Source organism: Phoca vitulina, unplaced genomic scaffold, assembly GCF_004348235.1.
Source record: "Phoca vitulina isolate PV1807 unplaced genomic scaffold, GSC_HSeal_1.0 scaffold28, whole genome shotgun sequence".
NCBI lineage: Eukaryota > Metazoa > Chordata > Mammalia > Carnivora > Phocidae > Phoca > Phoca vitulina.
Window position 1 is genome coordinate 24,817,171 of NW_022589731.1, and position 111,047 is coordinate 24,928,217.

The 111,047-nt window shown below is 46.8% G+C and overlaps 3 protein-coding genes across 3 annotated transcripts; 1 reads left to right on the forward strand and 2 right to left on the reverse strand.

Moving 5' to 3' along the window:
* Positions 1–1,540: 1,540 nt before the first annotated feature.
* On the reverse strand, positions 1,541–37,991 carry CUNH10orf143 (chromosome unknown C10orf143 homolog). The gene is made up of 4 exons (XM_032423368.1): positions 36,689–37,991; positions 15,788–15,895; positions 15,618–15,680; positions 1,541–2,098 (listed from the first exon to the last, which is right to left on the reverse strand). The coding sequence occupies exons 1-4, from the start codon at positions 36,788–36,790 to the stop codon at positions 2,069–2,071; spliced, it is 303 nt and encodes a 100-aa protein (XP_032279259.1). The 5' UTR covers positions 36,791–37,991; the 3' UTR covers positions 1,541–2,068.
* Positions 37,992–52,146: 14,155 nt separating this feature from the next.
* On the forward strand, positions 52,147–83,762 carry GLRX3 (glutaredoxin 3). The gene is made up of 11 exons (XM_032423307.1): positions 52,147–52,276; positions 57,882–57,990; positions 67,004–67,078; positions 67,813–68,014; positions 73,121–73,293; positions 73,523–73,584; positions 75,862–75,919; positions 77,578–77,630; positions 80,218–80,257; positions 80,351–80,443; positions 83,520–83,762. Exons 1-11 carry the CDS (start codon positions 52,188–52,190, stop codon positions 83,568–83,570), a joined length of 1,005 nt encoding a protein of 334 aa, XP_032279198.1. The 5' UTR covers positions 52,147–52,187; the 3' UTR covers positions 83,571–83,762.
* An 11,235-nt stretch (positions 83,763–94,997) lies between these two features.
* On the reverse strand, positions 94,998–95,770 carry LOC116644086 (actin-related protein 2/3 complex subunit 3-like). Its single transcript, XM_032423365.1, has one exon. It carries the CDS (start codon positions 95,685–95,687, stop codon positions 95,151–95,153), a length of 537 nt encoding a protein of 178 aa, XP_032279256.1. The 5' UTR covers positions 95,688–95,770; the 3' UTR covers positions 94,998–95,150.
* Positions 95,771–111,047: the final 15,277 nt, after the last annotated feature.

A 111,047-nucleotide genomic window follows, 5' to 3' on the forward strand; every position in this document is an offset into this window, starting at 1 on the left:
CCCACGGCCGCCCTCCGCGCCGCCCACGGCCCCCCTCCGCGCGCGCCCCACGGCCCCCCTCCGCGCCGCCCACGGCCCCCCTCCGCGCCGCCCACGGCCGCCCTCCGCGCCGGCCCGCGGCGTCTGCGCCCGCCGCTCCGCCTCCCGCGCTCCTCCGCAGCGAACAAGCAGCGCGCGGGCACCCGGAGCCCGCCACTGCCTCGGCCTCACGTCGACTTCCCTCCCAGCTCCGAGCGCAGGCCCGAGGCGGGCGGGGGTGGAGCCGAGGGCGCGGGCGGCGGCCGGGCAGGGGCTGCGGGCTGGGAGGGGCTCCGGTCGGGCCCGGCGGTCTGCGGCGACCCGGCCTGAGCGGACCACACGTGGTGAGGCAACACGGAGGCCACATGTCGCAAGCGCCCGGCCGACACGCTCCTGCGCGGTGAGCGTTCCCTCCGCATCTGGGAGCCCGAGGAATTCATGCTCACGCTGCCGGCTCCAGCGTCAGCCCCACCTCTGTCCTTGTCACTGCGGCCCTAACCTGCCGAGTCCTTTGGCTTTCCGGAGGAGGGCCTGCTTTGGGGCCTGGGGGCTGCACAACGGGCCAGGGGCGGCCCCCGAGCGTCACCAAGGCCGTGCGTGCGTGTCTCCTGCCCCCCGCAAGCCCCGTGGGCCGTCACCCCCGGTCACAGCCGGGACGAGGCTCCAAGACGCCGGGGACGGGCCGACGCGGCGAGGCGCTGGGGGACGCAGCCCCGCACCCCGTGTGCCGGCTCCACTCGGCGTGCTTCCCCGCGGGCAGGGAGACGCGTGGGGCCTCGTCTCTGCAGAACACGCTTTCCATTCACTAAGCGGCCGGGCGACGTGTGCGCTACTTCCCTCACCACAGGCCCCGAGTCCGTGTGTGGCCACCTCCTGTCCCCACGGCCCTGGGGCAAGGGTGGAGCTCACACACACAGAGATGTTGTGAACCTAAGACCTCCCCAGTTCCCGGTCTCCCGGAGAGTGAAGATGTGTCTCCTCTTGAAGAGAGGAGCCCACGAAAGCTCTCGAACAGCACACTGAAGGCCACGGATCTCAGCCTCGCTGCCCTGGGCCTTGGCCGCCTCGTCTCAGGCGGTCGGCGACCTGACCCGGGGCGAACGCCTGGTGACCTCCCAAGATGCCGGGGGCAGAAGTCTCATCTCGCTCGTGCAACACACCAGCGTGCCCTGCGATTCCGGATAAGCCACATCCCCGCTAGGATGGTGCGGCTTCCGCCCTTCCGTGCCGCATGAAATCCCTCCACGACCACATGCCGTGGCCATGGGTGGACTGGCTCTTCAGACCGTCGGTGCTGAGGGGCGGCCACCGGCAGAGAACAGGGCCCTGGGGATGACACGAGAACAACACGGGGAGTGCGGGGTCTCTGTCCCCCTCTGGCTTTGGAAGGGTAAAGAACCTGGGCGCGGCCCTATAACCCAGCGGTTTGGGGGACCTTGTCTGTTAAGTGCTAGGACATCTCAGGAAACCTTCAGACCAGGGAAAAGGACGCCATCAGACGATGCACGGAAAACCCAAGAGAAATGAGAAATGTCCATTTTAATATAAAAGAGGCCCTGTGCCTGATAACTTCATTTGGGGAATTACACAGAACAGATTGGATACCAGCATTTAGTGAAATTCAGTGTAAGATTATAGAGCATTTTAAATATAAAAATAAGTCTTTTAATTAAAAAAGAACACATAAGCAGCCCTGAATCCATCCACAAAACAACTGGAAAGTGTGAAAACAGGGCTACATCTGGATACGTGGTTCCAGAAGCCACACGGTTCTCAAACCTCACAGGAAATGTGATACTGACATTTTTTTTTTAACTTTTAAATGACACAAACGATTTCCTTGTCAAGAAAGATACATCTGAAAGGTGTAGCGGGGGACAACGGTTTGAGGGCTCCTCTGAGGTGACGGGGTCCTCCTGGCTCTCGCACAGCAGGCGGTGGGATCTCCTGGACAGGGGACACGGGCTGTGATTTGAACAGGTGGGCACCCAGGTCCATCATGAGGGCGGCCCTCGTTGGCACATGGACGGAACCTTCCAACTTGCACCTTCTATTGGCTCTCGGTGTGGTTGAGATGTCCCTACAATGACACAAAAACACATCACGGGAATGGATTTACCGAGGCTGTCTGTTCACCCACACGCAGCACTGCATTTAAAATGACAGGGCCACCACTTGTAAAGAATGTTTTATTTCTGAGGTAAATACACATTTACAGACTATATATAACATATAATAAAAAAGATATTTAAAGCACTTCCTACAGTGCCTGTTACATAGAATGTTCTCAATAAACATTATTTTTCTTCTCCCCTACAGTGCTATGAGGGGAAGAAAGAGTGAAAATATAATTTATATATTCATAAAACAGAATTTTTTAAAATGATGTCTAAATATTGAGTAGGGATCCAACACAAAGGCGCTGTAGCGGCCGCTCTCAGGCGGACCAGGCTTTGGAAGTGACCCAGGTTTGTAACAGTCCTCATGCCTCCTCACCTTTACCCACAGAAGGAACTGGGAGGACCAGATGGCTAGGGGCAGACAGGTGGCCAGACACTGAGCCACTGTGAAATGAGAGGTGATGTCCAGCATCTAGAAACCTTTATCCCACTTGGCCATGATCCGGGCAGAGAGCAGTGGATCTGTGGCCCAACGGCAGGAGCCAGCAGGGGAGCCCTGCTCTCCAAGACCACATCATGATGCCAGTGGGCTCCCTAGGCTGGTGGAGGCCAGGAAGGCTGGGTTGGGCCAGGCAGTGGTCTGGTCCATGATGGTGTCCATTTCCTAGAAGGCGGTGCTGTCCTGAGCCATGGGGACCCAGCCTGAGAGACCTGGGACTGGCAAAGAGTCAGGGAGGTGGCACCCAGGCTTGTGAGCACATGTGTCACAAAGATGAATCATTCAGGTGGACCAGAACGGGATGCTCTGGAGACTGCTGATTCTACCTAAGGAGGGGTCTGGAAGGCTTCACGTAGGAGAGGTATCTTGAGTGGACCAAGAAGACAGAATAGAATCTTACAAGGTGGGAGAGAGCCTCCCAGGCAATGAGAACAGCAGGTGAGAATGTTCCAGAACCAGAGAAACCATCTGGGATGACAGAAGGCAGGGTTCACGGCACACACAGGCAGGGACAGAGGATCTATTTGGATAGTCAGGCTGCGCCCAGATTGTGAATACAGGTGCTGAATTTATTCATCGGGCCTGTGTTTCCCAAAACAGTCTCAGAAATGCATGTGTAACAAGCATCCCTTCATAAAAGGGACGTTTTCCAAACACTGGATTGAATAAAATTAAACAAGTGTCTTTACTGTGATTCTTGGGTTCTTTAATCACCTACTATGCATCAAATCTCCAAAAGGTGGGGAAAGGATTTAGCACTTCCCAAATGTTTTTGGCCAGGAAGCTCCTGTCGTGAGAGCCTCGGCAGCAGGAGCCTGGGTGAGGGAGCACTGCTCCAGACACGGGAAGCTGCAGTGATGAGGTCAGACAGAGCTTGGGAAGCTCCCTCTCAGGGGCTGTGGGAGAAGGAATGCAGTGGACAGGCTCAGGAGGCCAGACTCCAGAGAGGATGGGGCCTCTCTCAGGGGAGGGACAGTGAGACTGGCTGGTGGGGAGGGGATTGGACAATGCTCTTTAATTAACTTCATCATCATCATCGTCGTCGTCATCACTGTTGCCAATAGCACCACCAGTATGTGGCTCAAAAACCAAATTTTCCTTTTAAGAAGGTCTTCACTGAGAGGTCTCCATCTAGCCCCCGTCCCCACCCTCCCCATGCAATGGGGTTATCTGAAGATGTGTTGGAGCCAGAATGACCAGACTCTTAACAATTACATAGACAGAGCCATGTCACTATGAAAACTGAGATCCAGGATCTCAAGCACAAAAGGACCTGCAGAAACTGCTCCTTAAAGCCTGCCTCCCAGTGCCCTGTCAGGTTCCCACACTGTCCTATTCACTCCTCTCGACACCTTTCAGTTTGTCAACGTCGCTCTCGCAGCGCTGAGCCACAGTGACACCCGAAGAGGAGCCTGTCTATCCCTGACCGAGAGGTCGGGAGTGCAGTCCCCGGACCCTGCAGCGTCCTGTGGCGCACGCCAGCCCCCAGAGGCCCGTGTGACAGCGGGGTCTGGGCACTGACCGTGTCTCCGACTCGACGGGAGTGAAGAGGTTAGTTGTGCCCATAGGCTCGTGCTCACTGACGATGCCCTGTTGCCTGATCAGGCTTGAAAAGTCATCTCGTAAGATACAGTAGGAACACATCACTTTGATAAAATACACTTCCATCAGTTTTCCACCAAAGAAAGATGTGTTTTGAACACAGCTTTTATTCATTTCTAATATCAGGATCAAAGAGGCCTCAGGCCCAAAGGTGTCCACGTTTGGACACAGCAGAGTAGTGTCAAAGCTCAGACCCTCTTGGAGGCAGAGGGAGAGAAGCGTTGTGTCCCATACAAGGGATCTTCCGGAAGATTAACAGCTGACTTCCCATCAGAAACACAGAATTCAGGAGGCAGTGAAAGGACGTATGCAAAGTGCTGAATGATGGTCCATCGAGAGTTCTAGATCCAGTCAAACTAGCCCCCAGAAACGAAGGCGCCCCTGAGCCAGCCCCAGGTGCACAGAGACAAGCTGTGGCTAGCAGACCTAGCCTGCGACAAATGCTGAAGGGAATCCTGCAGGCCCAACTGAAAGGATACTGGTCAGGAACTCAAAGCCAGACCTTCATATTTTTCTGAAAGTGCTAACTTGCCTTTTAACGCAGTTCACCCTCTCCTCGGGGTGGAACAGATTTTACTCTTTGAGAAGCTTTTGTTCTGTTCTTCTAGTCATCTGAAGATTCACTGCTCCTCACATCAGGAAGAAATATCATGAATGCGACTTGTTTCCTAATTATTACCACTGAGTAGAGTTCATCTATCTCTCCCTCCATCCGAGCTACACTTCCAGTGCACCCACAGCCTTGGGCCTCATGCTGCAGAGGGCCCCCCTCTGGCCCATTTCGGCTGTACCTCTCCATGGGGTAAAGAATCCACAGGGCCAATAGGATGTCCCCACCCAAAGCCCCTGTTCCTCTTCCAGAGCCTACTTCTTGGGGCCAGCCTTTTCTCCAGGTATGTTCTCCTGAGGGCAGACCACCCCACTACTGCCCTACTCCTGGCCTTCCTTCAAGGCTTAATTGTCAGCATGTGTCTGAAGTAGTTGAGGCGAGCAGGGCCCACATCAAGGCAAAGGACACTTGATTCTTGAGATGACCTTTTTTTTTGCCTCCGTTCCAGATTTTCCCATAGCTCAAAGGCCCTGGAACTTGCCCTAGCCTCATCCATGTAGGACCCTTCTAGGGGGTGGGAGTGGACAATAGGAACAAAGCTCAGTACTTGGCAGTACTCAGTAACAGCGTCAAGCAAGCCACTTAGAACAACAGTGAGCAAACTTTATAACCTGTTTCCCACTGATTATCTTCGAAGGGACCAAGTTGGAGAAACACTCCACTTAGAGCAGGGGGAAGGGTAAGTGGGTAGGACTGAAGTCAGGGGAGGTGGAGTCGGCCAGGTGGCAGCCCATAACCTTGCTCACGCTTCTGAGGTTGAGTCAGGTGCTCGCGCTGGGGAAGAAGATCTAGGGCTGAATCCAGGCTGAGGCTCGAGCTGGACACAGCTCCACCTGCCCGAGCGGGGCGACTTACAACACTCACATCCCAGATGTGCGAGGATCGGGAGTATCACAGAGGAATACTTTGAGCTGGACACAAACAGGTCATTTTAAAAACAGGGTATGTGGAGGAATGTGCATTCTAGGAAAAGCCTGGAGTTTAAAACTAAAAAACAAATTGCACGGACAGCTTTCATGGACTTTGGAAGCAGGCACTAAGGCCAGACTCTCCAAAATCCAGTTATCAGGCTGTTCTTTTACATAAAATCGTTTTAGCTCGAACTCGTGGATCCGGGCTCTAGTGGAGGGGCATCTGGCGCTCGGAGGGGATGCTGATGTCACAAGCTGGCTCCCCCATGAGGAGCCTGAGGACTTTAAAAGAACCCACTTACCGGGGCTGCTGTCTTTTTAAATTTTTGTTTTAATTTTCATTTTACACCATTTGACCCCTTTCACCCATTTCTCCAATGCCCTATCCCCTACCTTTGGCATCCACCCACCTGCTCTCTGTATCTACGAGCCACTTTTTCTTTTTCTAAATAAAAGATTCCACACATAAGTGGGGTCATACAGTACGAGTCTTCTTCTGACTTATCTCACTCGGTATAATGCCCTCGGGGTTCATCCGTATTGTTGCAAATGGCAGGATTTCATTCTTTTTTTATGGCTGAATAACATTCCACTGTGTATATATACAGTTTCTCTATTCACTCATCCATCCTATGTTTGAATGTTCATCTTATATCCAACAAGGATGATGAATATTCGTCCTAGCACTTTATCTGTAGCTTTTCTTGGATTTTCTGTGTAGATAATTCTATCATCTGGAAATAACAGTTTATGTTTTTCCTTTCCAATTCTCACACCATTGCTTCTTTTTTCTTGTCTTAACGCGCCAAAGGTCAAAGCATCATCCCTCCCTGGACAGTCAGGCAGCCCGGCACACGAGCACACTCAGTGCACTAGACAGAAGTGGAGACAGCAAGCGAACCCGTGCTTCCCTCTTCGTCAACGGAAATGCTTCCATGAAGTAGGACAAACCCCAAACCTCCCCAGGATAAACACTTCTATTTCTGGTTTGCTGAGTTTTTATCATGGGTGGGATTTGGAGTAACTGGATGCTGTTTCTGCATCAATTTAGATGATCATTTGGGTTTTTTTTCCTCCTTTGATCAATGTAGTAGTTTTTCTAATGTTAACTCACCCATGTGTTACTTCACACAGGATTTTTTTTAACCTATAAAGCCATCTGTGGTGGTAGCTTTTGGATCACTTTCCCAGCTCATCTCACTCATCACTATTACTGGTCCGTTTATATTCTCTTCTGGAGTCCATTTTGGTGGCCGCACTTCCTGTATGTGGGGGGCAGGGGGGCCCCCACCGGCGCTGGTCGTCCTGGCCCTGGGGTTCGTACAGCTGGCCCACACGGGCACACAGGCACTGTCCCCTGAGCACACCAAAGATGTCATGCCAAGGGCTTCTGGGGCCTGTGGTCAAAGCATCATCCCACCCTGGATAATCCGTCATGTCTCCCCAGCAGCTCCACAGAATTTCCTCTTTACTGTCCTTCCCCTTCACCATGATGGATTTGCAGAGACATCACGCCCACGTCCCACCCGCCATGATTTCAGGAGAACAAAAAAGCTATGGACAAAAATATAACACACCGCACAGCTTGGGAGAGAGCACATTTGAGATACGAATGAAACACCCTGCATATCCTGAGCCCTCACGCCCTAAGGAGAAATAAGCTCATAGTCCTAAACTTGAGGTCTCTCGTTCTCAGAACCATCTTTTACTCTTTTAGTTAATATCAATGTTTTACATGTTTAAAATTGTATCTAAATGGCATCATTCTATACACGGTCTTCTGCCATTTCCTTAATTCATCCATTTTTACTGTGTATATTTCACCGAATTGATATACCCAAACTGACTTACCCATTGTCCTATTGGACAGGTGGGTTGTTTCTGGCTTTTTGCTAAGCAAACAATGTCACTGTAATTATTTTGTACATGTTTCTTTGGGCATCTGTTAGGGTGCCTTCTCAGGAAGGAATCTCCTGGGTCACAGGGAACACCTACCACCACCCTTAGTAGGTATTTGCTCTGTAAGTCACAAAGCCAAGGTGCACGGCCTCCAACGAGGTGGAGATCCTTTCACTCCACATTCTTGCCCGCACTTCCATCATCAGCTTCTAACGAGCGACTCAGCACACTGTTCATACTCAGTCTCCTACAGATCATCTTTAAAGGGCTCAGGTTTGGCAAACAATTCCTTTTAGATCAGGGGAAGGGATAAGTGGGTAGGACTGAAGTGGGGGGAGGTGGACTAGGGCCAGAGGATAGAGGATGTCCCATATCCTTCTCCACACTTTGGAGCTTTGTTACTATTTTTTTTTTTCCTGCTAATTTGATGCTTTGAGTTGATACCCTTGATTACTAGCAAGGCTTAACGTCCGTTTACGTTTACTGGCTAGTTTGGTTTCCTCTTCTCTGAATTGCCAATTCATAGACTTTATCCACGTATCTGCTACACTCCATTTGGTATGTCACAAATGTCTTCCCTGCTTTATGGAAGGATCTTCTTAGTGATGAGGAATTTTGGTATGCAATGTGTCTTATGTACATAGTCAAATATATCAATCTTTTCCCTGTGGCTTTATTAGATTTTGTACTTTGCACATTTAGGGTCTTTAACCTTCCCCCCACCTCCCAGGATTGATTTGTGTGAGGTAGAGATCTAATCTTATTTTCCCTCATATAGATGGCCACACATCTTAGCACAGTTAGAGGACCCTGTCCTTCTCAAATGACTTGCTATACCATCTCTGCAATGCACTGAGCTGCCATATACCCAAGTTTAAAGCCCTCAAATTTATTGCATTGGTCTATTTCCCTATCCCTGGGCCAACAGCACATTGTTGGAATTCTCACAACTTTGTAATGTATCTTGACATCTGACAGGTAATCTCTGTCACCTTGTTCTTCTGCTTCAAAATTGTCTGGCTACACATGTCTTTCTTCAATTCTGGGAAATTCTCAGCCACTATCTTTTCAAAAGCCATAAGTCTTCTCAAGTCAGGTCTTTTCATTATCCTTTCCTCTCCTGTTCTGTAAATTCGTTCCTTCTGGATTTCCTGACAGACCTTCCATTCTTTCCTCTGACTCCCAATCACAGTTTCATACTTTCCGTATCTTTCCATCTCATGCTGTTTTGGATGACTTCCTCAGATAAATCTAGCTCACTAATTCTGTCTTTAACTATGTCTCACTTCAATGATTGTATCATTCACTTTTAAAAGGATTTTTGGGTTTTTTTTTGACCTTCCAATTCTTTTTTCACACTGTCCTCTCCTTTCATTATGGCTCTATTTCTTCTATCTTAAATCTTATTATTTTTATTTTGAGAGAGAGAGTCCATGAGCAGGGGGAAGGGCAGAGGGAGAGGGAGAGAGAAATTATCTCAAGCAGGCTCCTCGTTGAGCACAGAGCCCAACATGGGGCTCGATCTCATGACCCTGAGATCATGACCTGAGCCGAAACTGAGAGTCAGTCACTTAACCCACTGTGCCACCCAGATGCCCCTGGCTCTACTTCTTCTTAATCATTTGTTTTTGCAATTTAAAATAATTAACTTTATAGTGAACTTCATATAGTGAAGTTCTTTGATAATACATTTCAGAATCTTGGAGGTTTGTTCTCCTGTTTGTTATAATTCCTGATGTGCCCCCCCCCCCCGCCCGCAGTGGTAGATGTTATGTTATTTATATTGTTCTGATGTGACATTCTCTGCGCAGACGGTCTCAGCTCTGAATCCCGTGTGCCTTGGACGGTGGAGATGTGCCCACAAGATGATTCTGCATTTGCCACTGTCCAAGGCCTTAAAGGACTTCAAGAGTCTGTATCTATTTTTATGTTCATGCTTTCCTTTCGGTTCTCGTACCACTGGGAGAGAATAAGCTTGGAGCCCACACCCGTGTATGGCCTGGTATTTTAATTTCTAATGTCCTTAAGGTACAGGCAGATCTCCCAGACTCAGAACTTTCTGCAAGGGTCCAGATTCTGGCTCCCACACCTCCACCCGTCAGTCACATCTGCCTCTGGGCATTAGAATTCCAACCCCTAGCCCCCAGCCCCCCTGCCCGGCCCATTCCAGGACCAAACCCAACAAAGGAGGACCTCGCCATGGCCACCAGGGATGTGTCTGGACGCACTGCCCTGTGTTCTGCCTGCACTCCCGACAGACTGACCGTGTACCTGACACCATGGTCCACCCGCAGCAGAAGGCGGTGAGCGTCCATCCGCACAGCTGAGCGGGCTCCCAGCGAGTCTACATGACGTTTTCCTTAAAGTGCTTTTAATCCACAGCACCATCTCCTCATAGTTTCACTCACTTTATTTATAGAGAACGAAGCATTCGTTTTGTTTTTCTAGTCATCTGAAGGCTCTGTGTTCCTTCAGAGCCTGGAAATGATCTCAATAACATAGTTTTAAAAAAAAGAACAAACAAAACTATTTTCCTGGTTCCCATACTCTAGAGAAAACATTTACCGTCAGAAGCTAAATCTGAAGATTTTGTAAGCAAGTCTACTCAAACGCCTCTATTTTGGGATTCACACTTGGTTGTACCAACACAGCCGGGCTCTTCCCTCGGCCAGCGTGCTCTTCCGTCTGAGTAATCCAGCGCTGTGCCTTCGCCAGGGAGCTCTCCCTGCGTCCGGGTGTGATGCCGCGAAGACCCACACCCTGGCTGCAGCACCTCACAGCGGCCGCTCGGTGCGCCCAGCGCGGGGCAGGGAGGCTGGCAGTCTGGCCACAAGCACGCGGACCAGCCAAGAGGAGCAGAGCGGGCCGGGAACCTGCCCATCAACCACGGCGGACCTGACTCTCCTTATCTGTAAATGGACGGGGTTCAATGAACTCTAGGATCCTTGACAAACCTGGGGAAAACGGACAAGTACAATTTGATTCTCACAGAAGAATCAATGAAATTTCCCTTGATCCCACCTGATTGTGTTTTCTCCTCTCAGGACGTAAGAATAAAGGACTGACAAGGACTAGCTCTTGCTGAAACAGGACACAAAGAGCAAACCACTGCACATCGATCTTCCCTAATCTGTGTCAGAACATTACGTTTTCATCTCCGCCTCGTCGGCGGCTTGACACCTGGGCCACTGAGCTTGACCACAACACCCATCCCCCTGCTGTGACGCAGGCCCGGGGAAAGGCAAACTCGTGCACACCAGCTTCTGGGCGGTTCCTGCTCCAGAGCTTTGTTTATAGATGCTACAGATGCAGGAAGCAATTACCAGTAAGTCAGATAGGTAAATAAAATAAAACAAATACTTTAAAGGTCGCCCATTTGGAGATAAAAAGTGCAAAGAAAACAAGTGTATCCCTTTAGAATCAGAATAATCACACGTGGGCTGCCCCTGCTGTCCCTGCGGGGCCACCAGCCAGCAGGCATGGACCAAACCCTGGATGCCCTGCCCTCGACTTCTGCTCCCGCCCCTCCTCACCGCGGTCAGGCAGTGCGTTTCAATGTCAAAAAGTGAGTAGCATGGGGCGCCTGGGTGGCTCAGTTGGTTGGGCGACTGCCTTCGGCTCAGGTCATGATCCTGGAGTCCCAGGATCGAGTCCCACATCGGGCTCCCTGCTCCACGGGGAGTCTGCTTCTCCCTCTGACCCTCCCCCCTCTCATGCTCTCTCTGTCTCTCTCATTCTCTCTCTCAAGTAAATAAATAAAATCTAAAAAAAAAAAAGTGAGTAGGATAGAGGCTTATTGAGACTTCTCCCTTAGTATTTGCCCTCAACGCTAATGAACGGGCTGCTATCCAAAATTAACTTGTTGGTGTGTGTATGTGGGGGAGGGGGGTCCATAAAACCAAAACATCATGATTTGCACATTGGCCTTTATATGGCAATTCACTACCAGTCTGGGTAATAAAACCCAGTTAACCCCAGATAACAGAACACACAAGTGAGCAATATGAAAGGGCCTGACTCTTTTTCAATCTAACACCCAGGCTCGCCACACCGCCCAGGTGACTCCGAGCTGGGGCAGGTTCTGCCCACACTCCTGAACCCCGAGCTTGCTGGACTCCACCCAGAGACCTGAGGGTGAGCAACAAAGATCCAGAGGCCCAGGTTTTAAAGAGCAATCTCTTTCTTTTTTTTCCCAGGAGGACTCGTCCACTCATTAGGTAATTAAGGCCAAAAGGGTCTAGTCAGAGAGGAATCTAGGTACCTCACATGGAATTTAATGTGGCCTCCAGCACACTAACAATGGAAGAGCAGAAAAGCCACATGGGGGAGGGCAAGGCAACCAGATACTGCCCCCCCCCCAGACAGCCGCAGTCTCCCCTGGTGGGGAGGACCAAGGGAGGCAGCAGCATGACCCAGAGCCCGGGAGCCCGTGCCACCCGCAGGAGCTGGGACCACGGGGGACAACTCTGTAGAAGCTGGCACCTTGGAGGGAGGGGGCAGAGGGAGAGATGCTCTGGCTCCCAGCCCACCCCCCGCCCACTCCAGCGTCCACGGTCAGAAACCAGAAGCCAAGGAGTCTCCACAAGACAGAGCAGAGCAACAGTGGGGAACAGAGCTGAGAAAGAACAGGCAGCCGACCATCATGCTGACCCAATAAAATCTGAGGGCGGCGCTGCTCCTGAAGGGCTCCTGCACTGGGCAGCTTTGGTGTCAGAGACCGGACACCACTCGGAAAACATGGTGGCGGGAACCCAGCATCTCTGCCTCTGCAAACGAGGGCAATCTGTCCTTCCTAGAGTTTTCTGCCTTATACTGCAACCCCCCCCACCACCACGGAGCTTCATTCAGTTGCTTAGAGAGCTTGTGAAGCCCTGTCAGGTTTCATTTAGTGGGTCAGAATCTGCAAAGGACGGCGCGGTCTCCACCCTCCCTGCGGCCGCGGCGGACCCTATGCCAGGGACCCTATGTGAGGGAAAGGGGGCCCGCGGACGGCGGCCATCGGCCATCAGCACTGCTTCTGGGCTCGCAGCCCCGAACGGGGCAGCAGAGAGGGGCAGCGCGGACACCCCGGAGGACGGAGCACCACGTCCCACCACAAGGATGGGGACCGTCTCCCTGCAGTTGTCAGTAACCTGAGCAGGATGAGGCAGGGCTAAGAGGAGGCGCCTCTACGGAGCCGCGCACGCCCCGGCAGGAACCTCGCGGCGGGTCGGAGCCGTGGTCACTGCAAAGGCAGCCAGCACAGACCACACGGCGAGGGGGCCACGTGCCAACCTGGAAAACGAGGCGGGGAGGTCAACTAAAAACGTCCCCGCATACTTGAGAAGCCATGACCCTGCATGCATGAGAAACGATCCATGTTAAAAATGAGGAAAAGCTCAGGAGAGACAGCAGGTGCTCAGGCACTGAGCTGACAGCTGTGTGAGGATTCAGAGGAGGACCTGCCGGATCAGAAGCACACCAGAAAACTAGGTGCAAGGGAGGTGATGGGGGGAGCACCAAGGGAGGCGATGGGGGGAGCACCAAGGGAGGCGATGGGGGAGCACCAAGGGAGGCGATGGGGGGTAGCACCAAGGGAGGCGATGGGAGGGAGCACCAAGGGAGGCGATGGGGGGAGCACCAAGGGAGGCGATGGGGGAGCACCAAGGGAGGCGATGGGGGAGCACCAAGGGAGGCGATGGGGGGTAGCACCAAGGGAGGCGATGGGAGGGAGCACCAAGGGAGGCGATGGGGGGAGCACCAAGGGAGGCGATGGGGGGAGCACCAAAGGAGGTGCTAGGGGAGCACCAAGGGAGGTTATGGTGAGCGAAGCACCAAAGCAGCTGAGACTCATAGGCAAGTCTCCTGTTAGGGCTCCACAGACCCCTCAATGCAACCTTTGCTTCTCTTTGAGCCCAGGTCACCACCCTGGGTCCGCTCTAGGAACAATGGTACAGGACGGGGCACACTAATGCACACAGGTGCACATTTGTGAATGGAGCTGTGTGTCTAATAAAGTCTTCTGAAATTTGGAATTGCTGCCCATCGGTGATTTACTGTTAAGCACTTCTCCCTGGGATCTCGCATTTCTAAAAATACTATTTGCTTTTTATTTAGCACTGAACCTTCTGATGCTCCAGAATATAAAAATAGTGTCTTATTATTTTAAAAGCTTAGGAGAGAAACTAGCCATATTATTAGAAAAAGAAGATATATGCACCTATAGTCTGTTCAAATATCAAGAGGTGTGACTTTTCAAATTCACATTTCAATCTTTATTTACATAAGACTTTTGTAACAGTGGGTGTAAATATTAAATCACCCAAGCCTGGGTGAAATTTTATTGAGAATAACTACAGATAAAGGGAAACTGATTTTTTAAAGTCGGTTTCTGAAATTTAGATGAAAAGAATATCGAGCACTAAGGAAAAAATGATATATTTACATATCAATATAGGTTCTCTGCTCACAGATTCATTTCCTATGAAACAGAACAGAGGCAAGCTTGGGGAGTTACAAAGGAAGGAAAAATCCTAATCAAATAGAAACTGTTGTTCAAACAGAATATTAGCTAAAATGATCCAATCAGTTGCTTGAGCCAAATTTTCTTCTTTAAGCCATTCATGACAGAACACAACGTCTCAGAGCATTAAGAATCCATATTACGTTCCAAGTGTTTGCCCAACAGATGGGGGGATTTGAAAGATACAGTCCATGGAAATGGGATGAGAACAAGGAAGGTTACCAGTTAGTCACCACACTAACACACTTTAGTCATAATGAGGCCACATTTCTCAAGGTAAACATTATGTATTTGTATTCTAGGGCATATGTGGCTCTTACAGGAATCAACCTAAAATACAGTAAGTTCCAACTGCTAGATCTTTGACTTCACCATTGTTCAGGATTACACCATGGAATGCAGCGTAACATGCAGACATTCTCCTGAAGAGGATGAAAAGCACACCTTCGTGGAATGAGTCGGACACTAAGCTTTGTTTTTGTATTTCTCCAATGACTTCAGAGAATCAGGTTCACGTGGGCAATAACTGACACAGCATTAGGTCTTCATTTAAAACAAAATCATTGCCTCTCATTGTAAAACACAGTAGCCGGCGATATGCCTATTCAAAACCTTAGGATGGATCAACTCAATCTTTTGCTGATCAAAAGCAGAGCAATACGTTTCTCTAACCTCTTTAGAGGGCAACCTAAGAAATACTCACATATACAGAGATACACACACACACCTGGTTTCTAAACACACACACACACACACACACACACACTCTCTCCTGGTTTCTATGTGGCAATTAAGCGTAATTCTATTTTACTACAATATTAAGATTCTAAATTTAAAATAAAAAAACAAGAATTACAGAGGTTATCAAAGACATTAACTTGTTCTTAGAGTAAGTGCAAAATTAATAACAAAGGTATTATTATGCCAGTGTATTCTTTACGATATTCTGCCCAATATTCTCAGGAAACTGAGAATCTGACTCTGGTCATCTTAGACCTCCTTTACTTTGAATTAATGTTGTGAACACTGCATTTCTCCTTCTGAAATCTGTGGTTTCTGTGAAGTTTATGGGAACACCAAAGAAAGCTTAACCAGGGAAAGGAGAAAACAACGTCCATTCCTATTCGGATAATTAACTGAGGTCAGGGCTTCTTTTCAAGATGTCCTCACATGATCTCTATTAACTGTATCCAGTGGCCTGTTCCCTCCCCTGAACCCTGTGTTAAGAAAAAATTTTAAGTGTATTTTCATTTCTATTTCCAATCTGAACCTGGAAACAAATCAGTTTGCACCCCAGCACAAGGCCAAGAAAAGCTTAACTCAATCTGCATCTTTTTATTTACATCCCTCATTCCTTAGAAATGTAATTGCCGTTTTTATTAACTTTGTTTTATGGATCTAATATTTAAGAGCAAGTCTGTCTTTTATGTCACAGCAAGAAGGTGAATGCACTTACAGACTCCCCCGCAATACATCTCGGGCAAGGCTGGGCTGAGCTCCTTCCACCGTTCTGAGGAATCTATTTAACAAATCACAGCCGCAGATGCATCAGGACAGTCATTATTTACACTTTTTATTAAAATATTTAAATGGGTCACAGCTGGTTTGGTGGGAACGGGAACCTACCCCCACACGTGGCAGCCCCCCGCCACTCCAGGACACCAGGGCGCTGAGCTTCGCGGGGCCGCAGCCCCATTCCGGCCCGGCCGCTTCTACTCTCTTGCATGCCCGTTTCTGAAAGACACGAAACTTCACTGCGGATGGCTCCGGGAGCACAGGACACTAATTGGATTTGCTTTCTGCAAACTTAAGCTGCAAACACAGACCCCTGTAGAGCTGAGTGAGTTTATAGGACATCTGAGGGGTGACTTTAAACATCATCTTTCAGGAACACGTTCCATCAATTACATTTAACCTCATTATTTCTAGCACTGTTTGGGGTTTACTTGGCTTTATGGATTTAAAATAGACATTTGAAACAATTTTGGTCAAAACTCTTATAATAAACTTTTGTGACTGGTTTACTGATATTGAAAATATACAAAATCTATCAATTTTGTTCAGGAAACTAGTTACATGCTTCAACACATTTTGCCTAGTTTCGAGTTCCATACTTTCTTAATAAAATGTAAATAATTCACATGTGAATAATTCTTTGTCTTACTGACACTGAAGAGCACATTAATTTCACTTATTTTCAGGTTGCACATATACTCCATAACTGATAACCTCTGGGAAAGTTAGCATTTGCTTTTTACTTTCCCATGAACTAAAAAAGATAAATTACAAAAGCAATCCTCTAACGCTAAAGGAAAAAAAAAAATTATTCACTCTCAAAATCCCAAGACTTTGTGCATTTTGAAGGGTAACAATGTTTTCAGTGACACAAAGTTGAGAAGCCGGAAGACCTTTGCAAAGGGTCGTGAAGTCCATCCCTTGCTCCCTGGGCCAGCCTGTGGGCCCTGCTGCTGGACAGCTCCCGCCAGGTCAGTAAACATGGCCCTTACACACTGCAGCTCCCTCCACCTCTCTGGTTTCTTGCAAACCATCGACATGGTTTCTACCAAATTTGTTTCTTATCCGTACTATTATTTATTTGTATTTTCTAAATTGACTTTTTTTTCTTAATGGATTTATTCAATATAGAAGCCTTATATCATGGGTTTAGAGTGCTAGTTTTACTGTTCTCTAATATGCCTTAAAGATTACATGGAAATTTTAGGATTAAACTGGAAAATGCTGACCTCCGAGCCCCTCAGCCCACTGAGAAGAATTTCTTGGGTGAGTGCTTGACCTCTGGATGGCTGAAGACAAGGCTGGCTATGCAGTCACTGACTTCCTTATGGTTCCCCAAATGAAACTACAAATTCTCCAACAAACCACACCCCGGGCATAACATGAAGCCAGATAATGTGAAATACGAAGAAAAGGGTAAGAGAAAAGACACCAGGTCCTGGTGTAGGCCCCTTGTGCCCCCAGCTCACACCGGCCGTCACGAGCTCCGGTGAGCCAGGGCAGAAGGAAAGACCACAAGACAGAGAGGAGCACAGCAGAAGGGTGAGAAAGTCCATACGAACATGAAGAAGCTATGACATGCCTGAGTGCCTGTGTCAGGGAAGGGACTTCAAGGCCCAGACATGCAGCATCAGGGGACAGACACCATTTACAGAGGCATTCCGGGGAAGAAAACAGACAAAAGAGGAAGGGAGAAGCACCCTTCGGCAACTGAGTGGTAAAGCTAAAAGAGAAAGAGGAAAAGTGTAGGGTCCTAGGAGTAAAGAGGAATATCATTAGATTCACCCTGGCCTGTCCTCACCAAAGCTGAGCAGCCAGCCAACAGCTGCCACGGCGGCCCCTGCACTTGGCCAAACCAACCGAAGAGGCTGCCGCTAGACTCGCAATCTTTTAAACACTCAATACCATAAAAATGTCCTCCTGAAAACTACCACGAGTCAAAAGAAAATTGGAATTTACACTCCCCAAAACATAATTAAATATACCACCCTGAATTAGAAATGTAGAAGAATTAAAAACAGAAAAGGACAAAAACAGAGAAAGCAGGGGAGAGGTGAGCAGACTCAGGGAAGTTATGGAAGGAAAACAAAATTACCTCAGAAATGAGGAATCAATTACAGAGCACCCAAGGAGAATCAATTCAAATGAAAACTAACAAAGGGCACTGAGGACAGACAGGACCACAACCAAGAGGAGGACAGCGACACTGAGAAAGACGGGAAAGGGGAGGAAAGCAAGTGGCGGGGAGAGAAGACAAAGGAGTGATGTCCATAAATCAGACTTCCTAAAAGAGGAAAACAAAACAGTATAGCAAAGCTAACATTTAACTCTTCAAGAAAATTTCCAGAATAGAGAAAGGCCCAAATCTTCAAAGGAAAGGACTCACTGGGTACCCAGGAAAAATAACCCAGAAGGATCAACTCTGAGATGCAGCCTAATGAAACTATGGGATTTCAAAGGTAAGTACAAAGTCCTCAAGGCCCGTGACACCAATCAATGAATACGCAAAGGAAGTAGACTAACTGCAGACTTTCAAAACCAACACACAAGCAAGGCAACAATGGAGCAACATTATAAATTCAATGCAAGTATGAACCAAGAATTTTAAATCCAGCAAGCCATCCTTCAATTACCAAGACTACAGAAAAGCAGTTTTTAACATCCATGAATTTGGAGAATACTACACTCAGTCGGCCCTTCTTGAGGATTCTATGTGAGGGTAAACTTTATCTGCCTAGTGATGAGTGGGAGAATTTCAGCAAAAGGATTTATGAGACACATTTAAAAATATTTAGATGTACATATTAGACCAAAATAAAGGTGCAATTAAGCTGGAAGACTGATGTGCAAATATTACATACAGTGACAAAACAGAAATTATTCAACTAAATGTGAGATGAAGGAAGAGGTAAAGAGCAAAAACTCTGATTAATGTATAGGTCATTACTGTGTAAGCAACAGGTGTGCATTAAAGAATACGAGGGAAAAAAACAAATCAGACAATAAAGAGTTTAACAAAACGGGTTACTAAGGACATAAAAATAGGTTTAAATACATAGGTAATGACTAGAAAATACAAATCTATCTAAATCCGAAATCAAAAATATAAAAGCAAAGAATACAGATCTCCTAAAGGAATGGCAAATACAACAAAATATGCATATTATAAAATATTATGATAGTTACAAGCAAATAAATCAGTCATGTCAATAAATATTAATGGACTTAATTTACCTATTTAGAGAAAAAGGTTTTTAATTGAGTTCACAGCACAAGACCTAACTGTATTCTGTACACAAGAGACGTACCTAAAATAAAGTCAGTCAGAAAGGCCAGAAAGCAAATGGCTGGACCAAGGTAAATGAAACAAAGAGAGAGAAGGAGACCAAGTAGAACTCACGTCACAAAGGGTTAAACACAAGGGGATATATTTAATGTTAAAAGCCACAGTCTGCAACGAAGACATAATGCTCATGAACATCTACACACCAAGTAATACAACCACCACCTTGGGGCACCTGGGGGGCTCAGTCAGTTAAGCATCTGCCTTCGGCTCAGGTCATGATCCCAGGGTCCTGGGATCAAGCCCCGTGTCGGGCTCCCTGCTCAGCGGGAAACCTGCTTCTCCCTCTGCCTCTGCCCCTCCCCCAGCTCCTTCTCTCTCTCTTGCCTTGCTTTCAAATAAATAAAATCTTTAAAAAAAAAAAAAACTATCGCACATTCCCTACAAATGGTCATATATTAGGTCACAAAGAAAACATCAACCATTTCCATAATGTAGAAATACTGCAAACAATACTTTCTGATCACAATGCAATAAAAGTATACATTATTAACAACAACAACAACAAAAACAAAGTCATCTCCACTTGGATATTTAAAAAACCTATTATTGACTTTTAGTGAAAGAGTAAATACAAACTAAAAGTATAGAATTTTAAAAAAATAATTACACAGAAAACACTATGAATCAGAATCCATGGAATTCATTTAAAGCGGTAATCAGAGAAAAATTCATTATGCTAATATTTTTACCAATAAAAATGAAAAAATAAAATCAATCAATCAGTAAGTCTTAGCTTATTAGTAACCCAAAAGAAAATGCAAGGAAGAAACAATGGAGGGAAACGCTGACTCATGAGGGGAGGTTTTCCATTAAAAACATCAGAGCTAACCCATAATTCTAAGTCTTATAGTTTTTTGCAGGGGTGGGGGTAGAAATTAACAAAGTAGACAATCTACCAGCTACTTGATCAAGAAAAAAGGGGAGAAAGCACAGATACAGAAAATAAGAGATGACACAGGGGAAGTGACCAGTGAAACAAGAAATTTTAAAAATCCTAAGAGACTCTTTTATAGACCTCATGCAAACAGACTTGAACATGTCGCTGGCATGGACAACTCCCCGAGGAGCTCAGATGGCCACGACCAAGACTGACTCTACTGCAGTTAGAGCCGAACCAGACGAAAGTCAGAGAAGACAAAGGTTCCTAAGCGGCACCTCCCCAAGGAGCACCAGGGCAGACACCTTCACAGGGGGTTCTACCAAATGCTCAAGACCAGAGAGTTCCAATGCTCTACATAAACTACTAAACAGCACTGACGATGATGGAAAAGTCCCCAAGTCCTTTTATGAAGAAGTGTAATACTGATACACCAGATAAAGAAGAACAAAGAAAGAAAACCACGGACCAGTATCCCTCACGAGTATCAATGCACAAATATTAAATAAAACATTAACAAGCAGAATCTAACACCACAGGAAGAAGCCACACACCATGACCAAGTAGGATTTTTTCCAGAAATGAAAGTTGGGTTCAATATTAGGAAATCTAGTATCATTCTTCATATTAATAAACCAAAGGAAAAGACATATGATCATCTACCCAGATACTGAAAAACCCTTTGACAAAATTTAAAACCCATTTATAAAAATTACAGAAAACAGAAATTGAGAGATATATTCTTAACATGATAAAATATACATACTTTATTCCTAATGCAAGTATCTTATTTAATGGGAAAAGACTAGTGGCATTTCCACTAAAATCAAGGCAAGGATGCCCAGTCTCCATTTCTGCTTACCACTGCCCTACCCTAGACGTATTACATTACCCTATATAATTACAAAAGATAAATCAAGCAGAGGCATAAGAATGGGTAAGGAAGTAAAACCATCACTATTTGCAGATATCATAATATATATCTGGAAACCCCCAGAGAATCAATGATAAAACTAACCCAAACAATGAAAGAATCAATTGAATAGTAGGACACAAAGTTAACATACAAAAATTGCCTTGAAATATAAAATAATAAGGTGTTAGAGAAAACCCCATTTTAGATCATTGCAACAAAGAAGAGTAAATGTTTAGGAATAAGTTTAATAGTAATTGCACTCAACCTATATATACAAGGATAATGTAAAACATTCTTGCAAGACAACGAAAGCAGAAATGAACAAATGAAAAAGCATCTATTATTGGTTAGGATGACTTAACATTAGAAAGATGACAGTTGCCCCTAAGTTAATTTATAAAGCCAATGTAATGCCAGTAAAAATACCAATAGACTACGGTGTAGACTTGCACAAGTTGATACTAAAGGTCACGTGGAAAAACAAACATGCAAGAATAGCCAAGAAAACCCGGGGGGGGGGGGGGGAATCAGCATCTACGGGATGCCTTTAAAGCAGTAATCAGAGAAAAATTCATTAGACTAATATTTTTATCAATAAAAATGAAAAAACAAAATTAAAACTACTGGACATAAAACCATACTATAAAGACTCTATATGTAAAAAGGGTGGTGCTGTTGACAGACAAATAGACAAATGGGACTGTATAAAAAGTCCAGAAATAAGCCTGAATATATATGGAAATTTGCCATCACAAGTCACTGGGATAAAGATGGACCTTTTAATACATGGTGCTGGGACAACTGGGTAGCCATTTGGAAAAAGATGAAATCAGATGTGTCTTTTGTATCATATATAAGAATAAACCTCAAATGGATTAAGGATCTAAAAATGTAAGAAAATTAAACTATAGAATTCCTAGAAGAAAACATGGGTGAGCCGTTAGTATAGGGAGACTTTCTCACTATGACTCCACACCCAGAAGCAATGAAACAAAAATTGATGAATCTGACTACATAAAAATAAAAATGTCTGCAGGGCAAAATGAAACAAAACAAAACGGAGCCCTAGACAAAACAGAAGATAACTGACAAACTGGAGGAAAATATTTGCAGCACATACCACAGGAAAAGGGCCACTCCCCTTAATATATGAAACTCTCCTAGAAAATAAGGGACAAAGGACCAAACACACAAAAGAAAAATGGGAAAAAGCCATGAACAGACAATTAACAAAAAAGTTTCCAAGTCCAAGCTCACTCACACTTAGAGAAGAGCAAACGAGAAGACCCCACCGGGCACTTGTCATCTGTCAGACCGGCAAAACGCTGAGGCGTGGTGCGGACTCTGCTGGCGAGGCTGTAGGGAAACAGGTGTCTCCCGGGCTGCAAATCCTGCAGGAAAGTTGGTGATACCTAACAAAAGCTACAGAGACTTTTTAACCCAGAAATTATGCCTGCAGGAACCTGTCGGGTAGGCATACCTACAACGACATGGGAACAAAGAATGCACGAGGTTACTCCCTGTAGCACTGGTTAAGCTGGAAGATATTGGAAACCACCTAAACAGGCACAGGCTGGAGAGCAGCTGGAGAAGAGCGGCCCATCTCAGCAACGCGGCTCCAGGCAGCTGTAAAAAATAGGGGAAGACCTCCGTGCATGGGCTCGCAGAGATTCCCAGGATGTACGGTGACAAAGTGCAAAAGAAGATGTGCAATGCAAGAAGGGGGATGAGAACACCTGCACCCATCTGCTCATCTGTACAAAGGAAATACAGGGAGGAGGTGCCAGGAACTAAAGACACTGGTTTCCATGGAGAGTGGGTGGGAAAAGGTACGACAGAAGGGGGATGACAGGTATAAAGTGGGGGCAGACACTTGATGCAAATTCTACAGCTCTAGTCTTAGAACCGTAGTGACACTTCACATACCTGAAAATAAGTACCAAATTTAAATCAACCAGGACATCAGACCCAAATGGAACACAAATGGTAACAAATGAAACTATTTTACAGACAAATAACAGAGCCACACTGAAATACAGAACGATCCTCAGTAATTCTGGAAAATACTATTTTCACTAGAAACTCTTAAGTCTAAGGACAAAAAAGAGCTGTATACAAATACTGACTCTAGTTAGCTAATCTGTTTCTCACAGATTAGCAATTTCGAAACTATTTTATTGGTATACTGGGATTGAATAAATAAGTAAACATATTGTAAATAAGGAGAGCCAGGTTTCTCTCTGTTGAAGAGATAAGTCACAAATAAGGGAAGGGAGAAGGCTATTAAAGAACCTAGTGGTGGGGCGCCTGGTGGCTCAGTCGGCTGAGCAGCTGACTGCTGATTTTGGCTCAGGTAGTGATCTCAGGGTCGTGAGATCAAGCCCCACATCGGACTCCATGCTGAGTGTGGAGTCTGCTTGAGATTCTCTCTCTCCCTCTCCTCCTTCCCACCTCAAATAAATAAATCCTTAAAAAAAAAAAAAAAAGAACCCAGGGGTGCTGGATCAGGACTGAAGTATTAGCATGAATGCAGTTTTCAATAGGTATCCAGACAGCGGCAGAGAAAACATACGGCTGTGTGGATTTGCACATGATATGAAGCATAAATATGAATACTTACACACTAGGACGTATGCATACACCCATACATACATTTTCTAGCTATGTCTGCTGTCATGGTGGCATCCTCGTGGTAGCAAGACTATACCTAGCACGTAGATACTGCTTTCTAAATACCATTCTCCCGCTGAAGGAATCTAGGCTTCATGGAGAGGCGTTGGTTCAGGCATGGAACAGGGAAAGCATAAGATGAGCCTGAGACATTTTGTGTCACCCAAAATAAGTTTCTTTAAAAAGGATGAGGACACGTCAAAAAGACAAAGGCACGCCATCCTGAAGGAGTTCCCAATGGCCAAAGCCAAAGCCGAACAACTTGGGCAATAAAATAAGTAACAACAGCACTGGATTGTAATCCAGAGAATAAAGTAAATACCTGGGAGTCTAACCATGACATCAACAAATGAATACATCATTGGGGGAGAAGAGTTAGTGTTCTCCTTTTCAGTCAAATTCTAATTAACAAGCATAAAGGAATGAGGAAAATACAAAACCACCATTAAGTAAATGCCACAGTGAAAGTTATTTCAAACAAGATTTACCAGTAGATGCTAAAATCACTGGGCAAAAGTTTAAGGAGAAACAGGATATTGGCACAGCCTCAAAGCATTTCCTCCAAGGTTTTTACTAATTACAAAGAGAAAGATAGTGGCTTTAGAGTGGATGAAATGACCTTCATGGAGGGACAAGGTCAACACCAGCAGTAATGACTGGCACCGCGCAGCCCTGATCTGATGCACTGAGAAGGCGTAACGTCACCTCTGTGGTCTTCATGCCAAACGCGTGGCCTTCATCTCATCACAGAAAACGTCAGACAACCCAGACTGACTGACACTCTACAGAGTAACTGACTACCATTCACTCAAAGTGTCAAGGTCATGAGCACTGGTTAGCGTCACACGCAGACTGGAAGAGACCGAGAAGCACAAGAACTACGTGCAGTGTGGGCCCTGGATCCCGTCTGGGTCAGAGAAGGGCTGTTAGTGGGAAAACAGGTGAGACAGGAGAAGGTCTAGCAGAGTTAGCAGCGCTTCACCAGGGCTAATTTCACAGTGCGCTCGCTCACTGTACTATCATCACGTAAGCTGTTTAGCTGATGGCACACCTGAATTCTCTATATTATTTTGGGGGGGAACCTTTCTGTAAATCTATAACTACTTTGAAATAAAGATTTTTAAAGATGAAGAAAAAACAATCTCTCATACCCCTGGTGGTGCGTATACCATACTTCTAGAAATACTGATCTAAGCCAAATTGCTTTCCCATAATCTCAACCCACTAATTCTAATTTTCCCCTCTTGAGCAACATAAAATAAATAGTCCCTCAAGCAGGAGATAAACATCCTTCCAGATGTTTGTAGATCACACTCAGGTACTTGTGAGCTTTCCTCTCTCCAACCAACCATTCCTACTGCCTCTCACTATCCCACACCTGAGATGTTTTCCAGACTCTTCCTATCCTTAGACACCCTGCTCCAGAGTTTCTAAACTGTCAATATCCCTCTTAAAATAAACCATAAAAAATACTTGCAAAGCCAAGTGGCCCCCACCGTGGAGAGAAGAATGACTGCCTTCTGTGGCTCAGCCAGTGTGTCTGCACAGAAGAAACCCACCCTAGTGGGACAGGCGCAGTGGCCACATGGCGTGGCAGGTCCAAGAGAGGCGGGCATCCCACACTGCCCCCGAGTCTTCTCCGTGTGAAGCAGCTGCCCCAGCCCTGGTGCTTTCTGAGTGTTCTTCTCTGCATGGAAGGGCTCTCCTCGGCGCCCTCGTTCACCTTAATTTGGCACCCGTGTGGTTTTCCGGTCTATCGGAGTACATCCAATCCTTCTTCTCCCGGATACCACAGTAATCCTACTAATCATCTTCAAGACGTTTGCAAAGAATGCAGCCTCTGTGCCTTTGCCCAAGTCCGAGAAAACACCCAGGAAGACCGAGGACCTAGATCTCCGGTTACTCAGGATGTACTCAATCTTTACACTGTCAACACAAGCTCGATGTGTAAAACTGGCTTACTGCCAACTTCCCACAATCTGGGCTGAAGGGAAAAAGTGGCAATATTAAATACGCCCCACGTCATTCTACACACAGGCTTCGAGCTTCCCCCAACAGTTACACACAGCGGGCTGCCAGCGATATTATTTCCCTGCTTGTTTCTGAACAACATCAGACTTGCCGGAAAGGAGAGCAAAAGGGCACGGACACGTGACTCTGAGCTAGAACCCATGCTTTCTGGATGAAACCTAAAACACCGGAAGTGCATTCTAAACCATTTCTGTGTGGGGTCAAATGACATTTGTCACACTCAGGTCAGCAGACTTGTGATCATCCGTGGCGACAAGCTGACATTCTTTAAGTGGCTCAGGCGGTTGGGGAATTGGGTCCCCACCCCCGGTGGCAGGCGAGAGGGGGAGTCATGCTGGTACCTAGGTGGTCGGTAAGAGCCGGGCTCCTCCAGGGGACGTGGGGGTTACCTGCTTGGGGGCTCCCGACCAGCTGGGGGATTATTTCCTGCTACTTACGGCGGATTCCTGAGAGCGGCTGCTATGCCATCCCCCGTACACTTACGTGGCACACTGTCCAGTTACTGGGGACTGGCTTGCACCAATCGCCCTGTACACTTACGTGGCACACTGTCCAGTTACTGGGGACTGGCTTGCACCAAAGGAAAGCGAAGGCTGCAGACACATTTCACTCTAGGATTCTGCTCCATGGCTCACTTTTACTCCCTCCTGGAGAGGATACGTCAGCCTTCATAAAGGCAGGTGAAGATTCACCACCCAACTAAGAAGACACCTGCACTGAATAAACACAACTAAAATCCCAAGTACACACAAAGACCCCCTTACTTAACAATAACTGAGTACCACCCGAAGAGCAGCCTCACTAGAGAACAGCTGGAACAGAAACACAGGTGGCTAAGAAAAGACACTTGATGAGACGCACAAATTAAAGTATAAAATATGTATTGTGTTGCCTCAATGACAGAACAAAACCCCTGGCAGGTCTCCGCAAAGACGAGGCGCCCTCCACTGAGGAGGCGTGAGCCCACCTTTGTTGCCGTGGACTTTCTCCGATACTAGAAGCGATGGGGGCCCAGCTGGGTAAGTGGGGGGAGGGAGGAGTGTGACAGGCTTCCCGATTTGGCAGAATTGTGGAAACCAGACTGGGGATGTGTTCATGACGCACCTGGGACACACTGGTGAGCCAGCGGAGGGGGCACAAGCCCACAGAGCACAGGCCTGGGCCACCTCTGGAAACCTGTTCCTCCACTCTATGCCCCAGAGGAGTGTGGAGAAGAAAAAAGATGCCAACTTCCTGAACACTTCAACAGAGAAACACCCTGTATTCTCTCTAATCTGCACAAGAAAATGGCTTAATTCTTAAAAAATTAAACACCTTGAATTAAGCATCTTTTTTTTTTTTAAAGATTTTATTTATTTATTTGAGAGAGAGAGCACATGAGAGGGGGGAGGGTCAGAGGGAGAAGCAGACTCCCTGCCGAGCAGGGAGCCTGATGCGGGACTCAATCCCGGGACTCCAGGATCATGACCTGAGCTGAAGGCAGTCGCTTAACCAACTGAGCCACCCAGGCGCCCTGAATTAAGCATCTTTAATGCATACACTAGTACACGAGTTACGCATACATACTCCAGCCAGAATACCGATGTAAATCACTGGAACTCAGAATGCAGTTAATGGTGAGTCTCTCTCTACACACACACACACACATCTAATCTTTCATTCTGAAGGTATTATGGGGATTTTTATTGACTAATGGCCTTTTTTTCTAAAGATCATTTGTATTAGCAATGTGTAATGCTGGTTAATTGAGTCCCAGTTACCAGAAACAGTTTGCTGAGTGAGACTGGATAGTTCAGCAAAGACAGTTTACTTTCGTGGGAGGAGCATGTCCACCAGCCCCGAATACAGAACCATTAATGCTGGAACAGCAAGATTAATAAGGCCCTACAGACTGTCATTTAGAGAGAAAACACAGTTTCCATCAAGCACAGAGTCTTCTTCAATAACACTGTCATCTGGAAAACAATCTTGCCCTCTTGGGAGGGTCGCTTTCTTGGGAGTTGAGGACACTGAAACCTGACACAGTGTCCACTACGGAGACCTGAAGTTAGGATTCCTCCTCTCCGCTCCATGCCCTCAGGGCATACTAAAACTTTAACCACATGGATCTTACATCTTGATGCTGTGCTTCACTCAGCTGTGACCACTTTTTGGAAGATGTGTCATCCTACCGTACATGAGCTCCCCAGCCCACACCCCCCACCCCGTCTGGCTGGGACACAGGGAGGTTTAGGGAAGAGGAGCAGTCTAAGACCATAGTCAAAAGCAAGAGGGACAACTTAATTCCTGGCGGGCTAGCGACCTAGAGGAAGACAACAGAGAAAAAAAAAAAAAAAGCCACACTCATACTTCCAATTAAAGTAAAAAACATGAATGAACTTACTAGACTTACTGAGGATCAAGCACAGGCTTGCGAGACTTACGAAGTCCACTATAAACCGAAGTTACACTCTGATTAAAGTGAAGGATCTTAGGAAAGCAGGTATACAAATTTACTCACCACAGGTGGGGCTAATAAAGGTCACTCACAATGATAAAAACTACAGTTTAGGAGCGTTTCCACACTTGTTACTTCATTTGATCCTTTTAACAACCTCATGACATAGGAAGGGGTAAGAAATTTTATTTCTATTTTGTAGATGAGAAAAATGAAATCCAAAAACCTGAACTAACTTGTGTGGAGGCTGGTGATCTGAAATGACAGAGCTGGGTCTTCAGTGGGCTTTCAGTCTAACTGGGGAGACAAGACTGAAAAATACAACCAAAGAAGCACTAAAAACCAAACAATGTATGAAAAAGAATTCGAGGGGCACCTGAGTAGCTCAGTGGGTTAAGCGTCTGCCTTCAGCTTGGGTCATGATCTCAGGGTCCTGGGATCGAGCCCCACATCGGGCTCCCTGCTCTGTGGAGAGCCTGCTTCTCCCTCTGCCTCTGCCTCTCTCTCCCTGTCTCTCATGAATAAATAAATAAAATCTTAAAAAAAAAAAAAAGAAAAAGATTTCAAAATTTACAGTAAACTTAAAAAAATCTACAATAATCAAGACGGTGTGGTATTGGCATAGGATAAACATACAGATCAATGCAACAGCACTAAGAGTCCAGAAACAAACCCGTACACTTATGGTGAACTGACTTTTGACAAAGGTGCCAAGACAACTCAATGGAGAAAACAGTCTTCATTAAAAATGGTCTGGGCACGATTCAAGGTCCACACGCAATAGGAGAGACTTAGGGCCCTACCTACACACCATACACAAACATTAACACAAAAGGGATCAGAGAGCTAATAAGTGCTAAAAGCATAACATCTTTAGAGGGGAACATAGGACAAGATCTCTGTGATCTTAGGCAAAGAATTCTAAGATATGACACCAAAAGCATGATCTATAAAGAAACAAATTGATAAACTGGACTTCATCAAAATCCAAAACTTTGGAGCTTCAAAAGGCACCATTAAGAAAGTAAAAAGACAAGCCACATTCTTGGAGAAAATGTTTACACATCATCTATATGTTAAAAGACATGTATCCAGATTATATAAAAAAGTCTTTCAATTCAACAAGACAACATAATTTTTTTTAAGTGGGCAAAGGATTTTAATAGTGATTTCCCCAACAAAGATATACAAAAAGCCAGTAAGTACATGAAAAGACATTTAACATCATTTGTCATTAGAAAAATGCAAATAAAAAACACATTGGGATAGCAGTTCCCAATCACTAGAATGGCTATAATCAAAAAGAGACAGTAACAAGTGTTGGCAAGGCTGTGGAGAAATTAGAACCCTCATTCCATGTTGGTGGGAATGTAAATGGCACAGCTGCTTTGGAAAACAGTTTGGCCATTCCTCAAAATGTTAAGCATCTGGTTACCATATGACCCAGCAATTCCACAACTAAATAACTACCCAAGAGAAATGAAAACATATGCCCATGCAAACACCTGTATGTGAATGTTCACAGCAGCATTACTTATAAAATCTCAGAAGTACAAACAATCCAAATGTCTATCAACTGAATAAAAGATAAACAAAATGTGGTATAGCCATATCATGTCATATTATTTACTAACAGGAAGGAATAAGATACTGATATATGTTTCAATAGGGGTGAACCTCAAAAACATTATTAGGCCAACTGAAAGAAACCAGTCACAAAATACCAAATATTGTGATTCCGTGTATATGAATTGTCTAGAATAGACAAACTGATAGAGATAGAAGGTCAATAGGTAGTTGCTAAGGGCTAGGGGAGGGTGAAAGAGAGTGACTGCCCACGGGAACCAAGTTTCTTTTTGGTCATGAAAATGTTCTTTATTTAGATTATGGAGATATTTACTCAGCTCTGTAAATATATTAAAGCCACTGACCTGTGTACTTTAAAAGAGTGAACTTTATGGTATGTAAATTATAAACAAAGCTGTTTTTAAATATGAGCAAAAGTTTTGAATAATTCACCAAAAAAGTTATGAGTGATAAAAAAGCACATGAAAAGATGTTCAACAGCAAGTCACTAGGCAAATGCAGATTAGAATCCCAGTGAGACCCCCAACTGCATACCTACTAGGATCAGACAACAGAGGACAACAGAGAATGCGGACTCACTGGAGCCCTCTATGGGCTGCCAATGGGGATGCAGAATGTGCCACTATGGAAAACGGCATCCAGCTCCCCTGGCAACACGCGCTGGCACTCAGTCCTCGGTGTCTAAGAGAAAGGGAACCAACATCTGCATGTGACTTTTCCGAATTTTCAGCATTATTCATAACAGCCAAAAAGGATAAACAACACAATGTCTATCAAATGAAAAATGGATAAACAAAATGTGGTATATTTGTACAATGGGGTATTATTTAGCAATAAAAAGGAACAAGCTACAGATACATGTTCTACCATGGAGGAACCTGAAAAACACCACACTAAGTGAAAGAAGCCAGCTGCAAGAAAAAGCACATGTGATTCTGTTTATATGAAAAGTCCAGAAAAGGCAAATCTAGAAAAATAAAAAGATTAGCAGTTGCCTGGAGCTGGAGCGGGGCGAGGGGGGGGGGGATGGAGTTACTGCAAAATGGGCACAAATGAAGCAATGGAAGGGCTCTAAAACTGGGGGTTATGGTTGCACAATTGCAAGTTTACCAAAAAATCACTTCTTTGTACACTTGAAAGAAAAAAAGCAGCTAAGCAACATTGTTTTGATAATAAACACGAGACAAATTGAAAAGACATGAGCTGCAGTCATGACCGTGAGGGTGATGATGGGGCACACTGCTGGGGCTTTGCCAGCTGAGTTATAGTTTTCCCTAAGTAAATGATACTTTGAAAGCACCAAGGATTTTATGCATTAGTGTAATCCTCCCTTTGTTTCTTTTCAGTTGGACACACACACACCCTCAACATGTTAACCAGTCAGAAAGTATTTGCCGAACACCTACTACATGCCTTGCTCAACTCTGGGCATCTGATAATTGAAGAAGCAGAAGCCACATCATGGTCCTCCAGCCATGACTGCGGAGCCCAACAGATACCTAAAAGAGCCCCCCAAGCATGGTCAAGTACCCCCACCAACTGACCATTACCTCATTTTGACTTTTCTGTGTTGTATGTAAGGAAATCTGCCAAAAACTAGAAATGATCGAGGCTATATGCAGGTGGCAATGTGAACATGTGTATTAGAGATATAACCAAAGGTGAATTATTGGTAAGCTCCCTTCATCTAGATAGGAAGATGGCTGAATACAATTAAACTGAGTAGAACAGACAGTAAAAGTAGCTCAACAGATGAACCTTAAAACTACAAATGAGTGAGAGAATTAAATAACTTGTTTCTTGAGGCATGGGTTGCAATTATCTTGAATGGAAAGAGTGACCACAGAAAGGCAGAGTGAAGGGTTTTGCTGAGGTCAGCACCACCGCCAATACCCCTTAGGTTCTCACAGTTGGGATCTTGCTTAGCAGATGAGCTATAAAATCTACATCCTACAAGGTGAAACAAGCAAATTTAACTCTGGACTTTCTCTCTTTACAAGTTAGACCCCATAGGGTTACTTGAATGGACTTAAAGCCATCAACATGTCTAAGTGGTTTTGCTGACAAGGACTACTAGCTAAATTTACTGGATAATTTTTCAAGTATTAGCAAAGGCAGGTCTAAAAGTTATAAAACAGAGCAGAGTGGATATAAGATATCCTCAGCCCTTGATTTTAGAGGCAACTATTCATAATACCAAAAATTGGTGAAAATGGTAGATTGGAACTTCATAATTTACTCACATCTAAATTTCCACAGTTGCATCAAAAACATTCAGTAAAGTCTCAGGATACAAAATTAATATACAGAAATCTGTTGCACTTCTATACACTAATAATGAAGTAGCAGAAAGAGAAATTAAGAAAACAATCCCATTTATAATTGCACCAAAAATAATAAAATACCTAGGAATAAACTGAACCAAAGAGGTCAAAGACCTGTACCCTGAAAACTATAAAACTGATGAAAGAAATTAACGACACAAACAAATGGAAAGATATTCCATGCTCATGAATTGGAAGAACCAATATTGTTAACAATGTCCATACTACCCCAAAGCAATCTATAAATTTAATGCAATCCTTACCAAAATACTAAGAACATTTTTTACAGAACTAAAACAGATAATATTAAAATTTGTAAGAAACCAAAAAAGACCCCGAATAGCCAAAACAATCTTGAGAAAGAAGAACAAAGCTGGAGCAATCACAACCCCAGATTTCAAGATATTCTACAAAGCTCTAGTAATCAAAACAGCATGGTACTGGCACAAAAACAGACACAGAAATCAATGGAACAGACTAGAGAACCCAAAAATAAAACCACAGTTATATGGTCAATTAATCTATGACAAAGGAGGCAAGAATATGCAATGGGGAAAAGACAGCCTCTTCAACAAATGGTGTTGGGAAAACTGGACAGCTACATGCAAAACAATGAAACTAGACCACTTCCTGGCATCATACACAAAAATAAATTCAAAATGGATTAAAGATCTAAATGTGAGACCTGAAACCATAAAAATCCTAGAAGCAAACACAGGCAGCAACCTTTTTGACATTGGCTGTAGCAACTTCTTACTAGATATGTCTCCGGAGGCAAGGGTCACAAAAGCAAAAATAACCTATTGAGTCTACATCAAAATAAAAAGCTCTTGTACAGCAAAGGAAACCACCAATAAAACAAAAAGGCAACCTACTGAATGGGAGAAGATATCTGCAAATGATATATACAATAAAGGGTTAATATCCAAACTATACAAAGAACTCATACAACTCAACAACAAAAAACCCAAATAATTCAATTAAATGGGCAGGACATGAATAGACATTTTTCCAAAGAAGACATACAAATGGCCAACAGACACATGAAAAGATGCTCAACATCATTAATCACCACAGAAATGCAAATCAAAACTACAACTTGTCAGAATGGTTAAAATAAAAAATACAAGAAATAACAAGTGTTAGTGGGGATATGGAGAAAAAGGAACCCTTGTGCACCACTGGTGGGAATGCAAACTGGTGCAGCCACTGTAGAAAACAGGATGGGGGTTCCTCAAAAAATTAAAAATAGAATTAGTATATGATCCAGTAATTCCATGACTGGGTATTTACCCAAAGAAATAAAAAACACTAATGCAAAAAGATACATGCACCCCTATGTTTGCAGTAGCATCATCTACAAAAGCCAAGATATGAAAGCAGCCCAAGTGTCCATCCACATATGAATGGATAAAGAAGATGTAGTATATATACACAATGGAATATTACTTAGCCACAAAAAAAGAATGAGGTCTTGCCATTTGCAACACGGATTGACCTAGAGGATATAATGCTAAGTGAAATAAGTCAGAAGAAGACAAATACCATATGCTTTTGCATATGTGGAATTCAAGAAACAGAACAAAGAAACAAACAAAAGGAGACCAAAAAAACCCTCTTAAATAAAGAGAACAAACTGGTGGTTGCCACAGGGGAGGTGGGTGGGAGGAAAGGTGAAATAAAGGGGATTAAGAGTACACTTACTGTGATGAGCACTGAGTAATACACAGAATTGTTGAATAATTATACTGTATATCTGAAACTAATGTAACACTGTATGTACATTATACTTCATTAACTAAAAAAAGTACATATCAAAAAGGAAATACTAAGGTGAAAATGTTTTTAAAAAGAAAAAACAAGTGATAAGCAAAAAAGCCTGTCAACAGCCAATTCATTAATGCATCCTGATATGTTATTTCTACAGGATATTGACAAAGATTCAAAGGAAATTACAATAGAGGAAATGGCCACTTATCCCTAGAAATCAAAAGCTGGAAAATGGGATCTTGGATCAACCCAGAGGAAACCGGAAAAGATACCAATTCGACTGTGAGCCCAGACATTGTGGTGTTGCTCTCCCAGAGAACTTGATTTTTACAGAGGTCGTCTGGAAAGAGCGTCTTCACGGCTGGTACAGGCGGCGTATGCATGACTCTAGGTGTCCCGGGCACGCGCTTTCCTTCTGGAACATGTACTGTGGTGACTGTGCCGTGGGCAGGGGGCCTGGAAGAGCCAAGCGCTGGATGCCCCCAGGTCTCAGGGTCAATCTAACCAAGGATCTCACTCTTCTTTCTGCAGAGCCTAGAACACTGCTTGCTACACAACAGGTGCTCAGAACTTGTCTACCTACCAACACTTCCACACGTCACTACATAAGGTGCCCTTCCCACAGTCGGGACCCTTGGGGGTTACAGGAGGTAACCCCTGGCTCTGCCTGGGAACCACTTGTGAAGCTATTACAGAGATGGGTCCTGGCAGCTGCAGTTTCTAAAACTCCACCGGCGGTTCTCATGCACAGGGTGTAGAGTCACTAATCTGTAGGTAGGAAATGGGTTGCACTTTCCATATACCAAATTCTGGAAGGGGGCGTGTGTGCGTGCGTGTGTGTGTGTGTGTGTGTGTGTGTGTATGTGTGTGAGAGAGAGAGAGAGAGAGAGAGAACAGAAAACTCGGGACAAGGACTTGGATAATTTATTGAACTCAATCTAGATTATTAGATCAAAGACCAAGGCAGAACACAATATAAACAAGGACTTTATCAGATTAAGAGGCCATACACACCTTGGCAATTAGACACTGAACTCACTACTCCTGGGTAACAGCAGGGAAGTACTGCAGCCTCAAGCTGGGCACTTAGTTTCAGCACTGCAATCTGAAAGATCATTCAAGGTTTCTCTTCTAAGCCTTTCTTCCTCTCCGATCAATAATGACCTCTGGTGCCTGGTCCCTGACAGCCTGTGGCATCACACTTTTCATCATTTTATGGCCAATTTAGGACTTTGTTGCGAAACCCCACGTGGGAGGCTACAGAGCCCCATAGCTAAGAGGACAGGCTCTGGACGCAGACGGTGGGGTCTAAGCCCCATTTCCCTCCTAGCTATGTATCCTCAAGCCAGCTGATTAACCTCTCTGTGCCTCAGCTTCCTCACTTGTCATCTGGCAACAGTAACAGGTTATTGTGAAATGCAGATAACCCACCTGGTAACCACTCAATGCCTAGCAGTGTCTGTAACCTCTGTGAACCGTCCCAAAGACGGAAAATGCACGTGTCCCAAGCAGAGCTCCTCTTCTCCTGCAGTTCCACACCAATTTTCTCTCAGTAACAGCACCATGCCCACCCAGCTGCTCCAGTCCCAGCCCTGGGAGCCAGCGCAGACTCCTCCCCTTCCAGGACCCTCCACATCCACTCCATCAGCAAGACCTGTGCATTGTTCCCGCAACATACAGAGCCTTCTGTTGACATTCACTGTCTCACTGTCCTCTCTGTCCAAGCCTGCCACCTCTCATAATCCAGACACTCCTTGCCTCCCTGCCTTCACTCTGACCACCATACCCTTCATTCTCCCCAGAGTTCCCAGAATAAGCTCTTAAAATGTCAGTATGATCATGTCACTTTACTATTTACTTCCCAGCGTATGGAATGTGAGCAATGTAATGATGACCTAGCGCTGACCTCGCATAAGAGGACAACACTGGGGACTACAGGAGCCAGGAGACTGGAGGAATCTGGGTCCCTGGATGTCTCTGATCTGGTAGCACCAGCCCCACACCTGTATTTAGGGTCCCCATTCCACTGCTCTGGACTGCCCACCTTCACACGTTATGAGCAGCAGAACCAAGCTTCCAGCTTGTTGGACCAATGTGATCTGAAGCCTCCGTTACCGAAGCTTAACCTGTGCCCTGGTAACATGGACCCTGGAAGTGGGGTGCTTCTGTGACAGGGCGTTAAGTGACAGTGGCTTCGTGGTCAGGCAGTGGGGGGTGAGGAAGCTCATGCAGGGAAGGAGACTAGCCACTTTTGTCATGCTGTGCAAAACATCTGAGAAAACAGTGCCTGCATTAACTCAGGGGGCAGATTCCGGGCTCATCAAGACTGTAGGTGCAGAAGAAACAGAAGAACTCAGATGCTGGGTATGTTGGCGGCTCCTTGGTGCTCTTAGCAAGGAACCGAGAAATAAAGGTGGGGTGAGAACCAGCCAATTCGCAAGCAATGGTGGAAGTCACAGAGCGCTGCTCCACCCCGACGGGACTTCCTCCAGCTCCCTAAAAGGCTAAGCAATTCCCTGTCTCCCATCCTTCTTCCCTTCCAGTCTTACGCAGGCCCGATCACGCAGGTCCAGCTCCCGCCGGACCTTGATCGGGGGCCCCCACCACCAGTCACCTCGCCTCACCCAGTTCTCTCCGCTCAAAGCACTCCACCCAGGCGTGTCCGCTCACCCCGCAGCCCCACCCCGCCCAGTCCGGCGCCTGCACGTGGGGGCGTGACTCGGGAGCAGCAGCGCGCACACCCCGAGCCCGCGCTAGGGTCAGGGACACTGCGAACGACACTGGGTCCGCTCCTTCGGACAGTGGGGAACAAGAGCTCCAACTCCCGCATCTCCGCGCAGGCGCGGACGGAAGGGGGCGGAGGGGGGCAGCGCCGCGGCCGCGCCCCTGACCCCGCCCCCTGGCCCTGGCCTCACCCACCCCGCCAGGAGGGCGCGGGCGCGACCCCGGCCGGGCCTCCTCCCGGGAAGGGCCCCGGGGAGACGCGAGGCCCAATGGGGCATGCCCAGGGACTCCGCCATCCCGTTCCTCACGCCCAGGCCCCGGGGGGCTCACCGCGTCCCCCGGAACCTGAAACTCCTCCGCCCTCCGCCGTCGCCACCGAGCCGGCACCAGGGCGTCCATGCGGCCCCAAGCCCGGGTCCGCGGGCCTCTCATCCCCACCGAACGCCGGACGCCGGTCCCAGCCACTATGTCCACGCCTCCTTCCCCACGTGTCCCGGGGGAGCCAATGAAAGACGGGGGCGGGGAGAAGCCCGACTGGGCGTGGCCCCGCGGGGGCTGCAGGCCCGCGCAGTGAAGATCAGAGTCTTCTGGGCCAGAGGGGGCTTCTGTCCCAGGTCATCATTTCGCGGAGGGCCAGGCTGTCACCTCTCCGACCACTCCGAAGAACCTACTCCTTTAGCGTCTGGCCACGCCTCGTCTACAGGCGGTGGATCGGCTGGGAGAAGCTCCCGCCTCCTCGCTCTCGTCATTGGTCGTTGAGCGCCGTCAGCAGCGTCTTCCTAGGGCTGGTGGCTGATGGATGGCGCAGCGAGCCAGTCCGCGTGGGCTGTTGGGGCGCGGGTCTCTGGGAGCTGTAGTCCCGGGGAGGGGGCCTCACTTCCGGGCGGCCGCGGCCGTGGGGCGGCTCCGGGTCTCTGGCCGGGTGTTGCCCTGGGCGGGGGGCTTTCTCGGCAGGCTGCAGGGCTTTGCAGAGGGGAAGTGGAGGCCTCGCCGCCCGTGGCTCCGCTGCGCTCGCGTCCTCAGGGAGCCGGGCCCGGAGCAGGCATCTCTGCCCAGACCGGGCCGTACGACACTCCTATTAATAAACACCTGTCTGAGCCGAGACTTTGGCAGTGGCTGGCCAGCGGCGGCAGGTCACCGAGCTGTGGGCAGCGGGGAGTAAAGCTGGTCTGCGGAGGGCAGGGCGCCGGGACACAGTGGTGGACAGAGACAGGGTGCGTGGGCGCTGCGTCCTCTCCTGCCCAAGCGTCAGCTTCCCGGGGCTGCTGCAGCCTTCCTGCCCCCATGAGGACGGCTGGCGGGAAACTTGCTGGAAAGGAGGAAAGCCCCGAGGCCCGAACACTTTGAGCTTCTGAACCAACCCACACCTAAGTGCCTACCAGGCTCCAGACTTCTGGCTGTGTTTCCGTTATTTGAGTCACCGAGTGTCCTGCTGCAAGTGAAGACGTCCTTGGTTGCTCTGCCCGATTCTGAACCATTCTGGTGAAACGAGTGAGACCCCCTCCCTTGGACTACTTGCCGCATGATCTTTGGCGAGTTAGGTAGCTCAGCTACCTCAGTTTGCTAAGAGAGTCGATTTTGAAAGTTCTCAGCATAAAAAAAAAATTAACTGTATGAGGTAACAGATGTGTTAACTGACCCTATTATGGTAATCATTTTGCAATATAAATATATATCAAATATAATAAATAAATGTATATCAAATCATTACAGTTCTACAATGTTCTATGCCAGTTATATCTCAATAAACTGGGGGGGGGGGGCCTTGGGGCCAGATGTGTTTTTGGAATTAAGAATCCCTAGGATTTTTTTTTTTTTTTTTGAAGGGCAGTGTCTATATCGTGTGAAACACCTTCAGCGGGGCCTGGGATAACATCCTATAATCAAACACAATATTTCTGTGGCAAAATGTGTGAATGTTCACAGATATTCACCCTAAGTGGGATACACAGCGGCTTTAACTAGTCTCATATTTATGTGAGTTTGCACAAAACTTAGGAAGAACGAATTTTTAGAACTGTTTGCATTTCAGAATTGAAAATAAGGTGCTATCATGAGCCTGTATGACTACCTCTACCTTAAAAACCTTTTTTTCGGACTTGCAGTTTAGATTAAAAGATGTGCCGTGTCGTCTGATTTCAGTACCACTGGTCTTTGTACTTGGCGCTGCTCTTTCAGATGCTGAGTCCACCGTTGGGTCATGAGGGAAAGCTTAGCCTACAATCTAGTGACAGATACTCTCCTTGACCAAACTGCGCTTAGGCTCCCCTGAACTCTCTTCTCAACTAGTCCCTGACTTTTGGGCTACATGTTAGTCTCTGCATTGTCCAATTTAAGCAAGAATCCTGCTAAGTCAGTTTGCCAGAATCCCCTATCCTTGATACGAGATCAGCCTCAATATCTGATGGGGCTCCTCATTCCCCACATTCCCCCAGGTGATGTCTGATCACCCGGCCTGCCTTCAGCAAGAATCCCGTTAGGCTGATTTAGAAAGAATTGTCCCTCACCCCAGATGCTTCCTCCTAGTAATTTTTCACCCACCGACCTTCCCCTGCCCGTATCACACTCCTTGGCTATAAATTCCCAGTCTGCTTTGTATTGGGAATTGATCCTATTCTTCCTCCCCTACTGCAAAACTCCAATATAGTAGTTCCTATAACTGTCACAATACATTAACTATTAGAAAAAAGACTGTCACAGTGGTCCCCCTGAATAAAGTCTGCCTTACCTTCATGTCAAGTGTCATGAATAATTTTTTCTTTAACACTGTGTACAGAAATAGATATATCTAATAGACTGCAATTTAGTGTAATACACTATTTACCAAACACCAAGCATTTGGGTACCAATTACAAGATGTATACAAAACTCTGCTATTACTTAACTTGGTATATTTGTTTAATGTCGTAAATTTTTTAAACTAAAAATAATATAAAACATCTGTTAAATGATGTTTATAGTGCTCATTTTAATATACTAAAGCAAATACATTAACTTTTAGAAAAAAAACTGGAAAATCCTCATGACATCAGATTCTTGCATACATATGACTCCAAAAGCAGAGTCAACAACAACAAAAATAATTTGGACTATATCAAAATTAAACACTTCTGTGCATCAAAGGACACTATAAACACAGTGATAAGGCAACCCACAAAATGGATTAAATATTTGCAAATCATGTCTCTGATAAGGAGTTAATACATAAAGAACACCTAGACTACATAAAGAACACCTACAACTGGACCCCAGAGAAACAAACAACCTGATTAAAGGTAGACAAAGGACTTACATGGACATCTCTCCAAAAATGATATACAATGGCCAATAACCACTTGAAGAGATGTACAACATCAACTAATCATCAGGGAAATGCAAATCAAAACCACAGTGAGATACCACCTCACACCCATTAGGAGGCCTATCATAAAAACACAAGTGTTGGCTAGAATGTGGAGAAATTATAAGCCTGAGCACTGCTGGTGAGAATGTAAAATGGTGCAGCACTATTAAAAACAGTCTGGCAGGGCACCTGGGTGGCTCAGTCGTTAAGTGTCTGCCTTCGGCTCAGGTCATGATCCCAGGGTCCTGGGATCGAGTCCCATATCGGGCTCCCTGCTCGGCAGGAAGCCTGCTTCTCCCTCTCCCAACTCCCCCTGCTTGTGTTCCTGCTCTCACTATCTCTCTCTGTGTCAAATAAATAAATAAAATCTTTAAAAAAAATAAAAAAATAAAAACAGTCTGGCAAAGTCAGTCAGTCAGAGAAAGGCAAATACCATGTGATTTCACTGATATATGGAATTTGAGAAACAAAAGAGATGAACACAGGGGAAGGCGGAAAGAAAAAAAAACCAGAGAGGAAAACAAGCTATAAGAGACTCTTAGCGCTAAAGAACATACTGAGGGTTGATGGAGGGAGGTGAGTGGGGGATGGGCTAGAAGGGGGATGGCCATTAAGGAGGGCACTTGTTATGATGAGCACTGAGGGTTGTATGTAAGTGATGAATCACTAAATTCTACTCCTGAAACCAATATTGCACTGTATGTTAACTAACTAGAGTTTAAATAAAAACTTAAAAACATACAAAAAACTATATGGCATTTCCTCAAAAACTTAAGAATAAAATTATGATCCTGCAACTCCACCTCTGGGTACATAACACAAAATAACTGAAAGCTCGGGCTCGAACACCCATGTTCATTGCAGCACTAGACACAGTAGCCAAAAGGTGGAAAGAACCCAAGTGTCCATAGACAGATGAATGGATAAATAAAATGTGGTCCGTCCATACAATGGAATATTATTTAGCCTTAAGGAAGGACATTCTGACACCTGCTACAACATGGAATCCTGAAGGCATTATGCTCAATGAAGTGAGCCAGTCACAAAAGACAAAGTATAATCCTACTTATATGAAGTACTGGAATAATCAAACTCGCCAAGACAGACAGATGGTGGCTTCCAGGGGTTGGGGGAGGGGACTGGGGAGTCAGTGGCTCATGGGTGGAGACCTTCAGTTTAGAAAGACGTGGAGAGTTCCAGACGTGGATGGTGGTGATGGTCGCTTGATGTCACTGAACTGTACACTTAAAAATGTTTAAAATGGTGAGTTTTATGTTATGTATATTTTACCACAATAAAAAAGTAAATATATTAAATAGTAAAAGTAAAGTGTTTTTCGGTGCACCACTTACCATCACTTGCACACCGCCTTCCAGGGAAATGGCTCTCAGGAGGAAGGTGACCTGAGTTCCAGTTCCACCCTGCTCATCTCCAGCTCCCAGGCAGGCTGCTTTAACTTCTCATTCCCCGTCCCTCTCAGTGTATAAAGGTGGAATGCTAAGAGAGGTGCCTACCTCAATGGGGTGCTGTGAGTTTTCGGTGAGATACTGTCTGTAGAGTGGCGGGCATGACGCAGGATGCCCAGTACGCGGTCAGCTCGCTGCAGCGGCCTGACCACCTCTGGTCTGTCCCCATCTGAGCGCTGGACGTTTCTGGAGCTTTGGTTTGCTTACGGCTGCAGAACCTAACTAGTGATGTACACTGGGGCAACTGTTCATTTCTGAGCCTCAGTTTCCCCATCTGTACCGTAGGAATAAAATAGCTTGCTCCTGTCCCCTGCCTTCCAGGAAAGAGAGAGCTTCAAGGAGTGGCTGCAGATTGTTTGAAAAACATGCTCAGGGGGGGCCTGGGTGGTTCAGTCGGTTAGGTGTCCAACCCTGGATTTCAGCTCAGGTCATAATCTCAGGGTCATGAGATCGAGCCCCGCATCGGGCTCTGCGCTGGACATGGAGCCTGCTTAGGATTCTCTCTCTCTCCCTCTCCCTCTGTCCTCCCCACTCATGCACTCTCTCTCTAAAAGTAAATAAATAGAATATATATTTAAAAAAAGAAAAGAAAAACATGCTCAGCTTAGCCTGGCCAAGGGAGACGTGTGTGTGTGTGTGTGTGTGGTGTTGTAGGGAGGGGGTTGAGTAACAGTTTTGTTGCAAAGCTATGCCTGTTTTTCCATTGACTTAAATATCCCCCCTTTCAAGGTCCCTCCAATGACCTCTTTTAAAAATTACTACCTCTGCTTATCTTGCTGGGATGTAAAGAGGCAAAACATATTAAGCCTCTAGCACAGAGCCTGGCACATAGTAGGTGTTTAATAAATGTCCCTTCTTTTCCTTCTTGCCTGCTTATTAAAAGAAATTCCTGACACTTCCTTGGGCACTAGTATAGGGTTATGTTTTTTCTTTGAAATCTGCAGTTTTTAGATATTATTATAACAATAATGGTCATCATCTTTGCCTGGAAACACTTCCCCCTAATCTGCAATGGCTTGTTTCTTGTTGTTCAGATGTCGACTGAACTGTCTCAGAGGGGCCGCAAGGGGTTAGTTTTCTTTTTTACGACTGGGGTTCTGTACCCCCCCCCCCCCCCGCAGAGTGCTTGTTCTCCACTGGCCAGGGACAGGCCTGCAGCGGGACACAGGCCCTGGAGCCTAGAGCAGTCCGTTTGGCATCCCTGACGTCAGCGAATCCCCACAGCAACACTGCTGGGCCATCTTCGTGTTCAGATAAAGAACCAGGCTCAGACACGTTGCCCGCGGTGCCCAGGGCTGCAGAAGGCCCGGGTGGCAGCCCTGAATTCTGACACAGCTCCATCTGGATGGCCTACCCTTTTGCTGCCCTGTAGCCTTTCCTTCCTGTGGAAAGCCTCCTTATTAAGCTGCACGTCTTCCCGAAAACCAGGCGAGTTGGATCAAACAAGTAAGAAACCCCCCCGCCAAGGGCTCCAGTCTGCTATTCACCCCAAGGGCCTTGGTTTCACAGCTCAGTTTCCAGGCCCCCTGCTGTAAAGTGCAGGCCCCCAGAGGTGGCCTTTGCAAGGTGCAGCTCTGTTGTACATCTTTACTCTGCATTCCCACCCGTGTGCCAGAAGTGGCTCGTGCATGGGAGTGTGTGGTCAGGGGCTTTCTCCTCCCTGAGAACCTGGCAGGTCTCTGCCTCCCTGTGTCCCTCCTGCCCTAGCAGCCTGGGTCCGCCTGGTCCCTTCACTGACCAGGGGCCCTGTGCATGTCTGGCCTCTCTCTCCCCGCCTTTCTCTTTCTCCTCATTGTTCGAGATACAGCTGCTGTCCATCTCTCCCATGGGACCTCCCCTCCACCTGTGGGGACTGGCCTGGTCCTTCACAGAAGCCACCTTCTTTCTGTCATGCTGTCCCTATCTTCCCATCTGCATCCATCTGGACTTGGATGTTTTCTACATAGAGCTGGCATATGACAAATGTTCATCTTGGTGAATTAACATGGAATATGTGCTTCATATGGAAGCCTTGATGATGCTTTCCTCTCCGTCCATGAAAGAAGCCATCTTACAAGTGAGACCATTTTCGGGCACATCACAAAGTCAGAACTAGAAGGGCAAAGGTTCAGTACTGATGGGCGACTGAGGCTCACTTGCTTGTGCACCTGTTCGCCCATTCAGAAACATTCCATTGTCTACAAAGTGGAAGGTTCTCTGAGTAAATGTAGATCTGTCATCCGTGAACTCAGTGGCTGTCCCTCCGTTCTCTGGAAGCTCTAGGAGTGTGTTTATCTCTATGTCCCCACCACCCAGCACAGGCAGGACCCAGGGTGGGATTCAGAACAAAGCCAATGAATGAGTGAATGTGTTATTTGCTCCAGCCGTGGCCAGGAGGCCTTCAAGAGAGGTGCCATGGCTTCTTGCCTTTTCAGGGCTGCTATCAGCTGACGACATTTATTGTTGCTGGGATAAGTGGAATGACAAACTTTCCTATCTCTTGGCCCTTGTTGTCAGCCTTGGTCTTCAACTCTACAGTGAACAGGCAACTTGTAAGGGTCTCTCACTGTGGACAGGCTGTTTTATTCCTAGAGGATTCAAATCTAAGAGATGCACCTCTCTCCAGAAGATCAGCGCATGTTTGTTTTCCTGCGGGTCATGGTTTCGCTCCAGTGCCCTTTTAGCTCAGGCTCTATTTTCTTTTATGGCAACACTTGGTGTAAGATTTCTCTAAACGCAGTCTTTATAATGATCCAGGAATACTTCATTGAGGCAAAAAAAAAAAAAAATAACCCACCATATTTCAACTTTCAAAATAATATCTCTACGTGGAGAATTTTGTGATCCAAGCCAGTTCCCTAAATTATTTCCTGGCATTGTAAATGTGCTCTTCAGGGGTGACCAACAATAGATAATTATTTAATACTGCAAGACTTTATGACCAGTGCAAATTAGAGGTGCATGTGATGCTATATAATGTTTGTGCCCCAATCCATCCCATAACGTAAGTGTAAACACTTGCTACGTACAGAAGGCAAGCTTTTCATGGTCTGTCGTTTTGCATTTCCTTCACAGGTGCTGTAAAAAAATAAAAATATTAAAAACCCACAACTGTGCCTTATAAAGTCAATAATAGCTTTCTGTTTGAATGGAAGTATTAATTGTATCTCATCTTAACTTATCTCTGCTCCTAATCACTTGGCAATGTTTGCCAAGCGCCAGACACCAGCATACTCTCTGTGCTACGCTATGTCTCAACACTAGATTGAATTTTTAGCATGATGTTTTCTATTTCATCCTAAATTTCTTTTATTTGCGAGTGTACGAAGTCACACTGGTTACGTTTGATAATCCATTTTTGGCATGTATTTTCATATAAATTATAGGGTGTTTTGGCCTCTCGGCTCTCACGACCTAGCGAGGAGAACCCCCTGCATGTGGAAATATGACTGTGTGTGGGTTGGAAGTAATAAGGGTTATAAATGACTCACTAGGTATAGAAAATAAAGGAAAAGACTTATTGAGGAGAAGTAAAGAAGCTTGCTCTCTTTATGCACCATGAAAGAAGGCACTATGAGAGATATATTACTGCCCTTTCTTGTTATTTCTAAGGGGGTTTTTATTAACCCCTTTTTATCAATCAAAATAAATTGATTGCCCATGAATGCAATATTTCCTGACTATATACAATTTGAAATTACAAAACAAAAGCAAAACCATGGAAGCTCATATACTACATCTTCCGGTAAATAAGAGACAGACCCTCTCCGAAGAGATTGCTAAATAGTGTTAAAGGTTTGTACCATCCCTTAGAACATTCTCTTTAAGGACATGGTTAGGCCTTGGGATTCTTTTGGAATTCGGCTTCATCCTGCCGTGTTAGTGACCAGGTATGCTAGAACACTGTCATTTCATATTTATGTCCCATCATAAAAGGACATATTTCTGTAAGGTAAATACGGTTATGGCCAATAATAACTCAGTCCTGTGGAGGAATGATGATTCAAGGGGAGAGAAAACTGGGTGCCCAGAAACCAACTGTGCATCCTGAAGAGGGGTCCAGTCACTGCTCCTTGTGATTCAAGGACAAAAAAATGCATGGAAAACTAGAAAACTGGGCTTTCATCCAAATAGCGGAAAGCATCCCTCCTGGTCTGCCCCAGGCCTGAGAGAAAGCCCGAGAGTCGGGGACAATAGGAATAAAGCACAGCAGAATAGAAGGTGGGGCTGACAGGGCTACCCCCATGGAGGGGCCAAGGATGCCAGATAGCTCTGTCCTCTTCCATCTCAGCCCCTAGGGCGGCTGCGGCCGGACCTGTGCCAGGCTCGGTACCTGGCAGAGCTGTCCTTAGGGTCTGCAGAACCGGCCAGATGCGGCTTAGCGGTGCCGTCTCCCTCAGACATGGGGCATCAAGGGCTACTCTTTCCGGGCTCCCATACCTCTTCGTCTTATCCTAGGAAGGAGACTTTCACCTCTATCTCCTGTTATTCATTCTGTAGTTCAACACAATCGAACTGAGAAAAGGATGTATGTCTTGGTCGGAAAGTCTAAAGGGGGTGTTGGCATTGGAATTTTTAAGTGAGATATTCTGATTAAATAATAAATTAAATAGTAAATAAGTAATAAATAAACAATAAATTAAATAAGTATTAAAGAAATAATGAAGTGTACTTCATATGAATGAGTAGTAGATACTGACTTAATGTAGGCTGCTGATGGAGTTAACCCCAAGGTTTGCTTTCCCCTGATGGAAGGACACATCCATGGAGGTGTCAACTTAGCTACTTCGTCATGAGAACATGGAATACTGACTCATTTATGTTATATACATACTACAGGGCAGCAGGGCCCATGCAGCGTGTAAATATCAGTGGTGTGCTTTTTTTTCCCTTTCTTTTTTTGCTTGTTTGGTTCTGGAGGAAGGAATTTAAAGTCAGTAGTGATTTCACAAGAAAACCGTCCCAGCCATTGAAAGCCGACAGGGGCAAGCCAGTTTGGAGACCACCGAACAGGGAATCCCTTCTGGATTTGAAGCAAACCCAGATTTGGTCCCCGCACCCAGAGTTATGTCATTCTTTTGCCACCCCCCCCTCCCGAAACTGCCCCCGGACTTCCTGGAGAGCAGCTGCCGTAGGCAGTTGCGGAGGCTTCCGAGTCGGCTGAGTACAGGTGCCTTGAGCATCATACATTTCTGCCCTGACCAGCCCACCAGATCTAGCGGGAGGCCATTGTGCTGGGCCAACATTCACACAGCAACTCTGGAAAAGGTCCAAATACACATTTCAGATGACAAAAGAGAATCCTGGTGTCCCTTTGTCCTGCACCTGGGGGAAAATGTCATTGTTCTGTTTCACAGAATAGAAAGTGCAGGAGAGACTATGGACTCTGAGAAACAAACTGAGGGTTCTAGAGGGAAGGGGGGTGGGGGGATGGGTTAGCCCGGTGATGGGTATTAAAGAGGGCACGTTCTGCATGGAGCACTGGGTGTTATACGCAAACAATGAATCATGGAACACTACATCAAAAACTAATGATGTAATGTATGGTGATTAACATAACATAATAAAAAAAAAGTGCAGGAAGCGTTCAGGCCGACTTTTGAGGAATTTAGGCAAGGGTAAGATTGTGGTCATTGATTTAACTAAAGCCAAACGGATCAGCTTTCCAGGTTGGGATGGCATCTGCCGTGTGTTGAGAACCAGTGACTATGAGTTGTGCGTCATGGAGCTGTGTGTTTAAGGAACATGTGTGTGTGTTCCCAGTGTTTCCCAGACCTCTGTACCCTGAATTTCTTCCATGGGCAGGAAGGGCCAGCTCCACTCACAGTGCCCATTGGACGCTCCAGACAGCCGTGACATCTCCATGCCAGGGCAGACCGTGAGAGAATGCCAAGGTTGGCGGGACAGAGGCCCATGCGTTCAAATGAGACCACACGGGTGGGGAGCCAGTGTCTGGAAGGGTGCTTGCTGAGATGTCAGCTGTGGGAGCCACACAGCCCGAGGAGCTCGCCTGGTTAAAACTTCTTAGCTCTCTTAAGAATTACTTTTTTTTTTTTTTTTAAGATTATTTATTTGACAGAGAGAGAGACACAGCGAGAGAAGGAACACAAGCAGGGGGAGTGGGAGAGGGAGAAGCAGGTTCCCCGTGGAGCAGGGAGCCCGATGTGGGGCTCGATCCCAGGACCCCGGGATCATGACCTGAGCCGAAGGCAGACGCTTAACGACTGAGCCACCCAGGCGCCCCTTAAGAATTACTTCTGATTGAGAAGTGATCTTGTTTGCGACACCAGATCAAGTTCATCTGTGTCCTTAGTTTCTCAAAACTGAAGCAAGAATTATAAATAGGAGCAGAGAATTAACACCAAATGGACTTAGAGAATACATACACAGACACACATGGGCGCACACACAATACTGTAATGTAGAAGGTTGACCCAGGACAATAGGCAGCTGCGTATAGACATACACAGTGATTATGAACACTCATCATCATCAACAGGGTGTCCTGGACTCTGCACCTGCCGTGATCACACCTGCAAACAAACACGCGTGTGAGCGTGCAAGTGACAACGGCGTCCTCCTCTCCCCGAGCCCTGCCCTGGCATGCCTTCCCTGTAAAGCACAGACCTAGTAACTGTTACAGAATGTCAGCTGAGAAGCTGGGGGGGGAAGGTGCTCAAAGTTGGCAGGTCAGGGAAAAGCACCTGTTTGGTGGATCAGCAGAGTGTTTACAGATATGAAACCAGTTTGTGTAAATTCTGAATTGTGGCCTCGCTAGGTTGCATAAAGGAGCCACCAACAAAGGATGCTCCTTGCCCAGCCTGAGGAGGCAGCTGATGCCACCTACAGCCTGCAGACTGGCTCTGCATCCGATCCGGCCACGCTGTCTGGCCCTCCGTGGAAGACAAGAGATTAGATTGATGCTGGGGAGGGAAATGGGCAGTCAATGCTCAGGATGAATTTTTTTCCTGGTAAATTATAAATAATTAAACATGAGTTTAAAAATTATCTGACTAAAGTGTTTTTGGAGATCGCAGTAATTGGATTAAGATTTGTGAATACATTTCTTATAAATATATTTCTTCTAGAGAGCACCTTATGAGATATGCCCATGTCTCTGTGTGTGTGTGTGTGTGTGTGTGTGTGTGTGTGTGTGTAGCAAGCCCAAAACATTCAACCCAATTCTAGATTAGGTTAGTGGGTACATGCTTATCCATGTAGTCGTATCTTAGGAGAAACCAGACTGCTGCGGAACCATCAGATAACGCACACTTCTGAAAAGAAATGGAATGTATTTTTATTGGCACAGCCAAGATGAAGTACGTCTTGAAATCTGTTTTACAAATAAACTTGCACATAAATTGTCCATTCACTGCTTCGAAATCTTTTTTTCACCTTTGAGGAGCTGTCAGGGGTCCCTAATAAACATGAGTCTTATTTAGTTTACTGGATATGTAATTCTCCTTTTCTTTGAAAATAATTATTTTTCAAACAAGTGCAGCAAAAATACAACCAATAAAAATCTAGCTATGACAGCATAAACAACCTTTACAGCCAGCATATACATAGAGTTCTTCCAATAAAAGCAGTTTCTGGTAAGGAAAGGAACACAAAATTGGTCGACTGGTGCCGAGATCCAAGGCTGGGGTTCCTAAGGGTTGACAGACAGACCCTCACAGCCTATTCCCATTTCCCCATTGGGATAGCCCCTGACTGTTGGGGACAGTTGGAGCATCCCACCTGCCGGCATATTTCAACATGGTTTGTGAGACACCCTCCCCAAGGCCCATTCTTGAAGGGGCCACCAAAGCTGATGGACAGTGGGGTGAGAAGTTCCTTGGAGGGCTCTGCAGGGCAGGACACAGACCCTCTGCCTTTTGGTTCTCCCTATCCTGCATCCAGCGCTGTGGTCTCTCGAGAGGGTGGTACCAGGGCAATGGCAGGGCGGGGGCACAGGGATTAGGGTGGATTTCGTAGAATCTGGCCCAGGGATTCTGCTCTGGATTTTGGTCACCTCTAGTCCACCTGTCGGGGCTCTCTGGAAGTGCCTTATTTGGGTCCTTCCCAGCCCTGCACCCAGTGGTGGTCACTGTGCCCCTTCTTAGGAGCCCTGGCCACCAGTGCGTGTGGAGAGAGCATGAGCCCGTGGGGGGAGGGGGGGAGGAATGGGCTCCTGGGCATCCCCAGCCAGGTACAGACTCCTCCTGGGGAGCTCCATGTTCGCGGGATCTCAGCAGACGTGCGGGTGTTCATTTATGCTTTTTATAGTAGCTGGAGAAGATGTTATCCCAGCTTGAGAACAGAAATTAAAATATGTATCCTTCAGGTGCAAACTACTGTACTTAGAGTTTTACTGTTTCTCTGCAGGGGGGCTCCATTAATCTTGTAACAGGGAAATTCCTAAGGAGATTAATTCCCTCCAGTTGGGGTTATTCTCAACTGGTCTTCAGGGGCGGAGTAATTGGAATTTAAGAGTCTCTCTTAAAAGAAAGGAAACATTGGCCATTTCACTTGAATAACAACACTTTTTAATGCCATGCTTTGCCCATTAAAAACGCTGGCTCCTTCTCTCCCTCTCAGTACTCCTGTGTCTCTGGGCTCCTTGAGGTGAGGTTTACAAACCCCTGCCAGGCGGGGGTTTTGTTCCCTGCCCTCCACAGTCCTCCTCTACAGTGACCGGGTATTCCTCTCCACTGTGGCTCGTTGGCGTCTGCCCAGCACTCGGCCCTGTGCCCTGCCAGGGAGTGACACTTGGCCCCGGGAAGGAAGGATGTGTCATTAAAAATGCACAGCTAAAATACTTCCTTGCCTATTTAGGAGCAGTAAATGTTAGCTGTCATTACCTGGAAAAATAATTACACCTCCATCTCTCTCTCACACACTCCCTCCTTTAAAATGGGGTCAACTTACCAACATCAAGTGGGTGGAGCTGCTTTGCTGCCAGGAAGGCCCCCTGCAGCTCTGTCTGGAACTTTGGCTCTCCCAGACCAGGATTTCAGTCTTCACAGCCCAGAACCCAAGCATGGGTCCCCATGTTCCAGGTCCCTGAGCTGCCACACAGCACCCTTGGGGAAACCTAACGTCCTTTTCAGGGCTGTGCTGGGAGAGCTGTTCCTGGTTCCTGAATGAGCAGGGTCTGGAAGCCTAGGAGAGGCTCCTACCCAGGGGACACTTCAGGTAAAATGTCACTGGGTTCCCAAAGGGGATGCCCTGAGGGAATAGGACATGGCTACGTGATGCTTACATATGAGGTCAGCAGAAGTTCGGTGCCTGGGATGAACACACATTGGGGACATTGGCCAAAATCAGCCCCAATATCTTGCTTTCCTGTGTCTTTGAGCTTTTGAGCACCAACAGGGGCCTTTGGGAGAGCCAAGTCCAGAGTACTCTGCAATAGGCTACACCAGTTTGATACGATAATGAGTTTTTCCCTTTGGGTGCAACATGCTTAGAGAGAGGACAGGGTATTAACAGCACCTGGGTGGGATGGGGTGCCGTGGTGGGGCACCAGATGGGCGTGAGGTGGTAACAGAAAGCCTAGGGCGAGTCTCGATGCTGCCCCTTCCTTGCTGTGGGTCTGGTTGTTGCCTTAGCTACAAGGTGTAGGTAGGCAGTGATGTTTTTACATAAATACAGACACATGTTGAAGGCTTTGGCAGGCTGAAAATCACCACGGGCATGTATATATGGTACAGACCTGTCGCTCAGACACAACAGCCAAATACTGCTTGGGCTCAGGGCCCAGTGGAGTGGTATTTGTGGCCAAAGTCAGAGCATTTTAAAGCTCAGAGGTCAGCTTCTAACCGTTAGGCCTGTTGATGTCAATAGTGAGAGCTGCAGAGAGCAGGAGGCAGAAGTGGAAATGTAATCTGGGAGTTTCCCTAACATTCTTCTTTGAAAGTAGATAGGTGCTCTGTAGCTGGTGTGTGCTGCTCTCAGCAAATTCCATTTGAAGGGAAAGTCAGAATTTTTAAAACAGCCACATTAGAGGGAGTGAATACTGCTGCTTTTTGAAAAAGAATCACTATAGCACATTTCCCTAGTGCATTACAATTTCATTATTTTTTAAATTACAAAGCCAGCCCATGTTCTTTGAAAAAATGCAAATGATACTAAGAAGTACATGATGTAAAAAGGGAAGATCCTCCCTTTGACTCCCCACCTTTCTGGGAGCGAGCTCTCCTAACACTTTGGGGCATATCCTTCTGAAGACCTTTTTTTCTATGCTACGTTCATCTATATATAGCTATGCTATTTTATTTACCTATAATTCTGTTTAAAATGGCCATCGGAGTATATACATCCTGTTTTGCAAGGTGCTCTTCCCCCCACCTTCTACTGCATTTTTATATAGTAATCTCTAGATTTTATTTATTGAAAAAAAAACTTTTTTTACATTTTAAAATAATTTCGTGTCACGCGCGGTTGTAAGGAATAATACAGAGAGATCCTGTGTACATTCTCCCCCAAAGATGACATCTCGCAAAGCCATAGAACAAAACCACAACCGGGATGTCGACATTCACGCCATCCGCCCCTCTTCTTCGGATTCCGCAGTGTTACTGGAATTCATTTGCGTGTGTATGTGTTTTGTCCCATGGATTTTGTGTTTAGGTTTGCATATGTACCACCACAGCTGGGATACAAAACAGTTCCTCGTGGCTCTTACTGCATGTGATCTCCCATTTTCAGTAACATCCCGCCTTTTACTTAATTTCATTTTAGGTTAAAATGTCATCTTGTTGAGCGGCCAGACCTCGTGACTTCACCTGCACTCCGCACACGCGCGCACCCCTTCTCCCAGGGGCTGTAGTCGCCGCCGACGCGCTGTGGAGCCCCGGGTAGGTGCGCAGTCCCGGGGAGCCGGGAGCACGCGGGCCCGGCGCGCGGGCACTCCCCCGGAAGCCCCGCCCCGCTTCCGCGCTCGCGGCTGGCGCAGGCCCGGGGCGGGGCCGGAGGGCGGGGCTTCCGCGCGCAACTGCCCGAGGCCCCGCCCCCGCCGGCCGCCCACGCTCGATTGCTCCTGTCTGGCGGCGGCAGCATGGCGGCGGGGGCGGCTGAGGCGGCGGCGGCTGTGGTGGAGGTCGGCTCAGCCCAGCAGTTTGAGGAGCTGCTGCGCCTCAGAGCCAAGTGAGCGGCGCGGCGGGCGGCAGGGCTGAGGGGACGCGCGCGGGGAGCGGCCTCTCGGGCGGCGGCGGCTTGCGGCCCGGCTCCTTCGCGCCCCGCCGGCGGGGCCTGTTGGGGCGGCAGACTTGTGGGGTCCCCGGCTTCCGATCCCGGCCCCCTGGCCCCAGAAGAGGAGCGGGATGGGGGGCCGAGCTCGGCCCCCGGCCCGGCCCCGCCGTCCGGCCTGGCGGCCCCCGGGGCCTCCGGCGACGCGGTGACTCAGCCCCGGGGCCGGGGGGGAGGGGGCGAGCAGACCCCGCCGGCCCGCGACCCAGGCCCGGCCCCGGCCCGCTTTGTCAGCAGCCCGCGGTTCAGGGAGGCCTAGCTGCTGGGGCGACTGTGCCCGGTTGGCGCCGAGCGCTTGTGGCGCCCGGGGAGTCCGGCGGTGCTCACTCTGTGCGGCTTACCTGCCGGCTGGGGTCGGCTCTGGTTTGGCACACGTGCTTCTAGCTGTCGGGCCGCCCTGGAGAGGGGACCCGGGGGCGGGCACGGAGACCGTGCTGGGGGAGGGGGCGCTTACGGGCCAGTGTTCCGGGGCGGCGCCGCAGCCCGGAGGCCGCCGGGCCCGGAAGCCCTCCGAGGACCGGCTGGGAGCTCCAGGGTCCGATCGCCTGCGAGGCGGCCCCCAGCCCTGCCTCTAACTAGCCTTGGAAGCCCTGGGCAAGTTTCAGAACCGGGCCTCAGTTTCCCCAGCGGTGAAACGGTTGAGAGTCGTGGCTGCGTCCGGGTGGGGCGGTGGGGGGTGGATGGGATGGTGCGGGCGCCGTGCTGGCCTCGCGTGCGGGGACGCTGGCCCGTAGGCTCTTCGGCGCGGAACCGAGTGCCTGCGTGGCGCTCCCGGGCGGGGCACGCTTGTGGACCACAGCCAGTGGCATTTTGCCCCCCGAATTTGAAGTAGAGGCAGGTAGTGCTCCGCTCGGGAGAGCAAGTGGGACCGGGGAGTTGTCTGTGTTGGAAACGGAGCAGGGCGACAGGTACCTCCCTACTCTGGTTGGTCACGCTTTACGGAGGTGACGGAGTTAAAGGTGTTAACCAGAGCAGCCCGTTTGACATTTCAGGTTTACTTCGAAAATTGTTTAGGGGGGAAAAGGGGGGAAATGACCATTACTCATTGATGAAGGGTGGGTTGTGATTCTTCCAGCACTTGCGTATAGGCAGCCCAAGTAGGGACGGCGCCGGAGGTGGGCTCTGGAAAGGAGCCGGGCTTGTGTGCACCTGCCCTTCCTGAATGTTTCAACTTACTGTCACCTGAAAGACCGTTTTGCCTCGTGTGTTGCACATTTTGGTTTTTATGTTTCATTTTTTATCATAAAAATCCTTGAAATAACACGGTCCATACGATTTGGATGTATTCTTCCCGGTGGTCTGTACTCGAAGTGATCCAGAGAACAGCATACCTTTTCCGTAGTGATTAGTTGAAACAGGGCACCTGGAAATGATGGATGGCATCTTGGAAGGAATAAATCTCTGCCGATTTTGTGAAAATGAAAGCATTGGAAAACATTAAACAGTACTTGTTACCGTAATCATTTAAAAATCTACTTCCTAAATACCATTTCTCAGTTTTAAAATTTTACGTGAGTTGAAATTTTTGCGGGCACCTGGATGGCTCAGTCGGTTAAATGTCTGCATTCTGCTCAGGTCATGATCCCCGGGTCCTGGGATCCAGCCCTGTGTCAGGCTCCCTGCTCAACTGGGCTCTGCTTCTCTCTCTGCCTCCCCCGACTTGTGCTCGTGCTCTCCTTCTCTCTCTTTCAAATAAATGGATAAAATCTTAAAAAAGACATTTTTGTTTTGCTTAAATCGTCTCAGGTGTTTGTATATCACTGAAACCTCAGCTGGTCTATACAGTGGGGGTATTAATACCCATTTGTAAAATACTTAAGAGTCTAGCATATGATAGTATTTAATAAATTGTAGCTGCTGTTATCTGCAGACAAGTAACTGCAGCAGCAGAACACCTAGTAATAATAGAGAAACAGCTCTTCATTGAGCACTAATTATTTTGTTGATGTACAACCAATGTTCATTACATTGTCTAAAATCATGTTAGTTAGGATTTGAACCTGGCCTTTAAAGTTTTTCCTCAAACAGTGCACCATGCAAGTTGGGTTATTTCATGCAGACATGTAACCTGAGAGGGTAGCAGCATTTATATTTGTTTCAGGTTTATGTCCTTATGCTACTAGGCAGTGTGTACTTAGAGAGCTGAGCATCTAAATAGGAGGTTGTTGTGGGTAATGTACAATTACTATTAATATGGTTTTATTTTTAAATATTTTTATATTTTTGTTTGATCTTGCCAATATCCCAGGGTATTAGTTATTGCTAATTTATTTTGTTTTATTTTTTAAATATTTTTAAAAGATTTTATTTATTTATTTGACAGAGCGTGAGCACAAGCAGGGGGAGCAGCAGGCAGAGGGAGAGGGAGAAGCAGGCTTCCTGCTGGGCGGGGACCCCAATGTGGGGCTCCATCCCAGGACCCTGACCTGGGCCGAAGGCAGACACTTACCCTACTGAGCCACCCAGGCGCCCCTTAGTTATTGCTCTTTTACAATATGGAACTTAAGATTGCACATTTAAATTAGGATTTAAATTACTCTTCAAAACCATGTTAGTAGTAATGGAATTTAAATTGTGTGGGTATACCTTTTTCCTTTTTTTTAAACTGTTAAGAGTATAGTTAATACACAATAGTATATTAGTTTCAGGTGTTATCTTTTTTGCATAGGTCAGTTCATAGTGTTAAAAAATTTGGTAACATTTAAATTTTAAAAAATATAATCATATTGTGAGCATTTTTCCATGTCATTAAAATTCTTTGAAATATGATTTTTAATGACTTGATAATATTTTGTTATAGGACCATTAAAAAAGCTATAGTGTTGTTGAAGAATTGATTCTTCCTGTTATTTGGCTGTGTAAGATAATTGGAAGGTGTCTTTACTCCTTAGGATAGATACTTGACAGTGTGTAAGAAATTTCTGAAAGGTTCCAATTTAATTTTTACCAGTAGGATATGGAAATGCTTGGCTCCTTCAATCTTTTTGTTTTTTTTTTATCATGGAATATTATTATTTAAAAAGTCATTTTTCAGTTTAGTTAGAAGTGGTATCCCAGCTTTTTTAAAAGAATGAGGCATTACTTACATACCATAATAAAATGCACGGATTTTAATAGCTAGGTGTGATGAATTTTAACAGTTGTACATACACAAGTAACCACCATTCAAAACAATATAGAGCCCCAGAATGTTCTTTAGCTCCTTTCCTGTAATCCCCACCACTGACCCACTCTCTGTCACTATAGGTTAGTTTTGCCTGTTCTTTGTACTTTATGTAAATGGAGTTACACAGCTCATGGTCTTGAATGTCTGGGTTGGTTTCCTCATCATGTTTTCTTTTTTTTATTTTATTTTATTTAATTTAATTAATTAATTTATTTATTTATTTGAGAGAGAGAATGAGAGACAGCATGAGAGGGAAGAGGGTCAGAGGGAGAAGCAGACCCCCCGCTGAGCAGGGAGCCCGATGTGGGACTCGATCCCGGGACTCCAGGATCATGACCTGAGCCGAAGGCAGTCGCTTAACCAACTGAGCCACCCAGGCGCCCTCCTCATCATGTTTTCAAGATGCACATTGTTGCATGCATCTATAGTTGGTTTCGTTTTATTGCCCAGTAGTATTCTGTTGTATAAATATACAACAGTTTCTCCAATTTGTGGACATTTGAGAGCACGAGTAGGGGGAGGGTCAGAGGGTGAAGCAGACTCCCCTCTCAGCAGGGAGCCTGATGCGGGACACATCTGACATTTATTTGTAGCTTTACCCATTCTTGATTCCTTCACTCCTGACCCAGAGGAGGCTGTCCCTTCCCTCATGGTGAATTCTCTGCTCTTAGATTTCCCCTCCTGCCGCCCCCGAAGACCTTTGCATCCTCAGCCTCTCGTGTCTTTATCCTTTCCCTCTCCACTTGCACTACCCTCTATGAAACAAACATAAGGATTTTCTTGTATTAAAAAGAGCGCAAATCCCTTGATCCTGTCTTTCCCTCTGCCTAGGACTCTCTCTGTTCACAGCCAGATCTCTTCAAGTGTAGATTTCTAGCAGCCTACAGCCTCATCTTAGGTTCAGTCCCCGCATGCTGCAGTCTGACTCGTGCTTCTTCTGCCCTGCAGCATTGCTGGGGCCCTTACAGCTGCATTGGATGGTTGTCAGTTCTTCCTTCTTGACATCTTTCTCTTGACTTCTGGGAGGCCCTTTAACCTTGCTGTGCTTTTTAGGCTCCATTTTCTGGTCTACTGTCTGGGTTCCTTTTCCTCCATCTGTCCTAACTTACTGTCGATGAGCCCAGAGGCTCTGACCTCTGTCTTTTATCCTCTAGGGTAGGAGAGCTTGGTGCCAGCTCCATTTCTTGATTCCCAAATCTATCTGCAGATGAAGCACAGACTTCTTTCCTGAGCTCCAGACCATCACTAACAGCCCCCACCCCCCTCAGGCTTCCTTTCCCCTCAAGTTAGCAGCTTCTATACATGATGCGTGGCTCGTGCCACCACTAGTCATCAGTCACTGAGCCAGAAACTTGGAGGTGGCTCTAGACCATGCTTCCAAGGTCACCAAATCCTGTCCCTCCTACCTCTGAAGTCCTCCCTTTGCTTCTGCTCGCCAGCACTGGGTGGGAGGCTTATGCTTCTCGTGGCTGTACTGTTTACAGTTGGCCACTCCTTTCCTTGCCCACAGGTTAGTTGTCCTTAGTTCCTTTCTCTATGTGACATATTTTTCAGTGTGTTTCCTTCCTGGTTTTTCAGATTTTTTTGGTTGGGGATAATTATAATTTGTACTTAGACTCCTATAGAAGGGTTTTTCAGTTCAATATGAAGATAGACTTAAAAGATATCTTAGCCAAGACCATTTTATATGAAAATGGTTGATAAGTACATACTGAGATGCCTAAGAACTTAGTCAATAATTTATTAATCCACTGTTCTGTTCATACCATCAATTTTTAGAAAATCTTTTGTGGTAGAATATAAAAAAAGCCTGTCTTTGTGAAAATCAGTTCCATTCTTTTCCCTTGTTTTCTGCCTGTGTGCCTTCCATTTTCAACATTTTATTCCTGTTCCTATGGTCACAGTTAGAGCCCAGCATCACAGTACTGTGCTTAAAAAGTGAATACCCCATAGTACCTATGCATCTGTAGCCATTTGTCGCAGACGTGGTGCTTCGGCTGCAGAAATCTAGTTTCCAGCTTTCCTAAGGGTCTGAAAACATAATTGATTTATATGACTATTAGTTGAGATGGATGAATATTTAGAACCACTTCATAGGAGCTAAGTCTTCACTCAAGAAATATCATTAAATTGAAAACTCATCCAAAAGATTACCAAGACCTTGTAATAAGCCTTATATTTCAGTCTGTGTTTAATACGATAGAATTCTAGCAGTAGAAAAACATTTCAGGCAGTTCTTGTAAAGATTGTTTTGGTAATAGAATTTAATCTATGTCAGTATTTCCTTATTTCTAAAGATACTGTAACTTTAAAAGATTGCATTTTGATGATTTCCAGGTCCCTCCTTGTGGTCCATTTTTGGGCGCCATGGGCTCCACAGTGTGCTCAGATGAACGACGTGATGGCAGAATTAGCCAAAGAACAGCCTCAAGTTTCGTTTGTGAAGGTATTATATTTTTGGTGTCACGTCTTTTATGAGGCAGACTGCATTTTATTAACATAAGGGAGGAGGGATTTGGAATTCCACATGTTTATAATTGGTGTTATTTTTTATTATTTTTGCAGTATATTATTCTTAAAAACCTTAAAATTGTTTTGCATTTCTCAAGTATGAAATACTGTGACAATAACCACACTTTCCCTAACGTGTGTGGTGGGAGGACAGAACTAGTAAATTGCAGGATGGGTAGTGGGGATGTTCGCCAGCAGAAGCAACTAGATCATTCACTGTGGATCATTGTGTTTTGAATATAGTAAAAATATTAACAAAGCTTGCTTCATTGAAGAGCAAGGTGTGATATGGAAAGCGAGTAAAGGAAGGGTGTGTGGAGGCCGCTAGGAACCAGGGGAACAGGAAGAAGCAACTGTCTTGGATCACGTAAATGCAGACCTATAGGAGAAACTGAAAGCTTTTCTGACCTGTTTAGGAAGCAGAGGAGAAAGGAATCGAGCATCTCCCTGCCTTGCCTTGTTTCCACCCGGCTGTGCACACTCCGCATTCCTAGTGTGTCTCTTGGGTGGGCACGTACCAGGAAGGTGATAGTTGAGGCTGTAGATGAGCTCACTTGGTTGAGCACATTTAATGCTGTCAATTAGGACTTAGTCTTGGTTGAGGCAACAAAGCCCAAATAGGAGTCAAGAACCTTAGAAATGCATTTTTGGGAAGGGAGGCACACGCTGTATTCAAAAACTTGAAATCCTTAGGATTTAAAGAAACAAAAAGTACCAAATCCTTATTTTTTAAAACTATAATTAGGGAGTTCAGAGCACATGTTGGCAAATATACCCATTTATGGGGCTAAAAGTGGTATCTTCTGTATTTTCCACTTTTTATGTAAACTGAAAACAGAATTCTGACAGGCTAATTCATCCGTGTAATAGGCGCTGTAATTTTCAGGCAATTTCTATATAGGTAAGTGTGCTTTGAATAGGTATTGCAGGTAGATGTCTCAAAATCAGAACCGCGAAAGGGGTGTACAGTGAGAATGCTTCCCCACACCTTCCCTGCCAGCCCTGGTGTCCCACCCTGTGAAGAAGGGACTTCTTATATTAATTTTGCATGATTCCTTTCAGTGTTTTTTTTTTTATGAAGACAGAGCAAATATAGATGTAATAGTTAGATTTTTAAAATTTAAGGACTCACTTAAAATTCCAATGAAATGTGTAATGTAACCTTAGAATGTAACCCTAAAATGTCCAATATAAATAATAGAAGGAGACATTAAAACTGCATGTTTGGTCAGTGATAAAAGATAATGATTACCAGTGAAATGAATGATTAAACATTTCAATCATAAGATTAGTCAAGATGATGGTAATTGTTGCATGTCTGCTTTTATGTGTATAATGTTTCTGGTTTAGGTAACACATTGTTCTTAGCTGCCATCTGAATGATTTATTTAAGGCAACTATAGAATTACTTCTCACATTGGTACCACACTTGGCAGTGAGATTTTAAGTTGTTCAAGTGCTTAAGTGTCTGAGTAAGCCAGGGGTTGGGAAGTCCTTATCTGTCGGGGACACCTGAACCTGAGTGCACCTGCTGTTCGTGGGAAGGCTGACAGCATGAGGTGGGTAGTTCTTCCAGGAGGCATTACTTTCTGGAAATGTACTCTGTGGAGTAGTTTTTCTTTTCTTCCCCCCCCCCCTTTTTTTTTTTAGGATTTTATTTATTTTAGAGAGCATGTGAGTGGAGGGGAGCTGCAGAGGGGGAGAGAGAGGGAGGGGGAAAGAATCTCAAAATCTCAAACAGACTCTGCACTGAGCATGGAGCCTGACACAGGGCTCGATCTCACAACCCTGAGATCATGACCTGAGCTGAAGCCAAGAGTCAGACGCTTAAGCGACTGAGGCACCCAGGCGCCCCAGCAGTGTTTCTTTTAAATGGCAAAGATAATTTGCATGGAGTTTGTAAGGTAGGTAATTTAAATGATGAGTAAATAAGTAAAATATTTGAGAGATCTGTTGGCATGCCCCAGTAAGAGGATGCGGTTCATTTAAAGAGAGCTTTCTTTTGTTAATGAGAGCTTTTGAGCCATCTAGGGTAGGGAACTGATGTTCTGCCACCTCTGTGTCTTTTAATTTGATTTCTTAGTTTTTTTCTTTTTATTTATTTATTTATTTTTTTTTTTTTTAAAGATTTTATTTATTTATTTGACAGAGAGAGAGATAGCGAGAGCAGGAACACAAGCAGGGGGAGCGAGGGAGAGGGAGAAGCAGGCTTCCCACTGAGCAGGGAGCCCGATGTGGGGCTCGATCCCAGGACTCTGGGATCATGACCTGAGCTGAAGGCAGACGCTTAACGACTGAGCCACCCAGGCGCCCCAGTTTTTTTCTTTTTAAAGATATTATTTATTTGAGAGAGAGAGCATGCACGCATGAGCTGGGGGCGGGGCATAAGGAGAGGGAGAGGCAGACTGCACTGAGCAGGGAGCCCCACATGGGACTTGATCCCAGGACCCTGAGATCATGACCTGAGCCGAAGGCAGACGCCTAACTGACTGAGCCACCCGGGTGCCCCTAGTCTGGCATTTTTGACTTGTGAATTATAGAGATCAATTGATTCTATAATTTAAATTTACAAAATCATTATGTAGGTGATCTTAAACATGATGTTTTTAAGAGTTTGAGTGTAAAGTTTTGTGACCATAATTTCTTATTTTGTAGATGATGGAAAAGCAATACCTGAGAAAAGTGAGCATACATTTGGCCTGAGTAGTTCCTGCTCATTGGAACAGGTTGCTGAAAGGCAGGACTCTTAGGTTTATTGCATCTGAATGAGCACGCTCTCGCCTGTACTGATGATGTAGTGACAGAGTGCTCGAATGCTCCCCGGCACCACGTCTGTGCCTTGCGGGGTAGCACTCTCCTGCGCTGGCCACCCTGTCTAGACCTACCTGAGGCTCTGGGCCCTATGCGGAGGTTTGCCCGCCTCCAAGGGCTTAGAGGAGATACACAAGTTATTCTTACTGCTAAAAATCTTATTGAAAACTTAACATTTGTTCAGAATAAAATTAAATGGCTAATTAAAATGTTACATGCCCTTTTCAAATTACGTTAAGTCAGTTTGTTAGCACTTTATCTTTAACTAAAATGGGAAAACACATTTATCATTTAATCACTTGTTTGAGAGATAGAATCTTTCAAGATCTAGTGTCTGGTGGCAAGATAGGAAGGAGGAAGAGAAGCACAAGGCTCTTTGTGATGGGAAAGTTGGGTACCATTAGTTCTGTTCGAGGTCCAGATCAAATTCGTTTTTTTTATAGGAGTGGCCATTCATTTTTACTTTACATTTGGTTTTATTATGATTTAATTATTGAAATTTTATTCAATTTGTTTTTTATTATTAGATTTATTATTTATTTTTCTTCAAATGAAGGTTGTATGTTTAGGTGCACAACATGATGATTCAATTCAAATCCATTTTATATGAAGTCTCCTGTGTACTCCTGTGGCTTTTTTTTCTTTCATCTCCAAACTTTGTGCCATTGGTTCAACTATTAGAGAATATCTTGTGTTTTTGTCTGTTCTGTCATTTAATTCCCTGTTTTGATTGGCTGTTTTTTTTTCTTTTTTTTAAGAGAGAGAGCACTTGGGGGGAGGGGCAGAGGGGGAGGGAGAGAGACAATCCCAAGCCGACTCCATGTCCATCACGGAGCCCAGTGTGGGGCTTGATCTTACAACCCTGAGATCGTGATGTGAGTCAAAATCAAGAGTGGGACACCCAACCAACTGACCTACTCAGGCGCCCCTTGATTGGCTTCTTGACTAGATGGTGGGATACTTGAAATAGGGACCTTTACCTTACCTTGTTTTCATTTTTTTTATTGCTTTCCTTTGTGTAGGTGGCTCCCACCTTCTATGTCAGCCTCCCCCACCCCTCTTCCAGCTTGGTATTCTGATCCAGTTAGGCTGTGGTAATCATCTTACCTTATAATGCACTTTAGTACGTAAATTCTCACAGTCAGGCTTATCGGCCACCTGGTTGGTGAGGTTTGTACCACTGTGTTTCATTTCGCAGTGATCTTGTTTGTATAGTACCTGCTGTACTTGCATTTTATTATGTCCATTGTAACTTCAGGTACGAAGGCAAAGGTATAGAAGGAGTTATATATTTAAATTTGTATTTTTTGATTCTCAAAAAATAGGAATTGTTTTAGTTTGATTTATCTTGAATGTGTAAGCATCTTAAAATACAGTTCATAGTATTTAATTTCTAAGGGTCTATATAATCAGTATAGATAATTTCTATACGGTTATAGAAATGTTTAATTCTAAATGTCTGTACAATTAGCTTGTGTAAACAGACAATGCAGGGCAATCTCCAGAAGGGAACGACCAGCTGTGTAGCTAGGTACCAGTTAGCTGAATTCCTATTTTTCAGCAGCAGAGAATACTGACATGATACTAATAATACTAATAATGGCACTTAAAGAGAACATATGTAGAATTCCATTTTGGGGGAGCTCTATAAATGCCTCTCACATAATTCAAGTAGAATAGCTAAATCTTAAAAATATCCTAGTTTTTATTTATGCAGTCTTGATAATAAAATACTAATAATTAACAAAGTTTATTAGCCCTTCCTGGGCTAAGTTTGGCAAAGGTCTTTTAAAAAGCTACCAAAAACATTAATTTAAATATCTCTTTGGACAAAGAATTTGATTATGAAAAATTTTCCTTTTAGATCATATCACAGAGTTAGAAAGAATGAAGTTTAACAAGATGTCTCTGAATGTGAGGTTTAATTGTTCTCAGGGCCACCCTGGCCAGTGGTCATTCCCATTGTAGGCTTAGCAATAGTGACCAGCATTTGTTCAGTATTGTGTCAGAATTTATCTATCTAACACTTATTTATATGCCACCATTATGCTAGTCACTGGGGGTATAGAACAGTAGGGTCATCGAGTCACATATTACCAAGGTACTTTTACATCGTAGTAAGTTCTGAAAAGAAAGAAACAGGTGGTAGAAGAGGAGGACTTGGCGGCGGGTGGGTACTTTATTCGGGTTGGGCTGGAGAGGTGTATCTGGTAAGGGAAAGCTGGAAAGTGAAAAGGAATTGTCATTGGGAGAGCTTGGGATGAACTTTTAGGCTGTGGATCAGCAAGTGAACACTGTCGGAGGGCCGGCAGAAGGCCAGTGGAGCTAGTGAAGGAGGAGAGGTTCTGGCAGGAGGTTGGAGAGGGAGGCAACAGCCAGATGACCTTGGGGGCACTGGAAGAGTTTGGGTATTATTACTATTTTTTTAAGATTTTATTTATTTATTTGACAGAGAGAGAGAGGTCACAAGTAGGCAGACAGGCAGGCAGAGGGAGAGGGAGAAGCAGCTTCCTGCTGAGCAGGGAGCCCAATGTGGGGCTCGATCCCAGGACACTGGGATCCTGACATGAGCCGAAGGCAGACGCTTAACCGACTGAGCCACCCAGGTGCCCCGAGTTTGGGTATTATTTTGAGTGCAGTGGAAGTGACACACAATTGGATTTCTCTTGTTAAGTTGATTCCTCCAGCTGTCCTGTGGGCAGTGGTTTGAAGTGGGGGAAGAAAGGATGCAGACTAGAAGCAAGTACACTCATTAGGAGGCTATTTCACAGGCCAGGTTAGAGATGCCTTGGAGTCTAGTGGAGAGGGAGCATCGAGATGATGCTCTGATTTGGCTTATATTTTGGAGGGGGAACCTGGAGGACCTGTTGATGGAGTGGATATCCGGAGAGGGAAATGGATTAATCAAAATTGTCTCCTTTTTGATCTGATCCTTTGGATGGATTATAGAGATCAAGATGCCCTGGGGAGGAACAGGTTTAGTGGGAGATACCTAGTAGAGATCTGAGTGCAGGTGTTGAGTGTGTAGCTTGGAGGTGATGGGGGAAGATCTGGCATGGATATTAACTTGGGCATTGTTGCCATATTGGTGTTACTTAGAGCCACAGGGCTGGATGAGACCACTCAGGGAGAATGAGCATAAATAAGAGAAGTGCACTCAGCATCAAGTCCTGGCATGTGCCAGCCGTGTAGAGGTTGGCCAGATGTGAAGGAAGAAGCCAGAGAGACTGAGTCTCAGAATTCGGGAAAAAGAAAAATCGGGAAGCCAAGTGAAGGCTTGTCGAGAACGTGGTATCTCGAGAAGGTGGGTGTGGTCACACTGATGATACTGAAAGGTCAGTAAAATGAGGAAAGAGGGGTAGCCATTGGATTTGCTGAAATGGCAGCATGGTAGTGTAGAGTGGAGCTTGGTTCTGGAGCCATACTGCCCTGCTCCACCAAACAGTGTTGTAATCTTGGCTGACTTACCTAACCTCGTTAAGTTCCAGTTTCTCCTGGAAGTCAGGTGTGATAACAGCATCCATTATCAGGCAGATTAAATGAGTCAGTACACAAAATGCACTTAGAACAGTGTCTGGCCTAGATTAATCATAGCTGTTAGCCATTACTGTCGTAGTGGTCTTTGGTGACCCTGGAGAGAGTGAATTCCCTACCTGTGGATTTGCCTTGCTGTGGTAACACCTCCCTGCCTCTCTTCACCCCACTCCACAGACATACAGCACACCTCAGGGGAAGGGTCTGACTTCGAGAGTCGTGGTTCAGCAAGCAAGTGGTTCCCACCGAAGGCATTCATTCTGTCTGAGATTCCATTCTGGAAATGTTCATGTTTGGTGGATGCTAAAGTCATGTATAAATCCTATCTCGAAATTTAATCTTTCTTTTTGATTGATACAGTAGAAAAAGTATACCACAGTATAGTGAAAAAAAAAACATAGGTTTTATAGTCAAACAAACTTGGGTTTGTTTCTCAGCTCTACTACTTACTATGTGTCTTTGGACAAGTTACATCTTTACCTAGCCACCTGTAAGTTTGAGTTGATTATATACTACCCACCTTTCCAGGTTTTAAGTAGTTTAGGCCATTGTCTGCAAAGGGCTCTCATGGTTTGTGGCACAGGGTAGGCTTTCCATGAAAGATCGCTCTTACTGATCATCTTTGGTCTTTTCTGAATGCAGATCAGTTTTCAGTATTTTCTATTTTTATTGATAGAACTGTCATGTTGTTTTACATCCAATAAAAATGTTCCCAAAGAATTTCAATGTGCAAAGGTTTTAGGACCTCAGAAACCTTGTTCTGGGGGAATGGGTTTGCCTTCAGTGGCACTCCTGGCCAGTGCCCGGGAGGATTTGTCTGTCACCACTGCCTTTGTCTTATTAAGATCTCATCTTCCTGGGAGCTGTTTTTTGAGAGGTGCATGCGGTGATCTTCCTGGCTTTAGGAATTTCAAGAGGATTGTTTGCTTCCTGGAAGAATTGTCATTAAGGGAGACTGTTGGAAACCAGCAGGAACATGAGAAGAGGTCAACTTTTGGCCACACAGAGGACTGTGTTTTTGAGTCCAGATGCTTCCTGGTTTGGTTTGGCTTAAGACTATTATCTTGTGGGTTTTTTTTTTTTTCTTTCTTGGTATTGCCCCTTTTTAAAATTTGTCTTATTTTGCTGTTAGAATCCAGTAGTACCAAAGATAGGGATCGTAACTGAGCCTAACCCAATGCCCACAGGTGGTGGGCACTTGAGAGATTCTTTGAAAGAGAGAAAATAATGAACTGCCTTAATCATTGCCTTTTCTGTTCCTCTTTGGTCTGAGTGTGCAATTGTATGAAAGAAAGCAGCACAAAAGTTTTAAAAACTTGTAAAAAGTGTGTTCTAAATAGCTCTCTCCAAATGCTTTTTCTTTTTTTCATTTTTTTGGGTTTATTGGACAGTTGATGTTGATTTAAAATCTATATGATTTTCACCTAGTACATTTTGAAAAATGAAAGTAATTAAAAATATTGTTTCAAAAGGGTGTTTTAAAGAAAAAAAAATAAAGTAGGAAAAGAGCACCCAAGAAATATATGAGATGGAAGATACAAACCAAAGACAAATGACTCTGCCTCCCACTTACCGTCAAGGTTCATTTGGATAGATATATACCGGATCGGGGAAAGCGCTAGATAAAAATAGTGTTTCAAGCCCAGTGGAAATCTTTCATTCCTGGAAAAATACAGGATATATATATTTAAATCTTTTAACAATATAATTTATCAATAAATTTTATTTCCTACAGGTATAATGTGAATACAGATTTTTATTGGTTTTAAAAAGTTTATATTAAATTGACAGTCCTATGAGGGAAGGATATAATATTATGTCTTGGTTTTTCTCAAAGTGTACGGTTTACAAAGTCCTACATAAATAGCTTACAGGAATTGTGTTCTAATTATTTAGAAATTGAGTTATTAAATACGTTTAAAATTCATATGTCAGATAGCACATCATATCTGGTTGAGGGGCCTCAAGGAAATTATCAAGCAGAATGCAGTCATCTTATTTAAAATGCATTTAAATGTATGAATAGACCCAGAAGCAAATAACCTAGCAAGATATCTGCTTAGTGTCCAGCAGCCTTGCAGGAGTTAATGGTAAAATTTATCAGACATCAATAGTTTATTGAAGAAATACTCCTTTTTGCTTCATAATTTGCAGAAGGCTACAACTGTCAGTCATGATGTACTGCCTCTTGAAATTAGTCAATAGAGCAAACAGCAAGAATTGCTGTGGGCAGAAAATAAACACTGTAATCATGACATAACTGGGGTCAGTGATTTATGGATTTCAATATAGTAGTAGCTGCATATGATTGAAAATTTACTAGGTCACTAGTGCACCAAAAATTTTATTCACAGCCTCCAGGCATCTTTTGAAATGTGCAACAAAATAAAAACCTCTGAACCTGTTTTGACACTGCAGACTCAGTGGATGACACGCCAGCCCAGTGAGTCTCATTTAAATGTAAATGTGTCATAAACTTTTGTACCATACTTTTTAAAAACATCAACTATTTGAAGGGATGATGCATGTGAAGCTGATTTACATATTGAAGTAGTAAGAAAGGACCTTTTTATAATCAAGCTTTAAATTCTTTTATTTTAAAGTTGGAAGCTGAAGCCGTTCCTGAAGTATCTGAAAAATATGAAATTAGTTCTGTTCCCACCTTTCTGTTTTTCAAGGTAAGGATAAAGATGGCACAAGAGATCCTGCTTCTGTCGTGGGCCATGGGGCTCTGTCTTGGTTCCTTTACCCTCTCCCCTGATCCCTGAACACTTGGCACTGGTTGTTCCTGGCTTTGCCCTGTCTTCTCATAGTCTCCTTGTTTGCACTGATGCTGAAGCTTGGCCTGGGGTTCCTGCAGAAGTGTCATGGGCAATCAGAGTTGGGGCTTCTAGACAACAATCCGGATACTTGGCTATAGACCCAAAATGTTCCCTGAATTGGGTCAAAGTTGGTTGCTTAGGGCATGTGCCTGGGCATAATGGAATATCTGGCTGGTCCTGGTTTGATTAATGACTCTCTTAGGAAGCAGGTGCAGATCTGTGCTTTAGGGCACCCCTGAGTGTTACCACAGTTCCCCCCCAATACCGCATTTATACTTAGTAATAGATTCATCCCCATGAGGGTGGGGAAATCTTTTCTGTTTTTGGTTAGACTCTGATCTGGTTTGAGTTTGAGGTATTGTGATGTTTTCCTAGTATGTTCCCAAAAAGGGAAAAAAAGAAGACAATTATGTATTTCTAAAATTGAGATGCATCTGGCAATTGGTAATCAGGTTTTTAAGAACATATAATAGTGTTGACCCCTTTAAAAATTGGCTAGAGCTATGAGTTCATACTTGTTAAAATTTTGGATCTTAAAAGGGATGATGAAAGAATGCCACACATATTCTAAACGACTTTTTTAACTTCAGAATTCTCAGAAAATTGACCGATTAGATGGTGCACATGCCCCAGAGTTGACCAAAAAAGTTCAGCGCCATGCATCTAGCGGCTCCTTCCCACCCAGTGGTAACGAGCATCCTAAAGAAGATCTCAACCTTCGCCTGAAGAAATTAACTCATGCCGCCCCTTGCATGTTGTTTATGAAAGGAACTCCTCAGGAGCCGCGCTGCGGTAAGAAGCTGCTTTCACAAGGACGCAGACAGAACGGGTGCTTGACCAGCGTGGGGTGCGGCTAGGTGCCCATCTCTGTTCCTGCTGTCCGTTCCTCTTACACTTGTGTTGAGATACCTTTAGAAAATCAGGAAGGTCCTAAGTCCCACTGGCATTCTGTCGTGAGGTGATGAGAATTAGGTTGCACCACACACACAGAGAATGTTGGAACCCAGAGGCATCTTAGAAATCATCTGATTGAAGATTTTTGTTTTATATACCTAAGTACCCAAAGAGGGGGAGTTTGCTCAGGTCACCTTGGAGTGTAGTTGGGATTAGGTTCCAGCCATCACATTGCTGTCACCTGAATGGGCTTTTGTCTGCTCAGTTCATTTTGCTATTAACAGTTTCCTGTCTTCCTTGGCAGTCTCTCTTGATTCATGTAGTCCAGATTCAGCAGTTTAAAAATTTACAGAATTTTGGTGGCATTCTTGTGTCTCCCCCTGTGCTTTTGCCTTCCTTCTTGTCCCAACGTTGAATTATGTGACTGCAGTGTTCACCTATTGTTTATAGGTGCTAATAATTGAAAGATTCTGAATTCTGTGGCTTATAGTCACTCTTATTTTCTGTACATATATGCTTGTAATTTTGTCCTTAAGTGAGTTTTAGAGTTTATTTGACCCCTCTGGTATTGGGTTTATGTTATTTTCTTTTTACTATGCCTAGTACAACATTATTATGCTTCATAATTGAGCATTTAATGCCTCTTGATGCTGCTGTTGAGAATCTGAGAGTATTTGTTTCAACTATACAGGAGGGAGTTTATTAAGATACGCAGCAGTAAAATGGAGTGTGCTATTGATACGATTACTGCATGTCCAGTGTGACTTTATAAAAATAACCTAGCTTCCAGTGTAAATTTAATTGTAAATTCTTCCCTATATGGCTAACAAATTACATATTAGATTATGAAAGTCTAGTTTTAAAAATAAAGTTTCATGTTGAGTCCTGTCTTAAAAAGGTAAAGAAATGGTTCCTTTTTCTCTCAGTTCTACTTGAAAAATATCCTTGCTAGTATTTACATGTCAGATAATGCCTGCTATTTATATGTTGAAAAACTAACTTGGTCTCTACTGGAGTTAACCCCAGATAGCAACAGCCCATCTTTGTTGTGGTGGTTTGTTTTTAATAGTGGTTACGACTGGTTTACTTTCTCCCATCAGGCAGGAAAATCATTTCTGCTACTTTCTTTGGTGACCTGAGAACAGGGACTTACAACATGAGTCTGATGGGTTTTATTCAGTGCCTTCCTTGCAATCTGAAGTGTGGGTGAACTGTTGTCAGATGTGGATGAACCTGTAGGAAGGGTTCTACGCAGTAAGCCTACAGTAAAACCAATAGAATACTCTCTTCTTTGGGATGGAACAGGAGCATTCTCTCACTCCTTTCTGAATGAGAACCTAACAAGACTGGCAGGTGGTAAAAGTGCAGCTTGGGAAGGGGTGCTAAGGCAGCAGAGGGGGAGGTCGTGCACTGGGAAGCGTGGTAGCCAGATGTCACGGCAGATGAGCCGCATCCCGACACCACCTTATGCCCCTGCCCTGGGGATGTAGGTACAGGTCAGTAACTCTCCCTCTGCACCCAGTCCTTCCTTGGTGGTGTTGGGGTTAGAGTCAGTCTTGGAGATCCTTTTCAGATCAGACGTTGTATGATTATTCAAGTAAGTTAGAATTACACTTAGAAATAGTCATTTTCCTGCTTACCTTTTTATTAGATTTAATTTATAATGTATTTCTAGCCATTTGTATGTTAACTGGCATAGAAGACTATAAATAACAAGGTAGAATAACAAAGAAGCTTTACAACGTGTTAGAACAATCTGAAAAACACAGTATTATAGACAGATAATAAAAGATATAATTAGGGAATTCAAAAGAGATTTTTAGATATATATGATTTAACAGTCACAGTTTCATTCCAAACAAGTACTTGTTTTATTCTTCGTAATTTTTTAAAAAGATTTTATCTGTTAGAGAGAGAGAGAGAGAGATTGAGTGGGGGGGAGGGGCAGAGGGAATCTCAAGCAGACCCCCCTGCTGAGCGAGCAGCCCCAGCCCGACTCGGGGGCCTGATTCCACGACCCCAAGATCATGACCAGTGCCCAAATCATGAGTCGGACACTAAACTGACTGAGCCACCCAGGTGCCCCTATTCTTTATGATTTTTAGAACTACATTTTTAACAGGCTTTTCTGTTTCTTGATATCTTTATTTCTGTAACAGCATGTCTTTCTGTCAGATACAATAAACATGTGACATATGGTGAATAGATTATTTTAGAATGTAGGTATTCTTTAAAAAAATACTTACTTAAGGATCGAGTAGAAGGTATTTTGCTGTGGCTGTTCCCGGCCACTCGCTCCACTGATGCACCCCTGGCTCTGTTTCCCCTCCTCTGTGCCCTGCCACACACACTGTCTGCATCTTTAAACTGTTCTCTCACATAGGCGCATACTTGACTTTCACCCGCTTCCTTTCTGAGCTGCTTAGTGGAAAAGAGGTTTTGCTCTGTGTTGGCACATCAGAGACGAGGTGTAGGCAAAGCCTCCTTTATAAAAGCAGTGACCGTTCGTGCTCCTGGACGCGACTGGCTGGTATTTCCATATTTTGTACAGAATTCCCTTGGAAGGCCCTGCCGTTAGTAGCACCCAGTGTTCCCCCTTGGGCTCCCGTTGTGGAGTGGAGCTATGGTGATTTTTGATTAGCTGGCCCCCACCTTGATTTCAATTAATCAAAAGCCGTGAGTGAATAACATTAACTTTTCTCTCAAGGAAACCCTGAAAGCCATTTCAGGGTCTGCCGTGGAGCCCGCTGGGTCTCAGCCCGACCCTTGCACGCTTCACACACTGTCTTCGTCGCTTTCACTTTTGGGCTCTATCGGCAGAAGTGTGTCGTGTGTTATGAGCCTGACACGTTGATAGGGTGTCTGTCATCAAAGAATTAGATTATCCTTATTCTGTGTTCCTCAGGAGGACAGGAAAGAGGACTCTCATGTTTTAGGCAGATTTTCAAGAAGCACTGAGATGTCCATCTTTTTAAACAGAATGTTAAATCCTCGAACATGCAGGTTAATTAAGTTATTTGGGAATTCTTGTATCCGTTTCAGTTAACAAAGCTTTTAGCAAAGCAGGGTATTTGAACCGCGGGACAGACCTTTCTTCTGCAGTAAAAGTCTATCTTAGCAGGTTTTTCTTTTTAAATCAGACACAAGCATCGTTGGTTCATAAGTGGGCTTCAGGGTTTTATTGTGACTAGATAGTGATGAAATGGCCCAGTTAGGTGTACTATTCACGCCTCCTGTCATGAGTACAAACGACTGCAGACCGAAATGCTGGTTCTGTAGCAGCTAAACGTGGTTTTTCCACTGGTAAATATTTTTATTGCATTCATGCACTTTTCTTAAAAAAAAAAAAAAAAATTGTGTAAATATTGTGTTATTAGAAGGAAGCCTTCTCACTATTTTATCCTTAAGCATAACATTTCCAGTCTGCCACTTTAACCCTTAAAAATGAAACATTACCCATCAATCTTTCTAGTCTGCATGTAATTGCCTAAAGCTAAAAGAAAGCTTTTCCTCAGCCAGTTACAGTAGAAATGAGTTAATATATTGGCAGCAGAATAACCATCAGCAATCAGCCGTTAGCTGTTTACTAATGAACTCCCAGATGAATGAAAAAAATTTCAGAATCAGTGTTTTACTTCAGGCTGTACATGAACTTAACACTTGAGTTGTAGGAAAAGCAACTTATATGCTGTACAAATAAATACCAGTGCTTTATCTTAATAAACTGTAGATCTGAAAAATGTCTGGAGCTCAGTAATACATCCAGGTTTTAAGAGTAAAGGTGCTTTTGCATGGCATCAGGTGAAGCCTATTCTTGAAATTAATCTTATACTGAATTTTATGATTTGATTTTATTTCAAAATGCTGATGCTGTGAAATCCTGCAGGAATTTTGCACATGAAGAATAGGTCATTTTCCAGTGAATTATGACTGTGTTTGAAAAGAAGGATGGAATGTGAAAGTGGAGTGGTACAAAGTATTGAAAAACAATTGGGAAGAATTAGCTTATGGAAAGAAAAATATCCTCTTTTCAGACAAGACTAATAGATTTATAAAAGACTGATATTCACACTCTTATACTTCAGTACTAATGTCGTAATCAGAAAATGATGTCAAAAAAGTACAGGACAAAAATGTGTCACAAAAGTATAATAAAATCATGGACATAAGATTGTCACTACAGTGCAGTAAAAAAAATCACATTACATACTTTAGGGAATGTAAATAGTTTTAAAAAAGAGACTGTCAGGTTACGGGACCAGATGAGAAAGAACACTGTCAGTCTATTGACAGTGTCTATATAACAACAGAGAAGACAGCTTTGAAATTCAATGTACCAGTTTCAACTGAAAGAACACATTCCTCCTTGACTTTTAATTTATTCTATTAGAGATGGCGAAAGACGGAGAAGTGCTAGACCGAGCGCACAGACCTGATACAAGGCAATAGAAACCAAACAGTCGGGTTTCCAGTCTGCGTGCGCAAGGAGTGGCTAATGATGGCCGCTTTGGGGCTTTTCCTCCATCCAGTGGTGATTCTTAGAGATACACAGACAGCAGAGCTGGGAGGGACTGTCTGGGGTATCCAGGTCAGTCCCCTGATTGATGGGGAAGTGCAGGGAGGGGAGGGGGCCTGTGCAGGGCTCAACTGTTCGTCTCCCTGCTGGATGGAGCAGGTGCCAGGGCTTTCTGGCCAGCATTGTTTCTCCTACAACAAAAAATGTGCCTAATATTAAGAGGAACATTGATAAATATACACAGACTTTTTTAAACTCACAAGTGTGCTAAACGCTAAGCCATACTTGAACACGTGGTATAGTTCAACGTCAAATAAGGGGTTCTTGGAATTTGTTTTCTCTTTACATGCTGTATAGGTGTACTGATTAAGTCACGGTGAAACAGAGGCAAACTCTATGGTCAGTAGCTAATGTGTGCTGTGAAGGAATATGAAATCACGGGTATGAGAGAGAGAAGCTAAGTTCTTGATTTTCTTTTTCTTATGCAGGTTTCAGCAAGCAGATGGTGGAAATCCTTAACAAACATAATATTCAGTTTAGCAGTTTTGATATCTTCTCAGATGAAGAAGTTCGTCAGGGCCTCAAAACCTATTCCAACTGGCCCACCTATCCCCAGCTCTATGTTTCTGGAGAGCTCATAGGAGGACTTGATATAATTAAGGTTAGAACTGAGAAGTCTGTACCTTGTAAAGAATTTTCATTTAGAACACACTTTTCTAAGTACAGTAATGAATCTAGAGTATAAATTACTTAAGAGTCTCTGCATTTACAAAAATGAACCTGGAATATAAAGTATTTCTGATGAGATGCTTGATACTCTGTAATACCATACAACCAAGGAGATTTATGTTGTGAATATTTTCTTAAACTTACACATGTGTTGATTTCAGGAGCTTGAAGCATCTGATGAACTAGATACAATTTGCCCTAAAGCTCCCAAATTAGAGGAAAGGTAAGTGTTTTAAAAGTTTCAAATAGTCTACCATTTAGTACTTTAAAAATATTTAATTCTTGGTTTTTGCATTACTCTTTCCATATAGAAATCAGGGATTTGTTTTTGTGTGCCAAGGTCATAATTGTGTTGTTTGCAGTCAGATTAGCCATGCAAACTTGGGAAGGTTTCATTTGCACTGGGGAAATTTTTACACCAAATTAATGATTAGGTGGAGGGTATTCTTTGTTTTTATAGAAATATCATTTTATCATTTTCTCAGTGGCATGACTCAGTTTTACTCTTTTTCTGCGTTTCTGAGCCGGGATCCAGCAATCCTGGTCCCAGGTAGCAGTCCCTGCTCGGCATTGTCAGAACACTGAGCGTGAGGGGCGCTCGTCTGAGGAGTGCGGGCTGTGTGTGTGGTATGTGTGTAAACACCTCGGGCTGTCACACTGCCTTTCTAATCATGGTAACTTAGAATTCAAGGAGATTTTGGAGCTGTAAAATTGGTCTTTGTTTTACGAAGGATCTCAATCAGCTTTTAAAGATTTTATCTTATGGAAATTTTGGACTTTGGCCTGTAGGGAGGCTTAAAGGGATTTTTATTGTAATAAATTTGAATTAATGTAGAGGTTTGAAGAAGAATTTATTTTGAAATACATGAGCGTATCAGCCATTCGTAGTTGGGGCTTGAGTTCGTGAGGTGAAACTTTCTCTTGTAATTTTCTTGCTATTCAGCATCCTGAGAATTTCTAAAATTGTTTAATAATAAACACCTCATTTATCTGTCCTTGATTAATAAATAGTATCCCATATATGTCCAACTGACCTGTAAGTGCCACATTTTCTCAAATGATTTGTACCCTTTCCTGCCTTTTTGATAGGACAGTGATGCTCCTAGTCCCTTGTGACTCTGCGCTCCCAGTTGCGTTCTTGGGGGAGGGGCAGAGGGAGAGAGAATCTCACGCAGGCTGCGCACCGAATGGAGAGCCCGATGCGGGGCTCAATCTCACGACCCTGAGATCATGACCTGAGCTGAAATCAAGAGTCAGATGCTCAACCAACTGAGCCGCCCAGGCGTGCCCCCAGTTGCATTCTTTGCTGTATCCCCTGGGTGGCTCGTGAAGGCCGTGCTCCTCCGAAGTCCTCTGTGCTTGGGGTGTGCTTGCATCTACTTTCAGTCCATTTTTCTCTGTTGAGTACACTCTTGCTATCGTTTGTGTCCCTGTCTTCATCACACCTGCTCTCTCCTTCCTAGTGTGCCGTGTCTATTTCCTGTGGCCTCAGACACCACAATTTAACTGGCTAGTTAGATTCTGTAGAGATCTATATTCATTGTATTTTGAGTGATCATCTAAAGTGCTGCCAGAGTGCAGAGAGCCAGAGCCTGAGTTCCGGGTCTGGCGATGTCTCTGCATGTGGGACGGAGGGACGTATCTGGGTTTCCTGGATTCAGATTGTTGGGTTACTGTAGGTGATGGATGATGATCAGCACCACATTCTTCTTTTTCTGAGAATCAGCCCAGCGTACTCCCCCCGAAGTGGACGGGACTTAGCTGTGAGCATGAATTGTGTGCTTCATTTGTGATAACTTTGTTCTCTGAGGAGGTGTTGAGCTGTGAGTGACCCAGAGCACCAGTGGGAGGAGGATCCGGTGATGTGACCACCACGGGGCTCAGAGGGTCTTCAGCCCATTCTCATGACACGGACTGTTGTAAGATGGGTGACTGGACCTTAGGCTAGACACAGACGGCTGGTGCTCTTGACAGCAAGTGAGAGCAGGGGTGTGAAATCTTGCAGAAAGTGGGAAACAAAGTTAGGATGGGAGCGTTTGATTTGAGCAGCTGGTGGTGGCTGGTGCTGCAGCCCTGAGCACTTCCCCTCCCAGAGTGACCTTGTGGACGCCAGGGAGTGTGGAGCTGTGTGTGGCCTCGTGGTGAAGGGAGCACACGAGATCTGGTTTTGGAAATTGTGGGTGGGCTCCCTAGACAGGCCCCTTCTCGAACAATTCCTTATTGAGTTGGTTATTATTATTTTTTTAGTGCTGTGAGTTGATGGGCTTGAATTGCAACTCGAAGGAACATTCATTGCCTTAAAAGCCATATTGTGTTTTATGGTGGCTCAGGGAGGGAATGAAATAAAGGAAAATGTCAATACATTTGCTTGTTTAATGCCACTCAGAGCTGTGAACTATCATCCTGCTATCCCTCAAATATGCATGTTACTCCTGAAGCGGAGCAAAAGTGGTGTTTAATAATTGAGCTGAGCCATTTTATATCAATTTTCTCTCTTTAGGCTCAAAGTACTGACAAATAAAGCTTCTGTGATGCTCTTTATGAAAGGCAACAAACAGGTAAAGAACTCAAAAATGGTTTTATTTGTAATTTCTTTTGATGTTAACATCTGCAACAAGGGGACACTTAAATCTTTTTTCCTAGCCATGGCTAATGAAGCTGTAGTGGCATCAGGAAGTTATCCAGGCCTTAATTGGTGCTTACGGAGATCAAACAAAGTAATCTACATTTTGCTTGACTTTATCATCAGCATCTCAGTGGGGTGCATTTCTTTCTGCTGCCAAACTTGGTCAACACTGTTCACTCTGTCCTGGTTCTGTAAGTTGCTGTCCTGGCACCATTCCAGGCTGTGGGCTCATGTAGTGGGCAGCTTGGTCCAGATACTTCCCGAGTACAGGGAGCCTCGAAGCTCTTGGAGTGTGCAGCCCTAGATCATCCTTTAAGAAGTCAGCGATGGAGAAATAAACCCCGCAGCATTGTGTGTGGTCAGTACCATTTGATGAATGGTGAAATAGTTTGGCCGTTCTTATTTATAATGGGATGGTTCCTGTAGCTTTTTGGATGAAGGTACATACTGGTTGGGCATCATTTTGAATATCAAGTTTGATAGATCACTCCCACCAACAGCTTGAGCAAAACTGATGATCATTTATATTTGGACCAAAACAGAGATCTCCAGACAGTGGGTTCTGTTACCTGTCTTTATTCTCAACCAGTTACGGAGGTGGGCAAGGGGGGGCAGTGTGGTCTGTTTGGGAACAGGGGAGGCTAAAGCCCTGAGAGGTGAGGCTGATGGAACGGAGATGAGCATTTACGTTCCCCCCGGGCCCTGGTGCTGCCCAGGCCTGTGGGCCGCCTGCTTAACCTCCTTGGCTTCACTGCCCCATGTGTGAATGGACGGTGCGCCTCATGAGTCATTGAGAATGAGGTTGTGATAACTAGTGTGAGAATTAATATAACTGATATAGTGAAACCAACTAGTTAACATAACTAGTCAGTGTAACTGTTACAGTGAAGGTAATGACTAGGGAACTGGTAATAAAGGTTTCAGCATGCTGGGATCACTAGGTTAGGACCTAGATTCTTTGACTGGTTCACTAATTTTATTAAAACAAAATAGAGGAATTAATACTTCTTAGTAGGATAAAGTTATCTTTTTATGTTTTCTTGGTGATTATTTAAAGCAGATTTTTATTCTCAAAACACAGTTTTTTCTGGAAGCCCAGCCAGTATTGATACATCTTGGGAGCAGAATCATGTGTGCTGTTAAGTTTGTGTGGTGCCTGGTCTTTCCCATGGGATTGCTGGGATTTGGGGCCTGACAAAAATGTGTCACAGTGCCGTAACCTCAAAAAAAAGTCGGTGCTCTGTAATGTAAAGATAAATTTTAAAAAATAGGAGTGACCGTTTAGTTGGGAACAGGAAGATGTGATCCCAATCATTGCAAAAAGGTTAGGTGAGTTGAGGTCATCTGTGAGAGTGAAATGGAGAAGGAACTGAACTTTGTGGAGCGTCGAGGTTCCACTCAGAGGAACGTTTGACCATAGAGCTTGCCAGGTTCCAGGACACGTGTCCTCTCTGGTGGTCAGAGCCTGAAGTGCACTGTGGCGGGTCCATGCCATCCCGGTGAGCGATGTTCCATGGGACCATGCTGGGGGGCTGCGTAGAAAATGTAATACATCTTTACTCATTTCTTTTTTTCTTTTTATAAATTTAGGAAGCAAAATGTGGATTCAGCAAACAAATTCTGGAAATATTAAATAATACTGGGTACGTAAATCCTGATTTCAAATGGTGTGTTCTGCCACTGATGCCTGTCAGTTGTTACATCTATATCCACATATTTTTATTTATTTTTGCTACAGTGTTTTGTGAATGCTTTAACTGAGACCACAATAGGATTTTCTGACGAGTGTCAACTGATTGGTAACATAAAGGAGCTTCTTAGAAGGCGATCATTAAAATAACTAGTTGTCTACTTTCCCAGAAGAAAGTCCTTAACTAAGATGCATTAAGATATTTTAAGGAAAGTGTATCAGAGGCTTTTAATTTTCCTTACAAAAATATTCTCATTTCTAAACAGTTTATGAAATGGCTAGAGCACATGTGGAGGTCGTTATGTGCATCTGAGAAGTGGGGGAAATTAAATGGCTGTGTTCATGCTTTTGATCTGCTCAGTGGCAACACTGCCAGCTAAGAAAACTGCGTTGATTTTTCTGGTTAAAAACAAAACCACTTGGTTGGAGATACTTCACCCATGTTCTATAGTTTATCAAATGTTTTGGCTTTTTTTTTCTTATTTCTTACCTCACCAGAGCTTCTATAAGTATCCTAGCCATAGCTTTAAATAGATTAATGAAACCTATGAAGTTATGGGGAAGGTAACTTTGAAATATTTAGATATTCATGGGCAGGGTTGAAAGTAGTTGAGTAGCACATGTTAAATACAACTCTAGGGACATAAAAAGCAAAATGATTGATTTCTTCAAAAGCAGATTGTGACATTTTACAGAGGAGAGTCTAGAGTCTTTTGTAGTCTGGTCTCCCGCCTGCCCCTTGCTCACCCTGCCCGAGGTTGTTGGGGAGGCCGGCTTGGTTCTGGTCGTCAGCTTTTATGGCCCCCTTTCCTCGTCTTCCTTCTGTCACAGCTCCTTGGCGTGGTACGCTCAGTCTGCCTGTCCCTCGTGACAGTGTGTCCCTCAAGGTGTCCCTCTGCAAGGTTGAGGCCAGAACAGCACAGCATTGGGCCGTCTCAGCCTGTGTGTTTGGTGGAAGGTCTCCATAACGTTGCTTTCTGCCCCCATCTGTCTAATGCTGTTTGGATTTGCAAGTCCCAGTTATCCCAGAGCAGAGGGGCTTCTTTGGAGATGGAGCCCTCCCAGCTGCAGACTTGTGATGAGCGGGACTCTTTAGCTTGAACAGACTGTGATCTTGCTGAGAGCCATCAGTCTGTGGAGAAAAAACTGCTGGCTTTGTATTCCTGCCCCTCCACTCTTACACTTTCCTTCACTGGCCCAGCGACATGCCTCGAGGGGCTGTGTGCCAAGTGTCCATTGAGGTGTGAATGGCCAACGCATCTCTTTACAAGAACTGTTCAGAGATGCGTTGGCCATTGTGACTACATGCGCACAGCTACATATACTCAGGCCCAGGACATCCTAGGTCCCTCAGATGGCTCTGTAACTTATTATTTTTATCACACTGTTCAGATTAGGATCTGCCTCCTTTAGCTCACCTTGAAGGGAGACTTCCATTGGGTCTTTTTTTTTTTTTCCCTTTCAGACATTCCTTTTTTGGTAGTTGGTGATTTATCCTGTCATCTTATTTTTTTTGACTGTTTTCTGCACCATGGACAATTTTCTTGGAAACTTGTTTACTAAGTGAACAAGATTTCCCTATGAAGGTGGTTTTGGTTTTATGAAAACTGAAATTTATTTTTTACATGTGGCATTTTCTTTGGCCAGTTTTTGGGACTGCACCTATTCCACAGTCTCCCTGTGGGAATCAGTCCGACATTCATACTAATTCCTTGATCGCACCTGATAGTGCCGTCCTTCCGAGTACCTGTGGTGGTTGGGTTTCCATGCAGTGATTTGCCTTCATTATACAAATGGTGTTCATTATACAGCATGCAGCCACACCGCTCTCACTGGTTTATGCATACCGAGAACAGCACGTGTGCTTTGAAATCAGCTTGTTTTCATGTGGGGAAGCACAGCTCCGTGAGGTGGCATTTGTTGGCAGTGTAGTTGTCCTGCTAGTGAGCCTCCAGTCCAGCTGTGGTGTCCCTGGGTGTCCCTGGGCCTCAGAGCTGCTCCCTCCTGCTCCCTGAGCAGTTTCTAGTAGGTCAGAGGCAGCAGCCCCAGGGATGAGGGCTGGAAACGCAGTATTAAGGATAGACTTGGGTGAACTTTGGATACAAGTCTAATCTGCGGGTTGGCACACTGCAGTTGGCCGCCGACTTCTGTAAATAAAGTTTTATTGGCGCGCAGCCACACCCACTCACGTCTGCCTTGTCAGGCCCATTCTGTGCTGTGCAGCTGGGTGGAGCGTCCGCAGCAGACCGTGGCCTGCAGGGCCCACACGTGGACTGTCCTGCCCTTGGAGACAGTTTGCTGACCCCTCTCTAACCCAATGTTGTCTAGAGAAAAATCCAGATAAATTTGTATCTTGGGCTGACTTGTTCTGTGGGGTACCTGACAGATTGAAACGTAAAGTCATTTCCATTTTTCATCGTCAATGTCAGTAGCAACAAAACTGTTTACTTTTCTTGACTGTTTTTAAAACACCAAGTAGGTTTTACAATTTTTTGTTTAATAAAACTATTGCCTATTAAAATGTTTTCTCCTTTTTGTAGTGTTGAATACGAGACATTTGATATATTGGAGGATGAAGAAGTAAGTTCTGTATTTTATGTTTCTTGTCCTTTGCCTTAGTTTTACTCATTAGGGTCTTATAGTAAGGTTTCAGAGTTCCTTTTGTTTCTGTAGGTTCGGCAGGGGTTAAAAACTTATTCAAATTGGCCCACGTACCCTCAGCTGTATGTGAAAGGGGAGCTCATTGGAGGTCTGGATATTGTTAAGGTAAGGTCGGAGTTCATCTGGTATCCTAAAGACGGAAAATGTTGGCATGTTTGAAAATTATCATTTTATATTGAACAGTAACTATGGGGCTTCTTTGAGTGCTTTCCTCCCTGGCCTCCTGTCCAGTCACTTCTGACCTTGTGTTGCCATTTCTGTGTCTGTAGTACCGTGTTCTCTCACTGCCCCTGGTGGATCAGACTGTTCTCACCCCTTCCCTGAGCCAGTCAGATCATCCCCCTACTGTGGGGCCTTCTGCATGACCTCCTTCATCTCCGGAGGGACTGCCCACTAAGGGCCAAACTGTAACTTGGCATTCTAAGATGCTCTGATTATGGCCAAGCTCAAAATTTGATTTTTACTCCCACTTTGCTAAGTCTTCCATGTTTTTAGCTTTTCTTTCCTCATCCGTTCTGCTTTGGATAGCTGGCATGTTCCATACTTATGTTTTCTGCGTCCTTCAGGGTCCCTCTTGTTTCTGAATCGTTTATAGAAATGTTTTGCTCCTGCTCCTGAAGTTCTTCTGTCCTTTTAAATTTATATTGTATTATTTCTCGTGTTCTTTGATTTTGCCTGTGTGCACTTGCGTGATGGAGTGGAGAGGACCAGGCCGGGGGCAGGCCTGACACCCAGTGCTGCCTGGCCTGCCAGCTGTGTGACAGACCTGAGCCCACGGGCCCCGGTCCCACAGAACAGTGTGAGACTGCGGTGGGCCATCTGCCCGTCCACCTCTGGTCTCAGATGCTGCAGCTTGGTTAGGTCTGTCAGGTTGTAAGCATGTTTGGAGAATACATCTTTGATGATTAACTTACTTCTTTGGTTTACTTTCCATAAACTCTCAGTGAATTTTCAGCGGGCATGACTTTTCTCTGGGCATGCCCGCCCGATAGCACCATGGCTCTTTCTTAGCCACTCCCTCCAAGCCTCCAGCCCAGTCGGGCACCCTGGTGTTGGAGGAGGGGGGCAGTGGGCGGGGCCAGGACGGGGCCTGAGGAGGAATGCCAGGCTCCATTCGGGAAGCTCGGGCCTCCACGGAAGGTGGGGCTGCTCCAGTGTCCAGTGCTCCGGCCGGCCTTCGTCTTGCCTTGCCGCTTGGAGAACTTTCTCTGAGGGCAGATGTCTGACTTCATAAGTGGAAAGCAAGTAGTAAGTAGCGCTGCTTCTAGTTATGTTTTAAAGTAAGTTTTAGCTTCTATTTTCATATCGTGAGATGACTCAAGCCCAGTGCTGAGCGACCCCAGGTCCGTGGGCCGGACGTCTCGTCAGCACCGGCACGAGCGCCATTCCCTGCAGAGGCTGCTCACGGCTGTTCCCCCACGCAGCTCCCAGCTGCCGCAGCGTTCCCTGTTTCACTTCACACTTCTCAGGACAGGGAGAGGCAGTTTTCCTTGTAAAGTGTCTCATTCCTGGAGGAGAAAACAAGGTTTCACATAGTAGCTCTTGAATAGCCCAGAAGCAACAAAAATACAGCTGCATTTGTTATGTGATATATACTTTTTATTTGTTTACGACCCAGGCGGCCTTCCAACCCCAAATGCTCCCGAGCCTGTACCGTGTGAGTGTCATAGCCTGTGCCGGAGCCGTCGCTGACTCCGGGGCGGTAACAGTCCGTCAGCCTCATCTAATTCTGAAGCTGAGCTTCCCGGGCAGCTTCGTCGTAGGTCTGTAACGGGATGTTAGAGCGCTCTTGTTCACCTGCTAAAAACACGCATTTGGAAAGGTGTGATGCTGGTAACATTTTCCCCCAAGAAGATAGCCGGGGACAGTTAGGTTGCCACTTTGGTCTGTTTCCTGCAGAGTTCAGTTCTTCATCTTTAGTTCACTGGAAACATAAGTGATGTTCCCCTTGAGTTAATTCTGGCTGGCCTTTAAGAGCACTGAGAGCCTTTTTTGTTGAATGGTTGAATAAAGGAGTTACCCAGTGATTCAACGACTCAGTCAGTCCAGTGACCTGAGAAGAACGGCAGCGAATTTGTGGTAGGCAGTGTCCGCTTCAACCCTGCAGACTGTTCAGAGAGTGGGAATGTTTAGATCAGGTCGGCTCATGCTAGCGCTGGTGACGAGGGTCCCACCGCGTGCCAGCCACACTGCCCGTGTGCTTAGGCCATCCTCACAGCACCCTGAGATGAGGGGACACAGACGGAGAGAAGTCAGGTGAGCTGTCTGTGATGTCACAACTAGGAAAGCTGTGACGCCCGGATGCCACCTGCAGGCTGGGGGCCTCACCACGAGCCACATGGCCTCCTGCCCTCCTGGTCATGCGTCAGAAAAGTCCTGCCTGCTCCTTCTGTGCGTCGGATGTCTGCTTGTTAGCGGATCGATGGTAGGAGATCTCAAGACGTCACTGAGCGTTGTCTGAGTTTGTATGACGGGATCACACCTGTTAGGGTTTAACCAGAGAGGCGGTCAGATGGATTTTAGTGCTTTTATTGATTGATGTTCATGCTGCTTAGTAATAACCTGAAAACTGACATCAAATTAAATGTTTATCTCAAACTAGAAAATCTCAGTTATCATTTATTGTCACATTTTAAATTTGATAGCTGTGGTCCAAATTTTAAATTTGAAAGATAGGAGAAAATATTTCTGGATTTTTCCGTCTTTTTAGCGGTTTTTGGCCTTTCCGTGTACACTTTGTACTAGTACTGTGGCCTTTCCGGGCTGGGTTGAAATCGTGACCCCGTGTGCCGCCCGTGGGGCTGCGGGTGTCAATGTGCATCGCACTTGAGTGGCCTCGAACAGCACATTGCTGCTTTCTTCCACGTTTGTGTTTGCACGTTACTCACAGTTGTCCCCCCCCGTTTATTGCTGTTTAGACAGGAGGCTGTAATTGTTGTGTGCGTTAATGCTGAACAGTCTTGGTTTCTGAATGCCTTTTAACTTCAATTTTGTAATCTGATAGTGCGCTCAGTTTTTATGGCGTGATATTTGGTTTCAGTGTATTGGTAGACTGGAGTTTTATTCCAGTCCAGTATTTATTCTGGTTCTCGGATTCGGGTGCAATCTGGGATGGTTCGGAGGTTTCCATTTTTCATCTCTATGCATACATGTTATTTTTGCTTTCTGTTTTCGTTATTAGGAACTGAGAGACAATGGTGAGCTGCTGCCAGTGCTGAAAGGAGAGAACTAGGGACTGTTACGCTCGGTGCCTGACTGCTGCAGGAAACCGTCACAGCGGGGCCGCTCACGACTCCTTTCTCAGACTGCTGCGCACCCAGTTAGGCTCGGTGTATCCCACCAGCTCGTGCTAAATACATGTATGTTTTGTTTGTTTTTCATCAAACCAGTATGCAATAAACATCTTCAAATCCGATTAAAAATACTTGTGTAAAACTGTCTTTTTTATAGTGATGTTAAATATATAGTAATTAACCTACTTTAAATTTCTTTTTCATACTCTGTGGGCACCTTGTAGCAGCTAAGAAATAGGCAGGCTTCAGAAGATGCAGAAGGTTGATGGCGTCTGAAATCCACAGTCATACTTAGAACAGCTCATATACCAAACCAGTGGCTCCCCTCAATGGCCAAAGATCTCTTTACAGCTTGGAAAAATTCAACTGAAAATGTGTTCCCGACCGCATCCCTGCGCGTGGCTCCGGTGAGATTGCAGAGGCGATGTAGGGCTCAGCAGATTTGGAGGCTCGTTTCAGAAGGTACCAGGGGCGTGTTAGCAAGCGGCAGCTCAGAGGAAGATGGGCTCTCCTGAGTGTGTTCCTGCCCTCACGCTCTTCACGACAGGGAGAAGAACCGGGCATGAGGGTGCCGTCAGGGTGTTACGCACCACAATTTAATCATTCTATCAGAAGCGCTGATTTAGCCCTTACATAGGCTGAGAACATCCTGAGGTCCATGAAAATTTCAACAGTAGTTTAGATCCTGAATCTCACACGTTTAAAAAATAGTTGCCCCATTAGGCCTTTGTTGGGTGCACTTTAAGCCGGTGGCTGAATTCGCCTCCACGGTTCTTAGACTTCAGTGCCCGTGACACATGTCCCCCTCATTAGGTTCTCCCAGCTTGTCGGTCTGGGCGGTTGAGGCTCCACAGAAGTGTCTGGCAGTAGAGTAAGGAACGGGGTGCAAAAGTCAGCAGTTTCCATGAGAAACCAGAGGGAAGTTAGCCTCTCACCGGGGCTCGAGCACCCGGCTGTCCCCTTGCTTCGTTTGATTGTGTGCAGGAGGATGCTGACTTCTGTTGTGTGTATGTGACCGAGGGCAGTCTGCACAAAACCTGAAAGCTGACATGGCCTCATGCTTCCTGTAGGAGGACGACATCTGTCATGGGGGCTTTCCTTGCCAGTGTGTGTAATTAGATGGGTCTCCTTTGGGCACTGGTCCGTGAATTTCTTTTTTCCATTTAAAACAAATCATTGCTTAAGTGAAACCTTTAAAATGTAGATGGAAATGGAATCGTAACAAACTCTAGTAAGTCACTGACGGATGCTGTGAACCACAGAGGAGGAGTTCGTAATTTTCTTGTATCCTGTGTCCCACACTGAAAGCATTGCATCGTGCTTTCATGATTTGTGCTCTGTCTCCAAGTGCCACCTGTCAACAAGCCAGCTTTTAGCTTTACCTTATCCTAAGCAACAATATCTTTATCATTGCAGATTTGATAAACTAGTTTTTTTCCTTATGCACATTTAAATAAACACGATGCATACATTTTAACAGACGCCCATCTCCAATTTGGGAACTACTGTTCTGGTCTAGGGTGGTGGTTCTGATAACGTAAATGCTTGCACATTGTAGGATGGCTTTCCCTTCCCGTGGGTGCTTTGCATGATGTGAAACTTTGGTGGTGTCATCCTTGAGTATCACAGGTTGAGTTAGGGTGAGTGTTCAGAGTTTTCGGGGAGTTGTCACTTGGTTAAACTCTGTAAATGGTTGGCTCCAGGAGTGTTGGGAGTGGCAGGCGTGCATATTTCTAATAGGTGTTTCCAGCTAGACATTGGGAAGGTCAGAGATCTTGTTCATGCAAACTGATTTATAGCTATTCCTAACCTGATTTTATTAGGTATATTTTAGGAGCAAGGCAAGCGATTCTGGGGCCCAACCGAACTTCAAGTTCTGTAGGCAATCCCAGATCCAGTATTCTAATAAAAATGGAGCCTACCCTTGTAGTAATGTTTTGTTAAAATTGAAATCCTCTCTCTTTCCCATCTACAAATCCTAGAGAAAGTTGTTCCCAGTGCTTGAGAGACCCCAAAGTAAGGTGACCGTGTCATTGGGATGTTGCCCCGTAAAAGCTTTGTTGGGAGCTTGTGGTGGGAGGGAATCCAGGTAGGTGCTGTGGGAGGGTTTTAGTGAGTTTGGATGTTTTGGAGGAGTAGGGGTGTGCGTCTGGGTAGCAGGGTCCTCTGCACATCCCAGCTCTACCTGTTAAGCTGCCTCCCTGTGCTTGAGTTTCCTTATAAAATGGAGCTCATCGTGGGGCCCTGAGGGGCTGTGACAGGCGGTTAAATCTGCAGGGTGCAAGGGGTAGCCGGTGTGACTGGCCTGTTAGCCCCATCCTCAGGATTGCACGTCCAGAAAGGCCTGGAGGAAGGGCAGGTAACTCCTCTTGTCCAGGCTGGAGGTAACTTCAAGGGAAGAGTTCTTAGGGACTTGGCATCCACCTGGGGAGATAAGCCTGGAGGAAGGGACTCCTCCCCCCCATTTTTTAAGCTCTGATTTTGTTTCATAACCAAAAATGGGGAAAAAAAAACAATGAGAGGAGTTGGGAATTCTGTGCAGGGAGGAATGCAGGAAGGTCCAAACTTGCTCAAGGGTGTAGCCGTAGGGTTGGAGCTGGGGTCCCCCTCCAGGATTGTGTTTCCCCAAGGCTTCTGAAGCCCACTGCTGCCATGAGGCCTCCCCAGTGAGGGTGTGCAATTAAATTGCCTTTATGTGCCTGGGAGGAATGCTGGCTGCTCTCACTGGAGCTGCCCTTCTGCTGGGTAATCCTTCCTCTTGCTGCACCGAGCGACTAAGTCTGAACACTGACTTGAAGGAGGCCTAGTAGGCAAATGTGTTGAAAGTTGCTATAATAATGTAAATGTACCTTGTGAAGAGAACAGGATGGAGGGTTGGCTCGCCCACATGGCAGCTTAGACGTTTTCGTGTCACGTGGGACAGCGGAGCCTTGCGGAGTCGGGAACTCAAGGCCCCATCCATCTTGACTGATGGCTGACTTGCTCAAGAAGGATGAAAACAGTGGTTTTCCATTTTCAATAAATCTAATTGAGGAGTTGGGAAATTGAGATGGATTTTTTTATCTATATTTTTTATTTGAGACTGATTTTTAAAAGCATGTTTTTATAAATAGAAAACTCTCATTTTAATAACTTAAAACTGCACTGTAGTCATGAAAAGTCTAATTGATCAGTAAAACAATTGCGGTACATTTGAAGCGCCTGACTTAGGTCATCATCCCTTGTCTCCCTGGAAGGCATCATACAGACTGACCTGTCCTGTGGTCAGAGGAGAAGTTAAAAGCTTAAGATTGAAATATGAAACACGATTTCTGATTTAATTTTTAATTAAAATCCGTTTTCTTAAATTTGACAATTGGTAATTGTTACCAAAATCCAAACTTTTTTTTTTCCTAAGGAAAAGTAATTTGGTTCTTTGCAGATAAATTCATTTTTTTATACCTGTTTCAGATGTTGGGTTCTGGGAATGGACAGAAGTTGAAATAACTTACCAACGCGCCTTTCACTGGAATGGGTAGTTCCAAAGACAAGGTTTCATAACTGGTATCCCCACCCTGGTTCAGAATCTTGGCTTCCCTCCTCCCCCGCCATGGAGCTTTGTCTGCTACCTACAGATGTTCAGATTCAAAGGACCTCAGGGACAGGGAGGCACCCAACCAGGAGGGTGACCGGGGACGCCTGTGTGCTGGGGGTGCCTGGGCTTCCTGCGTGCTGGCTCATCTCGGGCTGAGCATCCTTTGTGGAAGGACTCCTGTGTGTTTATGTTACTGCAAGCTTCCAGGGCCAGGAGCTAGAATTTGAGCCAGGACCCTGATCCCAGCCCCGAGGCTGTGCTTTGAGCAGGCCACACGTCACAGGAGGCCACGTCAGCGAGTTTCCTTGCAGAAGTCTGGCTTCTGAAATGACATAGCAGTTTTACATCCATTTTAGGAGGATTGTGGCTTTTTAAAAATTGTCAGGACTCAGCAAATTGTGACCGTAAAAGGCTTCTATACCCCATACCTTTATCTAAATGGTTATCGTTTGTAGATCATATTAATCTTTCCTTGAAACACCGAATTTTATCTGAGGAAGTTACAAGTCTCCCATAGGAACTCCTCCAGGGAGAGCCTGCCCTTTCCGGGGGTCACCAGGGGGACGCCTGCCTTGTGGTCCTGGTAAGGGTTCCTCTGGGAGCATGTGTTCCCCTCAGACAACAGTCTAGCCTCTCAACAAGGCCTTGGACCTGGATGTGGACACCTGTTCAGGAAGAAGGGACACATGGTATTTTTACAGGAGTTAAATTTACTGTTTTATACTATTGTTCTGTGTGTTGTGTTTTACAAAAAGGACCATGACATAAACAGGGAAGGAGGTTGCATATTCTCAAAGAGCCCCTCCCTCCTGAAGGAGAGCTGGAGGTGGTTGCCCTTGGGCACAGTGCGGGGGTTTCCAGGTCAGCCTCTGTGCCAAACAACCTGGCCCTCCATTCCCAAGGGAGCGCATTGCTGTTGAGTAAGAGAATGCTCTCCAAGGCGTGTCCTGCCCCTGGGAAGGAGCCCGCTGCATCACTTGGGTGGGGCCTGAGCGCTGGGCCAGCTGTGTAATTCCCAGAGCCCCCTGCAGAATGAAAACTTGGGACCCTCGTTCAAAAAGCAGGAAAGGGGCGCCTGGGTAGCTCACTTGGTTATGTGGCTGCCTTCAGCTCAGGTCATGATCTCAGGGTCCTGGGATTGAGCCCCTCCCCCTTCGGCAGGGCTCAGCAGGGAGTAGGCTTCTCCCTCTGCCCCTCCCCCTGCTTGTGCTCTCTCTCTCTTAAATAAATAAAATCTTAAAAAATAAAACAAACCTAAAATAAAAAGCAGGGAAAAAGTGCCCTTAGAGGTGCTAAAATATAAAGCTTTTTTAGTTTTTAGTTTTTAAAATTTGCAATTTAACATTCTAAGTAAAGTTAAAAATTATTAGCACGAATCCATTTTTCTTTATATCACGCAATGGTGCTTTTAGATGCAAATGCAGGAGCATTTGACATGTACGGGGCGCACACCTGACATCAGGGTTTGTTTCCCATAGCTCATGCATGGTGTGTGTTGTTACTAGAACGCTGGAAATGCTGCATGGTACCAAACTTTCTGTTTCACTTCTTGATTGGTGCACCTTCTCTCAATGCTCCACCTTCAGTGTGTGATGAGGGAGGAGGAGGAGGAGGAGTGGGGTGCCCCCTCTTTCCCCCCGTCAGGCTCACCATACGTGGCTGGCTAGCACAGGGGTGACAAGTCAGAAGGGACAGGGTTCCTTGGTCATCTATTTCTTAGACTGCTGTTGCCTTCTTTCTGTGCACGAAGCAAGTGCTGGTTTGAACGGAAAGCATGGTGGTTTGGGGCAGCATGCTTCCCGTTACTCCGTCATAGGCGTCACAAGCTCACCTGGACTTGCTCTGAGTCCTGCTGGTCTCCCGCGCGCTGGGGCTGCTGGGATCTTGGGCTCACGGGGCATCAGGCATAGCTGTGTGTGGGTGGGGTGGTGGGGAGAACAGGGGACCTGCATGGCATCACACGTGTTTTTTCTCACGGGCACGCTCCATTATCCCATTACACTTCACATACAAAACACAGGTGCAAAGGTAAAATCAGAAAGAATTTCCAGGCGACAGAGCACGAAGCTAGCGTGGGCCCTTCTGAGTGCAGGGCTGTGCCAGGCCCACGCGGACTGCCCTGCTTCAGAGCGGGCGGTCTGAGCAGTGGCAAGGGCTGGGGATCAATCCCTGACTGCCTGCTGTGTCCTGGAGATGCTGTTCAAGAGCCACTTAGTGTAACCACTGCCCTGCTAAGGAACCTTCTCTCCGAACTTGATCAAAACTGTTCACTAGAGAAACGACCCCATCACCCCCAACAAGGTCGCACTGCCCTCCGTGTGAATTCCTGCGTTAATGATTCCCTGAACAACAGCGAACTCTTACCTGGTGTGAAGGCGTCAGCTACTGCCCTAAATAACTGAGGCGGTCAACCACTGAATTCTCACACCGACCCCAACCTGTAGGCATCGTCAACCCCGGTTTGCAGATGGGGAAACTGAGGTGAAAGAACTGGTCCAGGTCCCATGGTACCAGGTGGACCTGGGATATGGCCCCGGGTCCTCTGGTTCCAGAGTCCAGCTTCAGCTTGCGGAGACACTGAATAGGCCCGTCCTCTCTGAGCCGGGGGGCAGGAGGGCGCTGGGCAGGGCGGAGGGCTGGCGTGCGCGCGGGCCAGGGACGGTCCGAATGTGTCCAGAGCTGTTCAGGAGGTCGGGGCCAGGACTAGCTTCCCTGCTTCCATCAGGAGGGAGAACTGATGATCACAGGAGCTGCCCTCATGGAAGGCCGGGCGCTGGACGCACAGCCCGCACCATTGAGAAACTGCCGAGGACCCAGCACAACGGGTACCCCAGGTACTGTTTTTGCCGTGGGGAAACAGGTTCAGACATTTGCCGACGTCGGTAACCAGAGTTGTTGAGCCAGGGTTCCAATCAGGCTCCACGCCTGCCCCTCCTGGACACAGGGAGCGGTCATCCTCCTTAGCAAGTGTTGTGCTCAGGGCTGGGATGGGGGACCAGAGCCTGGCTGAGGCTAAGTCCTGGCAGAGGGCTGCCCTAGCGCGTGTGGTCAGAGGGAGCCCCTCGGCTCAGGGCAAGCGCCGTCCCGCCTCGGGCGGGAGCTCCTGGGTCCCCGACGGGCAAGGCCCCTGGGGCAGCCTGGGGAGCCGGCGGCACTTCGGGAGCAAACCTCTAATCCTGTGCGCAAACACCGAAGTTCTAAATCCAGTGAAAGAAACCTTACGATGTATGCTGTCCTCTTCTCTTGACAAATACCCCCGCTAGGACCTGGAGGACTGCATTTGAATTTAGAATCATCAGTGCTGGGAGGGCCGCCCTGCGCCCGCCCCCACCCTCCCCACCTGCGGGTGCCGTCGGCGCCTCCAGGCCCGGCGCACAGTGCGCGCCCCAGCCGGGCGGCCGAGCTCTGCGCGCAGGCTCCGGGTCCGAAGGCGGAGGGAGTGCGCAGGCTCCGGCCCCCGCCCCTCGCCCCCGCCCCCAGGCCCGATCCAGGCGCGCCAACTTTCTTGAGCGGCCGGCTCCGGGCACGCCCCACTTCTGGAGGGGTCGGTTCCAGTGCGAGCACCTCCTGGGGAGGTAAGTCCCACTGCGCCCCCCCCCAAGGGCCGGTCAGAGTGCGCCCCCCCCAGGGGTCCCGGAGCCGGCGCGTCCCCCCCATGCGGTCTTGCGCGTGTGTGCGACTGGCCCGCAGGCTCCTCCCAGGGAAGCGCGCCGCCGCCGGTACCTGGAACCAGATGTCGGGGTCCGAGCGGGTCGCGAGCCTTGCCCATGTGGGGTCCCTGCCCCTGACCTCAGCGTGCCGCGGTCGCAGGGTCTCCAGGGGCGCCCGTCTGCCTCCAGGCCCAGGGAGGGTGACGGCGGGCGGTGATGCTGAGCTTTCCAGCCCGCGCGGCCGGGCAGAGGCCCTGGGTGACCTCGGAGGGACCGGGCCGGGGCGCGAACTGCCACGTCCGGAAAGAGTCAGAACCTCTCAAGCCTCAGTTCCCGCGAGTGCAAAACGGCCCGGCCAGTGCTCCCGCTCCCCGGCTGCTGCTGGGTCGGAGCTGTCAGCGCGAGGGCAGCCCCGGCGGGGGGCCTCCACGTCGGCCGCGGACCTCCAGGCCGGCGGAGGCGGCGCGTGTCCACGCGGGGGCGCTGCGCATCACGCTCCGAACAGGCACGCGCCGTCTGCGGGGCGGCTACCAGGCACCAGGGGGCGTGCGAGGGCCGAGGAGCGCGCAGCAGCCGGCCCCCGGAGCCCGGAGCGCGCCGCGCCGCGCCGTGAGCGCGCCCGCGGGACTGGAGTCCAGGGCGTCCCTGGCTTCCGGGAGCGCGCCCCGCGCACCTGTGCGGAGGTCCTCTGTGGCTCACGTCGTGGTGCGGCGCGGGACAGCTGGGCCCTGGGGGCCGCCGGGGGTCGGGGCGGCAGGGGAGCCCCGCAGGGCGGGCGCACTAGACCTCGGCCCCGGCTCCGCGGATGACCCGCCTCCAGCGCTGGCGGCCAGTCGGCGCGGGGCGTGCGTTTGTGCGGGTGAGACGCCTGTGGACGCGGCCGCGGCCTCCCCCGGACCGTGCACTGTGTCCGGACAGCCCACCCCGCGCCCCTCACTCCGCTGCGCAGGGGACCGCAGGCCGCCACGGGCTCGGCTCCCTGCAGGGGCTTCCTGTGGCTAAGCCCCCTTAAACCGCCACGTCCCCTCGAAGCGGGCAGCCGAGGGCCTGGGGAACAGTGGGGACCATTTGAGTTTAGATTTTTATTTTATTTTTTTATTTTTAGGAAAGGCACTTTTTTAAAAAAGCTTTTATTTATTTATTTTTAAGAGCGAGAGAGGGAGAGCACAAGCAGGGGGAGCGGTGAGCAGGGAGCCCGACGCGGGGCTCGATCCCAGGACCCTGGGACCATGACCTGAGCCAAAGGCAGACGCTTAACGACTGAGCCTCCCAGGCGCCCCGAATTTCTTATCATTAATGAGCCAATATTGATACATCATTATTAGCTGAAGTCCATACTTTTCCAGATTCCCTTAGTTTTTACCTCATGTCCTTTTTCTGCCCCAGGATCCCACATAGCACTTCATTATCGTGTCTCCTAGGCACCTCCTGTCTGTGACAGCCTTTCAGACTGGCTTGTTTTTTTTTTTTCTTCTTTTTTTTAAATTAATTTAATTTTATTATGTTATGTTAGTCACTATACATTACATCATTAGTTTTTGACGTAGTGTTCCATGATTCCTTGTTTGCGTATAACACCCAGTGCTCCATGTGCTACGTGCCCTCTTTAATACCCATCACTGGGCTAACCCATCCTCCCACCCCCCTCCCCTCTAGAACCCTGTTTGTTTCTCAGAGTCCATAGTCTCTCATGGTTCGTCTCCCCCTCCGATTCCCCCCCTTCATTTTTTCCTTCCTGCTATCTTTTTTTTTTTTTTTTTTTAACATATAACGTATTATTTGTTTCAGAGGTACAGGTCTGTGATTCAACAGTCTTGCACAATTCACAGTGCTCACCATAGCACATACCCTCCCCAGTGTCCATCACCCAGCCACCCCATCCCTCCCACCCCCCACCACTCCAGCAACCCTCAGTTTGTTTCCTGAGATTAACTCTCTTATGGTTTGTCTCCCTCTCTGGTTTCATCTTTTTCCTCCGTTCCCCTATGATCCTCTGTCTTGTTTCTCAAATTCTTCATATCAGGGAGATCATATGATACTTGTCGTTCTCTGATTGACTTATTTCACGTAGCATAATACCTTCTACTTCCATCCACGTCATTGCAAATGGCAAGATTTCGTGTTTTTTGATGGCTGCATAATATTCCATTGTATATATATACCACATCTTCTTTATCCATTCATCTGTCGATGGACATCTTGGTTCTTTCCATAGTTTGGCTATTGTGGACATTGCTGCTATAAATACTGGGGTGCATGTACCCCTTCGGATCCCTACATTTGTATCTTTGGGGTAAATACCCAGTAGTGCAATTGTGGGGTCGTAGGGTAGCTCTATTTTCAACTTTGTGAGGAACCTCCATACTGTTTTCCAGAGTGGCAGCTCCAGCTTGCATTCCCACCAACAGTGTGGGAGGGTTCCCCTTTCTCCGCATCCTCGCCAACATCTGTCCTTTCCTGACTTGTCAATTTTAGCCATTCTGACTTGTGTGAGGTGGTATCTCATTGAGGTTTTGATTTGTATTTCCCTGATGCCGAGTGTTGTTGAACAATTTTTCATGTGTCTGTTGGCCATTTGTATGTCTTCTTTGGAAAAATGTCTGTTCATGTCTTCTGCCCATTTCTTGATTGGATTCTTTGTTCTTTGGGTGTTGAGTTTGATAAGTTCTTTGTAGATTTTGGATACTAGCCCTTTATCTGATATGTCATTTGCAAATATCTTCTCCCATTCTGCTGGTTGTCTTCTGGTTTTGTTGACTGTTTCCTTTGCTGTGCAAAAGCTTTTCATCTTGATAAAGTCCCAATAGTTCATTTTTGCCCTTGCTTCCCTTGCCTTTGGCGACGTGTCTAGGAAGAAGATGCTGCGGCTGAGGTCGAAGAGGTTGCTGCCTGTGTTCTCCTCAAGGATTTTGATGGATCCTGTCTCACATTTAGGTCTTTCATCCATTTTGAGTCTATTTTTGTGTGTGGTGTAAGGAAATGGTCCAGTTTCATTCTTCTGCATGTGGCTGTCCAATTTTCCCAACACCATTCGTCTTTTTTCCATTGGACATTCTTTCCTGCTTTGTCGAAGATTAGTTGACCATAGAGTTGAGGGTCCATTTCTGGGCTCTCTATTCTGTTCCGTTGATCTCTGTGTCTGTTTTTGTGTCAGTACCATACTGTCTTGATGATGACAGCTTTGTAATAGAGCTGGAAGTCCGGAATGGTGATGCCGCCAGCTTTGCTTTTCTTTTTCAACATTCCTCTGGCTATTCGGGGTCTTTTCTGGTTCCATACAAATTTTAGAATTATTTATTCCATTTCTTTGAAAAAAGTTGATGGTATTTTGATAGGGATTGCATTAAATGTGTAGATTGCTCTAGGCAGCATAGACATTTTCACAATATTTTTTCTTCCAATCCATGAGAATTGAACATTTTTCCATTTCTTTGTGTCTTCCTCAATTTCTTTCACGAGTATTCTTGAGTTTTCTGAGTACAGATCCTTTGCCTCTTTGGTTAAAATATTCCTAGGTATCTTATGGTTTTGGGTGCAATTGTAAATGGGATCAACTCCTTAATTTCTCTTTCTTCTGTCTTGTTTTTGGTGTATAGGAATGCCACTGATTTCTGTGCATTGATTTTATATCCTGCCACTTTACTGAATTCCTGTATGAGTTCTAGCAGTTTTGGGGTGGAGTCTTTTGGGTTTTCCACATAAAGTATCATATCATCTGCAAAGAGTGAGAGTTTGACTTCTTCTTTGCCGTTTTGGATGCCTTTTATTTCTTTTTTTGTCTGATTGCTGTGACTAGGACTTCTAATACTATGTTGAACAGCAGTGGTGATAGTGGACATCCCTGCTGCGTTCCTGACCTTAGGGGGAAAGCTCTCAGTTTTTCCCCATTGAGAATGATATTCACTGTGGGTTTTTCCTAGATGGCTTTTATGATATTGAGGTATGTACCCTCTATCCCTATACTCTGAAGAGTTTTGATCAAGAAAGGATGCTGTACTTTGTCAAATGCTTTTTCTGCATCTACTGAGAGGATCATATGATTCTTGTTCTTTTTTTTTTTTTGTTAGAAATTTCTTTATTCTTATTTTTATTAAGCACGAGCTTAATACTGCAGAAAATTTCAAATCACCCATTCTTCCCTCCCTCACCCAAATTCTTGATAAAGAGCTCTTCAAGTGAAGACATGCTCTCTTCTCTCTTCTGTATAAAACTTTATCAAATAAAGGCAAATAACTGTGTACATCTTGCTGTAAAATGCTGCCCACGGCTGTGGAAAGTGTCTGCTCAGGCTCCTTTCACTGTCCAGGTCCTGAAAGACTCTTGTTCATGAACTGCCTCTTCACAAAGCAAGTCCACCACTTGCTAGGTTTATCATTCTGAGGGTCAAAAACTTTCTCACAAAGTCTCAGTCCAGTCTCTTGTCTCAGCTGCTGCAAGTAGGCCCTCATCACCTCATCTTCCTGTTTGTTTGCAGGTTTGGCATAAATTGCATTACGTGGAAAATCAGGCTCTCCGGGAATGGGAAAATTAGTGATTCCCAGCGTATACATTTCTTTTTCACCTTGGCTTTTGGAATTGCACTTCTGGAGTTTCTTTAGACACTCAGAAATGTAGAGAGTTATATATATCAAGGTGCTATCAGCTTCATTCTTAATCTCATAGTTTTTGAAGAAGACATTGGCCTTAAAGTAATAGATGGCTTCATCCACAATATCTGTATCTTTTGTCTCTCTAGGGGCAGGTCCTTTGAACTGACTTCTCATAGGCAACAGTGCCATGTTTCCAATGAGTTTGGTGTCAGGGTCCATGAGAGAAGAGTGGTAAGCCGGCATCTTGGCGGCGCTGGTGCTTCAAGATAGACGAGGAGGCTGGGGTTCAAGCGCGGCGCTTCCGGTCCGGGGGCCCGGGCGGGGTAGGCCGATTCTTGTTCTTTCTCTTATTAATGTATTGTATCACACTGATTGATTTGTGGATGTTGAACCAACCTTGCAGCCCAGGAATAAATCCCACTTGGTTGAGGTGAATAATCCTTTTAATGTACTGTTGGATCCAATTGGCTAGTATTTTGGTGAGAATTTTTGCATCCATGTTCATCAGTGCTATTGGTCTGTAATTCTCCTTTTTGATGGGGTCTTTGTCTGGTTTTGGGATCAAGGTAATGCTGACCTTGTAAAATGAGTTTGGAAGTTTTCCTTCCATTTCTATTTTTTGGAACAGTTTCGGAAGAATAGGTATTAATTCTTCTTTAAATGTTTGGTAGAATTCCCCTGGGAAGCCATCTGGCCCTGGGCTCTTGTTGGGAGATTTTTGATTACTGCTTCAATTTCCTTACTGGTTATGGGTGTGTTCAGGTTTTCTATTTCTTCCTGGTTCAGTTTTGGTAGTTGATACATCTCTAGGAATGCATCCATTTCTTCCAGGTTATCTAATTTGCTGGCATATAGTTGCTCATAATATGTTCTTATGATTGTTTGTATTTCTTTGGTGTAGGTTGTGATCTCTCCTCCTTCATTCATGATTTTGTTGATTTGGGTCATTTCTCTTTTCTTTATGATAAGTCTGGCCAGGGGTTTATCAATCTTGTTAATTCTTTCAAAGAACCAACTCCTAGTTTCGTTGATCTGTTCTACTGTTCTTTCGGTTTCTATTTCATTGCTTTCTGCTCTGATCTTTATTATTTCTCTTCTCCTGCTGGGTTTGGCTTTATTTGCTGTTCTTTCTCCAGCTCCTTTAGGTGTAGGGTTAGGTTGTGTACTTGAGACCTTTCTTGTTTCTTGAGAAAGGCTTGTATTGCTATATACTTTCCTCTTAGGACCGCCTTTGCTACATCCCAAAGATTTTGAACAGTTGTGTTTTCATTTTCATTTGTTTCCATGAATTTTTTTTTTTTAAGATTTTATTTATTTATTTGACAGAGAGAGACACAGTGAGAGAGGGAACACAAGCAGGGGGAGTGGGAGAGGGAGAAGCAGGCCTCCCGCGGAGCAGGGAGACCGATGTGGGACTTGATCCCAGGACCCTGGGATCATGACCTGAGCCGAAGGCAGACGCTAAACGACTGAGCCACCCAGGCGCCCCTCCGTGAATTTTTTTAATTCTTCTTTCATTTCCTGGTTGACCCATTCATTCTTCAGTAGGATGCTCTTTAGCCTCCATGTATTTGAGTTCTTTCCGACTTTCCTCTTGTGATTGAGTTCTAGTTTCAAAGCACTGTGGTCTGAAAATAGGCAGGGAATGATCCCAATCTTTTGGTACCGGTTAAGACCTGATTTGTGACCTAGGATGTGATCTATTCTGGAGAATGTTCCATGGGCACTAGAGAAGAATGTGTATTCTGTTTCTTTGGGATGGAATGTTCTGAATATGTCTGTGAAGTCCATTTGGTCCAGTGTGTCATTTAAAGTCTTTATTTCCTTGTTGATCTTTTGCTTAGATGATCTGTCCATTTCAGTGAGGGGGGTGTTAAAGTCCCCCACTATTATTGTATTGTTGTCGATGTGTTTCTTTGCTTTTGTTATTAATTGCCTTATATAATTGGCTGCTTTCATGTTAGGGGCATAGATATTTACAATTGTTAGATCTTCTTGTTGGATAGACCCTTTAAGTAGGATATAGTGTCCTTCCTCATCTCTTATTACAGTCTTTGGTTTAAAATCTAATTTGTCTGATATAAGGATTGCCACCCCAGCTTTCTTTTGGTGTCCATTAGCATGGTAAGTGGTTTTCCACCCCCTCACTTTCAATCTGGGGGTGTCTTTGGGTCTAAAATGAGTCTCTTGCAGACAGAATATCGATGGGTCTTGTTTTTTTATCCAATCTGATAGCCTGTGTCTTTTGATTGGGGCATTTAGCCCATTTACATAGAGGGTGACTGTTGGAAGATATGAATTTAGTGCCATTGTATTGCCTGTAAGGTGACTGTTACTGTATGTTGTTTTTGTTCCTTTCTGGTCTGTGTTACTTTTAGGCTCTCTCTTTGCTTAGAGAACTCCTTTCAGTATTTCTTGTAGGGCTGGTTTCGTGCTTGCAAATTCCTTTAGTTTTTGTTTGTCCTGGAAGCTTTTTATCTCTCCTTCTATTTTCAGTGACACCCTAGCTGGATATAGTATTCTTGGCTGCATATTTTTCTCGTTTAGTGCTCTGAATATATCATGCCAGTCCTTTCTGGCCTGCCAGGTCTCTGTGGATAGGTCTGCTGCCAATCTAATGTTTTACTGTTGTAGGTGACAGACCTCTTGTCCCAAGCTGCTTTCAGGATTTTCTCTTTGTCTCTGAGACTTGTAAGTTTTGCTCTTAGATGTCGGGGTGTTGACCTATTTTTATTGATTTTGAGGGGGGTTCTCTGTGCCTCCTGGATCTTGATGCCTGTTTCCTTCCCCAAATTAGGGAGGTTCTCTGCTATAATTTGCTCCAATATACCTTCTGTCCCTCTCTCTCTTCTTCTTCTGGGATCCCAATTATTCTAATATTCTTTCGTCTTATGGTATCAGTTATCTCTCGAATTCTGCCCGTGATCCAGTAGTTGTTTCTCTCTTTTTCTCAGTTTCTTTATTCTCCATCATTTGGTCTTCTATATCACTGATTCTCTTTTCTGCCTCATTTATCCTAGCAGTTAGTGCCCTCATTTTTTATTGCACCTCATTAATAGCCTTTTTGATTTCGACTTGGTTAGATTTTAGTTCTTTTATTTCTCCAGAAAGGGATTCTCTAATATCTTCCATGCTTTTTCCAAGCCCAGCTAGTATCTTTATAATTGTCATTCTGAACTCTAGTTCTAACATTTTACCAAGGTCCGTATTGATTACGTCCCTGGCAGTTGGTACTGCCTCTTGTTCTTTCTTTTTTTTTTTTTGAGGTGAGTTTTTCTGTCTTGTCATTTTGTCCAGAGGAGAATAGATGAATGAGAGAACAACATGCTAACAGGGTAACAATGACCCCAGAAAAATATACACTAAACAAATCAGAAGAGATCCAAAACTGGGGGGGAAAAGAAAGGGAAAGGAAAAAAAAAAAGAATATGATCAGGCTGGTGAATAGATCAGAGCCACACACTAGATTTTGGGCATATTTTGGTTAGAAGAAACTGCCTCCCAAAATTTTACAGAACGAAAAACTTATATATGTACAAAAATAAGGGTAAATATAATGAAGGGATGGAATATGAATGTAAAGATGAAAATTATAAAAGATTTTATAAAAGGGATTGATAAGAAGTTGGTTGAAAAAAGAAGAAAAATTAAAAAAAAAGGGGGGCAGAATATGACCAGGCAGGAGACTAGAACAAAGCCATACACTAGAGATTTAGGGTATATTTTGGTCTGTTAGAAGAAACTGTATCCCAAAATTTTAAAGAGAGAGAAACTTATACACACACACACACACACACAAAATAAGGTTAACTACAGTGAAGGGATAGAATATGATTCTAAAAATGAAAATTAAAAAAGATAAAAAAATAAAGAATTGAGAAGATAAGATGTTGGTTGAAAAAGCAAAAAAGAAAAATTAAAAAAAAATAAAAAATAAATTAAAAAAATTAACTTTGAACGACTAAAGAATCATGGTAAGAGAGCCATGGATTCTATGTGCAGTATTCCCCTAGCGCTGGAGTTCTGCCGTTCTCACTGATCGGTAAACCTGATCTTGGCTGGCTGTTCTCGCTGATCTTCTGGGGGAGGGGCCTGTTGCCGTGGTTCCCAAATGTCTCTGCCGGAGGTGGAATTGCCCCGCCCTTGCCGGTCCGGGCTAAGTCATCTGCTCGGGTTTGCTCTCGGGAGCTTTTGTTCCCTGCAAGCTTTCCGTACAGCTTTGGAAGCGGAGAGTGAGAATTGCGGCCTCCCAGTCTCCGCCCCGGAGGAGCCGAGAACTCGGGGTCCCGCTCCTCCGTGAGCCCCCAGAGAAAAGCCGTCAGTCACTCCCGTCTCCCCGGTCTCCGGCCGCACTCCGTGCTCACCCGGCCTGTGACCGCGCCTTTCTATCTGGCACCCGACCCCGGGTGGAGTCTCCAAACCCAGCAGGTCCCCGCGGTGCGCTCCCGCACCTCTCCTCCCGGGGGAAGAAGGTGAGTCTCCCCGGATCTGCCGCTTGTTGGGTCCCTGCTGGAGGAGCAGTGGCCCGACTGTGCCGCGGATCACGGTCTATGACAACCCCGAGCTGAGAGCCCGCGCCTGGGCTCCGTCTCTGCAGCCGGCTTCCCTGCTCCGATCCCTGGGAGCTCTGCCGCACTCAGGCACCCCCGGTCTTTCTGTGACCCCGAGGGTCCTGAGACCACACTGTCCCGCGAGGGTCCCACCCCCCACTTCGCCACCAGAGTGACGTCCCTCAGTGGAGCAGACTTCTAAAAGTTCCGATTTTGTGCTCCGGGGCTCTATCACTTGCCAGAAGCGGCCGACGGAGGCCCCTCCCCCGCCGTCTAGCCTCCCGAATATCGCCTCGGATTCACTTCTCCGCACGTCCTACCTTCCAGAAAGTGGTCGCTTTTCTGTTGAGAGTTGCTGCTAGTCTTTTTTTCAATTTCCTGAGCATCCAGGTTGAAGATTTACCCAGGTCTCTCCCGCTTTCTGTCTTTTATTTTTTTCAAGATTTTTATTTATTTGACAGGGAGAGAGATAGTGAGAGCAGGAACACAAGCAGGGGGAGTGGAAGAGGGAGAAGAAGGCTTTCCGCGGAGCAGGGAGCCCGATGCGGGGCTCGATCCCAGGACCCTGGGATCATGACCTGAGCTGAAGGCAGACGCTTAATGACTGAGCCACCCAGGCGCCCCGTGCTTCCTGTCTTTTAGACATATTTCTCATTAATGTCTCCAGCGAATGTGAACCTCTGTGAACGCGGAGGTGACACAGCTACAGTTCCCAGCATGCCTCTCTTTCCCACCGCCGCCCTCTCCCGCCCTGCTCCTGGATTCCTGCGGTCGGCTCGGAAGCACTCTACAAATATGCTTTTCCCACTAGTAGGCCGTGAGCCCACAAGTTCCAACTAAAATCTTATGTGACTGGCTATTATGTTTACCCTGCTCAGAGGCGAATTCCCTCCTTCCAGACCTCCTCAGATCTACTTACAGCTTGTTTTTGATGACCTTGGCAGTCTGAAGGCTCTGGTCAGGTATTTTGGAAGATGTCGCTCTGTTGGGATTTGTCTGAGGGTGTTGTCATGATTAGATTGGGGCAGTAGTTTTGGGGGAGGGAGTCACAAAGGTAAAGTGCACTTCTCCTCTCATCGTAGTAAGTGTCCTTGCTGTCTATATGACTTATCACTGCTGATCTTCACCTTGATCACCTGGCTGAGGTCATGATTGTCTCCACTGTCGAGATACTGATTTGTACCCCTGTCCATACTGACTGCTTCTTTGGAAGGAAGTCACGATGCACAACCCACACTGCAGGGCCGTCTTCTGGGGGAGTATCTAATACACTGCTTGGAGTTCTTCTACATGGAAATTTTGGGAGATTTTTCTTTTCTTCCCATGTGTCTATTTATCCAGTCACTTGTATATGCCAATGTAGACTCATGGGTATTTATTTTAGACTTAAAGGCTGGTGGTAGATACATGGCTTTTGTTATGTGGGTCTCTATTCTCGTCTGTGTTTGGAGTATTTCAAATGAAGTGAAAAAAATGGGGTTAGGGCCATCCCCTGGGGCTGAACCAAGCATGTGGACAGTTCCCATGGCACCCTGTGGTGGGGATGGGCGGCCGCTCTGGGCGTTTCTGACCTTGTCTCTGACCTAGCTCCCTGTCTGGGGTTACATGCAGGGCTCCTGGGGCAGAGTCCCAGCTTCTGCTGGCATCCCAAACCTGCCGTATTCAGTGCTCTTGCTCAGCTGACACAGACCGAAGCAAGTCTCAGACCTGCTGGACCAGGGCCCTGTGCTTCCAGATGGCCTCCTCCATCGGGCATGCACACTGTCTTTTACTGGCCAGCAATGTGGGCACCATGAGGAAAAGGTGACTTTGCAAAGTTCTGGACTGGAGGACGCTGTGCCTCCTGGCTCCCACAGGGATCCTCAGACACATCCACAATTTGTGCCCGGTTTTGGGCCACACTTACAGCCCCAGGGAGGTGTGTCTGTGGGGGCCTGGCCCCCTCTCCTGAGCCCCCCCAGCCTGCTTGGACTGCATCCCACTGGGGCCAATGGATGTGGGCTCATTATCTTGTCTGTCTTGGGGAACAGTATTGGCTTGGCAGTTAATAAAGGATTTTAATTAAAGAGGGAAGAATCATTCTGGCAAAGTAGACTTGTTCCCAAACTCAAATGACCTATCAAAGTTTTAAGTTTGGTTTATTTCCATACGACTCTGCAGTTTTGGGGAAATTCACTCTGGAGCCAGGGGGAGATGCTGGGCATCCTGGGAGGAAACTTTTTTCTCTTTCTTCCCTACTACCAAACCCGGACAGCCCTCCTGATCCTTGCCTTCAGGCTGCCCCCTCCTGCCACCCCCAGGACCCCCAGTAGGTCCAGATGTGAGCTCTCTTTCTGTATCTCTGCTTCCCCAGGGTGTGGCTTCCCAAAGGAACTGCCTGGCCTCTGCGTGCTGTTTGGGCTGCTCCAGCCTGTTCCTGGCCAGTGGGACTTTGAGAAAACTCGAGGTAATTGTAGGCTCACATGCAATTGTGAGAAATAACACAGAGAAATGCCAGTACCCTCACCCAGTTCCCTATCATAAGGGGCATCATGCAGTTTAATAACACACCATGTTGATACCAACATGATCCACCAACGCTGATCGGATTTCACCAGCTCTGTTTCAAAGCTGTGCCCGGACAGGTGGCCCTTACCTGATTATCACAGCAGGATTCTGTTCTCCAGAGTGGGGGAGCCAGGCCAATGCCTGCCTGTGCAGCCCGGCGGTTTGATTAGATGCACGTGTTTCTGGGAGTGCCCGGTATGAATTATGCTTTCGTGTAAACAGGACAGTGTTTTGTCACCCCCTATACCAACCGTCTGTGGCCACAGTAACAGCACTCTGTCCCTTCACGTTCTCTCTCTGGCCTGTCTGCGCCCTTGTGGGTCTGCTACCAGCTGGGGTGTAGGGGGGGGGGTCTCTCGTACATGGGATATGTGGGCTGGGAGGGGGCCGGCTGACCCGGCTGGACTCTGTGGGGCCTCTCATGCCCCCCTCCCCGGCCAGCCTGGGCCTGACCTCACAGTGGCATGGTGTCCAAGGAAGGAAGCGGGCGTGTGCAGTGCAGAGCTGGTGCCCTGAGCTTTACTCTGTGGCGGCAAAGCCACCCCGGTTCCAGGGGCAGAGGGAGACTCTGCCCTGGCTGCAGGGGTGCATTGAGTGGGGCCAGGGTGCGGGAAGGGAGAGGTGGGATCTCTGCTGCGCTGAGCTGCGGGGACAGTGGCTGGTGCGGGGGTCCCAGGCAGAGTCTGGGAGGAGAGGCTGGTGTGGGGGGTGTGCATGGGAGTGCATGTGTGTGTGAGCTCACGGGAGTGTGCATGGGAAGATACAAGCCCATTTCCATCGTGTCTTGTTTGTGCTCCTGTCAACAACCCTGGGATGTCTCGCAGAAGGCCAGCGTCTGAGTCCAGATGGGAGTTGGGGCAGGAGCTCCGGCCCAAATTCTGCAGCGCTCAGCTGTGTGTGTGGCCCGGTGTGCTGTGCAGGAGACACCCCGAGATGCCTGCACCGGGGCTTGCAGAGTGTTGCTGGGAGCATGTGTAGTTCGGTCCCCACTCTGGAGTGACTCTTCTCCGTGATGGGATCCTATGAGGAGCCGTAGGCACAGCGGGCCACAATGGGTAACCTAGTCCCCACTCCTTAGACGTGGCCAAGGTCAGTGACTAGCTGGTCCCATCCACCCCACTGGAGGCTCCCAACTGAGGGAGGCCTGCAGGGCATCTGGGCCTGCCCTCCTGGGGACCGGGGCTCCTGCTGATGCTCACCAGGCTGCCCCTCCCCAGGCTGAGGGTCCCAGCCCCCCATATTCCTGTCCGCTCCAAATCGTCTGCGTTGGCTGGACCCAGTCAGATTCCATGGAGGTTTCTTCTCCAAGCACAAAGCAGTGTGAGCCAAGAGAATCTTTCTTTTATTAGCAGATAAAAGGTGGGGACTGATTTCTTTTAGTGCTTATGGCTGAGACCCTTGACCCAGAAGATGATTCTGTGGGGAAAGGGATCGTGATGCTACCAGTTTCTCCATGAACCCCAGTGACCTAACCGTTGTGTGTTAGGGTGTTGAGCAGATGCCGCGGAGAAGGCAGCAGGTGCGTGGACCGCCTGCTGAGCCCAGTGTGGTGGGACATCCTTCTCTTTTATGCACCAGCGTGGACACAGCGATGGAGCAACCTGCTCATTGACGGTTTTGCAGGGAACATGTCTGGCTACCTGTGCAAACATGTGAATAATGGATTCCAAACATAGATCAAAGTAGAAATTGTGAAAAAGACACCAAATGTTCAGCCAGTTGAAATTTGTGCTTTCTCACAGCCCTTGGATCTCTGTGAGAAGTGTGTCCTCTTCTGTCCTCAGGCTGGAGAAGGGGCAAGGCAATCCCACCTGGAGCTTTCCTGGCACACCTGGGTGAATTGTAACAGCACCCGCCTCGGTTGCGGCCTGGGGAGCTGGCATGTCAGTCAGCTCTCTGGCTCTCAGTGACGTCTGGGTCGCAGAACATGGAGAAAGGAACTCATAGTGAACATTAATATAAACGTCTGGTTCCTGCTAAAAACGCCCTCTAACCTTTACTCATTGTTTCCGGAAGCCCAGGTGAGGATGAGGCATCCCTGCCCCAGGAACCCCGTCCAGGTCGAGTCCCGGCCTCCCCTCCCCAGCTCCGAAGCCTCCGGCCCGAGCAACAGGGGCTTCATTCTTGAAGCTTGCTTTCTAAAACGTGCTGCCTTTTAGTGTGGACTTACTTAGAAATGAGACTTTAGAGCTTTATAAAAGTCACGGGTTTGGCTCAGAAGATTTGCAAGGACTGGCTGGCAGGGGGCAATCGGGGATACTTGGCTTCCATCTGGTTTTAGTTGCTGTGAGCCAGGAGGGATGTCAGAGTTCAAGGTATTTGCATATCAGCTCCGCTGGCCTTTCTGTGATGTTAATCCTCCGTGTCCGCTCTCCTTGGATCTCCCTCCCCCCATCCCAGCAGGAGTCTGCCTTTAGTGGCTGCCTCCTGGGGAATCCTGCGCTGGGAAGGGAGGCCTCCCCATTCCCCTGGGCTCTCTGTCTACCCCCACCCCCACAGGAGGGGGGATGGGGTTGGGGGGAAGGAGCCTGGTTTGGGGGGCAGGGGGAGGTGGGTGAGGAAGGTGGACTGGGAGAAGGAGAGGAGACAATTGTCTCCCCCCCCCAGTGGGTTTCTCCCTGGCTGGGGGAGCATAGAGAGCCCCGGGGACTCCCCAGGTGGGGGTGGGACAGCAGGAGGGACCAGCACTTGGGGAGGGGGTGGAGGGAGGTGGCCCTGCTGGACCCTGGACATGAGGCTCCCTTGGGGCACGGTGGGGATGCCCCCAGTGGGGCTGTGACCCTGGCCTCCCCCCCACCCCTATGTCTGGGCATCGGGCCACAGCAAGGCCCCAGGAGTGACAGAGGAACCCCGTTCCTCTGATTGAAAGAGAAGGCAGGAAGTACTGTTTCTGGAATGTGTGCTCTGGGAGACTTGCCCCCATCCCTGCTGGCCGAGGCAGCTCCCACCCCAGCCCCGTCTGTGAACGTGGACGTGCTCAGGGTAGTCCTTCCTGTGCCGCCCTGGTGGTCACCGACACTGCTCTGCCTCAGTTTGCTCTTCTGTATGTGGGGCTGGCAGGGAGGGTGTGGGGGAGGCCCCCAGTGGTCACTCACAGGGTGGCAGTGCGCCGGCAGTGAGTTGGGGCCCAGAAGGACAGCTAGCTGTGTGCTGGAGGGAAGGAGGTGCCGGCCTAAGAAGCCGCGAGGGAGGCAGGAGGGGACTGGGGGCAGGGTGGGGGTGGTCCCCGCCGAGACAACAGCAGCATGGACAGAACGGGGGCTCTGGGGTCCAGGGTGGAGGGGGCAGCGGTGTGGTGCCCGGTCCCCAAGAGCGGCGTCAGGAGGTGTTGTTGGGTGAGGGTCCTTGTGGGGGAGCTGGGGAGCCAGCAGCAGGAAGCGGCTGAGGGTGCGGGCAGGGGTCGGTGGGCCAGGGCCAGCTCACTCTTCAGTCGCTGTTGCAGGCACTGAGCCCTAAGGGGCTGCTGGGGCCTGTGCAGTGGAGTGAGGGCAGCCCGTGTGGGGGTCCCTAAAGTGTGTTAGGGGGATGAGCCAGAAGCATGTAATGTGCTGACCAGTGGCATGCAGACAGGATGCCCTGGGCCGCAAGGTGCAGGTGTCCGTGGGGTCGGTGACCCCACAGCCTCCTGTGTCCCTGGGACCGGGCCCTCCCCTGCCTCCCCTGCCTCCCCAGCCTCCCCAGGATGTTCACAGGATGGTGGTGGAGCTGGGGCTTGTCTTCCTGTGGCTGGGTTCCAGGTAGGCAGGTAGGCAGGGTGCGGGGGCTCCTTCCACTTCAGAGGGACCCCCTGCAGCCGGGCAGCTCCTCTGCAGGAGCTCCCGAGGCTCTGGCAGCGGGCAGGGGGGCCGGCCCGAGAGAGCCCAGCACCAGCTCCCCTGCCCTGCCCGTCAGCATGGTCCTCGGGCAGTGCCAGCCCAGCAAGGTCCCTGGAGCAATGCCATTCCCCTTGAAAGGGTAGCCACAGATTAGCGCCATATTTCAGAATTAACGTTTCCTTCAAGCGAACATCAGAAGTCCCATAATTTCATTAGTAGCAATCTAAAACTCCATTTGCTTTTATTAGTCTGGAAGCTGATCGCGGAGTGGCCCAGAGGACAGGGTGGCTCGAGAGACAGGAGGAGACTCCTCCCCGAGGGTCGCGGCCCTGACCTGCAGCCCTGCCCACAGACCAGCCTCTCCCATCCATGGCTGGCCTCGGGGCTCCCTCGGAGGCTGAGGACTGCTTTCTGTTTTTAACCCCCATGCCCACCTGCAGTGGGACATTATTTCATGTTAGGAGGTGGCGAGTGCTGACACGGGCCGCAGGTGCACCGGGGACCCTGCGGCGCTCAGCCGGTCACGGAACAAGTGCGGCAGGATTCCACTCGCACCAAGTATCTGAAACAGCACGTATAGACAGGAAGTAGACGGTGGTGTCCAGGGCGTGAGGGGAGCTCGTGTTTCACAGGGACAGAGTTTCCGTTGGGAAGATGAGACCGTCCTGGAGACAGATGGTGGTGACGCTTGCACCCCAGGGTGATGGATTTCATGCCGCTGAACTGTGCACTTAGAAAATGGCTAAAATGGTAACTTTTATGTTCTGTGTGTTTTACCACAATTTAAAAAATAAAAAAAATATGCTTGGGGGGCCCTGGTCAGCTTTGCATTAACAAAGACCCTCGAGGGACCCCTGGGTGGCTCAGTCGTTAAGCGTTTGCCTTCGGCTCAGGTCATGGTCCCAGGGTCCTGGGATCGAGCCCCGCGTTGGGCTCCCTGCTCGGCGGGAAGCCTGCTTCTCCCTCTCCCACTCCCCCTGCTTGTGTTCCCTCTCTCGCTGTCTCTCTCTCTCAAATAAATAAATAAAATCTTAAAAAACAAAAAACAAAAAACAAAGAAAAAAACAAAGACCCTCAAACCCTCAGTAAACCTGGATCACCAGCCCCGGAGAGGAGGTCAGGCTGCTGGCCATGTGCACAGGGACGGGGGGACACATGTGGCAGACACATCCTGGGTGCTGGCTGTCTATGAATTTGGGCATGACCCTTTGACCCTTGTTTCTCCTTTGGTGAATGGGGATGGCACCCTCAGCATCTCAGGAACCATGGAGGCTGGAGGACGATGATAGATGCTGAGGAATGGCTCTGAGCAGTGAGTGTGGTTGCTTCAATTGAGTGTTTTTGTTCGGAGTCCCAGGGTGAGGTCTCTGTAACTAGGGTGACCACGTGTCCCCGCTTGGCTGGCTCATCTCAGTTCATGCCCAGCACCATTCCTAAGGCCCTGTGTCCATTCTCCACAGCGTCTGCTTGTGAGGGTGACACATAGGGCCCTCCTTCGTAGAAGATGCCCTGCTGTGCCCAGCTCCTGTTCTGGTGGAAAGGTTTATGCCCCAGCTGCGGGGGGCTGCTGTCAGCAGGCCCAAGGTCCTGCCCCTTCCCGGGGTGTCAGCCTGGAGTGTCCAGCCCAGGTGCACCTCTGGAGGGCATCCCAGTGGCAGAACTCCCTGGGGGTGGGCTGAGGTCTTTGTGGGGACCAAAGGAAGCCTGCCTCGCTCCCCGCCCCCACTTCTCCCCTCCCCCACTGCTCCCCTCCCCCAGAGGGTCCTGCTCAGAGGGTCCCTAAGAAACCTCCTGCACAGTAGTCTCTGGGTCAGGGTGGGTCCCTCTGGGCTGGCCTCTGAAGGCAGACACTGGGGTGAGATTTGGGAGCAGGTAGTGAGGACCGGCCTCTGGTGGGGCGGGAGCCTGGCCTGGCCCAAGGTCACTTCTGAGAACTTTGAGGAGCAGTGGGGAGCTGCCCTCGTGGCTGGTTAAAGGGGCAGCCCATGGCGCTGGAGGAACGTGGGGCTCATAATGACAAGGAGGGCGGGGGACAGCACTCGGGGCAGTGGATGTTCCGGAGGGAGGCCCCTTGGCAGCAGCTAGAGCCCCCACCCCCACAGCGGGGGCAGAGGAGGCTTCACCTGAGCAGAGCTCAGCCTCGGCAGGGGAAGCAAAAGGACCTGAGATGGGGATGGGGTCCCCAGGAGTCCTGGGATCCTCTGATTCTGTGGCAGAAGGGGGCCGTCCTCCCACTACCGGCTAGTGCTCTGTGCCCCCCGCCCCGTGCTTGAAAACAGTGCAGACTTCTGCCCTGCAGGCCGAGGCCTCCCCTGCTGGGCCACAGGTCATGGCCTCTTCCCAGTTTGGGCCTGCAGAGGGCTCACCCCTAAAATGATCCTTGCCTCTGGCTGCAGGACGCACTGGCCTGTCCAGTCAGGGGTGGGAGAATATGTGTGGGGCTTGATGTAGTTTTTGGAGTAGAGTTGTTGTTGGGGTTCAGAGCCAATAGCTGAGAAAGAGTTCTTTTATGAAAGCTAGGGGACAGGACCTGTGGGCAGAAGGAGCTGCTGCCCCCTCCCCAGACTGTGAGGAGCAACTGATTATATGCTTTGGGGTTGGGGGAAGTAAGAGAAGGGAAGCTCCAAAAGGACTTTCATCAGCTAAAGGGGATTCATGGGATCCCCCAAGGCTGGCTATTGTCAGAGGAGGTCGTTTTTCCCTCTCGGGAGGCACTAACATTAGGCAGTGGGGAGCTTCCTGGAGGAAGGTTATACTCTGTCTACCTCAAGTACTTGTCAGTGGGCTGCAGGTTATAGAGGACATTTAATTTTTTTTTTTTTAAAGATTTTACTTATTCACTTGAGATAGAGAAAGAGCACAAGCAGGGGGAGTGGGAGAGGGAGAAGCAGGCTCCCCGCTGAGCAGGGAGCCCGATGCGGGGCTCGATCCCAGGACCCCGGGATCCTGACCTGAGCCAAAGGCAGACACTTCACCGACGGAGCCCCCCAGGCACCCAGGGACATTTAATTTGATCTCCATTTCCTTCTGCCTTTGTTTCCCACCTGGGGCTGACCCTCAGCAGTAGCCCATCAGGGTAGAAAAGGGTATTTGGGATGTGGGAGGACTTCCCCAGGATTCGGAAGTTGACGCGCTTGCAGGACCCTGGGGAGTGGTGGCCCCCAGAAGCTCTGGGGGAGCCAAGTGAGGGGAAATGCTGGATGTCCCCCCACCCCGGGGTGTGTGTCTTGGGAGAGGCTGGAGGTACGGGGCACCTGTGTGGGGCTCCCCACCCCTGAGGAGCTCCCCGGTGGCCTTTCCCGCAGGGGCAGGAGGAGACACCACACAGCGGGGCGGGGGGGGGCGGGTGTCTCAGAGGGAGGCCCAGGTCCAGCAGTGAGCAGCTGGAGGGGGGCTGCTCCGGGCCCCGGAGCTCTGTGCAGACGTCCATGTGAGGATGTGGCCACCCCAGGGCAGGGCCAGCAAGACGCCACAGCAGAGTCTGTTCACTGTCCACAGCTGGGGGAATCCGGAGTCGGGGGGGGGCACCCAGGACAGGGCACAGCTGGCCAGACTGTGGGGCCTGAGCCACTTTTCCCACCAGAACCCCTGACTCAGGGAGGCCTGGTGTCCTGGAGGAAGGACAGGGTTGGGGGATGCTGGCCCCCATGTGGCCTCAGCACACGCAGATCGGGGGGGGGGGAATGAGGGGGCAGGGGCAGGTCTTCCTGACAAAGGGCTGCCACCCCCAGGACAGAGCCCTGAGCCTCCTTGCTGAGCTGGGGGGTTGGCCTAATGTCCGGGAGCTATATCTGGCTGAAGGCCACGAGCAGTCCCTGGGAGAGGAACGGCCCGGGCTGGGGGACCAAGTTTGTCTCGTAGCTGGGGACCCCAGGAGCAGGGAGGAGACCATGGAGGTGCCAGGGCCTGAGGGAGTGCAGACCCGGAAAGTTCTGGTGAGCCAGGAGGGGTGATCCCCCAGCCAGGGAGGGCACAGGGTGGCGACGAGGTTCAGCTCACCACTGCTTGCTCCTAAGGCTTTCAAAAAACCTGTTCATCTACATGATTATGGCAAAATAAACACAACGTGAAATTTACCACCTTCTCCATTTTAACTTTCCAGTTGGCTGGTGCTATGCATGTCCCCGTTGTTGATGGGCCCCTGCCCCCAGTCCGCAGCACCCCCAGCCCCCAGAGGCCGTTTTTCTGGGAACTAACAATGATCCCACTTTGCTGGTGGTTAACGATCCAGAGAACACCCTGAGCTCCTGGCTTCTCCCAGTCTCTAGGATCACCGCTTTCCCCTGAGAACCCACAGAGCATTCTTTCCTGTCTTCCTGGGTTTTTTACATCAGAAAGGATTTTACCCTCCAGAGAGGAAGTAGCCTTTTAAGAGAGCTTCTTGAAAGTCAAAATAATTCCCACAGGTTATTTTTAATGCTCTTGTTATATGAATTGCACACGAAATAGTTTCTCTCCTATAAGCTTCCACTGCTGTGTATTTGCCCTGAAAGCCCTGCTTGCCCTTCCTCCCTCCTTTGCCCTTCCTCCCTCCTTCCTCATGCCTTCCTCCTTCTCACTCCCCTCCCATTCTCCCTTCCTCCCTCTCCTCCCCTCCCTCCCTTCCCTCCCGCTCCTTCCATCTCCCTCCCCTCCCTCCTCCTCCTTCCCTCCTCCTCCCTCCCTTCCCCTCCTTCCCTCTCCCTCCCCCC

What these genes read in the sequence shown, in the direction of transcription:
- GLRX3 (XM_032423307.1), top strand. Translation starts at nt 52,188, where the DNA reads ATGGCGGCGGGGGCGGCTGAGGCGGCGGCGGCTGTGGTGGAGGTCGGC. An exon ending in GAGGACTTGATATAATTAAG is followed by an intron (nt 73,294 to 73,522) that starts GTTAGAACTGAG and finishes TGTTGATTTCAG; the next exon opens with GAGCTTGAAGCATCTGATGA. An exon ending in GCTCCCAAATTAGAGGAAAG is followed by an intron (nt 73,585 to 75,861) that starts GTAAGTGTTTTA and finishes TTCTCTCTTTAG; the next exon opens with GCTCAAAGTACTGACAAATA.
- CUNH10orf143 (XM_032423368.1), bottom strand. Translation starts at nt 36,790, where the DNA reads ATGAGAGGCCCGCGGACCCGGGCTTGGGGCCGCATGGACGCCCTGGTG. An exon ending in TTCAGGTTCCGGGGGACGCG is followed by an intron (nt 15,896 to 36,688) that starts GTGAGCCCCCCG and finishes CGTGTCTTTCAG; the next exon opens with AAACGGGCATGCAAGAGAGT. An exon ending in GGGGGCTGCCACGTGTGGGG is followed by an intron (nt 15,681 to 15,787) that starts GTAGGTTCCCGT and finishes TTTGTTAAATAG; the next exon opens with ATTCCTCAGAACGGTGGAAG.
- LOC116644086 (XM_032423365.1), bottom strand. Translation starts at nt 95,687, where the DNA reads ATGCCGGCTTACCACTCTTCTCTCATGGACCCTGACACCAAACTCATT.